At 46.0% G+C, this 135877-nt stretch overlaps 33 protein-coding genes across 35 annotated transcripts; 15 read left to right on the plus strand and 18 right to left on the minus strand.

The window, feature by feature from the left end:
• Positions 1-7771: 7771 nt before the first annotated feature.
• On the plus strand, positions 7772-8570 carry E1B28_003697 (uncharacterized protein; the record flags this gene model as incomplete). Its single annotated transcript, XM_043148126.1, has 7 exons — positions 7772-7832; positions 7895-7921; positions 7973-8116; positions 8176-8200; positions 8266-8357; positions 8417-8437; positions 8494-8570. The coding sequence occupies 7 exons, from the start codon at positions 7772-7774 to the stop codon at positions 8568-8570; spliced, it is 447 nt and encodes a 148-aa protein (XP_043012718.1).
• Positions 8571-8659: 89 nt separating this feature from the next.
• On the plus strand, positions 8660-9822 carry E1B28_003698 (uncharacterized protein; the record flags this gene model as incomplete). Its single annotated transcript, XM_043148127.1, has 6 exons — positions 8660-8716; positions 8778-8893; positions 8954-9149; positions 9199-9282; positions 9340-9681; positions 9739-9822. 6 exons carry the CDS (start codon positions 8660-8662, stop codon positions 9820-9822), a joined length of 879 nt encoding a protein of 292 aa, XP_043012719.1.
• Positions 9823-10032: 210 nt separating this feature from the next.
• On the minus strand, positions 10033-12627 carry E1B28_003699 (uncharacterized protein). 2 transcript variants are annotated; one of them, XM_043148129.1, is made up of 13 exons: positions 12516-12627; positions 12112-12455; positions 12004-12047; positions 11857-11938; positions 11714-11796; positions 11361-11659; positions 11217-11293; positions 11081-11099; positions 11001-11018; positions 10925-10935; positions 10683-10871; positions 10289-10603; positions 10033-10230 (listed from the first exon to the last, which is right to left on the minus strand). In XM_043148129.1, exons 2-13 carry the CDS (start codon positions 12313-12315, stop codon positions 10066-10068), a joined length of 1506 nt encoding a protein of 501 aa, XP_043012721.1. In that variant the 5' UTR covers positions 12316-12455; positions 12516-12627; the 3' UTR covers positions 10033-10065. The 2 variants fall into 2 exon arrangements, with proteins under 2 accessions (XP_043012721.1, XP_043012720.1); XM_043148128.1 differs by having other exon boundaries at positions 12112-12627.
• A 3115-nt stretch (positions 12628-15742) lies between these two features.
• Positions 15743-16481, plus strand: E1B28_003700 (uncharacterized protein; the record flags this gene model as incomplete). Its single annotated transcript, XM_043148130.1, has 5 exons — positions 15743-15924; positions 16013-16090; positions 16160-16171; positions 16252-16258; positions 16329-16481. 5 exons carry the CDS (start codon positions 15743-15745, stop codon positions 16479-16481), a joined length of 432 nt encoding a protein of 143 aa, XP_043012722.1.
• Positions 16482-18286: 1805 nt separating this feature from the next.
• E1B28_003701 (uncharacterized protein) lies at positions 18287-20808 on the plus strand (the record flags this gene model as incomplete). The annotated part of the gene is made up of 22 exons (XM_043148131.1): positions 18287-18336; positions 18405-18443; positions 18499-18509; positions 18580-18668; positions 18731-18785; positions 18838-18895; positions 18953-18962; positions 19016-19033; positions 19095-19120; positions 19193-19218; positions 19274-19330; positions 19398-19409; positions 19468-19483; positions 19539-19581; positions 19647-19747; positions 19806-19830; positions 19888-19922; positions 19997-20024; positions 20101-20158; positions 20241-20365; positions 20441-20584; positions 20659-20808. The coding sequence occupies 22 exons, from the start codon at positions 18287-18289 to the stop codon at positions 20806-20808; spliced, it is 1176 nt and encodes a 391-aa protein (XP_043012723.1).
• A 455-nt stretch (positions 20809-21263) lies between these two features.
• Positions 21264-24262, minus strand: E1B28_003702 (uncharacterized protein). The gene is made up of 4 exons (XM_043148132.1): positions 23799-24262; positions 23320-23723; positions 21859-23258; positions 21264-21792 (listed from the first exon to the last, which is right to left on the minus strand). Exons 1-4 carry the CDS (start codon positions 24163-24165, stop codon positions 21621-21623), a joined length of 2343 nt encoding a protein of 780 aa, XP_043012724.1. The 5' UTR covers positions 24166-24262; the 3' UTR covers positions 21264-21620.
• Positions 24263-24909: 647 nt separating this feature from the next.
• Positions 24910-25966, minus strand: E1B28_003703 (uncharacterized protein; the record flags this gene model as incomplete). The annotated part of the gene is made up of 5 exons (XM_043148133.1): positions 24910-24957; positions 25023-25364; positions 25430-25513; positions 25573-25768; positions 25827-25966. The coding sequence occupies 5 exons, from the start codon at positions 25964-25966 to the stop codon at positions 24910-24912; spliced, it is 810 nt and encodes a 269-aa protein (XP_043012725.1).
• A 613-nt stretch (positions 25967-26579) lies between these two features.
• On the minus strand, positions 26580-26936 carry E1B28_003704 (uncharacterized protein; the record flags this gene model as incomplete). The annotated part of the gene is made up of 2 exons (XM_043148134.1): positions 26580-26809; positions 26870-26936. The coding sequence occupies 2 exons, from the start codon at positions 26934-26936 to the stop codon at positions 26580-26582; spliced, it is 297 nt and encodes a 98-aa protein (XP_043012726.1).
• Positions 26937-28409: 1473 nt separating this feature from the next.
• On the plus strand, positions 28410-28915 carry E1B28_003705 (uncharacterized protein; the record flags this gene model as incomplete). The annotated part of the gene is made up of 3 exons (XM_043148135.1): positions 28410-28538; positions 28595-28759; positions 28820-28915. The coding sequence occupies 3 exons, from the start codon at positions 28410-28412 to the stop codon at positions 28913-28915; spliced, it is 390 nt and encodes a 129-aa protein (XP_043012727.1).
• A 97-nt stretch (positions 28916-29012) lies between these two features.
• E1B28_003706 (uncharacterized protein) lies at positions 29013-29790 on the plus strand (the record flags this gene model as incomplete). Its single annotated transcript, XM_043148136.1, has 3 exons — positions 29013-29096; positions 29147-29532; positions 29583-29790. The coding sequence occupies 3 exons, from the start codon at positions 29013-29015 to the stop codon at positions 29788-29790; spliced, it is 678 nt and encodes a 225-aa protein (XP_043012728.1).
• A 4042-nt stretch (positions 29791-33832) lies between these two features.
• On the minus strand, positions 33833-35429 carry E1B28_003707 (uncharacterized protein). The gene is made up of 5 exons (XM_043148137.1): positions 35271-35429; positions 35089-35212; positions 34787-35028; positions 34648-34730; positions 33833-34585 (listed from the first exon to the last, which is right to left on the minus strand). The coding sequence occupies exons 1-5, from the start codon at positions 35394-35396 to the stop codon at positions 34081-34083; spliced, it is 1080 nt and encodes a 359-aa protein (XP_043012729.1). The 5' UTR covers positions 35397-35429; the 3' UTR covers positions 33833-34080.
• Positions 35430-36142: 713 nt separating this feature from the next.
• On the minus strand, positions 36143-36451 carry E1B28_003708 (uncharacterized protein; the record flags this gene model as incomplete). The annotated part of the gene is made up of 1 exon (XM_043148138.1): positions 36143-36451. The coding sequence occupies one exon, from the start codon at positions 36449-36451 to the stop codon at positions 36143-36145; it is 309 nt and encodes a 102-aa protein (XP_043012730.1).
• Positions 36452-38793: 2342 nt separating this feature from the next.
• Positions 38794-41005, plus strand: E1B28_003709 (uncharacterized protein; the record flags this gene model as incomplete). The annotated part of the gene is made up of 11 exons (XM_043148139.1): positions 38794-38922; positions 38978-39092; positions 39156-39277; positions 39330-39489; positions 39547-39630; positions 39681-39777; positions 39828-39954; positions 40015-40131; positions 40214-40388; positions 40459-40743; positions 40824-41005. The coding sequence occupies 11 exons, from the start codon at positions 38794-38796 to the stop codon at positions 41003-41005; spliced, it is 1593 nt and encodes a 530-aa protein (XP_043012731.1).
• A 10608-nt stretch (positions 41006-51613) lies between these two features.
• E1B28_003710 (uncharacterized protein) lies at positions 51614-52783 on the minus strand (the record flags this gene model as incomplete). The annotated part of the gene is made up of 6 exons (XM_043148140.1): positions 51614-52027; positions 52077-52161; positions 52208-52275; positions 52331-52368; positions 52416-52608; positions 52661-52783. 6 exons carry the CDS (start codon positions 52781-52783, stop codon positions 51614-51616), a joined length of 921 nt encoding a protein of 306 aa, XP_043012732.1.
• Positions 52784-56373: 3590 nt separating this feature from the next.
• On the minus strand, positions 56374-56736 carry E1B28_003711 (uncharacterized protein; the record flags this gene model as incomplete). Its single annotated transcript, XM_043148141.1, has 1 exon — positions 56374-56736. One exon carries the CDS (start codon positions 56734-56736, stop codon positions 56374-56376), a length of 363 nt encoding a protein of 120 aa, XP_043012733.1.
• Positions 56737-59359: 2623 nt separating this feature from the next.
• Positions 59360-60720, minus strand: E1B28_003712 (uncharacterized protein; the record flags this gene model as incomplete). Its single annotated transcript, XM_043148142.1, has 7 exons — positions 59360-59573; positions 59618-60003; positions 60058-60131; positions 60179-60246; positions 60302-60339; positions 60391-60540; positions 60595-60720. The coding sequence occupies 7 exons, from the start codon at positions 60718-60720 to the stop codon at positions 59360-59362; spliced, it is 1056 nt and encodes a 351-aa protein (XP_043012734.1).
• A 2034-nt stretch (positions 60721-62754) lies between these two features.
• On the minus strand, positions 62755-64131 carry E1B28_003713 (uncharacterized protein; the record flags this gene model as incomplete). Its single annotated transcript, XM_043148143.1, has 3 exons — positions 62755-63797; positions 63854-63942; positions 63989-64131. The coding sequence occupies 3 exons, from the start codon at positions 64129-64131 to the stop codon at positions 62755-62757; spliced, it is 1275 nt and encodes a 424-aa protein (XP_043012735.1).
• Positions 64132-66188: 2057 nt separating this feature from the next.
• On the plus strand, positions 66189-66979 carry E1B28_003714 (uncharacterized protein; the record flags this gene model as incomplete). The annotated part of the gene is made up of 3 exons (XM_043148144.1): positions 66189-66258; positions 66333-66376; positions 66437-66979. 3 exons carry the CDS (start codon positions 66189-66191, stop codon positions 66977-66979), a joined length of 657 nt encoding a protein of 218 aa, XP_043012736.1.
• Positions 66980-69465: 2486 nt separating this feature from the next.
• E1B28_003715 (uncharacterized protein) lies at positions 69466-69725 on the plus strand (the record flags this gene model as incomplete). The annotated part of the gene is made up of 2 exons (XM_043148145.1): positions 69466-69624; positions 69687-69725. 2 exons carry the CDS (start codon positions 69466-69468, stop codon positions 69723-69725), a joined length of 198 nt encoding a protein of 65 aa, XP_043012737.1.
• Positions 69726-69803: 78 nt separating this feature from the next.
• Positions 69804-70226, plus strand: E1B28_003716 (uncharacterized protein; the record flags this gene model as incomplete). Its single annotated transcript, XM_043148146.1, has 1 exon — positions 69804-70226. The coding sequence occupies one exon, from the start codon at positions 69804-69806 to the stop codon at positions 70224-70226; it is 423 nt and encodes a 140-aa protein (XP_043012738.1).
• A 1814-nt stretch (positions 70227-72040) lies between these two features.
• Positions 72041-73780, plus strand: E1B28_003717 (uncharacterized protein). Its single transcript, XM_043148147.1, has 7 exons — positions 72041-72216; positions 72277-72399; positions 72467-72577; positions 72634-72728; positions 72786-72847; positions 72899-72947; positions 73004-73780. Exons 1-7 carry the CDS (start codon positions 72185-72187, stop codon positions 73498-73500), a joined length of 969 nt encoding a protein of 322 aa, XP_043012739.1. The 5' UTR covers positions 72041-72184; the 3' UTR covers positions 73501-73780.
• Positions 73781-96087: 22307 nt separating this feature from the next.
• On the minus strand, positions 96088-97078 carry E1B28_003718 (uncharacterized protein; the record flags this gene model as incomplete). The annotated part of the gene is made up of 2 exons (XM_043148148.1): positions 96088-96546; positions 96602-97078. The coding sequence occupies 2 exons, from the start codon at positions 97076-97078 to the stop codon at positions 96088-96090; spliced, it is 936 nt and encodes a 311-aa protein (XP_043012740.1).
• Positions 97079-99623: 2545 nt separating this feature from the next.
• E1B28_003719 (uncharacterized protein) lies at positions 99624-100006 on the plus strand (the record flags this gene model as incomplete). The annotated part of the gene is made up of 2 exons (XM_043148149.1): positions 99624-99871; positions 99937-100006. The coding sequence occupies 2 exons, from the start codon at positions 99624-99626 to the stop codon at positions 100004-100006; spliced, it is 318 nt and encodes a 105-aa protein (XP_043012741.1).
• Positions 100007-102386: 2380 nt separating this feature from the next.
• E1B28_003720 (uncharacterized protein) lies at positions 102387-106090 on the minus strand. The gene is made up of 17 exons (XM_043148150.1): positions 106033-106090; positions 105850-105959; positions 105141-105788; positions 105003-105082; positions 104915-104944; positions 104733-104855; positions 104642-104666; positions 104484-104575; positions 104394-104414; positions 104267-104339; positions 104205-104213; positions 104113-104149; positions 103936-104051; positions 103684-103879; positions 103548-103631; positions 103146-103490; positions 102387-103077 (listed from the first exon to the last, which is right to left on the minus strand). Exons 3-17 carry the CDS (start codon positions 105200-105202, stop codon positions 103000-103002), a joined length of 1371 nt encoding a protein of 456 aa, XP_043012742.1. The 5' UTR covers positions 105203-105788; positions 105850-105959; positions 106033-106090; the 3' UTR covers positions 102387-102999.
• Positions 106091-107919: 1829 nt separating this feature from the next.
• E1B28_003721 (uncharacterized protein) lies at positions 107920-108669 on the minus strand (the record flags this gene model as incomplete). Its single annotated transcript, XM_043148151.1, has 4 exons — positions 107920-108004; positions 108068-108250; positions 108317-108536; positions 108600-108669. 4 exons carry the CDS (start codon positions 108667-108669, stop codon positions 107920-107922), a joined length of 558 nt encoding a protein of 185 aa, XP_043012743.1.
• Positions 108670-109008: 339 nt separating this feature from the next.
• Positions 109009-112632, minus strand: E1B28_003722 (uncharacterized protein). Its single transcript, XM_043148152.1, has 10 exons — positions 112328-112632; positions 112255-112266; positions 112144-112206; positions 112066-112094; positions 111892-112013; positions 111813-111843; positions 111711-111741; positions 111324-111655; positions 111038-111268; positions 109009-110969 (listed from the first exon to the last, which is right to left on the minus strand). The coding sequence occupies exons 1-10, from the start codon at positions 112555-112557 to the stop codon at positions 109414-109416; spliced, it is 2637 nt and encodes an 878-aa protein (XP_043012744.1). The 5' UTR covers positions 112558-112632; the 3' UTR covers positions 109009-109413.
• Positions 112633-113662: 1030 nt separating this feature from the next.
• On the minus strand, positions 113663-115057 carry E1B28_003723 (uncharacterized protein; the record flags this gene model as incomplete). The annotated part of the gene is made up of 3 exons (XM_043148153.1): positions 113663-114321; positions 114380-114643; positions 114700-115057. 3 exons carry the CDS (start codon positions 115055-115057, stop codon positions 113663-113665), a joined length of 1281 nt encoding a protein of 426 aa, XP_043012745.1.
• A 2845-nt stretch (positions 115058-117902) lies between these two features.
• E1B28_003724 (uncharacterized protein) lies at positions 117903-118963 on the minus strand (the record flags this gene model as incomplete). Its single annotated transcript, XM_043148154.1, has 3 exons — positions 117903-117989; positions 118041-118253; positions 118331-118963. The coding sequence occupies 3 exons, from the start codon at positions 118961-118963 to the stop codon at positions 117903-117905; spliced, it is 933 nt and encodes a 310-aa protein (XP_043012746.1).
• A 393-nt stretch (positions 118964-119356) lies between these two features.
• On the plus strand, positions 119357-120229 carry E1B28_003725 (uncharacterized protein; the record flags this gene model as incomplete). Its single annotated transcript, XM_043148155.1, has 2 exons — positions 119357-120106; positions 120164-120229. The coding sequence occupies 2 exons, from the start codon at positions 119357-119359 to the stop codon at positions 120227-120229; spliced, it is 816 nt and encodes a 271-aa protein (XP_043012747.1).
• A 951-nt stretch (positions 120230-121180) lies between these two features.
• Positions 121181-123415, plus strand: E1B28_003726 (uncharacterized protein; the record flags this gene model as incomplete). Its single annotated transcript, XM_043148156.1, has 12 exons — positions 121181-121446; positions 121511-121579; positions 121641-121727; positions 121787-121969; positions 122026-122091; positions 122150-122217; positions 122283-122522; positions 122576-122602; positions 122659-122747; positions 122800-122915; positions 122977-123041; positions 123099-123415. 12 exons carry the CDS (start codon positions 121181-121183, stop codon positions 123413-123415), a joined length of 1593 nt encoding a protein of 530 aa, XP_043012748.1.
• Positions 123416-129644: 6229 nt separating this feature from the next.
• On the plus strand, positions 129645-132386 carry E1B28_003727 (uncharacterized protein). Of its 2 annotated transcripts, XM_043148157.1 has the most exons (13): positions 129645-129877; positions 129942-129978; positions 130078-130172; positions 130227-130395; positions 130452-130592; positions 130640-130702; positions 130756-130818; positions 130871-130995; positions 131046-131188; positions 131241-131523; positions 131575-131665; positions 131720-131856; positions 131916-132386. In XM_043148157.1, the coding sequence occupies exons 1-13, from the start codon at positions 129802-129804 to the stop codon at positions 131927-131929; spliced, it is 1437 nt and encodes a 478-aa protein (XP_043012749.1). In that variant the 5' UTR covers positions 129645-129801; the 3' UTR covers positions 131930-132386. The 2 variants fall into 2 exon arrangements, with proteins under 2 accessions (XP_043012749.1, XP_043012750.1); XM_043148158.1 differs by having other exon boundaries at positions 129942-130172; positions 131720-132386.
• A 405-nt stretch (positions 132387-132791) lies between these two features.
• E1B28_003728 (uncharacterized protein) lies at positions 132792-134326 on the minus strand (the record flags this gene model as incomplete). Its single annotated transcript, XM_043148159.1, has 4 exons — positions 133838-134326; positions 133636-133790; positions 132942-133580; positions 132792-132866 (listed from the first exon to the last, which is right to left on the minus strand). Exons 1-4 carry the CDS (start codon positions 133920-133922, stop codon positions 132792-132794), a joined length of 954 nt encoding a protein of 317 aa, XP_043012751.1. The 5' UTR covers positions 133923-134326.
• Positions 134327-134904: 578 nt separating this feature from the next.
• E1B28_003729 (uncharacterized protein) lies at positions 134905-135183 on the minus strand (the record flags this gene model as incomplete). Its single annotated transcript, XM_043148160.1, has 1 exon — positions 134905-135183. The coding sequence occupies one exon, from the start codon at positions 135181-135183 to the stop codon at positions 134905-134907; it is 279 nt and encodes a 92-aa protein (XP_043012752.1).
• Positions 135184-135877: the final 694 nt, after the last annotated feature.

Consider the following 135877-nt stretch of genomic DNA (forward strand, 5'->3'; position numbering starts at 1 on the left):
CCCTGAACTGCCTCTTTTAGGTATTCCGGCCACTTGCATGGTAATTTCTCCCAATCCATTGCCTTGAATTCCCGCGAGTCTTCTCCCATTTCTGGCGCACACATCCATTTGAGGACATGTAACAGCAACTTGTTTGTCCCTTCCACCAACCTATTGACCCACGACGAATATGCTGGTGTGACCTGATGTTTAATCCCTTTCTTCTCGCAAAATTCGTTTACTGCCTTGTTCTTGAAGTGTGACCCGCCATCTGTCATGAATGATTCTGGTGGCAAATATCCTATGCAGATGTTGTCCAGGCTGTCGATAGTCATTTTTGCTGTTCATACCGTTTTGTACATGTCTGCCCATAGATGTTGTGAGTATGCGTCAAGGTACAGGCCTACCGTATGGTATCCCCCTTTCCCTTTTGGCATTGATAGGTAGTCACCTACAAGTAGTTCAGTGGGTGTCGTCGAGTGATTGGGTTAAGTAATGCATGAATGTATGCACTGCTGAAACTCTTGCAACATGCACATTCCTTGATAGCAGTTATGATTGACTCATCCAGTTTCGGGCTCCATATCCTGTCCAATAGTCCAACCTTCATTATGTCCCTCCCCCAATGCCCACAGTCCTGATGTTCTTTCCTCGCTAGTTTGAATGCTTCTTTTTTTATTACGCACTCGACTCTTGCTCTTGCTCTGATGCTTCTGCCTCCTCCAATTCTCCATAATTTCCCTTCCGCTATTATGTATTCTGATGCTCTGTGCTGCGCCCCCTTTTTCTCTTTCAACATTTTTGACAACCGAATATTTGCTATAGCCTCCACGACTTCTTGGAAAACGGGTTCGTCCTCATATCGTTTCCATAGTGTTTCCAGTTCATTTGTGTCCTCCATTCCCGTAACTTGGAATATGTCGTTCACTATTCCTTTGACGCTTTCCCAGTCTTCACTGACTGTCCACTCACTGCCGTCTCCTACTTCTCTTTTTGTACCCTCCCACATTCTGCTCATTCCATCTGCCACTACATTTAGTTTTCCTGGTATGTGGCGAATGTCGACAATATTATGTGCAAGGATTCCATCTCTCCATCGTGCATGCGCTGCGTTCAGCCTGTTGTTTAGTAGTACGTTGTTGTGTCTGTTTTGCGCAATACTATAAAAGACTTCAATTTTTGCTTTTAAGAAAGAAGAACAGATAATATTTAGTGAAATAAGAGGACTAGAGATAGCCCGATCTGCTAGTCAAAACCCTAGACCTCTGTTTGAAGGAAATTGAATAGAGAGAGATCTTCGAGAAGAGCAATCCGAAACCTGTAGGACTTCAAGAAGACAGCTATTTCCAAACCTTCTATGTTCATTGGCCTCTCTGCCTTCAGTAACATGTTTTGGGTAATCAAGGGATATTATGCTATTTTGTTTTTACTTCTATTATATATTGAGGAAAACAGATTACAGACAGAATTGATAAGACATTAACAGATATTAGAGCGAAGTTAGATCTGGGATTGAAAACTTCTGAATAAGATTAGATTACTCAGAGATAGGATAAGAGAAGTCAGATAAGAGGAGATTAGAAATAGTCTGAGGGAAAGTGTTTTCGGACATTGAGCAGATTAGGAGAACAAGAGATATGAGATTCATTCGATCATGACAGCGGAAAGATGTGGAATGGAAAGGAGCAATTGAATATGCAGACCATGTGTCCGACTTCAGACCGGAAGAAAGAGGGGCTTGGACCTACAAGGATTGCACATGGTAGAAACCGAGAAGACCGAGAAGACCGAGGGAAGAAGAAGATTATACTCAAAAGCGACGAAGAAATGGCTGAAGAAGGAAATTCAATGTCTATTCCAATTCTTTTCTCATCTAAATCAGAGATTCAGTAGAAAATCTGTTTATTATTTACTTTTCATATTTTCTAGTTCTCGAGCAGTATATAAGGAGCCCTGTAAAAGCTAGGATTCTTCAGTTTAGTAGTGCCCAAATTATACGATTAAGCCGGAACTCTCGAAGTGATTGGATTTTGCCCTGACTCCGTCAGTGTGTATTGGTTTTATCAGAACACAGATTTGATATTTGGTTAAGTCCACTTGGGGACTTTTGTCAGATTTGGTATTTGGTATTTGGAATAGTTCACTTGGGAACTTTAGGCACTTGGGCCACAACAGATTGTTCAAGTTTCATAAGCCAAAGTAGGCTTCAGACTGTTAGATTCGTAAATATATAAACAGAAACAGATCAGTAGTAGAGAAATCTACTATCTCAGACCAGACTTCAATATCAGAGTTAGTTTTGTCTCCATCTCAAGAGATCAAAGAAGGCGTAACCTTCAACAAGCCGAACTTTCAAACCCCCACCTTTAGAGAATACTAAGAGCAATAGATTCGTTGATCTATTTGCTTGGTGTGTTTTTCTTGCATTAACGTCTCATAAGGCTTGGCAGTCTGTTTCGATCTCTACTGGCGAACCCCATACTATGTCGGAAAACTTGTCTAATCCGAATTTCAGCGCCGCGAACTCGAGTAAAAAAGGTTTGTACTTTCTTTCTGTGTTTGATGTTCTTTTTGATGCGAATGCAATGGGGTGAATTTCCACTTTTGTCGTTCTGTTGGCTCGTTTGCATTCAAATTTCTGTCCTAAGACTGCTGCAAACCCCTCTTGACATCCATCTGTGGTTATGATGAAATGTGTTCCATCCCACTTTGGTGCTTTCAGCACTGGTTCTGACACTAGTCGCATTTTGAGTCCGATGAATGCTTCTGTGTGTTCCTTGTTCCATATTTCATCTAGCTTGAATCCTTCCATGGTGGTTCAGTATGTCGATTTGTTGCATCTTTCTGGAAGCTTGACTAGTTTGAGTAAGTCCCTTAGTGGTTTTTCTGCTCTTGCGTAGTTCTGGATAAGGTCTCGAAAGTGACCTGTTAAACCTAAAAAGGATGCTAAGTTTAATGCTGTCGCTGGCTGATTCCAGTTAACAATTGCTGTCAACTTAGCTGGGTCCGTGGTGACTCCATTTTCCCTGACTTTCCCTCCTGTGAATATTCCTTCTTCGACAAAAAACTCGGATTTGCTCGCTGACAGTGAGAGATTCTTTTTTTGTACTCTTTCTAGTATTATTTTCAGTTTCCCGTACATTTCATCGAATGTGTTTGCTGCCGTTGCCCCATTGTCTACGAATAGTTCTATTGTTCCGTTCCCAACTAAGTTGCCCATGTGTTTTTCTGTCATATCTGCAAACGTAGACGGCGCTCCTGTCAGTCCAAATGGCATTTTTGCATACCAGAAATAACCTCTTCCTTCAACATAAAATGCCATGTACGGTCAGGCTTCTTGTGCCACTTCTATGGCATAGAATCCTGATGCAAAATCGAATAACAATAGGTATTTGTGTCCACTTAATGCTTGCTGCTTCGTCCTTATGTCTCCTTGTGGCATGGATACAATCTCGGTGAGCTTGTTCACCTCTCCAAAGTTTTGGCATATCCTCCATTACTGCGGTTTGTTGCCTTGTTTCTCTTCCCTTTCAGCTTCTATTCCTTCGTCTGGGAAATACGACTCCATTCCTGCCTTAAAACACTCTGCATTCAGTCTTCTCTTTAACTGCTCCAATGTCAGTCCTCCGCCTTCATATGCTTTCTTTGCTAGTATGGTTGGTGCGATACATTTGACTTCTTCTGGCCCGCATTGTTCTATGACCCCCGTTTCCAGTAACTCATCTATTTTTCCATGGAAGTATTCCTGCTCTGGTTGTGAGTGGCCTCTGATGGACCTTCTTTCAGAATTTTGCTCCCTCTGGTACTTGGAGTCTGTGGACCACCCCCTTGACTCGCTGATGGATAGAGCAAAGCAATCTGCATACTCTTTCAACAGATTTTCAGCCCTCTCTCTTTCTTCCTTTGTTAGATGCTTTCTGATTTTTACTTGTTGTAGGACCTCTGTTATTCTTTCTGGTCTGAAAGCTCTTCGTTCTCCTTCATTCCATGTAAATATTCTGTATGATGTTGGTTCAGTGTTATCCAGCGCCTTGGGTATGATATCAGGTCCTAATTCATCATCGTCCACTAGGTCAGTGACCACACAGACCGGGGTTGCATCTGATGTCGACGTTGGATCTGTTGACATAGCATGTGAGCTGTCATCCTTGTTGTTATTGTTGGACACTTCCTTTGTGTTGTTTTCCTTCTGTGCGTCTTTCACGTCTTCCGTTTCTTCTGATGTACTTGCCACTAATGGTTTCATTTCGATTTTCTTTCCTAACCCTTCATTGAACACAGTTCTCTTTTCCTTTCCTTTCCTGATTATCATGGTGTCCTTTTCATAGTCATGCATGGCCTTGAATTGTTCCAGCAATGGTTTTCCAAACAAAAGTCCCAGTGTCCACCACTGTCGAAGACTTCCAATGATACTCCCACTTCGATACCATTCACCTTTACCGTCCCTTCCCAGTTTGCTATCCCTGGTACTAATGCACCGTCTGCCATTCGCATCCACTTTTTTGAACTCCCCCATCCTCCAATTCTGTTCTTGTTTTCTCATATACTTCTTTACTCAAGCCTATGACTATTGCACCATTGTCCACCATTCCTGTCACTACTTGTACTCTCTTATCCCCGTCAATCAATTCCACCTTACACTCAAAAGGTTTGCTTACACAGCTTCTGACTCTTTGCACAAGAAACATATCGATGATATTGCTTTCATTTGGCAGTACATATGTTTTGCTGCAAGTGTCCAAGAAAGGAGAATTCGTCTCCTGGATCGTACGGTTGCTGTCTACTCTGTCGACCCTTCCACTTTTCCCGAGCTGTATCCTGCAAACATCCATTCACTATCTTCCATCTCCACCACATTTACTGCTGCAATGGCTTTTCGGTATGCTCCTAATTCTGTTTGTATGAAGTTCCTATATTTTCCCTCTAGATCCGTTATAGTCGTTGTCGAGGTACATGCAATTCCCCTGCCATGGGTAGCCTTTCCACATCGAAAGCACTCTCCTGATCCTGGTGGTAGTGTTCCTGGTGCTATCAGGAATATCATAAGCTCGTTGGATGGCGTGTGGCTCCTGTCACAGATTTCACTGTCTTATCCCTATCTAACATTTATCTTATCTGTGCCATGTGTTTATCTTATCACATCACTAGATATTCCAAAGATGGAGTGGACCATTGGACTTGTTCTAGACCATTCTAGACACTTCCAGATTGTAGATCAGATCTAGGGGAATTATATCAGATCTAGATTACACTAGCAACAGCCTTGGCAGGCTAGATGTCTAGATGTTGATCCTTGTTGCCAAGCATGCTTTCTCGACTCTGATCCAGTCACTATCCACTGCTTTAATTTCCTTCACAAAATCAGTCCAGTTCTTCGCCATGTCCTTTACTTGTCTTCACAAGATACGTGGCAAGTTTCTGTGGACGCTGAGAATGTCTGTCGATGTCGTTGCAATTCCTGCTGCTCTAGCATATTCCAGTAGCGTATCTGCGAACTTGCAGTGTGTCCACTGTTTGGAATTTTTGTCCTTGGTTCCAAGTTCCTCCGTTGTTAGCCTCATTGCCAGCAACTCCTTTCTCATTTCTGATTCTGACACTTCCGCCATTTCTTTAGCTGGGAATTCCTGCAAGAATAAATCTCTGAATGTGTCCCAATCCTCTCCTTTCGATGTGTCCTCTAGTTTGTCGTACCATCGCTGGACTCTACTTCCATCTTTGAAGAACAGGTGTACCTTTTTTGTAAACCGATTCTCTGCTATGTTCATCATCAAGAGCCATACTTCTGCTTTTTTTAAGAAATCTCTTGAACTCATTTCTTCTCTTATCTCTCCTTTAAATTCCAATGCTTCTGTTGCTAATGACATGTGTGTGAATGTTGGTCTGCATGTGTTTCCTGGTAATGGTACTGCTTCTGGTTCTGGGGTTGTTTGTCTGCTTGGAGCAGTGCTTGGCCATGTAGATGGGATTCTCGAGGGTGGTGTTGATGGTGATACGTAGTTCAGTCCTCTCATTGTTGCTGTGTAATCAATCCACGTTCTATGTCCTTCCGGTAGGGTGCTGGTGCTGGGCTTGGCTGGCGATGTTGTTGGTGTGTCCGTTACTTCTTCCACTGATGAAAACCTGAACGACGATCCTGGTGTTGCTACCGATGATATTGTAGGAGCGTTTGAGCTTTCACTTCTTGTGAAGTGACCTCTTTTGTCTCTTTGCCTTCCCGTCAATGCCTCTTTTTGTGAATCCATTATACCTGTTCCTGATGCCTAAGGTTGTCGAATCACGCTCTCGTCACCAAGATGGAGTGGTCTAACGTAGCAATCTGAATATGATGGTCAGTGATGGTCTCGATGATCTCGTCTACTGCACAACTATGCACCTACACTACTGAACTACACATGATACGTGGCTATGCTCTGCGGGACTCCCTACTCCAATGATGAAGTTGGAATATGTTCATTTGGTCTTGATGGCTGCTTTTGGGACTAAGGGTGATAGGAGTAACTGGGAGATGTACACCGGCATCGGGAAAGTGTGATATCTTGATCTGAGGAATCAATGTTCTCATATGGACTCTGTGATTACCAGTAAATGCATACATTTCGATTAATGATCTCACTGTTGTGATGTTGCTCTCAACCTGAGATGTCTTGAGATATCTTGAGAATATCTCAAAGATCTCAATAAAAATTGGCCTTCCCATATTTTATTATCTCAACAGTACATGCCATTATCTCAAAGTTTACATCTAGTTATCTCAAAAAATATCTCATTATCTCAAAAAGAAATCTTAATCTCAATATCTCAATCTCAATATCTCATGAATCAAGTACCAATTTCTATGTTACTGAGATTGCTATTTTGTATATTAAGCTAAGATTGAGCATAATCCTGGTGATAGCAATTTTGATTGTGTTACACCCATGTGTAGGCAGAGGGTCATCCGTTATATGCCATTTGAGACCTTTGAGATATTCTCAAGATATCTCAAGACATCTCAAGTTGAGAGCGACGTCGCAACAGTGAGATTATTAATCAAAATGCACGCAACAGCAGTTATTACTATTAGCTTCTTGTTCATCGTGTAAACCTGCAGTGAACTTAAATGGAAATTTTCTCTCCATGAATCTCCCAAGTTTCATTCCATGATACGAAGTTACAAGGGTCAACTTTTATTTTGGCGCCGTGGTAAGAAGGCATGTGTTATGAAAAAGACAATGCCGTATTCTGATTGGAGCAGCCCTCAGAGATATCCGTCTGACCGAACGCGGGCCTTGTACCTCTGGATCTCCTGGTTGTCCGGTTGAAATTGTAATATGGGAATCGTAACGTTGTCGTAACGCAAGGCCAAGGCACGATGATGCCTGTCATTAGTTTTCTACCTTTCTCTTTTCTCTCGCTACCAGACGTTGGGTCTAAGGAATGGACATTCGATCTGATAGAACTGTCAAGTTGACTTTCTATGACAAGACAAGTGTAATATCGATGTCGGTTGTTTTGCCCCGGGGTCATTCATGATAGGTATCGATATCGACGATGATCACCCCAAATCAACTTGACATGGATCATGGAATCTAAATCACGGTCATGTTGTCGCAATTCGACACCCAAACTGACTTTCGGGCCGGTTAAACTCCACACGTAAATTGACAATCGGATTGACAGGGTGCTCGAAGCTAGGAATTCCAGAAGATGGAAGTCGCCATCCTCTAAACTGGGAACAAAGCAGCCCAAGATGTATAAAAGCCTGGCATTGAATCCCTCCTCAGTCTAACAAACATCACTGATACTCCTTGACATGGCTCCAAAAACTCTCCTCGTTTTTTGCGACGGCACCGGTATGGATGGATCACTGTCCGGTAAGCTGAAGTGACTTCAAGTTGGGCCATGGATCGAACTCAAAAATCCACCCACTTTGTAGAAGGCTCTGGAGACACTCAGGCTTCTCGTATGTTATTCCATTATAGTTCTCTTTACCGTCTTCTGAGACCATCTTTAGAAGCAACTGGTGGCCTTCTTGGTGGAGCCTCGCTTGGTGGAGCCCCGCTTGGTGGAACCCCGCTTGGTGGAGTCACTACCTTGTTAGATTCTGTAGATGGCGGTCCTGTCCACGCGCAGTATGCCACGAACGTCTTGCGTCTTTGTGTGTTTTTCTTTTATCCGATATCCTGACATGCCATCTGATCCTTGTACAATGGATAGCGCGCTCCGTTCTGCCTTACGACAAGTGAGTAGTGCTTGGGGAAGTAAAAGTCGACGACTCACTAAAGGGAATACCACGCGACTGTACAGAAATGGGAACAAACAGATTGTTTTCTATCAGAGTGGCGTGGGTTCCGAAGCGAACTTTGATGGAGATCAGGTGACAGGGGCAGATGTATTACGTGGGTTCTTCCGCCTTACAGCAAACTATGATTTCGCTAATACCACCTCAACGACACAGAGGCCTTGGGTACCGCCGTCGGTGAGGTTACTCCTTCATCGAACCAGAACCATTCATTACCATACCACATTCTACAGCGAGTAAGATTCGTGATGCCTATGTTTTTATTGCGCAAAACTTCGAGGATGGAGACGAAATCTGTATTTTTGGGTGAGCACCTATTATCTTGCAGACAACCCTCTAGGACTTAACCCTCTTCTCCAGGTTTTCCAGGTAAACGACACTGAGATTATCTTCGAATTCATGTCCTCACCACCTTCCAGAGGTGCTTACACTGCCCGGAAACTTTCCGGATTGATCGTGAGTACTTTACGCCTTTTGAGACGCGGAGGTCATTTGGATTCTGAGCTTAAACAATCAGGACGCCATTGGCCTGTTGAGTCGCCAAAATCTGAGTTACTTCTTCGAGATTTGGCGCCAACTCGTTGACAATGAACCCACTCAGAAATTCCCGGACACTCGCTTCCCTGATATTAAGTAAGTTTTTTTTCAAACGAACAGTGGGCAACCTGTTTGATTGATTCTTTCGTCACAAAGATGCGTTGGGGTGTGGGACACTGTCGGATCCGTTTACGGTGAAATTGATGCTTTGAATATCAAAGATACAAGTCTCCCGCCCACCATAAAGGTTGCCCTCCATGGAATTTCTCTCCAAGAAAATAGGAAAAGATTCCTCCCGACTTTATGGACTATTCCATCCGGAGGATTGAAGGATGGTCAGGTTCTTAAGCAGGTAAAGACGAGTCTTCCAGACGCCGGTGCTATCCCTCAAGCTTCCATAGGTTTGGTTTGCCGGAGCTCACTCTGACGTTGGCGGAGGATATGAGCGTCATGAACTAGCAGATATCAGCGTCTATTGGATGGCGGTAAGTGTGAACAGTTCCGGCCCGAACTATTTATTTAATCCCGCTACGATTCTTCAGGGAGAGATCCAAAATCTCATTAATTTGGACCTCGAGTTCCTACGCTCCTACGCCCAACCTAATCCCGACCCTTGGGGCACTTCCCAGCCTCACAATGCCTACGAGGAGACCTCTACAGTTCTGAAACCAATCATAGGCCATGAAACGCGCCTCGAGAGTGGCCAGCTTACCCCACAGGCAGTGTTCCATTCAAGCATCCAGTTCTCGCCCCAGAAACTCGATTCTCCTGACTATATGATCACCATGTCTATCGTTGAGAAAAAGTTCGGAAGTGGATTCCAACCTCAATACCCCCCGTTGAACGAATTTGAGCAATATTGCAAGGACCATTGGGGAACTGGGGTAACTACTCCTTTTGATTGCTAGATGTTCTTCCATTGCTGATTATGCTTTCTTTAGTTGAACGCAGGACGCCATGGTATCGAAAGCCCTCAAATTATTTTGCAACCACTCGCTGTTTTGAAAAAGACCTTGGGGCTTTAAGCTTTAATAGTGGTAATCCGATCTTGACTTCTGGTATGTTGCCTGTGTACTTGTTAAATCACCAAGAGAGATATGTTCTGAGGTTTCGACCGCTATAATTGAATATGTTGGACGAATCATCCTGCAAGAAGCTCATACAATCCTAGTTCTCTCAACCATCCTTCATTACGATTAGGTATCTTATGAGAAAGCAAGCCTAGAAACTTGGGTACATAGAAAACATACATCCCGATCTCCCTATGCCTATTCCGCCTCCACCTTTCTTACCCTCAGAGGTACCTTCGGTCCTAAACCTTGGCTACCTTCCACCGTCGGGCGTGGTAGAAGAGCACGAGCGATTGAAATCTTCGTGTCTGGTCCATTAGGGAACTCGAAACTGTAGTTCCGGATAAGAACAAAGAGGACCGCCTAAACGCACGTTCAACTCAACCATACCTCGTGGCAGATTGAACCGGTAGAGACAAACCTTAAACTCAGAAAGCGCAAAGTTCCTTCCTAAACAGATCCTCGGTCCATCGCTGAACGTCAACAGATGTCGATGTCCCTGGATCGATTTCGCACTAGCTGGGATCACCTCAGACTCTTCGAAACCGTGATTCCCAGCTATCCAACGTTCGGGGATGAACTCCTTTGCCCGTTTCCCCCACACCAATTCGGAGCGATTCAGGCATGAGATAGGCGAGGTGAGGTGGGTACCTTTGGCTACAGGTAAAGACGTGAGTTCCTTTCCGTCCTTAGTGATAATGGGCATCGAGAGGGGGAGCACGTCTGTTTCGGATGCCTGCCATGTGTCAAAAAGAGATGAGTATATTATATATCGACCTGGAGGATAGGGTGGATGGAAGAAATGGATACTTTACCATTCTCGTCGTCTCGGCTACTGGTGGATGTAATCTCAACGTCTCGTGAACGACTGCATCCAAGTAGGGATATTTGTCGGCTGTCATGAGATCGTCCCATTCGGGGTCATGTCCGTCGTTTGTACCGAGAAGTTCCTTACGGAGGAGGTCTTGCTTCGCAAGGGATTTACTTAGTTCGATGAGCGCCCACTGTGAGATTGGGTGTCAGCGGGGGGCTGGTTTTCAACGACAATTATACATACCGTGAGGCTGACTGTGATAAAGATGGTAGTCTAACTTTAGAACGGGTGGTAACGCAAACACAAGTGGTCAGCGTACTGGAAGTGGTTTCGTATCCTGCGTGTGGGGAAAGTGAGTCTCGAAAAATATGTATTGAAATACAGAACGAAACCACATACCTGCCACGAGGAGCACATTCTTTACGCAGGAAGAATTTGAGGCGATTAATTAAACGTAGGAAAAGCGATTCTACGCACCATCTAATGGCGATATGTGTTAAGCAAAGGTAAATGTAAAAATGCGAAACATGGGTACCTGAGCTGCAACTTCTTCCGCTGTCATGTGCAGTTTATTATCACCATCACCCTTTTTGCTCGTGTTCTCTGCTTTGACTACATAGAAGCAAAGGAGAAGTTAGAGCTGTTAATAGTATAAGAACAGCGGAAAGGAAAAGCGCACTCAATAATCCAATGATCGACTTATCTCCTCCTCCTGAACTCTCTTCCACTTTCTTATTCTTCTCCAGCATCTCATTCGCAATCTCCTTCATAGTCCTTTTCATCTTCAACAGCAGCACATTCCTTTCAGTGGGTATATAACCCGCCCACGGAAACACAAATTGGAGTAGGAATATCATTCCAGAAAGCTTAGTTGGGGGAGCTCGCCCAAGGGCTTCGAAGGCGTCACCGATGGCTGACCGTTTACCCTCCAGAGACTCAAAGTTGTGGGAGAATCCGGCTATACCAAGGCTGTCGAGACTGGAGGAACTTAAATCAGCACTTCACAAGTGACTCGTGATTGGCACGACTCACGCGACACGATTCATCCAATGCTGCACTTCGATAACGTCACCGTCAGGGTTGTTTTCTAATTCGTTATCCCAATATGATTTGAGCTGGTACGAACCGGATGTCAGTGATTTCACGGTTGGGTTGAACACGAAGCAAAAAGGAACCTTGTATGCTGAGTCATAGAAAACGCTGGTAAGTCTTCGAAGTGCAGCGTTACTGAAGGCTGGAGTAAGTGCTCTCCGTTGTCTAACAGCGTCAAAGAGAATTAGTCCCAAATGAGACGCAGTATCCACAAACGAAAATTCTACTACCTTTTATGGCTCTCCCCTTCAGCCCAAAGCAGCCCTTTTCCGAACTGTGGTTTGGTTTTCGAAAAACGGTCAGCTAAACCTCCACTGAATCGTACGTCTGAAACTCACAATCCTTGCAATAAATCTCTTCGTAGACGGTGCCCCCACGTATACCGTAGTTTCCTTTGCATAGAACTGGCTAAGCGCCTTTGGATCCAACAGCACAATCTTCGATCGACCAAAGAGCGTCGGAACCTTGTATACGGGTCCATACGCCGCCGCCCAATCTTCATACAGCTTACCAGGATCCGGAGAGGATTGTATCTCGTGCATGACCCCGAATATCTTGCTCTTGTTTGATGGACCGTTGAGTGGTAGAGCATCGGCGGCTAAAAGGTGTTTGAGAACGATGCGGTAGACGAAGATGCCGGCGAGAGAGCCGGTGACAAGGCCAAAGACAAGGCTTGTGATATCTGCGAAACCCAGGTGGTTAACGAGAATCATGGTGGTCGGGAATAACGACTTTATCTCACGGCTCCTTTCAATCAACTATATATAAGATGGCGATTGATGTCTGACGAGTTTTATATTTGGTCATTTTTATCCTGATTTTGGCGCGCGGGTATTGATTCGCACGTCAAGAACTAACAGTTGTATCAATTTGCATGCCTGAAAAATGACGATTGCGTGGCTTACCGGCAAGGTGCTGTGCATTCTATCCTTAACATCCGTTTACCCCGAGCCCGTATTCAAGTTGTAATCCGATTACGGCGAATCATTAGAACTGGGATTGATAAATGATCAGCTTTTAGCTTGGATCGAAAAAGGAGAAACACTGAGGACGCGCAGGGAAAGAAAGGAAAACGCTTACACTGTCTCTATGGGTAAACCCAACGACTGATCCTGTCTCCTCATCGATTCAAACGGTTCCGAAATCCTGTTCGCAGCAGTCAGATGGCATCAGTGTCACCGGGATTATGGATACAGAACGCGCCATAACTTACCTAGACTCGTGCGGGATCGTGGCAGTTCGAGCGTCCTAACATGCTGAGACTGAAGATATTAGTTTTGTAGGACTGGAAAAGACGCCGTGCTATTTGAGGCTTGAGCCTGCAGGAAAAAATCAAAGCCTAGACACCGGCGTCGACATATGCACACGCTCATGCGCTCAAGCGCTCAGGTGGTAGCCCAGGAGCGCGCTGCACAACACAGATCCGGGAACAAGTGAATTGAATTTGCGCTCGACGAAAAACGGATTGAAACTAGGCCCATTGGAATGACTGAAGCTTGATGTCCTGGTACAATTAATAGACAGCGAACGGTTCAAACGAAAAATCCTGTTTGGGAAGTGTGAGAAGTTGTTACTGTATTCAGTTTTGCACGTGAACGAGCGTGTCACGGTCACTGGCCCCACGACTTTTGTTTTTCAACCAGCGTGTGCCGAACCATCGTGCCGTACTTCTCAGTACCGCAGTCAGTGCCGCACGGATATTACGCTACATATACACGTACAATCCACGTACAGCTGTCAACGAGCTGTGAGCAGTTCTTTCTCATGATATCATCATCATCTTTTCCATTCACAGCCCATTCACAGCTCACCCTGGAATGCACCAGTCGTTTTCTATTTCAACCAGACATGCCATTCCCAGGCGGCCTCGAAGTCGTCCAATTTACGGATTGCGAGTCCTAGGCGGGGTTCATACACGAATGTTGGACGAGTTCCCGAAAATAGGAAACCAAAACAAGGCACCTTTGTGCAACCTCTGTAATCCTGTCCGTCACCCGCCGAATACCGTCAGATACCGTCAAAACCTACGATTTAAGGCGTCAATGAGCTGGGAGTCGCTCGATCTGACGGTGCCGGTACGCCATTAGTAGGGATGGGGACGATTAATGCTCCTTTTAACTTACAGCCTCCCCGACACCACACGCCACTCGTTCAAACAGTTACTAACGTTCTAGGTTACCCACTTCCCGCATTTCGAATGAAAGTCAGTCTTGTGTTCAACTTGTGTTAATAACACGACTGACCGCAACTCTTTGCACAGGCTTCTTTGGTGACCTCGCCAGCCACAATCGGCAACAACTTGAAAGCCGGTTCGGGAGGCTGGGAATTCATTCACATCACGTAAATGATAATTGAAGTCCCCACGGCACGCCTGGATGAGGTTTTTGAACGGTTTTAGCTGTACAAGATATCATAATAAATGGGAAAAGATCAACAATCCGTTCCCAAGGACCCACGCGACCTACTTCCCGTCTCTTGCATCGGGTTTTGAGCTCCTGGCAACACACGACTGACATATTCTGTTCGTGGCGCAGGGAAACTGTCAAAGACGGCGTACGCTATTGATACTTTTTATATTGTCACGCGATCTCAATATCGATTGTGTCAAGAGCTTAGTAAGTGCGGAAAGTATCTATTCCTGCGAGTTTGATTTCCCCGATTCGAGCGACTTGGATATCAAACCTTGTCGCCGCCAGTCGGGTATAAATTCAAATTGGGTGATAGTCAATTCACTCCCCACTTTGTTCCCCCCCCTACACAATGCCCAGCGGCGTATTAGTCGATCCTGTTGAGGATTATCGACTGTAGTGAGTAATCTTGTCACCTTTGCTTGCATCCTGAGTCTACTCTAACTGCTTGAACTCGTCTTCGTTCTGGTTTGCAGTTTTATCACCAACGTGAGTCATCATGTCGAAATTAATATAAAAAAGAGGGAAATGTCCATCAATTTTGGATGTTTGAAGTGTGTCGGGTTTGCTGGTTTCACTGTTATGATATGGGACCATGTCGATACTTTTACTACAGAGGTGAGTACAGCTTGTCCCACTCCATTTCACTCAAAGGGTCGCAGGTGCCAACGCTCACCAACAGGTTCAATACATCTGGTTGGGACCAAAGGGACTTAGTGAGTACGAGTGCTCCAACCTCAATGCCAATACCCGTACTGACCGACGCCCTGTTGTCCGCCGAATAGTCAGCTATCTATTCTTACTGGTCAGTTCATTCAGAATGGCTTTCGATTGGGAACCGGGTTATGACGGACGATTAGAACCGATATCTTACACCGCTGGGGTTTATCGTTAATCTCTTCGGTATCCCCCCTCTCTTACTTTGCCCCGGTTCTCTCTGTTCTCAGTTTGTCTTCTTGCCAGCATATTTGTCGCCTGTGTGGGATGAAGAGGTACGTTTCAAAGATCTCTCTTCTGAGTTCTTAGCATGTCTCACTGCTGTTCAGACGTTCGTTTTCCTTTCCCCACATGTCTTGGGAATAACTGAATAATCAATCCACGGCAGGTGCCGCCATTTCATCAGATACGAAGGATCCATGACCTTGATAGGCGTGGACGTAGTCGGGTTAATGATGCTTCTACGGTGAGAGCCCACCGTAGCAGCCTTCCTCACTCTCACATACCTCACCTTCCCCCCCTCCGCCCTCCGTAGAATCTACGCCCTCTACAAACACCGACTCGCCATTGTATTCGGTGTCGGATCCATACTAGCCACACAATTCGGAATCAACGCATGGTTACTCACGAAGGGAATACGTGCGTTCTCTGTCTATTATAACCTATTCCTCCGTTCATATCTACATATCTCTGAAACCGGATTTTGGATCCTTTCCCTCCCTGCCCACCACCACTCCGTGCAGCGGTACACCATACAAATCGAGATGTCCACGGTGAGTCGTTACGTGAACTTTTGTGGCCGTCTGGTGGTTAACGGGGGAGAGGGGTCTTGGCAGCATGTACAATGATATTCGACGCTAGGAATAACGCTGAAAGTGTCCTGGCATCTTCCACCGCTTGGCTTCCGCTCGTATACGACACGGTGGTTATTGGGTTGACGTTCTACAGAACGTACCCGTCTATACGTGGGGAAAGTCGGTCGAAGATTGCCAAGAGGCTTTTGGAGGATGGGCTTTTGTATTATTCGTGAGTGTGTCGGGTGGAATTTTGTCGTAAATTAATCATTTTTTAATCGCCATTTTAACCCTTTTTTCGTGATTATTTTCTTGTGCAGAGTAATATTCTCGGTGACGCTGGCATTGACGCTTATGATTGTATTCGCACCGGATGGATTGAAGAATGTTGCAGCCCAGTAAATTATACGGGTTTTCTTCTGGCTGACTTTGCCAGTACTTATTCGGTTTGTTTTCCGATTTCGTAGATTGGAACTGCTGTGAGTAATAAGCAGTATCTATCTATCCGTTCCCTTCACATTAACATAACCCTTTTCCGGGGCCTTCTATATCATAACAGGATCACGGTACGTATTTCGTACCTCTCCGCCACTTCAAGTTATCAAATTGCGCTTACTGCCAACTTATATTATACAGTTTCTCAACCTAGGTAACCATGATGTCCAGAATAACCCTCAATCTCAAGAAGTTCTCCAAAAACGAGTACTCCTTCAACGGCTCTCGTGCATTGACTTGGCCAACTTCCCCAGCGGTCAACTCTCGACTGGTACCTCGGTTCATGCGAAGTAAGGATGTAGGCCGTACGACTCGGCGCTATCAAACATTTGGAGATGCTGAGACTGTGGATACGGTTGAGTTGGTGGCGTTGCGGTCTGAGAGTTGAAACTTGTAGGGTTTATGTTTATCGTAAATTTTCCCCCGGAGTGGAACTCTCAGGGTGCAGCCAATGTACATAGTTATGAAACGGGCACCAGACAAAGGGAACCTAATTATAAGGTTGTACTTATCTTTGTACTTGAAACGAACAATTGACCATGACGAACAACGACAGATATCGATGTGTCAACCCGGGAATAATATCTCCACAGAAAAATGCGTGGTTCCCCGAGGACCCCGGCGCATGGCAATTCGCATCGGATATACAAATTGAAATTGGGCTGGAGGGACCATCCAGATAGATCAGACCAAAATTTCACCCATCTCTGGGTGAGTTTTCCGGATGCCTGAGCCTAGTTTATGAAACTGTCCGGATGAAGGTAGGACGGCTGCAGACAGCGAAAAGTTCAAAACGAAAATCCTGTTTGAGAAGTGTGAGAATTTGCTATTATATTCAGTTTTGCACGTGAACGAGCCCGTGCAGTGTCACGGTCACCGGCCCACGCTTCAACGCTACCATGATATTCGAATATGACCACTATCTCTTTCATTCACAGCTCACTTGGATCAGAGCGCCAGCTGTTCTATAGTTCAACCAGAAATGACATTCCCAAGTTGGCCTCAAAGTCGTCCAATCGATGGATTGCGAGACCTAGTCGTGGTGGTGTGCTCCTATTTTTGTTTTTCTTCTAGATCTTCTATTGAATCCGAATAGGAACAGGTTAACATTAGCGTATTTGCATTTTGGCCACCTAACTCCCAGGAATGTCAATTCACGGCGTAGCACGTAGGAATGGAGACTAGAGGAGTGCCGTACCATAAGGAAGTTTTAAAAGAAGTTGGGCTTTTGACCCTGAAACATACCGACATTACTTGCTTCTCTCAATGATGGGTTGAATATTTTATGCATGGTGTACGTACCTTTACTTGTGAGCAAGTATACCTCTCCAAATTCCCTCTGACCACTTTTTAGATTAGAATTCGTTACTCTCAGGTTTTGGGGCATCGGAGTAGAAAGGAGGGTGCGCGCTCTCAATCAAATTCCAAAGGAAATTTCGGTCGACGGTCGACCCTGAATGAAAGCTGAAGCCGACGTCATTGGTCATTTTAATTTCCTTCAAATTTCAAAGGCTCATAACCTTTTGACAGTGACATGACATGGGAACTTGATGTGGAATTGTGTGCTTTAACAACTGAAGAATGACCAAGCTGCAGTCGGTAAACCGTAAGGCTTTTTTTATTCCTCGAGAACATCATTATCCTTTCCCCCCCCTTCTAGCGCGAGGGGTTTCTGCCGCGAGTGACATTACATGCATGCCGCGATGCGAATCACTTGCGATTGCCGTTCTACTTCTGGTGCGCGCATGTTTTGACGGCGGTACTACGTGCTTCTAAATTCTCACACTGTAAGGCTTAAAAATCCAATTCGTACGGCCTTTTGCGTGGCCGGATCGCTTGATCAAGAATAGTGCATTTTGAGGCGTTTGTATGGGTAGTTCATAAGAGTAAGTATTAAGTAAAGAAACTTAATCTTTCGGCTATTAGCCTCTCTTCCTTTTCTTTCTTTCCAGAAGTCTTGTGAGAATCCCCAGGAGACCCTTACCGTTCGCGTTTTCACACCTTGCGTCTGAAATGATTTATAGGGTTACTTTCACAAACACGACGTTCCCCTTATCCCCCATAACCTGTCGTTCCCCCACAAGATCGATTTTTTTCCAATGTCTTTGACCCTGGTAGTACTACCGGAACACAACTTTCTTCTCGAAACGTGAGTCATGCCCTCATCTGCACTCCTTCGTATTGACTCAAGATCCCATCGCACCTCGCGATTATTAGTATGGGTGTTTCGCTTTTCGGCGTTGTGATGGCAGCGTTGTAAGTACCCCGGTCACTTCATCTTCAGTTGCAGATTTATTGAAACCCACCACAGCCTCTACGGTAGTAAGTGCTTCAATCGACGTCTCCACGCTCCAACCCGTCGACTGCAACTTCGGTTACTTCACGTTTTCAGTAACAGGCGCCCAAGTTATATATTATTTCGTATGGACCGTTCCAGACGCTCCGCAAGACAGGCGAGACGGGTGGGTATTGAAGACACTCGTGAGTTTTGACTTCATCCAGTCCCCCCGTCCATCTCACAAACATTGAACACGCTTTCTCAGGTTTTGTTCGTCTTTGCATTCGATACTATACACATGATGTTGATTACGCATACCAGTTAGGCTTTCTGCACGATCTACCTCGCATCGACTCAGAACCGATTTTCTAGTGTACTATTATCTTGTTTCACATCACAACGACCCCGCCGCACTTAATGAATGTGTTTGGTGCGTTCAGTCTTCATAGCGTGTTCGATTGACAGTTACTGACCAGTTCTTCCCCAGGAGCCTCCTCGTAAGTTTTGTCATGAACTATCCGACGAGCTCTTCGCTGACGGAACAAATCAGCTCGAAGTATTGTTCAATGTGAGTTTATCCTAGTAGTTATTCACTCGGGTCGGAACCGATACTCACAAATGTTCCACAGGGTCTTGTTGCTTTGTTGGTTCAAGGGTGACTGTCGCCTCTTCGCTCCGCTCAACTACGACCCCCGCGCTGATCTAACCCTCCCCTCACACTTTTAAGTTTCCTTACGAATCGTGTTTGGCGACGTAAGCTACCTTCCCTTTCCTTGCCTGGCGGAAGTTGTTTTGATTACGGGTTTAGTGAGCAAACGTGTGCCCCTCACCGGAGTAGCGTGTCTTTTGGTGTTGGCGGAGTTTGGTGAGTTCCAGGCTCCTACTTGATGTTCATCTATGACGACCTGGAAGCCCTGACATCGTTGTATTAGTATGCATATTCAGTTTGTTTCTTATCGTTCTTTGCCTAGCATTTCGCACTAACCTGCTCTTAATACGAAGCTTTTGCGGTTGATGGGTGAGCCTTGTGTGGATCGTTTTCCGACCTTCCTGCACTCACTCTTTCGCTACAGTCTCATTCGTGTCAAAACCTTTGAAGACCTCGCGAAGATGAAGGTACCTCTTGTCCCTGATTTGTTTCCTTGCTACGACTCATACTACCTCTTGTCTATGTCTACTAGGGACTCTCAATCACCGTCAATGCGCTTGCGGCTATCAGCGACCTCTACATTGCCCTTGCACTTTGTTGGCTTTTGCACTCATCGCAAACCGGATATCGAAAGTACGTCACCATGGACTTAAACATCCATTTGTTACTGATGGGAACACCTGCCTTCTAGGTCGGATACACTCGTTCGAAAACTCGTAACTGGCACCTTTTTACTCTTGTTATCTCTCTTTCGCTAATATCTCTATGTGTAGAGCATTTACGCGCTCAATACCGGGGCTGTGACAAGGTTAGTTACCCTCTTCATCTATTCCTCCGGAAACGGTACTGCGGCTAACCCGATACTCGCCTTGTACCCTCCAGTGCTTGTGCTCTCGCATCATTAGTCTCGGTGCGACCTTACTGTCCTCAATTTCTACCTCTCGACAACCAAACTCACAGCGGCGTCCGGCCCTTCCCCTTTTTAGATCATTGCCGCCCCCAACACATTCATTTATATCATGTTCTTCTTCTGCATCGGTCGCCGTAAGTCCAAGTTTTCAACGGGCTACACTCCCCCACCCTGTTTCGAACTCTAATGTAACTGTTTTCCCCCCCCTTTTTACAGTATATGCCAATTCCCTCCTGGCCAGTCTCAACATGAGACCCCACGTCCGGACTCTGGCGGAAAATAATAACTTTGGTAGTAGCTTATTCGACGATGTCAAGTTCGCGACGATGACTTCTACTCGGGTGAGCCCCCTTCCACACGTTGAAGTTGAACTAGTACTAAACCACACACACTCTCTATCCCTTCTCGTTTGTTAGACAAAGAGTCGCAACTCGAATCGTGAAAAATGTGGGTGCCATTGTCATTCCTCGAGTGTGGACGAGAAAGTCAAGAACGATAACGACGGTGAGAAACGAAGGTCGCAGTCGTTCTCGATTCATTTGAGCGATATTATCGAAGAGGTTTGTTGTATTTCGACTTTTTTATCTCCCGTTACCGGTTGTTCTGACGTTAGTTCTCCGTTTCTCTTTCTTAGGGTTCCGATACCTGTGGAATTGTCAGCGTCAACGTGGTGGCGGATGCGGGTGCGGGTGCGGGTGCGGATGCAAGTCCTGCAAGTCCTATGGGTCTTTCGTCGACGTGCCCTCCGCCGCGGACGGTCTTGGTTGGAGAACTAGCTGTGTAGGGAACTACTACGGCTGTTCGTGGACGACTTGTTTTGGCTTGTAGATCGCGTTGCGGGAAGTTTTTCTTTCTTTTCTTGTTCTATTTCGTCGGATTATCTGTATCATCTTACGTCTACTTTCCTGGCAGCATTTTTCTTTTCGTTCTTTCTTGCTCACTGTGGTGCTCCTTCCCCAGGCTGCGCCCCCTCCCCACACTCTCTATATCTCATCTTGCTATCATCGATGCATTGTCTTTCATTCGTTCTTGGGAGATACCCTGACATAGTTGTACTCATATCATGTATTTTTTGACGATACCCACAACCCACAACCCTCACATTCCCTTATCCATCTTTCTCCCGTGGAAAATCCTTTTTAAAATCGTGGACACTTAGTAGTAGTAGTATGGTCTGTTTCGGAACGGAAATTTGTAGCCGTCAATTCAAGTTCGTCATGGTACCAAGCCTGATCATATGCATTGATGAGTACTCCCAAAATTCGGAGGATTTTGAGGTAAGTACATACGAAGGAATCGTGAAGTAAAAAGTAAAGTACTGGTGTAGTAATTATCAGCAAGGTATAACACATCTTGTAAAGTAAATTTCGAAAGTACATTTCGAAAGTACACTGAAATAAATATGGTTTCGGACTCGAAAGAAAACAAAAACAAAAGGAGAGCCAGGCATGTAGCTGAAGCAATAGCAAATAATCAAAAAACATATGTGTCGGGGGTAAGTATCAGGAAGCGAAAACGACGTAAGTACAAGGAAGAGAAAAGCGTGTAAAAAAAAAAAAAGTAAAAAGAGGAGTGAAGGAAGCGAACCGCATTGGTTTACGCCGCAACACGGAGTCTCTGGGCCAGCCTCATCAACCTGTTCTTCAACATCTCCTCCGTCTCATTCGCAAGTGCATTATATCGATCAGCATGTTCCTGTTCGTAATGGTGCAATTTCGCAAGAACGCATCTTCCCAACCAATCCCTCTTGTTGACTTCTTTCTTCGCCCTAAGGGTAGACGAAAAAGCAAACATGAGTAACGAAACAACGGGTAGCAGTGGCGGTGAAACTCACAAGCAAATTATACACCGTATCCTTCCTTTGAACTCCGTGAACATCAACTTAACCAAAAGAGGTCGTACATTCTCAGGTGGGTAATGAGAAAGAGGGAACCTCTCGGTTTCGGATAGTTCCTTTTTCACCTCGACACCTCCGCCAGCGGAATCATCGACGGCCATATCCATCCCTGGCTCTTCCTCCGGCTCCGGATGGTCATGGACACTGACATGCCTTGAGATATTCCCGATGGGCTCCGCCTTCTCCTTCGGGTTCGCACTCGCACTTAAATTCGCATTCGCATCCGGCTTGATCTCTTGAATCTCGTCATCCGTATCCTCGATTATAACAACCTCGACCGCTTTCGGTTTCCGTCCAAGTTTCGATCTTTTCGCATCGACTTTAGTCGTGCTCTCTTCGCAATCAGAGTCCATCGTCAGATCGATAACTTTGTCCACCGTACCCGATCCCGGTGCTGACGATTGCAGTAACAAAGGCTGAGTGGGAGCGTGTTCTTCCTTAACCTTGACTTCGACTGGTTGCGAAGTGGAAGTAGAAGCTGAATTACTGGGTTTGGATTTTGGATAAAGGGTAGGCTTGCGTTGGTATTGGTGAGCAGACGTCGAACCGGTAGGTGGTCGTGCTGGCGGAAGCGGCGCCTTGGCCACCTTCTCCCTCTCTTGCTGCTTCCCCTTTGACTTGACAGTAGAAAGCGATGCCGGTGCCGAAGTCAATAGACGCGAAGCTCGTGCAGATGAAACCGACTCTACCGGTAGAGCGGGTTCACCAGCCGAGTTCGGATCCCCACAAGCCGCTACTACTGCTGGCATGGGGGCTGCTTTAGCTACTTCCGCTCCACTTGACCGCGTAATACGACGCTTCTTCAACGCAGGTGCAGGTGCAGGTGTCGGCGTCGGTGAAGCTGCACATGAGTTTTCGATAATGGGTGACGGTGGACACGGCGTAGTAGGTGGTGGAGTGGGAGAAGGTACCGTCGTCTTTTCGATTTCGAAAGGGGTTCTGTAAGCTTTAGGCGAAGGAGGACATGGAGGTGGGGAAGGTGTGAATATCCTGTCGAGTGGTGGACCCAACGCCAGCGCCATTGGTGATGCAGGGCATTCGGGGGGAGGGAAAGGTGGAGGTGTTGGAGAGCGTGGTAGCTCAGTAGACGGTGAAGGCAATCGAGGTACAGGACGTGGCGTTGGAGCGGTTATAGGTGGCGATGGGGACCGTTTTCTCTTTTGAGACGCCGTTCGGATTCGAAGAGTGGGAGATTCGGCACAAGGAGCTGGGGAATATGCGACGGAAATGGAACGTGAATGTGAAATCCCAGGATGTGCGGAGGGAGGTGGTGATGGGAATGCCATGCTCCCGCTCTCGTTAGTGCGGATAGTGGGCTGGCTCGGTGCTGCGTTGACCTAGGAATGATAAGCTTGAACGTTAAACTGGAAAAACTATGAAGAAAGAACAAACACATACACTGCGCAAGCGAACGTTTTCTTCTTCCATCTCTCTCAGCTTCCGTTGCAGGGCCTCGTTCTCTTCATGTAGACGCCGCGAACTGTCTGCGTTCTCGCCACCAAAAATCCAGTCTAAGCCTACGAGCGGCTCTATTGGCTGAGATGGAGGTACAGCGAGCTGTGTTGGTGGCGGAGAAAGCTTGGAACATGGTTTGGGTATGGGATTGGAAGCAATGGCTGAGGTGGGTAGCTGCACGGACGATCGATTGAAACGGCGGCCAATAGCTGGAGGTGCAGTAACTGGTGCAGTTCGGCTGCCCGAGTATGATACACTGTCGTTATCGGTATCGATTAGGTCTTTCACTGGTTTTCGCTTCGGTTTTGACTTTTGGACCAGATCTCTGACAAAATCTTTCGGAGTTTCTTTCATAGAACTGAGTAAATATTCAAGCGAAAACGACAGACAAAATAGAAAGGATAGAAAAGGAGGGGACTCACTCAAAATTCTCGTATTCCGAAAACGATTCTCCAATCTCCTTCTTCTCCACCAACTCGCTTCTCCATGAACCCACAGAATTGAATCACGATGTTCTGGATGTTCAAGAATGCTTGCCCCGTCAAACTTGGTGGTACACCATGGATACCAACGTTCCTTGAAACCGGCAAAATCGTAACATGCGTAGAGGGTGAATCCAATCTTGTCAACGTAGATATCGCCAGGGGTTCCGAGAGAGTTACAAGGTTGCTCTTCGCCTCTGTACTCCGTGAAAGAAACAACGAGACTGCTCTCCTTTTCGTCGCCAGGCTTGAAGTCACGCCGCCTTCCTACAACCCCTGGGAAGCCATCGATCGCTTCAAATTCCATGAAATATTGAGAAGAGAAAGGAGTCAATTTTTTGGCGTATGATGTGCGACAACCAGAGGTATGATGTGTAGCGTTTGGGTAGATGATGGTAGTAAAAGGGAACAAGCTAAGCGAGCTTTGGTTCGTGTGGCTGTGACAGGGACGCTTAGGGCAGGTCAATTCGCGACTTGCCTTTTTGGTCAAAAAACGTCTGGGTCATTTTTAATGACCGGATCGACATTACCAGTACTCGGTACCCAGTCAGTACGGTGGTCATCTTCTGGTCAGTACCACAGGATGATATAAGTAATTACAGTCCTTGCTTGAAACGAGCAGAAAATCGACGGAAACTTTTCCAAACCAAGGCGGTCAACATACGTGGGAAATGGCTAGTATGGCCCTTCACAATCACGATGAATATGCGTGAATTAGTAGACGAGCGCGCTTGAATCGACACAATCTGTGAAAAAATGAATTGTGCCTGAATAAGCGTCAAATTAAAGGAGTGATGAATGTCCCGTGGCGGCGGGTGGGTTTTAGGGCAGGCTCATCGCCTTTGACAGAAATTTTGTAGAAAGTACCCAGGGCCATATATCACGTATACTCACAAGCAACATCAAACTTCAGATTCCTGAATCCACTCGAGTCTTAGATTACGCCCATGCATCGAAAACACTAAATGGATGAAGCAAAACAACGAACGAAAAAAATAATTCAATCCCACACATCATGATGTAAGCCAGGAACCCTCCTGATGGCTCTTGGTCACCAAAGAACTTCAGGACTCTCCACACCATGACGCGCTTCCAGTAGCTAGTAAGAGCAGAAATTCAGTGAATGAAGGACACTGGATTAACCTCAAAAGAAGAGGTACTTACCCCTGTTCCCCAATGGTCCTTGCAGTATTGCTCGAATTCGTTCAGTGGAGAGTATCGAGGTTGGAATCCTGATCCAAGTGTTTCCTCAATATCAGACATCGTAATCATATAGTCAGACGCATCGAGCTTCTGCGGCGAGTACTTGACGCTTTCATGGAACACCGACTCTGCTGAAACTTGGCCACATTCGAGACACGTTTTATGTCCAACTAAGAATTGATAAATCGGAGCTAATTCCATGTAGCTGTTGTGTGGTTGAGAAGTACCCCAAGGGTCGGGATTAGGTTGGGCGAAAGAGCGTAAGAACGTGAGATCTAAATTGACGAAGTCTTCGATCTCTCCCTAGGGAAATATGTCGCTCAGAATGGGTTACAGAACAACTATGCAGCGTAAGAGGCAAGACTCACAGCCATCCAATATAAACTAATATCTGCTAGTTCATGGCGTTTGTATCCTCCGCCAACATCAGAGTGAGCTCCAGGGAACCAAAACTGTGGAAGGTTCCGTGAAAAGTTAAGGCCCATAGCACCGGCAGCAAGATTTCATTTACCTGTTTGAGAATTTGTCCGTCTCTCAGTCCTCCAGACGGGACCATCCATAAGGTAGGAAGGAACATCTTTCTATTCTCTTGCAGCGAGAGGGTATGAAGGCCGACCTTCACCGTCGCTGGGAGACTGGTATCTTTGATGTTCAAAGCATCAATCTCACTAAACACTGAGCCGACAGTATCCCACACTCCCACGCATCTGATTCAGAAAAGGTTCAGGAAATAAATCGTGATGAATGTCGGTATAAGGGGCTAACTTGATATTCGGGAATCGAGTGTCAGGAAATGTTGTAATAGGCTCCTTTTCAATTTGTTGACGCCAAATCTCGAAGAAGTAACTTAGATTTTTGCGACTCAATAACCCAATTGAATCCTTTCCCGATTGACTCAGTGTCATGACCGGCTAGAACCGAATCCACTTACAATCAATCCGGAAATTTTTCGTACGGTGTACGCACCCCTCCGGACAGTAAATGAGTGAACAGGACTCCCCTTCAAAATGATCGTTACCAGTACCTGGAAAACCTGTAAAGGAACGTCAGTTCATCCAACTCCAAAACGGACATCTACACTCTGACCCAAATAGGCATATCTCATCCCCGTCCTCGAAATTCTGAGCAATGAAAGCGTAGGCATCGTGAATTTTACTTGCTACAGGATATGAGACAGTTAACATCAACTTTACAGCCAAATGTACGCATGCATTGCTCACCAACGGCGGTTCCCAAGACCTCTGTATAGCGTTCAGGTATCAATTAGCTCATTACCAGCCCGGAAGATTCAGAACCCACTCAGAAAATCTGTCCCCGCTAGTGGACCACCGGCAAAGTCCGCTTCGGAACCCACGCCACTTTGATAGTAGACGATTTGTCGGTTACCATTTCTGTAGTACGGCCCGACGTTCCCTTGGTAAACAAACCGTTGGCTCCTTCTCCTTGCATATTACTTACTTGTCGTGAGGCAGGACAGAGCGCGCTGTTTGTGATAGAAAGGTTAGATAGATTGTTACATCAGCCTGACGGACGGAAAGAGAATTTACAAAGGCGCAAGACATTTGTAGTATATTTTGTATGGTCGCCATTATCTTCACTTGCCGCTGCAGAATCAAAGGTTGCGTCGACACTGAGTTGAATACCATACATATCGTCGCTAGCATCTTCTAAACAAAGTCGTTCGGAGGCCGGGTGTGAGTCGGATGACCCAAACATTCCGGAAACGAGGCCCTCCAGCTCAGAGCTTTCTATCGGGTAGATCATATTTAGTATAAAGTTTGATGAGGAAAACGTCGGAATTCTCTTACTAAGCGGTGCCAAAGTTCCATCCTTCCCACTGCCATCGCAGAAAACGAGGAGGGTTTTTGGAGCCATGTCAAATGATAACTGGGCGCTTCTATGGGGGCGGTGAGGAGTGTTTTTGACCTCTTACCAGTGGGTGGGCAAAAGTTATATAGTTATTGTTCTTCCATTAAATAGCTCTACTTCCATTTGGCCCGGTTCTTGCTGTTCTAGCCTGGATTTGCCACAAGCAGGACGTCCACGTAGGTTGGAATGGATTTGGAATGGATGGACCGTTATTTTGAATATTTATAATTATATTACTTGACATCTAATTGATAGGCCACCTAATCAAGCAAGTATGGTTCAACGCTGTGTGATGGTTCCCGACTCTCATGGGGTATACATAGTTGTAACTTGTAATCCGTTGGGTGTGCCGGAAGTTAAAAAGCGCTCGTTTAGCGTCCAGCACGTGCACTTCCTTGTCCACCACGATACTTACCTCAACTAAATCATGCTGTAAAGCATAGTCCTCCTGATAACACGACAAAATTCAAACACAAGACTGGAACAGATAATAGTGAAGAAACGTCAAGTGAGTGCACCAACCTTCGTTTGTAATACTCCGTGCAAATAAATGTTCAACTTGTCCGAAATGCAGTGTCTCAGCACGTACAGCAATATCTGTTCTTGAGTCTTCTAGAATCTGACCTTCCCACCCTCTTTGCCCTCTAAAATCCGACCTCATGCACTACTGGTGGCCTTCGAAATCTGATGCTGTGCTTGAAAGCACGAGGATGTCCACAGCACTTTAGACGATCCCGGATGTCCATGATCATGCACATGGGCGGCACAGAGTGATATTCAGGTACGATGTTCTTCGTTCTTCCAATTTTTCTGAATCCACTTACAAAGATTTTCTTCAGAGCTTTGGAGCACTAAACGTATTGACCACCAGAAAGGATTTTGGCCAGCAGCTCATCTGATGGACGTGTGGTTTTGGCATGGTCACTTCATGTTCTGTATTTTGACTCGGAGTTCACTCAATCACATGGAACAGCATCAAGTGCTATATTCGTTCCTGTGTTGACAGCTATCCTGGAACAGCCATGCATGGGAGAAGACCACAGGACTGAACTATTCCTTTTACATACACATCAACTTATCCCTCTGTTGCCATACACTTTCTTCTTCACCTTCCACACTCTTCCGTATGAAGGTTCTCTGCATAGCCTTTGCCCTATGCACCAGCAATTGGTGTACAATCACGGAACGCATTTGGCCGGCAGCTCATCTGGTCGACATGCGATTCCTAATAATGTTTGCCTCATGTTGTCTATTTTAGATTCACTCAATCGCACGAGACAACATTTAGGGCCGTGTTCTCTCCTCTGTTGACAGCTATCCTGTGTCATTGGGGAGGAGAGGGCCACGAGGCTGAAGACCTTTTAAACATGCCTTCGACTCGGCCTCTACCCCACACTCCTTCTTACCTTCCTCCCTCTTCCTCCTACCTCTGGGACACCTCTTGGAAGGTTTTCGACTATCAACCCCATCACTTGTATAATGCCTTTTTTCGAAGGGGCATCCGAAATTTCGATTCGACAGCCTGTTTTCAACGAAGTCGGTAGAGATCAGGTCAATAATCACTACCATGTTATTCAGGAGGAGAAACAATATACTATTTATGATGAGGTGTGTCATACCTTAGTCGAAAAATCAGTACAAAGTTTCAATTTACCTGGTATTAGTTCAGAACCATAAGGCTTGGAGATGTGGAGATGATCCAGAAGCTCGGGGATGTAACTTTTCGCAAGCAGGGTGGGGTACTCAGAACAACGTTCACTGCCACTGTTCATTCTGGTCAAGGTTCAAAATGTACAGTGTTATCGTATAGCGGACCTGATGCAGAGGAGGTGCATATGATGTTTTTTAATCCTTTCTAATCCCACATTCAACTAACAATGCTCCTTCAGCAATGGGAGAGGGACTTTAGACAGATCTCTGGGCTACAGTGCGTTCAAAACATTCCTGGGGATTCTCCTGAACTAGCGACAGAAATACACAAATAATGCAATTGTTTGGAATTAATCGGTCACATGTTCCTTTGTTAATATTCCACAGTGGTGGGTTTACTACTACTGTCTCGTATTTTTTGGCTGAGAGATAATGATATTAGAACTCGTGCCTCTTGGTCATGTTTGGGATGACCTTCCCATTTTGGGATGGGCGTACTTCAAAAGATTAGCATGGGTAAGTATGCAATGTAAGATCTATGTCTGTATTTCTGACTGGAATCCCAGTGCGAATTCGGATGTGATGAAGGAGAGCTTTGGATAGATCCCAAGCAAGGAACATTGATTTCTGGACTGGAGGGGCCAGAGTGTGCCTATGTTAGAAAATTCAAATTGGAGACCCTGCCAATGTCATCAGATATTGACCTTCTCCAGGAGGACGTTTTCTGGCGCTATCTCTCAGGGGTCGAGCCGAAGGATAGGAGTTTTGATGAACGCGTTATTAAAATGCTTGCGTTACAGTATGGTTGGCCTGCTTGGACACGGGCCGATGAGCCTTGTGCCACCAGTGTATATTCGACCTTGACGGGATCCACAATTGCAGTCACAAGTGTGCTGTGGAACTCGGATAAATGCTTCGACGACAGAGGACTTATGCCAGACGGTGCAACAAGGTGAGCTCAATGGAAAAATGGAAGGTGGCATATGACTCACCCAAATATAGATTCACTCTGGTCAATGTTCGTGAGAATGTCTTTTTCTGGCTACACAACCATATGGACCACACTGCATGGCTCTCGCAAGCTTTGGCTGTGTTCCACAAACTCGGAATATCACTGGACGAAGATCTCCGTTATTACCGTGAGGTCTCTTTCTTCTGGTTCCTGATTGACACCGACCCGTTCCGAAGGTCTCAGTGGGCCAGATCTTGAATTGGAGGGACGGATCGATGGCGATGAAGTGTTTTGGCAACGACGTCATCAACATGGACCAATCTATTTATACATCTTTCCCCCGAGTTTTTTGGTCTTCCGATGAAAACGGCAAAACACAAATTTCAAATAGGACATGCAGATATCTTGGCCTTCCCAGGCTTTGCGTCGAAGTGGGGCGCTGCTTGTTGCAATTTTGCTGGCCTACCAAAGTATACAAAGAAATACCAAAGTGGCAAGTCTCTCGAGGCTTTGACCCGACAACAACCGACTTTGCTCGTTACCTCGGACATCCCATTTTTGACATTGTACAATCCACCACATCCCGGTTTGAAGAGGTCGACGAAGGTAAGCATTGCTTCATCCCCTTGAGCTGTTGCTGATATTGCCTAAATCCCATGCTTTACTCGGAAGATATGTCCTTAAATGTACTCTTCTATGACACACAGGATGTGACCGGGGAATCTGTTTCTATTCATGGATCCTCGATGTCAACGTCGACAGATACAAAACCTCTAGAAGCCAAACAGTCCTGTAGGTGTAACCGCTGCCATTATTCCGTCTTCCAGTCACTTAAACCAGTCAGCTCCTTCGATTAACTCATTCTGGGCCACTGCTCACTGGCACCGCTCCTTTCTCATTCAAAGCCTTCGATGGCTCGGGTTTCCTTGCGGTACTAATTTAGACGTCGGGCTCTAGATCAACTGATTGTCCTGGTTATTTCTCACTGCTTAAACACATTCCTGTAATGATTCGGGTGTGTAGACCCAGTTGTAGCACTGCCGATTACTTATGTACTACAATTTCGAGCATTATTACTTATACAGGACAGAAAGTCCGTTTTGATACATCGGGATATCAATGTTATAACGAAACAGGATAAAAAAGAATCGAATAAAATGCGTCCACCGACTCAATCACTCCCCCTCCACTACGAACCAAAAATTGTCCTCCAAACCCCTCTCTTCCTCGATCGTGTACACTTTGCAGTACTGACCTATTGTATTGGGTTACATGCAGCCATAGTAGCTGCAGCAGCTACTATTCGGCGTCGACAACGTGTAGAGGATGAGTAGAGCTGGACGGCGCAGTGCCGTAAAATATTCTGGCAAATGAAGCTGCAGTTCCTCAACTGGGATAACGGGTTGAGTGGTCGAGGACTCAGTGAGGCCTGAGGCCTTGAGGGATGGTAAGAGTACGCGCTGGTTGACGATAACACTGGTAGTCCAATCGCAACTGCGTTGTGAATGGTAGCGAATAACAATGACACAATTTGCCAGCCTCTAAAACCCGTTGTGGTACCAACGCCCGGGCTGGCAATCTTCTGTTGATTTCCGGACGACTTCCCTGGATAAGATTCAAAGTCGAATCTCGTTGAAAGTCCGAGTATGTACTCAACATCAGCAAATCCACCACGCCGTCCACCTTCCAGGGAACTGGAGGTTTCCATTGCCAACAGAATAGACGTCGTTCTGTCAAGGAACATTGACTAAGAGTTAGAAGGAGGACGGTCCTATGGTTCTCGGTGTTGCCATTACCGTAGCCGGAGCGCTACACCTGGCCACCTTTCAGGGAGCTGGAAGTTTCCGGTACTAGAGAATAGACGCCATGTTCTCTCCGGCTGACGTGGTTCGGAAGAACAGCTGTGATTTTGCTCCAGCAGAAGTCGTAATCGCAATAGTTGAGCTGGTCTAGTGTTCTCCTTGGTTAACGCCTCAGACTTTTTCGGGAGTTGAAGGCTTTCAGGATGGGTCATATAACCATACGCAAGTGGCCTTGGTTTAATCGAGTGGAGGGCCGGGTGTGGTACAGAAAATATACAGCGATGAAACTTGTAATAGAACTGAGGGATCAGAAGCAGCGAACAGACGGAGAACAGAGGGGAAAAGGGGGGAAAGGCATGAAAGTCATCGCTGCCACTGTATTTACCATTCGCAACGGTGACAATGATAACAAGGAGAAGCTATATAGCACCACATGGTCAAGGCACCAGACTCCAGAGATCTTTGAAACGTGAATTAACATAGAAACCGTCACAGACGGTTCAAAAGATTGAACATCGGAAGTTTGGCATATGAGCAGAATGCGGACGTGGGTATGGCGATCGAAGTCGATGGAGATGTTGAAAAGGAGGGAGTCTACACTTAGTAGGTCTTCTGAAGGGTTAAGTGGTGTTTGAAATTTGAAAGGCTGTAGATGACAGAGGTTAGCAGAGATTTAACGCTGACAAATTAAAGGCCCACGTACCTCCAAGTCCCAACCTCAAAAAAAACACCAGGTACACAAAGAGCCTACATATCGACCCCAGAAGGCAGAAAGTCCGCGTCATTGAGGGTTACGTATGATCAGCGAACAGCCAGGCGTTGCCATTTGAAAGGCAATGGAGAGGGTCCGAAAGGTAACATTTTGGAGCGTAGGTTAGGGAAATCGACATGGCACTGAGAAGGGTGGTCGACACGAGCGATAGGGTGACCAGAAATGAGATGCGTTTGAATCGCTGTAGATGACGGAATTTAGCAACAGTGGAACACTCCCAAAATCGAACCGCACGTACCCCCCAAGTCCTATATGCACGAATCATAGCCATCATGCACTCAAGACGATGCCCAGAATCAACATTCTGCAACCCAAAGAACGACCATACCCACTCAAAATGTACTACAAGTACTGCAAGTCTGGAAAAATGTTAAAATTCCGCCGAATGACGATGATTCTAAGCCATACATACCTTGTCCAAGATTCTTCCGTGGAATTGGAAAACCCTTCCTTGCCTAGAGGTACGTAGGATCCGGATTTTCTGACGGTTTGGGAATGTTGAGAATGGTGCCTGTAATGTCGAATGTCGGATGTTGAGTGGAGGGCGGGTAGGAGGAAGTGCAACACACGGTTAAAGAGGTATTGAGGTACGTGGATGTTTATGGAGCCTAGCTTGAGTAGATCTGGCGTGACATGGGGGCGGAGGAAAAGATTGGGAAATCGGATCAGGCAGCGGCTTTGACGAATTAGGAAGGTAGACAGGCGCCCACCTCTTTTTCAGTAACCATGACACTATACATTCTCTTGATCTCTATGATTTCTGAACCCAAGTCTGTTCGTCATCAGTCACTTCTTCAGCTCTGGCTCGCACAATTGGAAATCCGTATAATTCTCGACGAATCACGAAGCTTCAGCTAAATTTACTCTCTCTGTTGGCTTTCGAACGGTGGGATTGTTTAGTGCTGGTATGTCCTACTGGTGAATTTTTTCTCATTCTCATGTGCTCACCTGTCAACGTTTCAGTTATCCAAACTCCAAGCATACCCGAGTTTCTTCATGCGGTCCAAGCGATGTTTTGTCCAGTCGTCCCATCGCTCTTTCCCTCCATGACTGGCGTCGGAATTTGCAGGAAGCATTGGCAAAGTGTTCGGGATTTGAAGGATCGAGGGATGACGTCACGCATTGGGGATTATCGTCAGGTGTGTTATCGTTCCTTCGAATCCCCCAGAACAAAAACTTTACAATTTTCCTCAGACTATTACAGACCTGGCCGCCGAGTGGTATTCTCTCAAAATGCTCAGCTGTTAAACTCGTTACTAATGAAGCAGAAGAATACTGACCTATTTCAGTCAATTCGGATGGTCACACGTCACAGGCTCTCAAATTTCCGAAAATTTTCGGATAGTCACAGGTCACGGGGGGCTCATGCGAAACGGCAAAGGACTATGACTAAACCCTACAGTGGCCCCTGGCGGCCCGGGGCCGAGTACTTCCGAAAATTCTGGGTCGGTCACAGGCTTGTGGCTGCCCATCCGGATTCCCAATTTCGGATGGGGAGGTCACAGGTCACACCCCCATCCGAATTGACTGAAATAGGTCAGTAACTGTCGAAGAGGGACAGCAAAACGGACACGGTCGACCGTCGACCTCAGTCCTCTCAATCCTGCTTAATACTTATCGATGCTGAACCTCGAGAATCTTAGAAGGCCTGGCAATCATTGTGGGAGTAATGGCGTCCCACGAAACCGCAGGCGAGAGGGGTCAAGACTCGAATGGCTCGAAACCGGTCGTTTCAAGTACAAAATTATACTTGACATCGGTGTTACGCTTCCTGTACGAGATCTGGATCTGGTGGCAGAAATCGCACCCGCCGTGTTCAGTGGGGGCTAACGAAGCTTGAGAAAATGCTATCCACAGCAACTACGAGAAATTGAAATTCCAAGGTCGGTTACCAAAGAAAAGAAAAAAAAGGAAAGGACATGGTAATTCTACGAGCAACCAAAATGAACGAAGTCCAAAACCAAGCAGTGTCCCTTACGCCAACAAAAACACACCAACAAACCCTAAAACCACCATCCCAACCCCAACCCGCACCCCCACCGCTCCACCAGTCTGTTGCGCTCTCTGACCCGTCCCCGTCTGCGTCCCACCTCCCAACCCACTACCACTACCACTACCCGTAGGCTTCCCCGCACTCGCACTCGCAGATGTCGACACCGTTCCCAACTTTGCATACAACGTCTGACTCTGATACTGCGTACACTGCGAAGACGCGGGAACCTTCGGTTGATACGGCATCGTCGCAATAACACCCAACTCCTCCGGTGGCTGCGTATACGTCATAACCTGTCCATTCTGCGTATAAACCCCAGGGAAATCTTGGTTATCTCCCATACAGGACTCGAATGTCCCGTTTTGAGCTTTGTTGGGAGCGTTATAGGCACATCCGATACGATCGAAGATGTGTTCGCAGAATTTACGGTCGTTGGGTTTGGAGGGGTCGCAGGCTTTGAGGCAGAAGAAGTTGGCGCCCATGAAGCTATAGGGGGAATTGAAATTCAGGGGGGATGAGACAGGAAGAAAAGCGGGTACGAAGCGTACTTGTGCCATTGAATAACCTGTTTGAAATCCCCCCCACTACTCCACGCTTTCGAATAAAGCAAACCTCCCATAGGATTTCCTCTCTACAGGAAATGAGATTTGAAAAACAACCCGAATTTTAAACACCCAAGAAACGCACCAAATCAGCCCCATGAGGATCCATCTCCCCACCGTAATCATCGCTTCGCATGTTGATCTTTGTCTGATCGATAAACCCAACGACTTGGATATAATCTGGTGTTTTCATGAACTGCACGCCTTGGAGCGCACCGGGAGGAATTGTCCGCGTTCCATGGGACGGGTCGGTACACCAGGCTACGGCCTCGCCTTCTGTGTTGCCTACGAGGGAATCAGGGTCGGGTGGACCCCAAAGACAGAAATCTGTTTTAACCGGTGAGTGAGAGAAAGGAGGAGGGAGGAAGGGGAGGAAACCAGACGCACCGTCGATTGAGTTGATAATGGCAGTTTGACATTTAGATTGAGCACCAGTGGTTGTGGAGTTGCAGATGTTGTAACCGTATTGAACGCCTCGTTCCAATCCGACGTCAGTGTCTACTTTGTATGGCTAGTCAAAGGAGGGTTATGAGTAAAGGGTAACGAAATCAACGGAGTGAATGACGGACCAACTGGTTATATTCGAAACGCTTATCGTTGAGAGGAACTTGAGGGAATTTGTTGCCCTGTGCGACAACAGAGACAGATATAGCTGCGATGGAGGCTGCGAGGAGTGAACGAGTGACTGAAGACATTTACTAAGAAGGGGGAAAAGGGTAGAAACCAAGACATGACTCGTTGAAATATAAGAGAATGGGTTTGTCTTGGCCTGGGCTTGTTCCGAACGGCTAGTGTCTTGAGTGTTTGACAGCTTGGCGCTTGATCGATGCCCTAGTAAGAGTAGATCCGCAGCACGAAGTTGGGAAACTCACAACCATCATCTCAAATTCAGTGGTAGCGGACTTGTAAGTTCTCGTTCAAGAAAGGAACGGACTCGCAACGCCGGAAGGCCGGGAATTTGGGCCCGGTGGTTTAAACCGACCCAGTTGACGGAGAACAACGTGTTTAAACGACTCCTGCTTGGCCTTGGCGGTGTAATAAACTGCCACCAAGATTGTTGAAAATTTTGAGCTAATTCCAAGCTTTTTTGATAACCTGGGGTCGGATGACCGTTTGAAGCAAAGAAGCAAGCCCAAGAAACGCCCTTGACTCTCACGATGTGTTTTCCGTCGTCTGACGTTATCATATTCACACCGACAGCGTGGGATCCAGACGGTTATGGCGAAACGTGGCACGAGTTTATTTCCGACCGGTTAACTCGGCCAGGTCCTTCCGGGAGTGCATAAATCGGTTGGGTCGCTCCTCACAGCACAGTTAAAAGTACAGCGATGTAAAAACGAACTATGGGGGAGTTGTCTCTCACTGAGTAATTTGGGACACAAGGCTAATTATAATTTTATGAACAACAGTCTATTCCTGAAGCTGCGTATATATATGCTACTTATCCCGTATTATTCTTCCCAATGTCCACATCACCAGCACTCAAGAGACGATACCGAGGTTTGATAGCACACTCGTACGGGGTCATGTGAGTAGTAGCCCCGGTTATTGGGTTCACCACCGGCTCAATCACCTTCCCATCCTTCCCCACCTTCTTCTCGATGTCGAACACAGACAAAATCATAGCTGCTGTAATGAAGAACAACGTATCTGCAAGATATCTCTCAGGGAAAATACGCTTTCCGGTACCAAATACATATAGACGTGGATCCGGGGGGAAAGTATAGCCTTCTCGGGGAAGAAAGCGCATGGGTTCGAACTTCGATGGCTCGGGATAGACTTCGGGCTGGTGCAAAGGATTCAGTGGGCAGTATGCGTGAGAGAGAGGGGAGGTAAACTTGCCATTGGTTGACGATGCTACAAGGATTCTTAGGTATGAAGTAGCCGCTCTGCATATCATCCTCCATAATTCGCCGGAAGGTACAACTACGTGCCACTGTAGGGCTTCCGTCACGAACGCGTTAACATAAGGGAGGCTCTCGGACTTTGAAGGTCGGAAGCCTGTCTTCAATCACCTCATCGATTTCGGCTTGCGCTCTGTTTTTTACGTCGGGATTGAGGTCCAACGCGAGGATCAAGGCGTACAGATATGAAACTGTTTGGCCAGATTTTGATTCGTTGGAAGTTCGTGTGTCTCTGTTGTGTCGTGAATGATGTATACCGGCAGGATGGGATTTGTTAATAGTCAAGACATGGGAAGATCAATCTTGAGGACTACAACGTTGACGGTTTGACCAATCTATCTACGTACTCGGTTTGTACGCGGTCAGTTAGCCAATAAAAACGTGAGAACGCGTAGTTTGACACAAAATTATGGAAGAAATGGAGACAAAAAGGGATAAAAATTCGGTCCCATCATTCAAATTTTCACCATATCGGGTTTTTTTCAGACATTGTCTTCTCATCCTCCACACCACGGCCTTCCTTTTACCCCGCAAAGATGATGGTCTCATCGTGATACCTTGCTTTCCCCCTCTACTAATCTTGAATTTGCTTTCCGCTTCCGTTTAAGTTTCTCGCACTGGTTCATCAGGTTTTTAGACCTCGGATCATCGCAAACCTTGAACCGACGTCGACTTCCCTCCCATTTTCTGATAGTATGTGTGGGGAGTTTAATTCTCACAATTTATTCTTGTTAGGTATGATCTTCCCACTTTCGCAATGTCCGTCCTTTTCCTCAGGGACGGTATTTTGGACAAGCACTCTCACATCTCTTCTGAAAGGGCAAACCTTCGCCTCATAAATTTGTGCGTACTGTTATTCCATATAGGCCTCCTACCGGATCGGATGATCCGCCGGCATCCGAGCGATGGAATACTACAGATGTGAACTTGTCTTGACCTACCTCTACGAGTGCAGCCGCTTGATCAGCAATTCTGTCATAGAGCTTGCCATGGTACCCGTCGTTGGCATCCCGTGTTGCGATCTCTTTCAAGACTGCCTCATTGAGACCATAACGGTGGGTGTCTCACAGGACACGCTCTGCAAGAAGCGGTTAATTTTAGACTTAACGTCGAGACTAGCGCAGGGAACCTTCGCAGAGGGAAAAAGAAATTAAGTTTCTGAACGATAACAAACATACCGGAGAGGCGAGAGTGTATCCGGAGGGATCAGGGGCTACTCGGAAGCCTGATATGAGCCAAAATCCGGTTCAGGAGCGTCATTTTCCAGGCAAGGTGAGTTTGAAAGGAATACTTCTGACCCTCGCTACGATGTGAATACAATAGTGGCCCAAGCTTCCACGCTCCGACTCGGATATCATGGGAATTGGGCTGGCATATCTGGCAGATATCCTGTCTGCTTCTAACTTCATGATGAAACGATGTGTTGCAGAAGAAATAGCTCGAACTAGAAGACCGCAGGTGCCCTCCCGCACAAATTCTCAGCTCGTTCCCAATATCACACCAGCGAAGATTGAATGTCCATCAAAATTCATCCTCCACATAACGGCCTTTCAAAATTCAAGGTTGCGGTCAAGGCGACAATAGCTCACTGGTGATCAGGCCCACCCGGGCGACGATGAGAAATGATAATATTCATGAGAGATGAATCCAAAAGTATGCCACCTCGACTCGGAGAAACTGGTTGGGTTTCTGAGAAGAGGTAAACGGGTCGCAGCATCATCGATGCGAGGGGAAACCAAATATAGGCCGCCAATCGCAACGGCAAGGAGGCTAAACCGATTCAGGGGTGAGGACTTTACGGTCGTGAGCTTCTGACTGGAGAAGAGGTAAACGGAACATATGATTGATGCGAGATTAAACGAAAGATACTATGCCTCCAACTTAGCAACGAGGTGTGTTTCTCAGGCTGAGACGAGGTAAACGGTTCGTGCTATCGATGTGAGATGAAACCGACGGCATTCACTGAGCACAAGCGGCGGAGTCCCTTCTCACGCACTAAGAATATCACTGACCAAGGTGGATCGGAAGGTGAACGACGAACAGAACCAGTCCGGTTCAGATTTAAAGATGGAGGTGTGGTTCGGAAAGTTGAAGGAAGTGGACATTTAAAGAAGGAATGCTTTGTGACTGCCATCATTGAAACTCGCAGACCAACTTCTATCACTAAAGCTGCATTGAAGTAATCACCATGACTGGAGCCTTGAATGATACAGAGGTGCTTCTTAAGCAGTTCAATTTCAACTCTGCAACTTTCATCGCGGTTTTCGCCGTGTCCTTGCTGTACTGGATTGCGGTCAAAGGGAGACGGAGACTAATGGTTCGTCTCGTATCTACCCTCAAGCCGTGTTGACTAACATCCGTTTTTCCCCCAGTACTATCGTATACCTAGCGTCGGTTGCGGAAATGACCCACTTACCTCCTTCTGGGCAGCAAAAAGGTTCAAAACAGATTGCAAATCGCTCATTCAGGAGGGATATGATAAGGCAAGTGCATAGGCAGCTCCGATCTCTATCTGATCAGCTTACCCGATTCTATTCTGGCAGTTTAAAGGAGGGTTATTTAAGCTCGCCATAGCTGACCGCTGGGTGGTTATAGTTACTGGAAAAGAGCTCATCCGAGAGCTCTGGTCTGCACCTGACGAGAAGCTCAATTTCCACAAGGCTATTGATGAGGTATTTTGAGCTGGTAGGCTGCAATGAAAGGACGTTGAAATTTTATTTTCAGGCAACCAAATCAAAATTCTCCTTTGGCACAGCTGTGACAGAGAATGCTTATCATGTCAATATCATCCGCGGGCGTTTAACGAGGAACATTCCGGAGTTGTCTCCTGAGCTTCTAGATGAGGTGGTTTGTAGTTTTAGTAATGAGTTTCAACATTCAACTGGTGAGTGCCTTTGGATGTGAACCTGCTGGTTTCTCTGACTTTCAAAATACTTAAAAGAGTGGAAGACATTTTCCCCTATTCCTCATATTCAGAGAATTGTCTGCCGAGCCAGTAACCGATTATTTGTTGGGTTGCCCATGTGTAGGATTGCACAATCTCATTTGAGTTTACATTAATGACATTTGTCATAGGCCGAAATGCTTCCTACATTCGATTGAATATTGGATACACGCTTGAAGTCTGGTACACTCAACAGACACTCAATGGTTACCCTGCTTTTTTGCAGAGGTATGATTATAGGCTCCTCACTATCTGCACTGCAGCTGACTGTGACCCAGTGTTATTGGAAGGTATATTACCAACATCGGTACTCGTACCAAAGAAGCAGTTAACCTTCTTACACCAATTATTGAGGAACGCCTGAGCATTCTTACATGTTCCAATGCTGATTATTCTCAACTCCCTGTGAGTGAATACTTTCCTGGGGAACCCATAGTAATGCTGTTGAAATATCAAACTACTTAGAATGATTTGCTTACATGGCTAATCATCGACACACCAAATAAGAAGGGAAGGAATGTTCTTGAACTTTGTCAGCGTCTGCTGGTGGTCAATTTTGGTGCCATCCATAGTGCTACAAATGTGAGTCATCATCTCTCCCTCTCTCCCATTCAAATTGTTTACATTGGTGGATAAACCTCCTCCTGAATGCAACTGTCCACAGACATTTGTGCACCTTCTCTTTCATCTTGCAGCCAACCCCAGTTGGGTCAAAATATTGCGAGAAGAGGTGAAATATGCAACAGAGGTGGATGGATGGACCAAGACTGCATTGGATAAGATGCAAAAGCTGGATAGTATCCTGCGAGAAGGTTTGCGTATGGATGGTGTGAATTTGTGTGAGCAGCATTTCCCGTCCTAAGGCTGATTCATTCATTGACAGTCTTGTAACTTTCCTTTTGAATTTAGGGTCTCTTAACCGTGTTGCAATGGAAGACTACACTTTCTCTAATGGTGTAACTGTTCCAAAAGGTGCTCTCCTTGCAGCCCCAACATCCGCTTTACACACTGATGGAAGCACGGAACAAATTATGGGCGAACAGCCACCTGACGTGTTTGATCCTTGGCGGTTCTCAAGAAGTTGCAGGTCTGATTCTGAGGGTAAGCATCTTGAAGGACTTGAAACCCACTCAAATATGGCCCTGGCAACGACTACAAGTTGGAATTATCTCCCTTTTGGTCATGGGAAATTGAGTGAGTACATGCATGGTCATCTGGCCCTCAGTTGTACCATTCTCCAGATTCTCACCTTATTTATATCTGTTTGCACTTAGGTTGCCCAGGTCGATTTTTTGCTGGGATCCAGTTGAAGCTTATGATTGCACATTTTATCCAACACTATGATGTGAAGCTTGAGAAAAGGTGTTCTGGGAAACCACCCAATGTGTATGTTGGATATAGTTGTGCTCCAAATCAGCAGGCAAGGGTGATGGTTAAAGCACATCAGAATATGTAGGCAGAAGTATTGTTGGAGGTATTGTTTACCTCCAGCATATTATATAAGGACATAGCTACAGATGTAAAAAGCCTTGAGAGCTGAACAGTTTTGGGGGTACTTACTAGTAGAACCTTTTTGTATTTATTGAGCTTCAAGTTGATGTGAAGGCTGTTCAGATGGAAGTGTTAGGAATTGATAACTTTGACAACAAAGGTTGAAGCTACAAAGTTCTTAAATATCAAGACAATTCAAAGGGTTGATTAGAAGCAAAAATGTAAGCAGTAAAATGTTTTATATTGGATTCCAATACTGGTCCTTAGAGCTACTGAGATTGTAGAGTAAAACAATGAAATAGTCTTACAGTTCATACACTACAGAGGTATGGGATAAGTGGGGAAGCTAAAGTGAAGGGTTCAAAATATCTAGACTAAAGTTTCAGGATGAAACTTCAGTGTCTTCTATATGTATCTATCGGTAGTCCACTGGTAGAATGTAAGTGGTTTATTTATCTACAAGAATGTAGCAAATTGAATAGTTTTCTGGGGTTTTTGTATTCTTCATCATTTCTTGTTATTGGGAATTTGGGGAAAGCAGGATGGGACGTTGGATTGGCCGTGTTGTTTGGAAAAATTTACTTCACTGAGTGTATGAGTCCCTTTGATAGGAACAATGTTTTGGATGTTTGGCAATATATTTTGCAGTTGCTAGAGTTTCAGTGTCATGCCAGCACATTGATTTTAATGAAATATAAAATATTTTCTACGTTTTATGATGATAATATAGGTAAATCTGAAGAAATATACAAGTTCTAGGGCTGAGTTCTGTGTTGCTAGTAGAAGGCTTCACAAGTTAGCATACCCTGACAATCTTACTGCTGAGATAATAAATAAACCAGCTTCAGCTTCGAAAACTGTAGAAGTGGACCTCAGAAGTAATGGTTGGTCTTGTAGACTTCATAGCCATATTCAGAACCTTTTAGGGTCTTTTCCATTTCAGAAACCCGATTCCCACATTTCACTGTAAGTGAAGGAAACTGGTAACAATCAGTGTCAAAGGCTGGCAGGAGAATACTGTGTATCTGGAAGGTGGGGAGGGCTAAGGGCAGCAAATTGTTAGATTTCTATATATCATACATGTTGGGAGAGTCTCATCATTTACACAAAGGGTGTCACGAACTCATTGTACTCCGAGTACTCCTCCATAGTGCTTCACGTGTTATCGCGACCCCTTCCATTTTTGCACTTGATCGTTCCAATCTCTGCAATTGCCATCCCTTCGATCCCTTCAGCTCCTCACTGTCAACCACTCTGTCCAACTTGCGATCACCGTAGACCATCGTAGATAGGGAGGCTCCTACCTCTTTGACCCCTTACTCCTTAAGTAGTAGTGTTCTTGTCAGTTCGGGCTAGTGCGAGTTTGAAACCGAACTGCGAACCGAATTACTGAAATGGTGCCATAAATGGTTTGCCGAAAAAACCAAATATAGAATGGTTTTGGCCTGGGAAATCCTGTTTTCGAACCACATGACCCAGTGGGTCGCTTGTCCCTGTTAGTCACGAGAAATGTCACTCCAGAGCACCATTACCGTCACATCAAAGTGATGCCATCTGCTATCATTATCACAAAAGTAATCAAAAAGTTTGATTTATTTTTCTGGGAAACATTTACTCAGGAACTATAGTTTAACCGGTTTGGGTCAAGTTTTCAGCCCGAACCGTATCCCTGAATGGTTCCTGCCGACCCATCAAAGCCCAGACTTGTACAAACCACGCCGAACCGAACCAAATGCACTGACAAGAACACTATTAAGTAGTGTATAAGTACTCCAAGTGTACTGTAGAACTTCACTCTTGTGTGGTCAATCCTACCTAGGAGTCATTCTTTTCCCCTTTGATTGTCAGCTCGCCTCACCCCAAAAATCAACTCCTGACAATAGACAAGAGTACCCCAAGGGTGACCTGACCCTCTCTACCAACCTTTAGTTTGGAAACCTTTAAATCTTGATCGCTGTGCATATGTCTGCCACCTTAGATCAGGACACTCACATGGACCCCAACCCTAATATCTCTCAGCATACTGGACTGGCGCTCCCTGATCCAGACACCCTGGTTCAAAGAACTGAAGAATGGTTCCAGGACCTCAATGCACAACAGCAGGATAGGGAACTCAATGCCAACATTTGGAGGCAACTTAGCCAGTTGAACAATCAGAACGAAATCATTGCTAGGTTACTCGAGAAGAATTATAGCTGGAGTAAAATCCTCTGCTACAAAGCCTAGAGCTTTCAACGGAACCTCCAATGGCATTGACCCTTTCTTTGCCCAGCTCTACATATAGTTTCAGAGGAATCCCCAGAAATACGCTGCCAACCATGCGAAAATTCTCAAGACCCTTGCCCATATGACTGACGGAACACTACCTCCTAAATGGGTGGCTAATAAAATCTGGGAAATTGAGAACGGACGGTGGCCAGTGTCATTTAATGACCTGAAGGCAGGAATCCGTCGAGACTTTGCTGGTGGTGACCAGAAGGACATAGCACAAAGAAAACTCCACAGGTTGGTCCAGAAACCTGGCGAGTTGGCCAGTCAGTTCTTCCTCAAATTTGAGGAGTACCAAGCTGAATCCGGACTTGAAGAAGAGGGACTCCTGATGCTTCTGAAAACGAATCTTAAGCCATTCCTCATTAGTCATATTTACGCCATGGATCCGATGCCACAGACCTATGACAAATGGAAGGAAGTAGCAATTTGGTTCAATCTCCAGGAGCACAGTGCATGGGCTCTGAGAGCGGAGCATAACGTGCATACTCTGGCAGCCAAACCTGTGGCAGCAGTACCCTGGAGTACCAACAACCCTTTCTGGAACCAGGTATCTACGGTACCCACTGTGTCAACCATGACCCCGGGACCTGCGGAAACCAAGACAGGGACCAGTGTGACCTTTGGAGGACAAGGACGACCTATGGAGATCAATCGAGCCCATGCTCATCCTAACGCTTGGAGTGGGAACCATCAATGTTATAATTGTCAAGAAGTTGGCCACCTTGTATGAGACTGCCCTCATCCTAGGGTTAATCGCATCTCTCAACTTCTTAATGAGATCCAGTCGTTTAGCGCTGCAGAGAAAGCAGAGTTTAGGAAAATCGGAGAGGAGGTGGGTTTTTAGAACCCCTTAGGAAGAAAGATACACCACCTAAGGGACCCTTTGTCTATGAATCCAATAACAATCGATTCAGTGTTTTAACGAACGAGAGTGATTTGGTGAAAGATGAAGACGTATCAGAAAAACCCATACCCGATCTGCCATTGAAAGCAAAAAAAGCTGGAGTACCGCAGCGAGTACCTGCTCGAGTACCCCCTAAAGCTAGTAATCCCAAACTCCCTTACCCCGCGTCAAAGAAAGATGCCTATTGGATCTATTGGAATTTATGCCACAATGAGAAGAAAGGACGGTACCTCCTGAAGAAGTGGTCACACGAAAGTAGGACGTCTGAAGTGGATAACGACTTAATACGCGATGTCCTCTTAATGACAGTCCAAGATGCGCTCTCGACCATTAAACAGCTGAAAGAATCTGTTTGATGGATCCAGAGGATTCAGGGAGACCCTGTACTGGTACCCACGACCTTGGAAACCCTCAACTCGCACAAAGGGTTTGTTACCGAAGCTCTCCTCGATTGTGGAGCTACAGGTTGTTACATTAATAGGGTGTTTGCGATGGACAAAGGACTTGAATTGAATGAGTTAGCTCGGCCAGTTCCTGTCTATAACAACGATGGGACTTCTAATCATGCAGGAAGGATTTCCCATATGGTCAAACTTTGGATTATGATCCAGGATCACACTGAAGTCACCACATTCGCTGTAACCAATACAGGTAAAAGCGATGTGATCATAGGGTATAACTGGCTTCGGCATCATAACCCAACAGTGGATTGGAAAGGCACTCTTCAGTTTAATTGATGCCCACCAGAGTGTAAATGTCATCGGATGTGGCAAATATGGAACGAAGGGGATACCGAAGATATCAAAAAGGAGGATTGAATCTTCATGACGCAAATTCGCTTTGAGGATGAGAAGGCGGAACAGATTCGCACAGCAAGAAGCATAGCGGCACAGCTAGCTGCCCAGTACATGCAGGAACAAGGAAAGAAAACAATGGAAAAAATGGTACCCACAGTACCTTGAGAAGTACTGCTCAGTGTTTGAGAAAGGAGATTTCGACTCCTTACCTGAGCGAAGGAAGTGGGATCATGCTATTGAGCTCAAGGAAGGTTCAGAGCCCTTCAAGAGCAAATTGTACCCACTATCAGCAGAAGAACAAAAGGAACTCAATGTCTTTATAGAAGAACACTTGAAGAATGACAAACTCCCCTGCAACTTTCCAGACTATGATGAACGAAATCTTTGCAGATCTCGTCATCACTGGGGTTATAGTCTATGTGGATGACATTTTGACCTTCAGTGAAGACATGGACTTGCACAAAAAGACGGTGGACAAGGTACTCCACATTCTGCAGGAGCACAACTTATACCTTAAACCGGAAAAGGGCAAGTTCCACAAAGCTGAAGTGGAGTACCTAGGTCTTATCATTGGAAATGGCCGTCTACGCCTGGATCCCATGAAAGTCAACAGAATAAGAAAGTGGGAAATGCCTGAATGTGTTAAGGATGTTCAAAGCTTTCTGGGATTCACAAATTTCTACTAAAAGTTCATTTGTGGGTACTCCAACCTCTCCCGACCCTTGAATGACTTGAAAAAAAAGGAATATGTGTGGAAGTGGGAAAATTGAGAGCAGAAAGCATTCAATTCACTGAAGAACACAGTATGCTCAGACCCAGTACTCCATTTTCCTATTGATCATGTGCCATTTAGGGTTGAAGCGGATAGCTCAAACTTTGCAACGGGGGCAATCTTATCCCAGAAACAAGAAGATGGATGGGTACCAATCACATTCCTATCAAAGGGGTTGAACAAAACTGAGAGAAATTTCGACATTCATGAAAAGAAAATGTTGGCTATTATGTGTTCACTCTCGGAATGGAGACATCACCTGATGAATGGCGTACAATTCGAAATCTGGTCTGATCACCGAAACTTACAGTACTTCATGACATTGAAAACGCTCAATCAATGTCAGGCCAGGTGGTCAGTGGCACTGGCAGATTACAATTTTATATTAGTGCATAAACCTGGAAAATCCCAGACCAAACCAGATTTACTTTCGAGATGAAAGGGCCATGACAGGGGGGAAAATGATCACAAAGATATCACCCTCTTAAAACCCGAATTTCTTCACACCATTCACGCCGCGAGTACCGAGGTTACTCCGGGGGATCATTTCCTGGAGGAAATCAAGAAACACAAAGCAAAATGGGAAGTTAAAGTCTTGGAAATGGGAGAAAACAAGGGTAACATTGAGAACCATGGGGACTACCTCACCAAGGACAACCTTCTTTATGTACCTCCTGAGAAGAGCTTGTGGCATGAGATTATTCGATTTCATCATGACACCTACAGATGGCCAAACAGAGCGTGTCAACATGGAAATCGAACAATATCTGCAGGTCTTTTGTAATTGGAGACAAGACAATTGGGACGAGTGAATTCCTATGGCTGAATTCTGTTACAATGACCACGCCCATAGTTCAACTGGGTGCTCCCTGTTCTACCTGACATGTGGCTTCCACCCCCGGAAAGCGACCGAACCGTTTACAAAGACGAACAACGAAATGGCAGAAGAGTTCTTTGCCAGACTTAATCGAGCATGCAACGACGCTCAAGCATGCCTTCATCGCAGTGCAGAACTCAGGAAGGAGTACTATGACACCAAGCGGAGACTGGCAGAGGACTATAAACCTGGAGACTTAGTCTATCTTGAAGGAAAAAATGTTAGAACAGAATGACCATCAGTGAAGCTTGTGGTTAGATGTTACGGTCCTTTCAAAATTATCGAGAAAGTCAGTAGTTCATCCTACAAGTTGAACCTCCACGTGACGTGGAAGCAAGTGCACAATGTCTTTCCTACAGTACTCCTCACCGGTCACCGACCTTCCATCGCCAAGCACCAAGAGGAAGGCATGTCCCAAGAACCGGCAAGTGTCGAGGACAGCAAGGCAGTGTGGGACATGGAAGAGATATTGGACTCCAAGATGGTGTACAATCATCAAACAAAACCTTCTGTCTTACACTACCTCGTCAAATGGCTCACTTATCCTTTATTGGAATCAATATGGGAACCAATCAACAACCTCAGTGATGGGCGTAAGAAGATGATCAAAAAGTTCCATCGTTCTAATCCAAGTGCGCCATGACAGATTAATGCAATCTTGCCATTTTGACCGAAAGTACTTGAAAAAGCCAGCCTTGGGTGTACGGTATAACCACAAAGCCTTCGAGGGCAAAGGCTTTTAAAGGGGGGGTAATGTCACGAACTCATCTACTCATTGTACTCCTCCATAGTACTTCATGTGTTACCGCGACCCCTTCTGTTTTCGCACTTGATCATTCCAATCTCTGCGATCGTCATCCCTTTGATCCCTTCAGCTCCTCACCGTCGACCACTCTGTCTAACTTGCAATCACTGTAGACCATCGTAGATAGAGAGGCTCCTACCTCCTCGACCCCTTACTCTTTAAGTAGTGTAGTATATAAGTACTCCAAGTGTACTGTAGAACTTCACTCTTGTCTGGTCAATCCTACCTAGGTGTCATTCTTTTCCCCTTTGATTGTCAGCTCGCCTCACCCCAAGGATTGACTCCTGACACCGTCCATGTGTATGCGAGCATCAAGCTCTGACACTGAGAATAGCCTATGCCTATAACAACCCAACACCCATATAGGGCTTACTCTGTGGGGGTACCAACCCCCAGTACTCCGACCTACTATGAGACCATACTCCAGACTAGTGCTGGTGAACCATCCTATGGGTCTATCGGCAATAGAGTGACAAGAGGTGGTGGTCAAGGAGAATGAATAGTGACAGTGTCCTATATTGTGAATATCTGTGAACGGTGTAGTGAACCATGCAATGAACTGCACTCCAATAGTGAGAGAGTCCTCCCACGAGGACCATATGTCATGAGCTGAACCAGGATTAGTACCTACCGCCGACTTTTCCTTCTATACAGTCAACTACGGTTGGACTCAGTGTACAATCAAGGGAGATATCATGTGAAATAGGTCGATTCATAGGAGAGTACTCCTAATCTTAGAGAAGGGGTCATCGGTATAGGAGCACAACCCTCCTACTAGATAGGTATATAAGGAGTACTTAGTGGTAGATATTTCCCTAGAATTTGATCTCCTTTGTCTTCCTTTTATCCTTTCCTATCCTTACCCTTCACCTCTGCCCCATTCACTCTGTCGCTCAACGTCACCCAGGTCGCCTTTATTAGGGGACTCACCGTCTAATTGTAGTCTGGACTCGTCCTAGAGTCCCTTCTCCCGTGTTAGAGTACAGGATGGGGTATGCATGGATTAGGTTACAGGTATATGGTACACTACACTGGTGTATGTTGGGTACTGTCTATCGTATGCTCTCGTTGTCATTGGAGTACCGGCTCGTGAGGATACGGTCCTCATCGTAGGATGCTCTCATCGCCGAAGGTCTACTCTCGTTATAGGAGTACGGTTCGTTGTACGGCTCACCACACGGTTCATGGATATTCACGATACCGGACATCATCATTATTCATTCTCCTTGGTCGCCAGCTCTTGTCATCCTCTATTGCCGATAGGCCCATAGGATGGTCCGCCAGCATTAGTCTGGAGTATGATCTTGTAGTAGGTCAGAGTACCGGGGTTTGGTACCCCTCGGAGTACGCCCTACATGGGTGTTGGGTTGTTTTAGGCGTATGCTATCCTCAGCGTCAGGGCTCGAGGCCTGGCATATGCATAGGCGGTTTACCCTCCTGACACCATACTCCAACAACAATGAGAGCATATGACAGGCAGTACCCAACATACACCAATGTAGTGTACCACACACCTGAACTGAGTGTATCCCATCCTGTACTCCAGCATAGAAGAAGGGACTCTTCAATGAGTCCAGACTCATGACTAAGAGATGAGTACCCCTAGCGAAGGTGACCAGAAAAGCGATAGAGCAGCAGGATAGAGATGGCAAAGGCAAAGAACAAGACAAATGGACAAGAACAGAAGATTAAATTCTAGGGAATCTACCTCTATTAAGTACTTCTTATATACCTATCTATAAGAAGGGTTCTACTCCTATACTTGCTACCCCTTCTCCTGAGATCAGGAGTACTCTTCTATGAATTGGGTCTTTCATATGATATTCCCTTGATCATGCACCAAATCCAATCATAGTTGACTCCAAGGGTGAATATTTGAAGGTAGGGAAGTATAGAACTGGGAAATAATGAGAGGTCAGTAACTATCTTTTATAATGTTCTACATCCCTTCTCGTTCCCTCCAGTCCCTCCAATGGCTGGCCTTTGAATTGACCATCCCCAGTTCTGGTTACCCTAAGCCCTAATCTTGAAAACCAAGGATCAATAGGTGCAATATTGATTCCTGTTCAAGAAAAAGCTTCAAGCAAAATGAAGTGTTAGTGTGGGACAACTCCTACAAGGTACAGCTGCTAGAACAGTCCTCCTACACTGGTCCTTCATGCAATGTGGTCACCAACTATTTTACACAACAGGGTTAATTGAGGATGGGAACGAAGACTTCAAATGGGGGGTAATGTCACGGATCATGTCAGAAACAGCTGTCCATGACCTCTGAGACCCTGTAAAAAATTTTAATAAACCTGTAAAGTGATCTGTACTTGACCTTACAACTGACCTATTTCTCGCAAGTGCACCATAGGATTATTTTACCGATATATCATGAACTCACCGTACTCCAAGTACTCCTCCATAGTACTTCATGTGTTATCACAACCCCTCCCGCCTTCGCGCTTGATCATTTCGATCCTTGCGATCGTCCTCTCTTCCACCCCTTCAGCCCCTTACCATTGAGCACTCTGTCCGACTCGCAATCGCCATAGACCATCGTAGATAGGGAGGCCCCTGCCCCCTCGACTCCTTACCCCTCAAGTGGTGTAGTATATAAGTACTCCAAGTGTACAGTAGAACTTCACTCTTGTCTGGTCAATTCTACCTAGGAGTCACTCCTTTTCCCCCTTCAATTGTCAGCTCACCTCACCCAAGGATCGACTCCTGACATCTTTGGTCCTCTCTTGCAATCTATTTCTGTGTTTCCTCTTTATCTCTTGTTTCTGTGTGAATTTCCTCTGAGTCCCAGCAAGCTTTCAGTGTTCCTGGACATTCTAAAGTGTCCTTCAAGTGTATAAGGTTATTGTTATTAAAACATAACCTACAAGTTGTCAATATTCAAGTTTCATGTCAATTCTAGTTACTACAAAAGTAACTAGGGTCTTTATCTAACTCTAATGTCAATCATTTTGCCCTCTGGTCCCCTTGTATTAAGTGTTGTTAGCTGTAGCTCCCCATGTAAGTCTTAAAACCTTACCTCATTAAGAGCAGCAGTTGTCTTGAGTTCGGTTCATGACAGATAGTACCCCTGGTTCAGTTCATGACATACTGTAAGGAATATTCTCATAGTTTTGGACAATAGACCATTGATCAGTTAATGTGGGGCCAAGGTCAACTGTTCATAATACAGTCCTTAATGTCCATACAGTATGTATATAAGATCCTTTGGAACTATTATAGTATATTATCAGAAATTCTAGCTCTCTAATATCTACATTACAACTGCAGGAATATCTGACCCCTCAAAGGCTTCATATGAAAAGGGAGCTGTGAATAATGTCCAGACAGAGTTACTTGAAGCTTCTGTCCTTGATGGTTATAAAACTGGTCAGAAAGTGAAAGAATAAAATAATATCCACCTGCTTGTTTGTTCTTTTGAGATGCTGTAATAGTGAGTGTTGAGATCTGAAAACAATTTATGGAAGCAAACTTCTAACCTTTAAGTGTATCTTGATGAACATCAAAAAGTAGATCTAAATTTTTGAGAATCAAATAAAAAAAGCAGTGATTGGATAACTCACCTTCATTGAGCTCTTCAAACTGGGATGTGTCATATTGTATAACATCAAATATAGGCCATTGGAGGTGATGAGCAAAGCTGGTGGTTGTTGGATTAAAGCCCCGAGAAACTTGCCATCTGTGTACATCTTTATATACTTTAGTGGGCCAGGAATACTGTTTCAGATTGTTTTGTACTCTGATACAAAGCCCAGTAGGAAGACCAAGGTATTTGCATGTTCTGTTCGAAGTATGGCTTTGCCCAGTTTCATCAGAAGACCAAAAGACTTGGAATCCATGTGTGTGTTGGTGGTGGGTAGATCTGAAAGGTGGGGGAAGGATGTGCAAATAAATTTTTCCATGTTTCTGCCGTCGAGTCTGAAACACTTTATTGCCATTAATTGACCCACTTAGTCGCAGGTCTGGGATGATAAGCTCTTTGAAAAAAGTTAGTGCAAAGCAGGCACTAGTAGCAAAGGAGCTCACTGTAATCATTGAGATCTTCATCCAGTGAAATTCCCAGTTTGTAAAAAACAGATGAAGCTTGGCAAAGCCAGGCACATTGGTCTTGGATGAGTCACAAGTACCTTCTTTATTTTTATTAAACCCACCTTACTGCACCATCTGGCATCTGTACTCTGCAGTCAAGGCATGAACTTCCAAGCCCCCACCAGACCATACCTCCAACTGCAATTGTGAACCCTGTCAAGGCTGAATGAACAATTGGCTGGGATTTCAGACTGGAAATGGGCTTTCCACCAGACGAAAACTGCCGTGCAAGTAAAACAACAACATTTCCATCAAATTCCCTATCCAATGGTTTAATTCCTGAGAGATAGGTCCAGAGAACATCATCCTGGAGAAGGTCGAGACTTGACAACATTGGAAGAGTCTCCATTAATAAGTGAAGAACATGTTTACAATGTGGTCCTCTCAGTCCATGGATCAATGCTCCCTGCTTGGGATCTATCCACAGCTCATCTTCATCACATCTGAATTTGTGCTTGGAACCAGGCTAGTTGGAAACAAAAATGATTATATAGATTCCACATTTAATTACTTACCTGTGCTAATGATACAAAGTATGATCGTCCTAAATGATGAAGATCATGCCAGACATGACTAAGAGGCACAAGCTCTAATAACATCCTTTAGTTAAAAAATGAATGAACTATGCACACTAATAGAAGCCCACCATTGTGGAATATTAATAGAGGAACTCTTGACCGATTGATTCCAAACAGTTGCATGATCTGTGGATTTCTGTTGCTAGTTCAATAAATTGCCAATAGCAGAATATCCAGGGATATCAACCCACCTTAGCTGAGTAATTGACTGAAAATCCTTTTCCCAATGCTAAAGAAATACTATTAGTTGTCTATGAATTTCAAAAGCATTGTTACATGCCTCTTCAGCAGCAGGTCCACTATATGATAACACCATACATTTTGAACCTTGACCACAATGAACCAGAGCAGAGGATACCATTTTGACTACTCTAACAGGGGCTTCCTTATTCCAACCAAGTCCGTACTGTGTTTCTATCTCCCCAAGTTCCTGAATCATTTCCACATCTCCTAACAATATGTATTTAAACTAGAACGAGCCAAATCAAATTTGTTCAACTCTTTAACTAGAATATACACACCTCATCATAGATTGTACGCTCCCTCTGCTGAACAGCATAGTGATTGGTGATCTGATTCCCACCAATCTCATTGAAAACAGCTGTTTGCATTGAAATGCTAGATGCCCCTTGAAAATTTCTCATGGTGTAGACTTTTAGAGTGGTCCTTTATTGAAAGGGAAGGCAGGAAAGGGCTGGGGATAGGTGAAAAGAAGGACAATGATGAGCTGGGAAGTGTAAGAGAGGTAAGAGAGAGGGAAAGCTGAAGCTGTGTTTAAAAGACAGTTAGCCTTGAGGGTCCCCCTTCTATATATTGCTAATCTAGAATACAGGATAGTATTAGTTTCAAAAAGAATGCAGACCTCAATGTGTGATTGGGTGAATGAAAATAGACAACATGAGGAGACCATGAAGCAGTCACACATTGATCATCTATTGTTCTCATTGCTGATTTAGGTCATGTTGGGTTGGGTTATACCAGTTCAGGTTATCAGTGATCAATGGGTTGACCAACCCTCCCAAACTGGTTAACCTATAGGTTCAGTTTTTCTTCCCCTCTAGTATTTGTTTACATTTACAAGTAGTACAACAGTGCTGGCAATTACTAGGATTTGTATACCAGGCATTGAATACTCTACCTAGTACATTTTCAATTGCATCTACCCCAAGAAGATCTGACATACTTTCTTATACCATCATTCTGGGGTAAAGACTGCTTAGTCATTATCAAAGATTGTTTAATAGAAAAAAACAATTAGGCCAGATTCATCGGGTTACCCAGGTACAAATACTTTGATAACCGGGTTCTTGACAAGCCATATACTTTGGCATTCAGGTGTGATTTTGAGTTTGAGGACCGAATGATTGGCTGGTGTAAAATTCTCATGAAGGTTGCATGTGGGGCAAGGCTCTTTGGAGGACCTTTGTAGCAAAATCTAGAATGTCTGATGAAGAGAACCAAGATGACGATACCTCAATACCACCCACTGAATATTGCTCCGTGCTCCCCATGACTCCCACAGCCCAGTCGTGTAAATTGTGCTCCAGTTCCATCATTCCCGCTCTAATAGCATTATCTGGGGGTAAGGAAAGCTCCGGGAATCAGGGTAAATATCAAGTGAACAACTTGAAGATGGGTCAAGATCAGGCATTGTACTAAGTAGGAGTACAAGAAGAACCTTAGCCATACATCATTACGGCGGGTAGGGAGAAAGTAAGGTGCTACGATGTTCGGACCAAGTTCATTGGCGGTCCACCTGCTCAATAAGGCTTGCCCGACTTTGAGCGAGTAGTTCATTTGGCTCTCACGCTCCTTCAATTTATCAGTCAGTGGAATCAACGCCATGGAGAATAACAAGAATCTGGAAAACAGTGAAACAAGATGGTTCAGTTTAGGTAACAACTAGAGTTTAATTATAGTGAGCCACAGACAGCGAGTTTGAATTGAATTCTTTTCACCTTTTCAAGTAGAGACCGACGAACTCGCACTATTTCCTCTCAGGCCGTGTTTAAATATACCGTACAAATATAGGTCAGACTAATGCGCGTCCGCCGTGGACAAGATGGGAGTGGACCCACCAAGCACCCGACTCAACTGCATTGTCTTCGAGCAATCTATACGTAGGTTTTAGCGAGGTGCCGCCCAGGATATTATATAGGTAAGCATGCCCAATCCTTTGTAGGAGATTGCGATTTTCTGCATCACATGAAGGCAGAAGACAACGAAAACTTCAGGTATGGGGTCATGGGCCAAAAATTCAAAATTGACGGGTGAGCACACGACAGACGTAACTGGATCCATATGGAGCTTTTAAATGGTTCTTGAAGGTGCAAATAATAGAGTATTTGAGGCTGGTAGTGAACCATGGCAGCAGGCAGCGTGAATCGCCTGGTTGACCACACAAGAAAAGTTAAAGGTAAGCACTTACCAGCTAATGTTGCTGTCCTTTCATCGCCATTCTTTTCGTGAGTAGAATAGGATGTCTATTCGACGAGCACTTTAGAATAGGAAAGATAAGTAAAGGAAGCCTCACGCATTTCATTTATAAATGAAATAGACTACATGACATGAGTCAACTTGAGGTTTGATATTCCAAACTGACGATAGGAGTCAATCTCGATCGCACGGGGGGAAAATGCAACAGGAGGACGTACCAGTACCATCACACAATGCAAAACAATCCTCAAAAGTCAGCACGCCGTGTCATTTCATCTTTGCGGTTCATTGATAATCCCTATGCCTCCCCAGAAGGACAGTAAGAGTATGCACATAGCCCCGATCACAATCGCGTTGTGAACAGCATTGTACGATGGTAGTGAGCCTGACGTTTCATGCATTTTGTTTAAACCGAAGACATCGTGACATCTCTCTCAAATCAAAGTTTAAATTTTTTTTTGAGCAACCTCTTGAGAACCCACTGCAAAAAAACATTTTTATTAGCTTTGAAGCCTGTAGGTTGTAGTGTCTTATGCCTCATCTCAATCATGCTCTCAAAAATTCAACTCAATCTCAATCTCAAAATTCAACTCAAATCTCAATCTTTAAAAATTCAACTCAAACCTCAATGTCTCTAAAACTCAACTCAAACTCAACTTGACAGGAAAGATTGAGAATATGAAGGGGGTTAGACATTTAAAGTTCAAATAATTGAGAGTAAGTAGATAAGTCTATACTAGAGTCAATGATTATTATAGAGAACAAAGGTAAAGTTATTAGTGTTGCCTGTATTTAAGCAAGGGTGAGATGAAGGGTAATGTTAGCTGTTTTGATTGTGTTACACCTGTGTGCGTGCCATATCACGTACTTATAAAAAATTTGCTAAGTACTTTGTCAGGAGTCGATCCTTGGGTGAGGCGAGCTGACAATTGAAGGGGAAAAAGGAATGACTCCTAGGTAGGATTAACCAGACAAGAGTGAAGTTCTACTGTACACTTGGAGTACTTATATACTACACTACTTAAGGGGTAAGGAGTCGAGGGGGCAGGGGCCTCCCTATCTACAATGGTCTATGGCGATTGTGAGTCAGACAGAGTGCTCGACGGTGAGGAGCCGAAGGGATCGAAGGGAGGATGATTGCAAAGATCGAAACAATCAAGCACGAGGACAGGAGGAGTCGTGATAGCACATGAAGTACTATGGAGGAGTACTTGGAGTACAGTGAGTTCGTGACATACTTGGTGTGGGAGAATTTTTATAAGTACGGGATATGGTGTGCACGCAGGTGTAACACAATCAAAACAGCTAACATTACCCTTCATCTCACCCTTGCTTAAATACAGGCAACACTAATAACTTTACCTTTGTTCTCTATAATAATCATTGACTCTAGTATAGACTTATCTACTTACTCTCAATTATTTGAACTTTAAATGTCTAACCCCCTTCATATTCTCAATCTTTCCTGTCAAGTTGAGTTTGAGTTGAGTTTTAGAGACATTGAGGTTTGAGTTGAATTTTTAAAGATTGAGATTTGAGTTGAATTTTGAGATTGAGATTGAGTTGAATTTTTGAGAGCATGATTGAGATGAGGCATATGACACTACGACCTACAGGCTTCAAAGCTAATAAAATGTTTTTTTGCAGTGGGTTCTCAAGAGGTCGCTCAAAAAAAATTTAAACTTTGATTTGAGAGAGACGCCACGACGTCTTCGGTTTAAACAAAATGCATGAATTTACTGAGTGAGCAACAACAAGACAACTTGTTATGCTCTAAAATCCGTCGTAGTACCAGCACTCAAGCTGGCGTCTTCCGTAAAAATGGCGTCGTGTCCGATGACAGTAAGACATATCCAAACGAGGTGTGAGTTTTCGATGTTGGTATTGTACTACGCCGCCAGGAATACCACTTGGTGTCGCCTTTGAGGGAGCTGGAGCTTCCGGTACTAGAGAATATACGTCTTCTTCTCTCCGAGTGACAGCTTCGGAGGAACAGTCGTGATTTTGTTGTAGCTGGTGCCGTATCGCAACAGTTCGGTGTGGAAGCCGCCCTCATCTCGGTCAACGCCTTGCCCTCGTACTCCGAATGGGGTGGTATGAAGAGCAAGTTTAATCGTACAACGACGATTGTCTCAGGATCATGGACCGCTTGGACGGCCATCCCATTCGAACATTGACAGCGTGTGGCATGAGAACGGGAAGGACAACGCTTGAGCGAGCGCCTTGCTAGAGCCTTTTCCGTTTTTCCTAGGCAGGCGGAAGGGCAACCAATGTACCGAGAGACATCCTCAATCGACACTCGCGAGGAGATCCGGTAACTCTGCGTGAGCTGTTGAGAAAGGAGTATAGGAATGGGTGGGAAGAATTTGCGGGAAATCGTTTCAGCAACTGCAGATGGATTCAACACTCTTGAAAGTCTGAGACCGTATTGATTGACATGAATGTACAGGGTACAAGTTTTCCCTTAATATGGTGGTCACTATTGAATGTTTTGAGAGCAAGGGAAACGTACAATGTTCTTCCAGAGAGGATGGATGACGTCGAGACAATCGGCGTTTCTGAGTCAATATCCTGGCCTTTCAAGTCATCCTCCCTCGAACACTTGACCTCCTCAAAAATTTCATCTTCTGTCCGGCCCTCCCGATTCGTCGACGACTGTACCCTTGTGAGTGGCAAAACTTCCATCAGATAGCTGTGCTGGTGGTAGGTGTGACTGATTGTCCTAGTGCCATAGTATAAGTAACTTCCAATTGTGCAAGTTCGAGCCGGAAGTACCGACGTTGAAGATCTATGGAATAGAAGAGTTATAGAATAGTCAGTTACCCCGTTAAAGTAATAACGACGTACCGTTGACCGACAAATAAGGAGATTCGCCATGATGACCATAATGAATGTTTGAGGACATGGGTACGTGGACGAGGGAACTCATGCAACATCTTACTCTACCAAACAAAACAAAGATATTGGTGAGAAAAACTGTGCGGGAGAACATACTTACCTCGTACCTTGACGATGAGGGTAAAAGCCAACCCACGGAAGCCGTAGCCAAACAGAACCATACAAAACCTTGCTTTTTCCGTTTCAACGTTCACAGTCACCCACACATCAAGAGCTAAGTTTTAACACTTCAAGAGAGTCAGTGGGAACGAATACGTACGTGTCATCAACCACGAGAAGGCCAATCGTCAATGGAGGTTCGCTTTTTTTTTCATCCGTCTCCCGCAGTTGTAAAACTTCAACATGCACCAAACATGCACCAGGATTCCCACTCGGTGTTGCTGTCCAAGCGACAGGTGGCTTGTCTTTCGTGCTCATATCCACTCCAGATCCAGAACGTCCAACTATTCTGGTGGTCAGCGGGACACGAGGATATGGCACAGTTTTAATGAATTAGGCAGGTGGATAGATGCCCTCCTCTGTCTTCCTGACTGTTGTGCGTCGTTGGTGCGCCGTGTTGTTTTTTTTTTTTTGCGCCGAGGACTTAATTTTGAAATCTGGTGCGTGACCCTCCGCTTTATGTTGAACGTTGAGCAACTGCAACCTTCAGTTATGAAAGTATGGACGGCACTACGCCGCCCACCTTCCCCTCTTAACGTTACTGACACCGAATGTCCTGTGGCTACCGCCGTGGATAGACCGAAAGTAACCCCATATAACATGTCAATACCATACAGTGTACACGATCAGCCACGGGTTTCGGAGACTAATTTTCGGTTCGTCGTGGAGGGGAGTTATTGCGTCGGTGGACGCAGTTTTGATTTGATTCTTCTGTTTTTATCCCTTCGTTCACATTCATGATTAGCTTTTCACTTTTCTTGATAACGGTGATATCCCGATGGATCATCTGTCAACTCTCGACCGTCCCTAACAATGCTCCAAATCGTAGTACATAAGTTAAAAGTTATGGGCGTCTACGTTATCGACGGTCTTGCAAGCTATAGAGTCTACACATCAAACAACCAGAATAATCATACAGTCAGCGATCATAGCCCGAGGTCCAAATCGGTGCTGCAAGAAAACCCGAGCAATCGAAGACTTTGAATGAGAAAGGTGCGATGCCGGTGAGGAATGAGCCAGGATGAGTAAATCGAAGGAGCTGGTGTAATGACTGGTTTAAGTGATTGGAAGTCGGAATAACGGTAGCGGTTACACCTACATGGCTGTTTCGTTTCTAGTAATAAAGGTTCTCTCTCTGTTGACGTTGACATCGAGGATCCATGCACATGAGTCAAAACCGACTCTTCGGTCGCATCCTGAGTGTTGTGGAAGAGTATATCCAAGGATAGATCTTCAGAATCTGCAGGCATCAAGTGAAGCACGGGAGTTGGCAATATCAGTAACAGCTCAAGGGGGTGAAGCAACACTTACCTTTGTCAACCTCTTCAAATCGGGATGTGGCGGATTGTATAATGTTAAAAGGGGGATATCCGAGGTAACGAGCAAAGTCGGTGGTTGTCGGATCAAAGCCTCGAGAGACTTGCCACCTTTGCATTTCTTTGTATACTTTGGTAGGCCAGGAATATTGCCACGGGCACCATGAATCTACTTTGACCCAAAGCCCAGTGGGAATACCAAGATATCTGCACGTCCTGTTTGAAAGCCGTCGTTTGCCGGTTTCATCGGAAGACCAAAAAACTCGGTATTTGTAACAGCATCGCGATCGGTGGCAAGTGGATCGGAGAAGGGGAACGATGTATAGATAGATTGGTCCATTTTTATGACGTCGTTGCCAAAACACTTGACCGCCATCGATCCGAATCATCTGATTCATCCGTTTATTCACCTCAAGCCTTGGCACACTGAGCACTTTGGAAAGGGTCAGTGTCAATTAGGAACCAGAACAAAGGAAACTTTCCGAAATTATTGAGATCTTTGTCCAGTGAGACTCCGAGTTCGTGAAAGACAGCCGGAGCTTGCGAGACCCATGCACGTTGGTTGTACCACCAGTCCGTTTTTAGCTCGAAACAGCCAGTGTCACGAAGATTGTGAAGAGTAAATCTATATTTGGGTGAGTCGCACTTCTGTATTTTCATTGACCTCACCTTGTTGCACCATCTGGCATCAGTACTGTGTCATCGAAACATCCATAGTGCCACCCCGTACTTATCACTGCAATTCTGGATGTTGCCAAGGTTGAATACACACCGTTGACCCCAGCCAGATCAGTTGAGCGATCAATATGTTGACACCAATCATACTGTTCTGAAAGTTCATGGGTGATCTGATTATCATATTCTCTATCTGAGGGCTTGATCCCAGAGAGATAACGCCAGAAAACGTCCTCTTGGAGAAGGTCGGTATTTGATGACATTGGCAGGTCCGATTCTAAGCGTCCGACATACTTAGAATCTGGCCCCCACATTCCATAAATCAATGATCCTCGCTTGGGATCTATCCACAGTCTTTCCCTCTTACATTGGAAATGGAACTGAGGACCAAGTTAGTCGGAAATAGATACATAAATCTGACATTGCATACTTGCCTCTGCTAATGTTGCGAAGTACACCTGTCCCAAAATGGGAAGGTCATTCCAAACATGACCAAGAGGCACAAGCTCTAATATTATCTATTAGCCAAGAAATATGAGACAGTAGTAAACCCACCATTGTGGAATATTAACAAAGGAACATTTGACTGATTGATTCCAAACAGTTGCATCGTCCTTGGATTTCTGTCGCTAGTTCAACAACTCGCCAGTAAGAGAATCCCCAAGGATATTAACGCACCGTAGCCCAGTGACCTCTCTGAAATCCCTCTCCCATTCCTAAAGGAATTTTGTCAGTTGAATGTGTGATTAGCAAACATTATTACGCGCCGCTTTAGCGTTAGGTCCGCTATATGATAACACCGTGCATTTGTAACCTTGACCGCAATGAACCATGGCAGTGAACAGCCCGCCCCGATTATACTTGCCAAGCGTAAGCTCCCGGATCATCTCCACATCTCCAAGCCGTATGTGTCTGAACTAAGACCAAGTAAATCAAACTCCGTACTGTCGCTTCGGTTACGATGTACACACCTCATCGTAGATGTTACGATCCCTCTCCTCCCGAATGGTGTAGTGATTAGTTATCTGATTTCCACCAATTTCGTTGAAAATGGCGGTTTGCATCGAAATTCCGGATGCCTCTTGGAAATTCTTCATCCTACGTATTTTTGCAGTGGTCAATCTTGAAGTGGTCAACCGACGAGAGTAAAAAGAACGGGAGGAAAATGATGGTAGGAACAGAAGGGCAGAGGGCGAATGAAAGGCGTGTTTAAAAGGTGTTCAACCTCGTGACCCTCTCGCATCGACGTTCCATGATAGCTGTCAACAGAGAACGCGGCCCTAAATGCTGTTTCGTGTGATTTCGTGAGGCTAAAATACACAGCATGTCAGGGCGAACACGAACCAATCACATGTTCATCGCATCAGCTACCGGTCCAAATCCATTCCGTGACCGTACGTTGAGTGTTCGAGTGTTGAAGGAACAAAGAGCATCGTACCTCAATATCACTCTCTGCCGCCCATGATCCTGGCGCCCGGTATTGTGTAAAGCGCCCATCTCCATGTCATGATCACTGCCGCCGACATCCGCTTGTTTGACCGTTATTCTCTTTCAAATTAGTAAACGAGGTGGGATTGACGTAGAGAGCGTACGATTCAGTTTGTGAACCAAAAATGACTAATTCGCCTGTAGTCGTTTCATATCGAACGTCTTCATTTCTCCTCTTCAACAAGGCCTCGACGAACACGCACTGTTCCCTTGCGGGCTGCCTTCGAGTGTATCATACCTAAACAGGTCAGCCTAACGCACATACGGTGAGAATGGGACCGTACTATGCAGTGCGATTCGACCACGAAGTCTCGACCACAATTGCTGACGAGAACCCTCGCGGTATCGATGAAAAGCCTAGACCGATAAATGAATCACTACGAGAATATCCGTTCCGCTGAATGCAATGGTCATTAAGTGCCTTGGGATGATGCGATTTATTCATACGCCCTCATCTGAGCTATGCGTTACGCTGGTCGGTAGGTAACATACGTTCATGAGTATCTATAACCACAACAAACGTGAGTTCAATGACAAGGCCGAGGGAATAGGTACGGACCTACCTTTCATCCCCCCCAGACTACGTCCAGTTTCAGCCTTAGAATATTGGGAATCGTCTCTCCGCCAGTGCCTTCTGAGATTCTCGAGGGTTGGTATCGATAGGAAGAACCGAGAGAATCGAGATGGACCTGGGTCCATTTTCACTGTCCCTCTTCGACAGTTCTTTTTCTGCTTCATATTTGACGGTTGAGAATTTTGAGAGCATACCACTTGGCGGCCAGGTATGTAATGGTTTGAGGAAAATTGTAACAGTTTCGTTCTGGGGGAGTTCGAAAGGAACGGAAACACACCTGACGATAATCCCCAATGCGTAATATCATCCTTCGATCCTTCAAATCCTGAACACTCTGCAAAAAGCCTCCCTGCGGATTCCGTCACCAGTCACCGAGGGAACTATTACCGTCCTGACTCCGCTGGCATGAACAAACGACGTGTATCCGATGAACACCTTTTTGGATGGTCTGAGCTGACAGTCTGAGTCGCAGAGAGAAAATGCGCCAGCGTGACGTACCAGTACAATTGAACAATCTACCGAAAGCCAACATCAGGTAACGAGACGACTGTCTGAACGCTGAAGGTGTATTCTTCCTCGAGCCCTATACGAATGTTCAACTGAGCAATCAAGCGCTGAAGGTGTGACTACTTGACAGACAGTCAGTCGTGGGTTCAGAAATCATAGAGCTAGAAGGCCAACGCACCTAGAACACAGTCGTGGTTGCCGAAAAAGAGGTGGGCGCCTGTTTTCCTTCCTAAATTGTCAAAGCCGCGGCACGATCCGATATTCCAATCTTTTCGGGCCGACGGATATCTCCGAGGGTGGCTTCAATGAAGATTAAAAACCCGTGCGCCGTGTCACTTGCTAAGCTCTTTGTTAATAAAGAATAAATTGAGGCTATCCGACGGGATCTGCACTGTTCCAGAGGTCCATGGGTCAGATTTCCCAATTGTTGCCCCATGCAATATCTATTTTGTGATAGACATGGGGGGGGCACCTTTCCCGTCGCTTACTGAACGAAATTTCCGCACAGAAACATTGAAAGATTGGATCAAGAATCATATTTAAAAAAAAACATTGATCATCGTCACCGAATCATCGACGCTTTAATACCCTTGTACACCTTCCAATTACGCCTATCGTTCTTTGGCCCTAAAGCAGCCAGTAAAATTAACTGAACGTATTCCAACCCCAACATTGCCTCATTTCCATACGTAGCAAAAGGTAACTCGTATTTTTCATGGTCTTTTTCTTCTTCCTCCGAGTCTGAGTTGTTATCCTCCAACTCTGAGATCCAAGCAACTGCTTTCGACCTTGGGGAGTCGGTCTTTCGCATAGTGGCAGCGGCAGCAAGCATCGGAGAATAAGCGAGTAGAAAAGAGACAGCAGGATCGATGGGCATCGTGGAGTCGACATACTTCTTGTCATAAGGATGAAGGAGAGTCGCGTTCCCCTGTTCAATAAAATGGTCAACCAACTCCTGCTCTATAGATCCACGGGACGTTAGGTCCTCAACGTCGTCCATCATGATGCAACGGCGGTACTGATCTTCTTCTGGCACTTTCAGTTTACTCCATCTATACTCGTGGTGGCTACTAGTGTCTTGCAAAGCGCTCTTGATAGAAACCCCTAATCCGAGCTCCGAGCAGACATCGCGAATCATGCAGTCTTCGCCTTTGAGCATTGGAATAAGGTCATCCAGCACCGTTTCACCTCGGGTGACAGGGTAAGAGTGAGCAAGGCTAAATCCGAAGAATCCTCCATTCGGGAGGAAGTCAGGGTCTTCAAGGAGAGCCGAAAGTGCAGATATCAAATTAGGCGCATTGTCTGTTTTAGGGAGTAGACGAGAAGGGGTAGGATCCGAGTAGGAGAGGTTATAAGTCAACGTAACCCGGTGACCACTCGTAACGGGGAGAATCTCATATTCGACGTCAGATAGGAATGCGATGAAGGCGAGTTTATCGGGAGATCCTGCGAGAAGGGTGCCGGAGTCGAATGTGAACGTTTCCTCCTCATCGCGAAGGATGACTTGACCCCCGGTGTGAGGGGTTGGAAAAACTACGATGAGTGATCCGAACATGCGCTCGCTGCGAGGAGTGTCTTTGTGGGCATGGAGAAAACTGCCTTTGTCTATAAGGGAGGTGAGGAGAAGCTTTAGAGTTATCGGAAATCCTATAACGACTGACCATATGCCAGACCAGAAGTAGCTCGATTGCACGAAGCAGATAGTGTCTCGAGTTTAGATGTGTGGGTGGTGTTGGTAAGTTTTACGAGGCTAATTTCTGAAGTCAGCAAGCGGTAGCTCAGTGACGAAGGGAGACACTTGCTGAGGTCTTGGAGGGTCCGCTTTGTCGACAAAAAACAGATTGAGGTTATGGGACAGGATCTGCACCGTTCTAGAGGTCCATGGGTCGGATTTTCCAACTACCGCCCGTGCGATATCAACCTTGCGTGCGATAGGCATGGATAGGGGGGGATTGAGGGAGATCACGCCTCTTATAGTGAACAGAGCCGACGTGCCCGATTGACATTCTATCAATCTTGACGGCAGCAGAGCTTAAAACGAGACATTGCCCCTTCGTTTCAGCCGAGCTGGGTTCAGTTAGGATGGAATCCTCAATTTCGTGTCGTCGAGCTATACAGATGTCCAATTGTGCAAGCCAGAGCTGAAAAAGTGACTGGTTGCGGTCAGAATTGGGTTCAGATATCATAGAGATGAATGCCAACGCACCTAGACGCACCGTTGACGGACCAACGAGAACACAGTCATGGTTGTTAGCGAAAAAAAGAGGTGGGCGCCTGTCTACCTTCCTAATTTGTCAAAGCCGGCCGGATCCAATTTCCCAAATCTTATCCTTCATGTTACGCCTTCCGTGCTCAATTGCTGTGCTTAGAGTACATCAATCTTCTTGAGAGGCTTCAATACTTTTGAACGTGGTTTGCACTCCCCCCTAAGGTCAATGCAAAGAGTGTACTCGGTCACGAGCACGCCGGACCGCATGTGCATGTGATCAAACAACTCTTCCGCTCACCACGAGTATCGTTCCTTCCTCGATTCATGGTTCAGAGCCCCTTGGCTTCCTCGTATCAGACCACCGTTATACTCATTTAGGTCCTCAAACTTCAAGCTTCAGTTCCTAGGTAAGTATCTCTCGATCTGATCGTCAAAAAGAAATTTTTTTTTCACGAAATATCTGTGTAACTGGCTTTTCCGCTCAGTTGCCAATCGCTCGCATGCATAACCGCTTCAATGCTAACAATATGGGCACGGACAGATTTCTGGCGAAGTTATCGTGCTTTTAAACTCCGTTAGATATCAGGTGGGCGTGTTTTTTACCGAATGTCTCGACCTTATGTTCGACTCATATTCCATTTCTTCAATTCAACCTCCTTCATGCACCTAGGACAGAATTGAGAACCGGGTACGTGTACTTCTGAAAATGTTCAGTTGGCAGCTTCCAAATATTTCCTCGGTTTTCAGTCCTTTCCCTACCAATACTGAGGTTTGGTTGTTCCGAAGGTTGTTTTAAAGGTGTTTTGAGAACTGGAAGGACGTGGTTCGGGTATTGGGACTTGGTCATACGTGCGCCTCCATTTCACGAGCGTTACGCTTCTGCTAATTTTCATCAACTACAGCGCTTTATAACTCGTTTCATTCCAGAAGAGCTATGCATGACTCAGATAAACACTTACCCGACGCCTCGCAGATAATAGTCGGCTTGACCCTCGCCCGCCTTCGCTTCACCGTCAAACTGCCGACGTTCCACTCTATGGTCCCAGACAGCCCTCCACTACAGCTTCTGTGGGTGACGCATGGCCGACCAGATGATACGATAATCGAGAAGACCAGTGACACGTGTGTTCCATATAAGTCAAGAATTTGGACGTGGTATGTACTTTGCCGAAACATGTTGATTCGGCCGCCGGTGTTCATCGTTTTCTGGGTTTAGAGAGCTTCATGGAAGTCGCGGTCATTCCAGAAGTCACTCCCAGGATGACAGAGGCAACGACTTCGGTCTTTGGACGGTAAGTACTCCTGGTTGCTTGTTGATTCGGTGAATTTCGGAGGTCAATCGTGCTGGCCAACAGATGATACGAGATAATTTAACCAAGCCGAAGAAATATGTGGACATATGGAGCCATCAATAATACTAAACGATAAAAAAGTCTGTGGTATGGACTACGTGTGGGTTCACTTTGTATCGTAAAATCTCAGTTTATGACCGAGTATCGACGCTGTTTAGAACCGGAGGACACGGGAGGCTTGAGACATGCATTCAGTCGTGGAAAGTCAAGTTGGACAGCGGCTTAATCTACCAGTCTTAAAGAACAAGCATCATGGTGCCGCCGCATTACTTTCTCATCCAAGGCCAATTTTTCCAATTCCATCTAGCTACTATGAGCCTCCGGTGGAGACAACATTCGAGGTGCCCTCGGGCTCGCCCTCTGTGGGAATTGAGTTGCCTACAGTGATGCATAATGTCAATCTGAGAACATCAGGGCCCGACAGAGCATTATAAAATGGCCTCGACTTCAAAGCAGGTAAGACAGTCCACCTCCCCACCTCCCTCTCTCTTATTGAGCACTAAAGGTCAGTCGTGTCTGTCACATACAACCAACGACCTCCCCCAATTTCCTGATCGTGCTTTCCTTCTCAGCATCCAGCGCAAACGACCTTGGAAACTCAATCTGATATGTCAAACCCAAAGGTAGATAGATGCCTTCGGTTATGATTCTTACTTAGTGGCTAATCTTTGCACGTACTCCAGTTCCTCGTCGACATCGATGGTAACGCCATCACCACCGATCAGTGGTACAAGATCATGCTCTCCGACGGTACTGAGCTTGGTGTTGGTGCCATACCAGATCACCCTGGTATGCCCAGTGGGCCTGTCCCTTCTGGACAAGGGATGGTTGTTCGCTATCGCCTCAAAGAAAATAACGACACTGCACTCTATCGCTGGGTCGAAGGTGAAACCGGTTTCATTCGAGGACTGAGGACGGACCTCGATGGAACCCAAACCCGCAAGAACCTCAGCTTGTCGTACGCCTTGAACCCGACGGTCCTCGCTTGGTATGACCCCTCCGTATCGGGGGCATCGTACGGTATCAAGGCATACCAGCTTCCCGGCAATAGGATCGCATTGTATGGACTTGACCACCAAGGAAAGGCTCTCGGACTCAGAGTCTATCGAGAAAGCACCGGGGTTTTATCGATTCGGTCGATGGGAGGAGACTGGGCATTGAGCTTGGATGTGGCGTTTGTTCGTATGGATAAGACTTTTGCAGTGAACGGTAACCCGTATTTCTAAGTGCGTATATCAGCCCGTTGGGTGCTAGCAGTCTTGCAGCTCCACGGCCAGTCCATACGCGTTCTAATAGCTCCCTCTCCCTTTCCCCCCTTTCCTTGAAAATCATATAAATAGATATACAACCATTCTCTCACATTACTACATACCGTTTCATAGTTCTCTATTTCATCCTTTTGTGTTTGTTTACAACGCTCGAGCTTGATGCACGATGGCTTCGGCTTCGGCCTGTCGTTTCATGCATTTTGTTTAAACGAGAGACGTCGCGACGTCTGTCTCAAAGTCAAAAATTGAGTTTGAGATCTCAAAATCTCAATCTCAATTCCAGTATCTGAGTCTCCATAGTAGCTGAGGTGAGGCATACAGTAGTCCATAAAATAATGTTATAACTTATTCTCAAAATTTCAACAGATCTCAATATATTTAATGTCTCAATTGTTCAAATCTCAAAATTATTTTACAATCTCAAAAACTTAACTCAGGCTCAAATTTGAGATAAGGTTGAATTTAAGGTTCTGAGAAGTATATGAGTTTAAATATCTAGAGAGAAGAGATGAGACAGGTATATCTATGTATGTAGAGTAGATAACTTATCAATCTGAAGCATTAGAATTGGTGTTATTTTCCTTAGGAAGGGACGAAGAGTAGTGTTAGCAATTGTGATTGCGTTACACGCGCGCGCACGCTATATCACGGACTTAGGAATTTTTTTGACTTCCCGAAAAATTCCGAAGTCCGTGATATAGCGTGCGCGCGCGTGTAACGCAATCACAATTGCTAACACTACTCTTCGTCCCTTCCTAAGGGAAATAACACCAATTCTAATGCTTCAGATTGATAAGTTATCTACTCTACATACATAGATATACCTGTCTCATCTCTTCTCTCTAGATATTTAAACTCATATACTTCTCAGAACCTTAAATTCAACCTTATTTCAAATTTGAGCCTGAGTTGAGTTTTTGAGATTGTAAAATAATTTTGAGATTTGAACAATTGAGACATTAAATATATTGAGATCTGTTGAAATTTTGAGAATAGCAATAATCTTGTTTTATGAGCCATCCCCCACCTTGGCTATTCATTGGGACTCAGATATTGGAGTTGAGATTGAGATTTTGAGATCTCAAACTCAATTTTTGACTTTGAGACAGACGTCGTGACGTCTGTCGTTTAAACAAAATGCATGTATTTACTGCTTCGGCTTCGATCTCGAAAGGAGATACATTATTAATAAACGGACTCGGAACTGTTGGCTTTTTGGATGACTTAGGCAAAAAGTCGATTAGGCTTGTCATCGGCAGCCTGAAATTGCCGGTTCAAGGCTTAGGGCGGTTGTGCGTTACTGATAAGGTTTTTTTTTGAGTTCCCTGGGAACTTCTCCTTACGTCCACAAGAAAGAAATCATCTGGTCATGACACCTTTCATTCATGAGGGAGTTAAATTGGCCGGGTTCAGAGTTCCCGGCCATCGTGGCAGCTTCGTGGAAAACAGAAGCTGGAAGCCGGGAAGCCTAACAGTATCTTTGTTTTGACGTCTTGCACACAACTTTGCTACAACTTTTTAGCAGGTGAGGTGCCAATTGCTTCAGTAAAAAACAGGCTCGCACCGAAACGAGTTCACCAGTCGAGATGAAGATATGCATACTGGGAACATGCGATCCTGACTGTCACCTCACTCAATACCATCCATGCATCAGGATTTGGCAAGCATCATAGTACCGCCGCATTGCCTTCTCATCGAAGGACAATTCTTCCAATTCCATCTTCACCCAGGGAGTCACGGAGCGTGTTTCGTGGTTTGTACCATCACGGGCCGTTAAATACATGGAATTCGGCCTGGTGACGGAAAATGAACCGTTATCAATTAAAATACACGGCCTTTAATTGTGCAAACAAAATAATAGGTCAGACTTCCATGACAGGTCACAGAAGTGTAAGATCCCTATCAAACACCTACCTATAGGATTGAACTTTACCTGCAAGCCGCTTTCGAGAATGCATGTATGCCCCTATAATGGATTCCATCAATGCTTCCACCCGTCTGTAAGATACGGCGGCGGAATCACCGGTCTTCCAACCCCTCCGAGTCCCTATGTTTTTCTATACAGGAGTCCCCAAGATCTAACGTACGCTATCCCACGCATCCTTGTACTTATAAGGGTTCCAATATCAGCCGTCGGCCAACTGGTACGGCTTTTCCCGCCAAAAGTGACGTAAACCCGATACCCGCAGGTTCGTAGGTTGTCATTCACGCCGCGAGTTGGTTCCAGGCATCTGCACCTACATTCTGCCACCTCTTGAATCATTATAAGTGAAAACATTGGATTGACATAATTATTTGGAGCACACTCTGGTCCAAGTTCAAGATATCAGCATGTACATATCGCCGTGACGGGACTTTTTTTTTAAAGATATTTGGGGGGCACAGTATTTATAAGGAGTTGGAACCTAGCAGGACCTTCAGAAAAGAATATCCGCTATACTCCAATGTACATCTACAACGGGAAACTCAATTGGTATGAGTACGCGGTCAATGAAACCATTACCGTCGTCTTTCCTGCTGGCTTCGCCTTGAACGATCCAGTCTGTGCCTTTTGGCAATGGACGGTGGACGGTGCAGGGAACAAGAAAGCAATGACAACCCCGGTATGCAATGTTTTTTTTTTCGCTACCAAACCACATTCGTTCTAAATCTTTCTTCGTACTAGTTGGGTTTCATCAATACTGTCGATACGAGCACCGGTTAATACAAGCTCTCCTTTGCATTTGGCTACTACAGCTTCGACGTCACTGTCGCAAGTGACAACAATACAATCAAAGCGAAAATGTTCAATCCAAAGGGCGATAGCTCCAATGCTACGACGTTGGACCGACGGTACAGCGACCTGGTGCAGCATCGCTCTACAGCCGTGTTCACGGGAAAACTCAACTGGTTCACATACGCGGAAAATGAGATGGTGACTCTCGTCATCCCTCGTGGCGTGTCCAATGGTGCCCCCGTTGGCTTGTATTACAAGTGGACTGTGAATTCAAAGGGAGTTCGAAAGGCTAATCATGCCGTGAATTCCACCTTCCACGATGTCACGACCCGTGCGAATGGTGAAACTGTGGGGACATTTGGTACCAGTGATGGTCACTACACGTATAAGGTCACTGTGCGGAGCGACGGAGATGCTGCCGAACTACATATGTCCAACCAGACCCACGACGAAGCCACAGCCGAATTGAAGAAATCCTATGGTTTCTGAAGAGGCTAGTCACAGTAGGATTTTTGTAGCCGGAATCGTTTCGTAGAATAGCGAGTCTCCCTTTTCTCGTTAATGACTACTATGGCCTGTACCTTCACTCTCTTTGATCACGCTGAATTTCATATTGTTTTGCAAAAAACTCAGGAGTCATTTCATTCTAGTACGGCCCTACGGACAAGACCTTTTAATTCTTTTTACAAGTTAAGCAAAAAAATCAAAGTTCGAAACCCAGAGTCACCGGTTCATCAAATATTTAAGTTTACATGTCTAAAAATCTAACGGCTCGCAGTGCTACTACGTACAACACACGCAGCCAGTTTGTGATCGTGTGTGGCGTACTGACCTGAGGGCCGCCCGGGCCTTCGGTTCCGCCTGAGGACCGGGACTGATCCGCTTCCCAGGTCAAAATTAATTTCCGCCTTAGAGGCTTTTTTTGCCCTATCGAATTCTCCCAGAGCTCGATAGTTTTGCCGAACTTTCGGTCCCATAGGCTGTTGGCTCAAGACCGTATCATGGAATCTGTACAACTTTTGCTCCTCGCCAGATAGAAAGGCCAGTTTGGGTACAAATCCCAGGTCAAGCCGCTCGGACAATACTGGAAGGTGATACTATGTGGCGCGTGACAAGTTAAAACAGGTTGGACGTGCCATACGACTGGAATGGTACTCTGACTTTACGTGGTCGTAAAGATCCTGAGAACTGTGCTTTAGACGAGTCCGGAGATTCGTACACAAAACCCTAATCACCCTGTCCATGTACGGGACTTGGCGATAGCCATCTATCTTTTCGAAGTGAGAAGTGTATAGTCTTGAGTCTGCACATTACGTCAGTCGATTTCTTTCGTGATTGTGTTTACCGTTCATCGTAGTTGACTCATTTGATTAGGCGGCGATCGTTTCCGTCGATACGTGTCGCGGAAATGCACTCAATCCCCAATCCAACGTCCTTCGCTTACGACATGATTTTAGTTCAAGCCTTGGATCCGTGACCGTTGTATGAGATAGAAGTGTAAGCTACGGGTTTGAAAACCCTATCACTGCCTGCCACCTGTCGAGTTGTTCAGTTATCCGTCTAAGATACCGGCAGATTCCAAAAGCCGATTGCCGGGACCGGTATTCTCCCGATCCATGCACTAAGTTCCCGATGTTGACGCGTGACGGTCAGATGGCATCAAGGCATGGAAGTTGTGGTATGTGGGAATGGATGGCGTCATTATTTAGGTTCTTGGCATAGGGCTAATCTAGATTTATCGTTACCTCGGTAACGAACCAAGGGAGGAAACGAGTGGAGGTATCTGGCGCCTTCACACGAACAGGCCGCCCACGACAGCTTGGGCCGACTCAGCGCACGACAGGGTCAGACCACCTTCAGGAAATCCTCGGTCACCCTAAGCTTGTGAAAAATTAAGATGCATTATGTCAATCGATAGCGGTATCTGTGAACATAGAACATGTCAGAACTGGGTTGATTAAGATTGACAGGATTCATGTTAGGAACGACGTTCCAGGCGTGGGCCTGAGGCTGCAGGGCATTGCATTGCTTGCAATTTTTTGGCTTAGTACGTGTTGCCAACGGCCGGCCTACATCTGGAGGCATTTCTAATAAAAGTAATATGTCAAACCCCTGCTGAGGGCGGAAGAGGTACGTAGCGGTTTGTGGGATTCGTACCTGGATTAAATACTACCGATCAACTCAAGGCTGGGGAAAATTCATCATGTCAATCGATAGCGGTATTCATGACAGGAACGAGGTTGACATGGCGGGAGGAAGAAGGGACCGAATTGATTACCTCGGCTTTCTTTCGACTCCGGTGACTTGACCTTCTGACTTCCCTTCTATTTGTCTGAATCAGAACAGCAAGATAAAAAAGCCAAAGACCACAATCATCGTCTTATCAGTCCTCTTTGCACCCATCCTAGTTCCAGACAAACTCGAAGGAAACACTATCGCAGGACACTATGACCATCAAAGCCATCCTATTTGAAGTCAAGTACGCTCTGTTCAAAACTCTTACTGAAGCTCCTTCCATTGACGGATTCTCTGCGCACAGCGACACTGTATGGAGCGGCAAACTCGACCCACACAAGTGGGGGAAAGGCGACTCGGCTCGGGACAAACAGGAAGACAACCTCAAACGGGACTCCTCAGATAAGCACGTAATCCGCGATGTTAGGTGAGAAGTTTTGATCTTCAACCTTGGACCAGTGAAACTGACAGTTTCCTTTACTCATTGCCTCCAGCAACCGCTCCCACGAAATACGTCTCTTTGATGACATACCGAAGATCATTCACGACATCAAAGAGAGAGATATTCCCCTTGGTTTCGTCTCCAAGGACTCGAGCCGAAAACTGTGCGTTCCTCAATCTAGCTATATAGGGCTGAGAACCGTTCAAATATCAAATATAGGTGTGACCGGGCCCTCTACTATTTTGAATACCCGGACGAAAACCATCAGCACAAGCCAATCATCAAAGCTGTGAAATATGACGAGACTGGTAGTGGTAGGTGTACCTTTCATAGCTCTTAAATCACAGCCATGTAGACTAAGAACTCTATAGGGGACTACACAAATATCTTCAAGAAAATTAAGGGCTGGGCATCCGCTCAAGGAGATGAGATTGTCCGTCTGTTCCTCTGGTTCTTCTGTCTCAGCTCTCTGAAACGTCTCTAGCTCTTCTTTGACTCCCATGAGGAAAGTCAGAGTGTCCATCGCGAGCTAGGTGGGTCGGCATAGCATTCCTACCAGCCTGACCACCAATCTGACCTATCCGGATAGACGTTTGTGTTGAGATCGTTAACCGACATACGGGAGTAACATGGGAGATATACAATCGTGCACTCCAGAAGTATGGAAACGGAAACGGAAACGGAAACGGCGATAATGGAAATGGAAATGGAAACGGACATGGACACGAGTATACCCACGGAAACCGAGGCGGAACTCGACACGGGTATGCCGACGGAAACAGAAACGAACAGGAACACGGCGATGGAAATGGAAATGGACACGGGCATGAGTATTTCCACGGAAACGGAGGCGGGGCAGGACACGGATATGCCGGCGGAAACAGCAGAAACGAACAGGGACACGACGAGGGAAATGGACACGGGCATGAATATTTCCATGGAAACGGAGGCGGACCAGGACACGGATATGCCGACGGAAACAGAAACAGTGACGATGGGAATGGAAACGGAGATGGAGACGGAGACGGAAATGGACATGGACACGAGTATTTCCACGGAACCGGAAACGGACAGAGGTATCACTAAAAAAATGAAGACATTTTCATATACCTTTCCCACGGGTTTCCAGCGCCGACTTGTAGTCCGATCCAGTTTTCTCCTTTTCATGTTATATCCAAGCCATGTTCCAACCTATCAAAGCATCAAAGCCAACATTCAAGTAGACTCGAAGATGGTTCCCAGTGCAAAGCATTAAGTATGTGGTAGAAGCAAATAAATCTCTCTGTAACGTGTAAGAACAGATTGTTATGAAGATGATTACTTACCATCAAAATTCTCTTAAGACCAATAATGAATGATTGAATGCCTTTCGTAGATTGTCCGTCACCGTGCCACCCGCGGCAGGTAAACAGCAGTAATCCGCACTGCACGCCTCGAGATTCCTGCAAGTACTGTGAGTCCAGGAGAGCGCCTCATTCAGAGATTTGCCATCGAGAGCCACTTTTAGTGAGCTCTCATCAGGAAAATGCAGATTTATTAATTAGTATGAATTAGTATGAATTAGTACTAATTAATAATAATCGATACTAATTGGCACTAATTCAATTAGTATGAATTAGTATGAATTATTATGAATTCGCTAGGTTATCAAATTAATTCGTACTAATTACTACTAATTCATACTAATTAGCATGTAATTAGTATGAATTAACACAGCGATTAGCACAGATTAACATACAAATTAGTACCGATTAGTGGAGAAATAGCACAAGATTAATACCAATTAGTAGAGAAATAATACCAATTAGTATTGATTAGTAGGTTCAGGCTTGGGGTTCTTTCAATTCGAGTAAACGGCAATGGTCATTGACAGTCAAGTATACTAACGACAAACGATAAATCTATACTAGTCCAAGTCCTACGCCAAACCCACATTCAGTCATCACTTAGCTGATCAGACCCAGAATCGTCATCCACCTCATCCACATCAACTTCCACTTCCTCACTACCACCCTTAGCAAAAACGGTCTGGAGAGGTTCATCGTCACGGCGGGAATGCTGATTACTACCTTCCCCTGCCCCTGCCCCTTCTTCAACGTCATCGTTGTCTCCGTCCTCTCCATCCGAGTCGGAGTCATCACTGAAATTATAAGTCTTTTCGACGTGGCCTATGAATGGTCCACCCCTGCAGTTGTATAAATGAATGGTTAGCGGGCGGTCGAAAAACAACAACAGGAGACGTTACCGAGCATATGCATATATTTGCTTCATGATGCTATGGAAATGTTCTTCGTCCTTCCCATCTTTCATCTGAGTCAACAACTGTACCTTCCTTTCATATTCTTCCCTTATGAGTTCCTCGTTGAAAGGAGGTTTGACTTTAGCCGTTATGTTTGTATCCTTGAGTGCATTATGTATCTTAAAAAAAAGAACCTTTCAAGTACCAGTAACACCAACGACGAGTACCACAACATACCGCTGCAGCAGAAGCCGCTAGAAGAGGAATCGAAACTTCACCACCCCGCTCAGTAAATTGCTTCTCGAACAATGTCATGATAGAACCCGATCCTCCGTGGTTGAGCCATTGATGACAATGGTTCATCACCGCTTCGTGGAGGAAAGGCTTGCTCTTGAGTGGGCGTCGGCTATAAGAGGTCTACAAAGTATGAACAAATCAGATTCCGTCGTCGCCAACCAACACAACTTACGACGCACCTTTTTCCCGGATTTGGCTTTTCCCTCGGTCTTGGAGGGGTATATGTATAGGTCGTTCCTGCTCTCGACATCAGCGATGGCACGAAAGTTGGTACCATGCACGTTATAGTGTGAAGTAACAATGGACGTTGCGATGGTCTTGCTGCGGGCACGGAATTGAAAGAAGCGTGTCATCGGCTGGAGTAAACGCAGTCGTTAGATGGTAGAACTGTGGAAATCCAAAGCCGGATACGTCACCAAACTAGCCAGATTACGAAGGAAAGTGGGGTCCTTGTCAAACTGTTCGAATATTTCACGGGCTTCGTCGGTAGTCTGCTGGTCCACCCCTTTCTGCCGTCCAACTTTGCGCGCGTTCTTCAGGAACAGGTTCTTCACGAACGCGCCGGGAGCCGCATATTTTGGAAGCATGTCTGTGAACACGGCGTATTCGAGTACATCCCTGATCGTATGTTTGATAATCTTCTTGAGGGTTGGCGGTTGATGCTTTAAAGCACACTTGCCATTGCCTATGACAGCCGTGGCCCCTTCACTCCAAACGACTTTGTTGTGTTCAGCAATTCCTCGAGAGATCCCCTGGATCACCGGGCGCTGATTCCGTAGTTAGACAGGATGTCACAGAATTAGTTAAAACTTACTTCTTTGGCGTGATCCTGATGGCGCTTTGATAGCTGCTTAGACTCAGGGATAGTCAGTAGTGAGGCCCGCTGTACATGATATAGGTTGTTATACATACATTAGTATTGATCGTTGGGGTGTTGCGTGAAGACTCCGCCGTAACCTTTTGAACCGCTTTTCTTGTAGTTATTACCTTTTTTTGAATCTTTTCAGCTGATGGGGGGGGACTCGCTTTCCTCTGAGGAGATATCGGACGCCGGTGGAGGGGACGAGCGGTCAACCACTGCACCCACATCATCGACGTCTGAGTCGAAAAGGGTATCAGTATTATCTAAAGTAGGGAGAACTGTTGTGGACGCCTTGATGACTGTCGCCTGCTAAAAAAAAAGTATAGGGAAGCAGTGAAGGTAACAAACCATTAAGACATACCTCGTAACTGAACTGTTTGGCGTTAAGAGGCGTGTCGTCCTCATCATCACTGAGCTCATCTTCTTCCTCCGACTGCGAACTGCCGTCCTTTCCTTTGCCAGTTTGACGTCCGAGCTCTTCAGATGAAGAACTATCGTCAAGTCTTGGGGGATGCCCTGTGGAAAGAGATAGAGGAACCTCTGCAATACGACGAAGTATCGTAGAGGTACCTTGTGTTTGCGGCTGGGGTTCTCCTCCCTTTCTACTGTTGGACGGTTGCACTGCGGTGACTTTCGTGGTACCGGACACCTTCTCCGGAACCTTCTTTGGCTTATTGTTGGGGGCCACCACCTTTGTAACCTTTGCCTGCATGTTACTTGCTGCAGGCTTGGGTGACTTAGAGGCAACTTTGCTATTCTTCACAGCTGGAGAATAGCAAGTGCATCAGTTACATTGTCATATCAACAAGCATAGAAACTGCCTGGCCTGAGGTATCCAGCACCTCTATCATCGGAATATCTGTATCCGATTTATCGAAACTAGGCGGTCGGGCGATGCTATCACCTACGCCGTTGTAGGAAAAGTGAGCGAGATTTATCACATGAAAACCCACGAACAGACCTGAAGCTTTTAGACGTTTCACCTCGGCTTCTTGAATAGCACTTGAAAGGGCACGTTCGCGTTTCCGATTCTCAAATGCTGCACTCGCACCCAATCCTTTGTTACGAACGGCAGTCATCCAAACTATGAAACATGAGGGCGGCTAAGAAGGGAGGAACCAAAGAGAACGACGAACCGCCTTCCTCTTGAGCTTTGCTTTTACTCTGACGAGTAGGGAGAGCGCGCGTAGGAGCAGATTCATTGGGATCTGTCTCGCTGTTCTTCTGTTTTTTGTTCTTTTTGTTCTTGGGCACCGAGTTGTCTTCACCTTCGACCTCGTCAGTTTCGGTAAGAAGCATCTTCTTGCGACCTCTACGAGCACGAGGAGGTGCCACTTCAACGTCGCGGCTGTCATCGTTTGGATCTATGTCAACATCCATATTATTGAGCCTGGCATCATCTGTAGGGTGCAGTTAGTGCAGAGACTTAGAGTAATAAGTATACAACCCACCGTTTATGGGTGTAATTTTCTTCTTATTCTTTTCTTGCTTATTGGTAGGCTTCTTACCTTCTAAGTCATTAGCAAAAAGACAGACATGGCTGGAGTACGAAGATAGATCTCACCCTTGGTAGTTTTGGGCATGATGATGGTGCAAAGGCAGAAACCAACGAAGCCTGCTCCACGGGTCACCTACATGGCCAGACCATAATTGGTGAGTTGTTTCGTTACTCATCGATAAAACTTTTCGCGAGCCTGACAGTGAAGTAATCCAATGAGAAAAACACCGACAGGTGAACTACGCGATTTGCAAACTGGCGAATCAGGGTCGGGTTAGCCAGGCGTAGTTATCTCCTTCCTACAGCTAGGAAAGGGGACAGACTGCCGTACTGTAGAGAACGTAGGGGGGGGTTAACAGATATGCCTGTAAATAAGCGAATTTTTTTTGTCGTAGCAACTCCACGCAACAGCAGGGAATGAAGGTTGTAATAGTATTGTTTTGAATGCTTCCAGTCTCAGTAGGGGTGTAACAGAAACGATCTGGTAAGTAATAAATCCTAGAACTCTTGTATCCCATGCCCAAACGCCGACAGCTGGCGAATGGTGGGGATTGTCGTGGTACGGGAAAGAGTTTGCACATGGTATGTAACACTCGTCACATATGGGGCGCAGGTCCGCGGGTTTCTCGGAGTTCCCTCACACATAGTAACACAGTAACACAGTAACACAGTAACACAGGTAGCCAAAATTTGAGATTTCTAGACAGATATAAAAAAATACACTTGCTTCACTAGTGGCTACATAGATCGTGTCCAAGATATACAAGAAATACAGCGTTCGAGTATCACAATCTATATGATACGCTCCAAAAACAAGCGCGCCATCTGGCGGTTCTTCTCTACAATCTTTGGAATGGTGTACGTGAATGCAACGGCTTTTCGCCACCTAGTCGCGTTCATAAGAGAGCCCTGGCCGGAGGAACACTCTCGCAGGCGATTAAGGAACCATTTTTCACAATCTTTTGACCAAAAGTCAATGTTGAGTCCGCCGGCCTGGAAAGGAGAAGGGCGTGGCCACCAAGACATATGAGAGGCTTCTGACGGGTTCGGATTGGCTTGATCTGGTAGTACGCAATTAAATACTGTTAGAATAATCATAAAAGCTGGAGACTTACCTTTCTCCACCATATATACGCCGCAGATCATGTCAACCTCCACAGGTGTCAGGAAGTCGTCCCAGTACCCCGCTCCCTTACTCTCCCAAAAACATCGACCTTGCCTGTACAGCCAGTCGGGGTCCCCACCAAATATGACATTCTCCTCTGGTACCGTTGTTGTCGCCATCCTCGCTATTAATCCACCAGCTAACACCGCTGCGCGGCCTCTGTCTGAACGGAAGAAGAGATCTCGTTCTCTTTCATAGCCTCGCCAATCGTGGATATCCGGCTTATAGCCTGCATGACGATAGCCGAGATGGCAGGTCGGTACCTTCTCATCCCTAGCTTCGCGAGTCGATCGGGGCAGAGGTGGTGGAAACCCGCGAACAAGGGTGTGGAATCTGATGCCGAACTTTAGCAATTGAGATGCTATGACGTGAAGTTGTGGGCCCCAAGCACAGCGAACGATGTGAAGAATGGATACGGGACACTTAAGGAGCAAAACCTTGTCCGGGGCACTACCGTCAGAATTCCTGCGTACAACGTACCAGTTCTCGCCATCGACAGTAATCGGGATGACAGAGAACTCCCAGTTTTCCATATCCCAAATATATGAGGAAGGGTCGGAGAGGTCATGGCTTGGCAGATGGAACGATGGTGTCTGTTCCTGCGATATCAGGTGGAAGAATTGACGCAGTTTCTCCATGACTTCAGCTCTAGGGTCAGGTTCGGAGAATAAGGCGTTTGCTGGGTTGCTTTGCCAGCGACCGTTGCCCAACAGACGTCGGGTGGTGTCAATGTCTTCCATCCCGACGTTTTCCCTGTCCCATTCGTCGCCAGTGAAACCATATTGTTCGTAGGCGATCTCTTCCATTGTCATAGGAACAAAGAAGGGCGGGACCTCCTCTTCTGTTCCTGTATGACCCCCAATGGTTTTGAGCGCCTCGCCTGAACTGAGTTCTGGCAATTCAATGGTTGGAGGCTCATCTGCGATTTCGCCTTCCTCATCATCTCCTTGCTCCTGACCTCCCGCACTCGGCGCTAAGTCCACAGGAAGTTCCCCATCGTTCTGCATTGCATCGATCTCCCAATCTTCGTCCGAGTCGGGATCGAAATCCCCAAAATCGCTACAGAGATCCCAGGTGTTCGAGAACCCGTCGTACCTCTTTTGCTCATTCGAAAGACGATCCCACTCGCTCTCTACTTGCCCGTGAGTGAGACATGTCCTCACTCTGAACCCGCTCCGATTATCCCAATACCAACATACAGCACCTTTGCGACCAGGTGCGTGAAATTTGGCAGCCTCTCGTTCACGATTCTCGCGGGCCTGTCGCTGACCGGGCGTTTCCAACGCCATTCGTTCCCGATTTCTCGCCTCTCGGCTCGCAAAGAACGCACGCCAAGTCTTGCCAGGCCGCTGACCGGAGTTTTTCTCAACATTAGGCGACTCTAAATCGGGTACGTTGAAGTAGCTCTGATAAGGTGCATATTCGTGTCCAGCAGGGTCTGTGAACGCCGTATGCTCGACGGAACGTGTTTCTTCAAGTACCGACGAGGGGACATCGTTTTGGCCCTTGAACAGTCTCCAGAACTCATCGTTTGAAGGGAAAACATCTACCAGACTCTCAAATTTGTGGCGGTAAACAGACCATACACCATCTTTCAAGATACTCGTTCCTGTCTCGTTGTATTTACCCTTGCTAACTGCGTTCAAGTCCGAAATTTCACCCCAGTGAACACACAGTGGCACGTTCAGCTGCCGGTAAAAGGACAACAACAAAGGCATGGTGGGATGTGTGGCCTCGATTATACCACCTGTTCGCAGAACGTCCTTGTCGTTGGCGTACGATCTCTCAAACGCCCCAAACCACTCAGGATGTATGCCGTTGTTAGTTTGTAAACGTTCTCGCCAACTGTAATCTAGATGAAGCCTTTCTTTGCGCTTTATCCACTGCAGACCGAGTGTTCCTGCGGCAATTAATGGTAAGAAGGCATCCCTGGAATTCTGTGCGGCTTTTTGAAGTAACGCGAGCGAGTCATGACCATGGTGATATCCATATGACGCTGGATATGTCCATAGAGAGATAGTCGGGTCGATCAAGGACGCATCCGGCTTTCCCTCTGCCAGCAAAGCGAGCACCAGCTTTCGAAGATGTTTCTCTAGCTGGTCCCATGCATGCATGACATCTCTAGCAAGAAAAAACCTACGTCCGCCAGCAGCCTGGCGAACATAAGGAAAACTATCATCTTTGTGGTCAAGGCAGCTGAAAAGCGAGCCTTTGAAGACATTCCACTGAGGTACAAGTGGCAGGAAGGGATGGGATTTGTGAATCCAGTTGAACTCCTTGAGGTGGACAAGGGCGCGGTGGGTCGGGTTGGAGAAATGGAGGGCATTGTGCGAAGGTAAATGAGAAGGGGATGTTTTACGAAAGCGGCTGATGACGGTGAACAGGCGTCCATTCGCGACCAAGTGAGTGTGCTTGCCGTACACACGCGTAGAAGGCTCGTGCAGTGTGATGTTAGGCTGGGTGGAAATCTACGGTGGGTACATATCAGCTTTTACAGTTGCTATGTAGCGTGTTTTCATACTTACGAAGTCTGTACAAGCCATGATCTTGTCTTGATCGCACAATGGATGTTCGTCAATTGAACCGCTAAGTCTGAAAACTCACACCTACAGCTAGGCGAAGTATACGTGATAAGGAGTGAAGTGTATGGAGAGAGTGGTGGGGGTACAGGAGAGACCAACGATAAGACATGTGACTTTTGACGCGTCATCCATATAAGGAAGCGCCGGAGCCGGCGCTTCCTTATTGTTGTGCTATGCCTCCACCTCACGGAACGCTGTATACCGTCCTCCACAGAGCGACGGATACGCATATCGATATCAAAATCTGCCCACCCAATTGTGTCGATCACGACGGGGATCCACAGCCCCTCATAACGATGGGAATAGATGCCGCCCGCTTCAACCAGCCATTCGTAGGTGACAAAGTATTACCGTAGTACGGACTAAAACTATCTATATAGATTGTGAGACTGCTACCGACCATGCAGTCTCCTTCTCCAACCGATGACAACCCTGCCGACTTCGAGAGCATCACTGAGCCAGAGAGCGATCCCATCGGCGACTTTGACAGTATCACCGAGCCAGAGAGCGATCCCATCGAGGACAAACCACAGGATTGTGACTGGATGGAACACAGGGATACCGTCGGTGACCATAAGTGCCCTACATGTTCAACTTTCATGAAGAGCATCGCAGTCACGCAAGTCTCGGAAAGCGGGGTGGATAACATCGACATCCCAAACGAATCCTATGATTTTCCGAGCCCATGGAAATTCCTTACAAGCCATCAACGGGAACAACAGGGTGTGTACACGTTTGACACCCAGAGGTTTCGCCCTGACAGATGTGTAGAACCCGCCACTCCTACCAAACAACGATCATATGGACTCGGGCAACCACGAACGCCCACCAAACGTAAACCGGCCGATGACCAGTATATGGGAGTTGATCCGTACGATTCAATGGCCATGTATCAGGGTCATGTTGGAGGCATGTTCTAGAGGAATACTCTGTTGATATGTAGGAGAGTTGCATTGCGTAGATCATTCTGTTGTAGATATACACCTACACGACAATTACAGATTAGTGTGACCCTCCACCCTCAGCCGCTAGACACTGAGTAGGATCTCGTAGTGCAAGTGAAGATCACTATAAGTAGTGATCAGTATAACGATAACATGACGGAAATAACAGACACACCTCTTCAGTTCACTAACTCTAAGCGGCCACACCCAGTTTTCATTGCTGGCATTCTCCCAGATCGCAAAGATGGGTCCACGCCAAGGACGACGCTCGTATGCGTAAGATGGGATCGATGACTGGCTCGGATTATCCTGGTCGGCGAATTCACGCAGAAAACACTCAATGTAGGGATTTGGAAGGAAGGGGTTGTTCTCATCTTGACAGAAGAAATACAAGTTGTAGCCGACTCGCTCGTGTTCTACGTCGACCGGAGGCGTCATTTTGGCGAGCACCAGAGTTGCATGTGGATTGGAGCTACACATGTAGCTATGCGGATACCGTCGGTGTATGGTGGGCACAGGTACGGAGAATAGTACTCCATCACCCGAGATGAAAATGGCTGGCGATGCGGGCTATACACGATGATTTTTAGTGCTTGTTGTTATATACATTCAAAACACACTTACTATGTTATTCGAATACCAATAATCTATCTGTTCATCCACTTCGTCCGACAGTGGAGGGCTATCTGGTACAGGCATAATAAAAGAAAGTTTGGATCGTGCAGAAGCTGAAGCCGGTTCGTTCTGAATGTCTCCTAGAAATAACCACTGTTCCGGGTACTGAAGATGTCGACAATCATTGTTTCGCGAACCTGAGAAGTCAAAAAGCGCAAGGAGAACCATAATCGTGGGGGATCTAAGCGATTGAAAACGAGGCATCCATCCAGGGTCAATAAGGCTGAGACCGTCCGACTATCGCACTCCTACATCCAGGAATGAAGATAGAACAACCCCCTAAGCCTCTATCCTACAGCTAGGAATAGAGGGAAGGAGGTTGGATGACGATGATGGTGGTGGGAGGAGAACAGGTGTGACTGAGAGTTGCGACACTTTGTGACGCAGTTACTTGATGTGACTCTGTTACTCAGTGTGACTACGTAACTCAATGTGACTCCGTTACTTCATGTGACAATGTGTTTTACTTAACTACCACAACGACCCCCATGCTGTTGACCGGCCTCCCTACGTCTGCCGTTAGGAGGTGGGTCAACAGTATACTCTGTGGAGGGAGGTATCTAGTCGATATAGCTTGTTCAACGGTTTATCTTCCTCTGTCTGTGGAGGGAGGTATCTCGGCAGCATCGATATGCCTCAATTTTGCGAAGGTTGTGGTGGAGAATTCACCTCAGCCGGCCTACACCACCACTTCAATCAAACGACGAATCCCCTCTGCATCGACTATGGTAACTCCCTGAGTGGAATCCCGACCCCCCCTGCCTTTTCCGACGATATTGAACTTCCAGATGACTTTGCAATACCCTACTCTATCGACAATCTACATTCTTTTGACTTTGACAGTGAACCGGTACATTTCGGTGGGGATTTCTTCGGAACAGACTACACTATGCAGGACTTGGGTCAAGCAGCAGATGCAATGACCGACGAGGACGCTCACGATGAAGATGGCGGAGATTGGTTGACCCATACTGTGGATAACGATGACGGCAGAAGCAGTTGCGCCGAAGATGAAGAAGAAGAAGAACTTGGACAACATGGCTTGGATGACTTTGATGAGGATGAGGTGAATGCGATGCACGAGCATGATTGGGAACCCACCCGAGAGGGACAGAGCGATGAAGACGATGAAGATGTGATCATCGATGAACGACTTACCGACTCAGATGATGAGGCGACCCCATTACCTGAAACTACACAACGATTGAAGATCGAAGATCGCCTTCGCCAACCCCCGTTCATTGTCCCGTTTCCAGGCCACGCAGGACGCCCGTTGGAGGGAAACTCCGAGGAAGCGAACATTCACTATCGGCGGAAATTGGGTGGTGGGACAGCGTTTTGGCGACCGTTTGTCTCTGAAATTGACTGGGAGGTCGGTAGATGGGCGAAGCTACGCGGGCCCGGCTCTAATGCATTTAACGAGTTCTTGAAAATTCCAGGGGTACATTTCTTTCTTTGCATAGGTCTCCTTCATTATGTTAATCTATCTGCTTAGGTGGTAGAGGCACTCGGCTTATCGTTCAAGACAACGCAAGAACTGAACAAAATCATCGATACTCAACTACCCGGCCGCCCTCCCTTCAAACGCGAAGAGGTTGTTGTAGCCAACGAGGCATTCGAGTTCTATTACAGAGATGTTATAGAATGTATCAGAGCACTCTGGAGAGACCCGGACTTGAGTTCATACCTTATTGTCTGCCCCGAACGACACTATACCGACAACACCTGTCAGACAAGACTGTACCATAGTATGCATACAGGACGATGGTGGTGGTCTACTCAGGTGATTTCTACATTGTAAATACCTGAAACTTGGTCACATAAGACTCACATTCATTCTGTTTAGAAGGAAATTGAGAAAACACATCCTGGCGCAACAATCATACCCCTTATCGTATCCTCTGACAAAACGCAACTTACAGTATTCGGTAATAAGACAGCTTATCCTGTATACATGAGTATCGGAAATATACCAAAGGAAATTCGTCGAAAACCATCCCATGGTGCATATGTGCTTCTCGCCTATCTCCCCACCTCCAAGCTCAGCCATATGACCAACAAGTCTGCGCGCCGACGCGCTCTCGCCAATCTTTTTCATTCCTGCATGCGACACATCCTTTCCCCTTTGAAAGAAGCAGGGCTGCATGGTGTGGCAGTCACTGACGGGAAGGGTGTATCTCGGCGTGGTCACCCCATTCTAGCTGTCTACGTTGCCGATTATCCAGAGCAGACTCTAACAACGATAGCAAAAAGCAACTGTTGCCCTGCACTCTGCCCAACGGAACCCGAACAACTGGGCGACGACGGCATGAACGGACCCTTTCTAGATCTTCAAGACGCTCTCCATGTCCTCGAATCCATTGCCCACGGTCCGACCGAGTTTCATCGCCAATGTAAAGCACATGGAATGAAGCCGATCGCGGAACCGTTCTGGAAAGACTTACCCTATACCAACATCTTCCAATCAATCACTCCTGATATCCTCCACCAGCTCTATCAAGGTCTCATCAAGCATCTTGTTGCTTGGTTGATTAATATTGTTGGTGCAGCCGAGATAGATGCTCGTTGTCGACGATTCCCACCCAACCACAACATATGACTTTTCATGCGAGGGATATCCGGGCTCTCCCGCGTCACAGGAACAGAGCACCAGATGATTGGCCGACTTCTTTTAGGGCTCGTTATTGATGTTCGACTCCATGGCGCCGCTTCATCTTCTCGCCTTTGTGGGGCTGTTCGGGGTATGTTGGATTTCGTATACCTTGCCCAGTACCCTCTTCATACTACCGACACCCTTAAACTCCTCAAACAGGCCCTCACCCGTTTTCACATCAATAAAGATATATTTGTTGAGCTAGGAGCATGCACCGGCTTCAAGATTCCCAAGCTGCATGGATGCCAGCACTATGATGTCCATATCCAGAATTTTGGTACTGCCGACAATTACAACACTGAATACACTGAACGACTACACATTGACCTTGCCAAAAATGCTTACCGTGCAACCAACCATCGCGATGAGCTCCCTCAGATGGTTCTTTGGTTGGACCGCCACGAAAAGCTCCACCGCCATATCAAGTACATCCAACACAAATTATCCGGCACCACATCACCCCCTCTACTATACGATGTTACGCCCGGAGTGACATTCGAACGCACAATGAAAATGACAAGACATCCTACCAGAAAGGCTGTCTCGTTTGAGATCCTGGCATCAGCTTACGGTGCCGTCCACTTCAAGGACGCTCTGGCTCGTTATGTTACCAGCATACGTGGACCTGAGCTCACTACACGAGCCCTCATCCGGGAGTCACAAAATTTATACATACCTTTCACGCGAGTATCTGTATGGCACCGTGTTAAGTGGACTACTCCCGACATATATAACACAAATACAGCAGCTTCTATTGTAGTCGACAGCGCCCATATCAACCCTTCCCGTAAGAATAAGCGTGAACATGTTGTACCAGGACGGTTTGATACGGTTCTGGTAAATGTTAAAGAAGGACAAGCACTAGGTATCAAAGGTTTGTTTCGTTGTTTCTGCCCAGTGCCGTGAACTGACTTTTTGTACAGGTTATCGTGTTGGCCGTGTTCACGTCCTGTTTACTCTATCTGATAACCATAAGAACCTGCTCTTCCAGGCTGATGAGCAGGAAAATGTAGCAGACCATCTCGCATACGTTGAGTGGTTTACTACTTTCCCTCGCAGACCTGAACCATCTCATGGACTTTACAAAATTTCCCCTTCTGTTGACGGTGTCAGTGGTTATCGTGATGCCAGCATTGTTCCGGTCTGGTCATTTAGACGTAGTGTTCACTTATATCCTAGATTTGGCCCAGTTGTACCACCGGAATGGACCTCGAGTACTGTTTTAGATCAGTGTTCTACTTTCTTTGTAAATGCTTTCAGTGATAGAAATGGTTACTACACTATATTCTAATATGATTATGTTTTTCCCCCTTCATTTCTGTGTGATAAGTTTCGCAGGAATTAACATCAATTAACATCAATTAGTGCCAATTAGTGCCAATTAGTGATTAGTAGTAATTAGTAGCAATTAGTATTCAATTAGTTCCAATTAGTTCCAATTAGTTTTACATTAGTATGAATTACTACTAATTAGTACTAATTCATACTAATTAGTAAAGTAGGTTTTTTCTGATGCCTTGAGCCTTCTTCCGGCTCCAATTCCATCATTGGATTTCGCCTGCGTCATATCCATGGCCATTTGCGAGAAATGCTGCACTTGCGCAGCCAAAAAAAATCGAATGTCGACAGAGGAAGAGACGTTCCAAATTGACTGCATGTCTGCAGCCATTATTCGTAATGCCACTTCTTCACGGTATGACAACGAATCACAATGGGTTGAGTGCTTGAATCCTGGAATTCAAATCTATGCCGTTTCAAGCCGTAAAAAAAAAAAAAACCCCTCATCCCTAAACATTAATAGTTCGAGTCAGAAGAAAGTTAACAAAAAAGGGCACGACCACGCACTCAATTCCTCAGCAACCGCTGAACATTTATTTGCCCGAGGACAGATGAAATCTCAACGAATGATGAGGCTTTGAGGCCCTGGTGCAGGTCAGAAGAGGAAAGACAGCGACAGCCAGACGTCAAATTAGTAATTACTGACCTAAATCCGAGCCTAAGTGTAGTATGTCGCTGGTATTAGAGGAGGGGGGGGAGAAGTCAGAACTGTAAGTGAACGAGAAGTCTGCGAGTAAAGTCTTAGTCTACACAACGATGCCGCGAGTTTGGGCATGTGTGGGTGATTGTGGGCGTTGGAAATGAAAATGCATTGTGTATGGTTTTATTTGGTTACAGCTTCAGCAAGTTGGCTTTTACCGTCATCTGCCGCACGCTTCCCTCACGAATATCTTCGTCCCGCAGATCACTAGCACTGCGTGAGCTTTGGTATAAATCATGTTCGTGGCGGTTATTATGGGACAACCGACTCAAGAGTGCAGTCATTTACCGTAAGGCTTAAACACAGTGGTACGTCGTTATTACTATTCATTTTCTATAACTCTGGTTCTATCCCATAAATCTTCAACGTCAATGCTTCCAGCTCGCGCTGTCAGAATTGGAAAGTACACTATGGTAGAAGGTCAACTAGTTATGCCCACATCATCAAAACCCAAGACTCTGGAACATGAATGGGAGGGCTTTACATGGTCAGTAAGGTTGTTATGTCTGTTACATTTGACTTCATTATTTTAATTGAGTTTACAGAATTAATCATGATGTTATTGGAATGTACATAGCTTACAATATGTGTCTTTAATGTGGATTTTGGTGCATTCTGGACCATCATGTAAATAAACATAGAAGATGCAACTAAAATGTACATACCCTGAACATTATAAACCACCATGTAGAGAAATGGACAAGATGTAAATGACATGTATTAGTTATGTACATGATTAACAAGATGGAGTTAAAATGTACATGACTGTATATCATGTAGTTGGCTGTATAGGCTATTATAACAATTTTGAAGGACTTATTAATGGTGTTGGGATCTGTAAATGTCATTGACATATTGATTGATATTGTAAGTAATGAGGCATGATTTCGATACATGTACAAAAGTTATAAGTGTGCATAACCCTCAGCACACAGAGTATCTATATGTTTCTTGACTGCCATCGTAACCCTGTGGCAGGATAACTTGAAATACTGGTAGAAGTTTCAATATTTTTCTGAGCCTTGCAGAATGTAGTGTCTTAATCCTCAATCTTTAGTATATCTCTTTTCTTCTTTTCATAACCTGTTCTCCACATCCCTCAATAATGCCAGGCCCAGTTCCTAACATTACTTTTAACCAAGGCTGAGATTAAGGTGTGTTAGCTGTTTTGATTGAGTTACACACATGCACACACCCTACCACACATGTACTTGACTTAGTACTTTAAGAATATATTAATTTCCACTTTTTTGTATTCTTTTAGTAGAGAGGTCAGCTATCACTCATAAGGTCTGATAATTGGTGGCTATACCTGTCAGTATGTCTAAACTCTACTCCCAAACCACCTGTGATTCAATTTTTGTTCTACTCTTTTAATTATTATTTCTTGATAGGGTGATATTCAATATCTTTGTAGATATTACCACAGGGAGAAGTCCCAGGCTCAAACTAAGTGGAAATTTGGATTCAGCACCCAAAAATACATACTCCCACCTATCTCTAATATTTTTATCACCTACCATTTGCCTACCTATTAAGACAGTCTAGAATGTGTCATATGTCTATTTACACAGTAATATCAATTCACACAGTGGTTAAAAAAATTATATAAGCTTGAATTTGAATTCAGGGTGTATGAAAACGCCTAAAACGACCTAAGGACTGTCCAAAACCTCCTAAAACTGAGCACAAGGGCGGGATTGGTGGGGTTGGTGGTACTCAACCAAAAAGGGAAGGTACCGGCAAATCGGCAGTGCCACCGGCAAATCTCCCGCGCGCGCGCGCTAGGTGTATTTAGAGCTCGCAAAGCCTTGAAATTTATGGCTGGGTTGGCTCGGTTGGTAAATTGCCTGTCAGTCATTCACACTTTGAGGTTGCAAGTTCAATCCCCGGGTAATTATTCTGTCATATCTTTAAATTAAACCAACTTGATAAATATAATTATTCTAACTAAAATAACTAAAATAAATAAATATATACCATATATACAATGTGGAAAAATCCCATGGGCAATATACTGTGTAGATTTTTACTTGTATACATCTTTCCAGCTTTATGTACATTTTAGTTACATGATGGACCCTACTTGTACATTTTAACTATATCTTGTAAAGTATTGTACATTTTCAATACATGATGAGTGCAAAACTGTACATTTTAGACACATTTTGTGGAATACTGTACATTTTAGCTACATAATATACAAAGTTGCACCCAATGGGGTGGTCACATCATGATGGTACAGGATGCCCATCCTGTCCCAACTGTTCCAGGGATGTGGGCCCATACCATTCATGATACAGACTCTTGGGTTTTGCTGATGGCCAACACCAGTGTAGCTATCTGAGGGAAATTCTTTGGAGGCACAGTGTCCTAGATATCAACGTCATTGGGCCCAAGGATGTTGATGGTCAAGGAAATGCAGATCGTATGTTTCCCTTGCTCTCTCTCAAACCATCCAGTACTGACCACTATATTAAGGAATTGAAGCAAGTTGTAGTTTCACGTCATACGATTTCAAGCGCTGTCAAGAACGTTCACATCAATATTGTTAGAGCCAGTCTCTCTTCAGACCTTAGCTTGGTATACCCAACTAGCAATATTAGTATGTAGAAGTTGAGATGTGTTCAAAGGTGATACACTGACATTGACATTCTCATTTATGAGATGTATTCTTTGAGATGATGAGCCTGTTTTTTTCGAGATTTTATCATTGAGATACTGAGATGAGACGGTGAGATTTTCTCACTGAGATACTGACGTGAGACAGTGAAATTATTTTTTTTTCATTAAGAAATGACATGTATTATTTGAGGTAATTAGATATAGGAAGGGCAATTTTTTTGAGATCATTGAGATAATCTCAAGATATCTTAAGATGTCTCACGATGAGACAGACGTCGCAACATTGAGATCCATGAGCAAAATGCATGCAACAGCAGGCAAGGTCATGATCGTTGTCACTTCCGTTCTCATGCCACGTGCCATCAGCATCCAACTCTATATGATTGCCATCCGGGTGCTCCATGATCGTAAGGGCAGTGGTGGTCCACATTCGTGCCATTTTCTGTTTCTCCCACCACAACCCACCAATGCTACTTCCCTCCTACAGTTGATCATGAAGGGTAAGCTATTGCTTTCAATTTTCAAATATCTTCATTGTCTGGAGAATGACTTAGTTTTTGTCCGACCTATAGGCCAATAGCTAAAGCCATAGCTTCAATACAAAGCCTGTAGATGGTCGAAACTTGCATGGCATAACTGTCACCCACTCCTTGAGGTCGCGCTGTCAATGTTGGAAAGCCTCTCAACCAAGTTTCAGATGAAGGAAGCGTGGATCAGGTTGCTAGGGGCCAAGAAGAAAGTGTGCCTTTTGCTATACGATCATCATTACATGTTGACCATGCTCATCACAGTGCCTCCGAGTCCCACCACCCAAATTCCACAAGCCGTTAATGAAGCAATCTTGTGAAACCCGTTTCTGCTCTGGTAGCCACAGCAAAAAACCACAGTACCATTGTTCCTCCAAACTCAGTCAATCCTGCAAGAGAAGATGACCTTCGTCCTGTCCATACTGGAAACCCTACAGCTCCCTGAAAGGCAGAGGGTGCTGTAGATTTGGGCTGGTGGTGAACTCCTACTTGGACTTTAGCGAGAGTTGACCTTGAATGTTATCCAGGGGATTCCTCTGGCAAGGTGAAATAGTGACAGAAACTGCGAATTTGCAGTCTTTATCCATGCCAAAGAAATTCAAAGATGCATTTCGAAAGATGTTCAGGGTGTTGTTCTGTGTGGTGCTTCACTTCTCAATGTGGCAGTGGTACTTCTGCCAGCGTAGCACAATATCAACTGTGTTCCTTGTTCGAATGTCCTCAACCTGTTAGACGCGACGCCAGTTTTTGGAACATGCCAGCTCAGGAACTGGTACCACAACAGGCTTTTGAGGATAGCAACTTGCCACCCTTCCACAAGTGCTGTTGTTACCCATCGTATGATGTCATTCACAGTGCAGCACATCGTTTTTATCCTTCTGTTTATCTCTCTTTTCGTTCACTTCTTTTTTTTCGTCTCTCATATCCCGATGTATTACCTTTCAGCAGACTTCCTGTTCTGAACTACACTACCAAAACTGGTCTATGTCATACATATATCTGCTACTTTATGACATGAGAATATATTGATGATCTGTCACCGAGACCGGCACCAGCTATTCACCATAAAATCGGATCATATGGGACAGATATCAGGCTGGCAATATGGTCATCATAAATGATCTCATATATGGAAAGTATCACACTGATATCTACACGATATCTTGAGCCCGACACATGTCACTTTGACTTAGCGTTTTCAGCATTTGTCCTGCATCAGTAAAATAGCAAACATCCTTATGAGGTTTTTTGAGGAAAATAAGGAGGATAAGGAGGTAAGTACATGTACTTTTCCAAGGAACGTCCTATAACTTGAAAAAGTTCACTTTCCTTGAAAAAGCTTGTCAAGGAGGATAAGGAAACAAAAAACCAGGGCTCCTTGGCCCACTTTTCTCAGTTTTTCTGCACACTTTCTGTACAATCAGACATCAAGATTGGTCAAAACATAGCACATAACATTTTGTTCTAAAATATTTGAGTACAGATAACTAATGATCCTTTGTAGTACTAGTAGAATATGATTGTCATGCAGATAACTCTAGGTTGATGGAGGTGGAAGATGGTTAATATTGGTAGAACATATGAATAGAAGGGGAGCTCACATTTAATCACAATAATGTACACGACTGGCTCACCCAGTTCAAACTGCCAAATAGAACTTCATCTCCCCCAATGACGTCCAAGTCTATTCTTCCTTCAGCCAAATGAAATCCATACATCATCTAATGTATGAAGTTAGTACCAAAGTCATCATAGAGAGGTAAATTTCAAACACGCACCTCTGGAAGTCCATGCTACAGTCAACTCATAAGCCAGACAAATCAACATGCTTGATAGCGACTTGAGAAAGTGCTGTCATCTTGGTGAGAACAAGGCTCGAATACATGATTAGAAGAGCGCGCACCTTTGATTGTAGGGTTGGTTTACTGGTACTTCGAGTATCATGGAGGAAGAAGGAGGGAAAGAGGAAGACGCAAAAGAAAAATTTAATCGTACGATTCATCAACAAGACCATGTGATGTGCAGAGTATTGTCGGACTTTAAATTGACTTAGCTACTTTTACAAAGTTCGCTTCCCTCATTATTTCACACGTTCTGGACAAGTATGATAAGGATATAAGTAACGGAAACCTCCCACAACCTGAGAAAAGCAGGCTTCAAAAAACCGCAAAAAACTTCAAGTTTGAAAAAGTGCAAAAAAGGTTTAAAAAACCTGTTGCTGTTTTACTGATGTGCACGTGTGTTGACAGGGTGTGACAGTCACTTTCTGGTTTGTTTTTCAACTCCCACCTTCCGTTGACAGTTCCTCCAGAGTCCCCCTTTCTGCCTTCAACCAACAGCAAATCAGGAAGAAATGTAGAACACTTAGAGATGAAGGTATTTGTTTCTTCTCTTTCGTTCCACGCGTCAGTACAAGTATCCTCACCCTCATTTTCAGGACTGCCATCTGCCATTGTCACTTACACATTCTGTTCCCCCCCTCTCTCCTCTATTCCCTCCTAGGATGTGGAATTTAATCCTTGAATAGAGCACACCCAGCACAAGTTTATGGCCATACTTTTGTACCACTATATAGACAAATACTTTTTATTGATTCTGAAGTGATCCTCTGGCTGCTGCTCTACAGAACTAAGGAAATACCACAAAACAGTGCAGAACTGTCCTACAGTCACTGGTAGCTCACATATCTCATATATCTTGGTGGGTTGCTCAACATGTGTTCCAGATATCTTCACTATATAATGAATTATATAATGACCATATTACTAGCCTGATATCTGTCACATATAATCTGATTATATGGTGAGCAGTCAGTGCCGGTGTCGGTGACAACTCACATATATATTCTCATGTCAAAAAGTAGCAGAGATGTGTATGAGATTGGCCAGTATTGGCAGTGTAAGTAAGGATGGTTGCAGCTGTAGTACATGAATTATGTACAAGCTATACACATCCAAATTACTTTCGAACTAGATTGGCCCGATGTCTAAATTGGTACCGCAGGAATACCCGAGCCATCGAAGGCTTTGAATAATATAAGAGCGGTGCCAGTGAGCAGTGACCCAGAACAAGTTACTTGAAGGAGCTGGCCCAATGGCTGGGTTGATTGATCAGAAAATAGGATAACAATGACACCCACCTGGCTGTATGGTTTCTGGGTGTTCTCTCCATTTAGCATTGAGTTTTTATTAATTTGGAAAACAAATCTCATGTTTGGTTGCCTCCTGAGTATCGTAGAAGAGTAGATCCAAGGAAAGATCTTCAGGATCTACAGGCAGCAAGTGAAGCACAAGTTGGCAATATCAACAACAGCTCAAGAATATGAGTAACACTTACCTTCATCGAGCTCTTCAAATCAGGATGTGTCAGATTGTATAACATCAAAAATGGGAAACTGGAGGTACTGAGCAAAGTTGGTTGTTGTTGGGTCAAAGTGTGAGGATTCGATCGGGCCAGAACACGAAAGCCGATCAATCAGTTTGGAAACTCTGTGAAGAGCCTAAGGGTGAAGAAATGGGGAAGATATAAGAGTTGATTGAACTGAGTATATAGACTAGATACATGGAAACTTATATACTCAGTGAATAAAGAGTCTGCTGAAATAGATAAGGAGTCTATAGAAACCAAAGAGGAGAAATAAGGGGAAAGTTAAGGAGTTCTAAAGGAGTTCAGGGGACATAGGAGAGTGCTGAGGCTTGATGGAGTGCAGCCATAGCCCGGTTCATGACACTATCCCCCATCGAGGCCAAGTGCCAATGCATGGAGGACTGATCCATAAATGAGAACTGTGCAAGGTGCACAACAATTAATGATGTTCGAGTAAAAAATTGGATCCAAGTGGTCCTAAGGTATGGAAGTTTGGCAGGGGGGTACTGTTAACGATGAAGTCTGCATAGTGTTAGGAGTCGTGCACTTTGCACACTCACTACAACTATCAGGACTAGGTTGGGATTAGAAGCAAGATGTATATAGTTAGAGTATCTGCTTGTACAGTAGGTTGGTGAATGTTAATGGTGATCTTTGCAAAGCAAAGGTTGCTTGAGTGGTGTCTTTGAGGAGTTTGATGCTTGTAACAATGTTACAAGGCTGTAATTGAGGTTGTTCACACAGTGAGTGGGCTTGTAAGGTTGAATATTATATATTCAGTAGTAAAAACAAGAGGTAAGAGTTCAGAAGAAAGGTAACTTGGGGGGAAAAGGGTACAAAAAATATCTAGGTTGAGGTTTCAAGAGGAAACCTCAGGGCTTTTATACTCTACCGTTATGTAAATAGGTACAAAGGAATAAAGGTGAGGTGTACCCTCAGCACAAGCATTACTTGAGAGAATTTAATAATAAAAAACTGCCAGGATGAGGTGTACACTTGGAAAAGGGGTTTTCTTGGGAAAATTAGTAAAAGAGTCCTCGGGGAATGAGGGGTACTCGGGACGGGGTACTCGGCGAGGCTGTACAGGCTGTGCATATGGTGGAATTGAGTAGGGTTTGTTGGTAGATAATTATAGGGGGACTGTCCATTGGTTAGTATGTTTCAGTGGGCCAGAAAAGTGAACGGTTCATAACACATAGTATAAACCAGGGGCCCAACCACTGTCAGCACAGCACACTCAAAACGAAGTGCAGCACATAGCACAGTGAGTGCTACTTGCAGCACACTCATCTTCCAAGCAGCACACCCAATCAGAAGTTATTTTCTGGCTGTGCTGCATTTACCTCTGGGTGTGCTGTAAAAGGGTTAGTGTGATGTACATTTATACACAAAAATTTCGGGAAATGTACTAGTAGGTGACAAAAAAAAAAAAAAAGTAGTACAAATATTATTTTTTTACTGGCTTTTCTGTTTACTTTGGCATTCTAATACTTGTAGGTAGTTTTTAACTACTAAATGGGATGTGATAGATATAAAATAAAATATGTATGAGCTACAGTGAGTGTTGTGAACAACGATGAGGAGGGATGATGAAGGTAAGAGGAAGAGAAGCAATGCTGTGCTGCTGTGTCCCACACTCACTTATAAACGGCACGAGGTTTGGGGGGAAGAACTCACATGTGTTATTCTCACAGTAAGTGGCATGATCTTACTTACTGTGAGAATAACACATGTGAGTTCTTCCCCCCAAACCTCGTGCCGTTTATAAGTGAGTGTGGGACACAGCATTCTAATACTCGTCTCCTTCTACAGTATAATAGTCCTCATATTGAGGGTTACTCTGACGTCCTCTGCGTGAGTAGTTTCCCCCTCTATAGGAACCACGGCCGCTACCTTGGTATTCTCCCCGAGAATAGCCCCTACATCCTCCTTGAAAACCGCTGTCGTTTCCCCTGTTGTATCCACCATGATAGTTGCCACGGTGATTGCTGGAGCCTCTTGAGCCTCTTGATGCATTACCGCGCCTGTTGCCTGCCCTGAAATTCGCCCTGAACGACATCCCTCGAACCAAGGAGAATCCATCATCTGGGAGAGGGTCTTTTTCCCCTCTTGCTTTCCTAGCCTTTTCCTTCTCTTTCTGAGAGGCAGCGCTTTGATCCTACCTCATCGCTTCATTAAAAAATTTCTTCATCTTGTCATCGTTCATTCCGAGAAAACCAGGGGTTTGGGGGTAGGGGCATGTGAAGCAAGCATGGTTTGATTGACTACACCACACGCACTTGATAATTCTCTTGTCGACTGTGAATTGGCTAAACCAACATTGAAAACGATCTTTCTAAGACATTCAGCGAGGAAGTGGAGTTCCTTTGGGTTATCGGTAGGTTGGCGACCATGAATTTGATATCGAGCTTCGACTTTCTTCTGAGCATTGCCACTTGTAATGTAAGTGATATGGTACGACTTTGTGACGTCGTAGAGGACTTGTTCAACCATTTTGCCCATCAGTTGAGGTTCAGACGACCGAGTCTGGATGTACTTCTTGAACCAGCCAAGAACACCTTTGTTCTTCCACAGAGTCTCTATGACTACAGCCAGGACCTCCTTCATGAACACCAGGTCGTCGAGTACTTGGCTGTTGGTGCCTGCCCCACGACATGTTCTCTTTGTCGAAAGAGTGAGCGAAAAAAGTAGCGCCTGGAGATGCAAGGGAGAGCACAGTGACGTTTTCGATCCACTTGCGAATGTCAGGCGTTGCCCCTTCGAGAATGATGGTGTTAGGAAGTTTGAAAGCTGAGTAAACCTTCCGTTCTGCTGCTAGAACATGGACTTTGAGATTTTTCGATTGCTCATCCAGAAATTCCGCGTCTCTGAGCCACTGTTGGAGGACGAGGTGAGACTCCTTGAATGTTTCATGTTGACGGTAGTATGCACCACCACCGAAGATAGTAAGGGGAATGTAATCCTCAGGTTTTGCCAGTATCATAGATTTCTGCGTTGCGTTGACATTCGCGAGGAGTTCTCCAGCGGGAATGTAGGGGTGAGGAAAGGTAGCTTCACACCAAACACTCTTAAAACCGCTCGGCTTTACTTCTATATCCTCAGCTCGAGTCATGTGGTTGTAAGAATAGCCGTCATCATCGCTGGGGTGAAAGGATTCGTCCCTGGGATTGGGGAACATGAACGGTTGGGGCATGATGTGGGATTCTTTCTATTTTTTCCTCGGGGGCTGAGTGATGGTTTTCTGCATAGATTTCAGGTGTTGTGAGATGTGAGCCACTTTGTTGATTTGGGTAACATACTTCAGTTTGGTTGTTTTCACCCTCTTTGTCTTCAGAGGAGTCATCTTCGGGGTTAGACCTCTTTTTCTCTCTGCTATCCATGCTAATGTATGCGGTAGGGCCAGTTTTGGGACCAGGCTGTTGTGCTGTGGTAGACGACAGGATGGGCAGTTATGCGTGTTCGTAGAGAGTAGAAGAGGGGAGAATGTTTTAGACCATTCAGTCATGTGTGGATCCTTTATTGGATTTGATTGTAGTCCCTTTACAAGTAGTTTTCACCCCTTTGTCCTTTCTTAACATGAGGCAGGCTCGTGTATGACAGATCCATATTCCTAGGAGTGGCGTTCTGTGTTGTGACCCAGTGGCATACTGAGGGGTGGAAGGTTGTGTTTTGGGGTTGTTGACGTTGTCGAGGCCAGTGTAGAGACAGTACCGGTTGAGGTGTATACAGCTCTCGCACGTGTAAGGACGCCCACACATTTCCTCTTCTGAGATTAATCCTTCTGAAAGTAGTCTCATTTATTTCAATCCAAAAATTCGATACATGTTTGTGTTTTGGCTAATATCAGAGGCTGCACTGAGCACTTTTGCTCTGCCCTCCATTAAACCACTTGAGGTGAGATTCTTAGTCCAGGTGGAATTTTAGGGGGTTTCGGTAATTATATACCATTCAGCATTGATTCATACTATTGCTCTATGTTCTAAGAGCCATCTACAATCCTGGTAGACGTTTGCTGTTCAGTTCAAGACTTTACAGCACGACTATTAGCTTCCCTATCGCCTTTGGATAGGTACTAGTCCCTTTCACTACTGAGAGGCTAGCCGCTGGACCCCGGTTCATGGTGGTCCTTGTGAAAGGGCATGGTAACATTTTTGCATCAAGAAGTTCTCTACCAGAAGTACTTGAGTACAAATGGCTTGGGGTTCCGGGGTCCAACGACTGCAAATGCGCTTGTAACTAATTTCCTCTGTCGGTTTCAGCAATATGGTGTGAGGCCTTAAAGAGTCGTGGATAATTTTAAATCGACGCACCTCAGTGTATATTGACCATTGTTGATGGTGCGTTGATGTATGGCAGTGTAACGAGCCAAAAAGCAAACTGGTTGAGTTTGGCTGAAGCTACCGCCCAAAGGCATGGATCTTGAGAAATAGGCAGTTGAGAACAAATATAAATGGCTAGCAAAATACGGTGTTGAACAGAGCATTTGGAGTCAGAACCTCGAAACCGCCATGATGGTCGAAGATAACATGTGATCCATACTCTTCTGCTCACCACAACCATGGTTCTCCATGGCTCAAGCTCTCAGCACTTCAGCATCCTCATACTAGAGGACCTTAACTCATTTAGGACTCTGCTAAGTGAGTTTCTCTACTGTTGCTCAAATTATCATGAAACATCTGTTGAACATCTGTGTCAAATCCGTGTAACTGGCTTTTTTCATCCTCAGGTTTCGCACCATCACACTGATTCAACGCTAACACTATGAATATGGATTGATTCTCAACGTTGCTGTGGATTCATTGGATTTCCTTGGATGTCAGGTATGTATCTTTCTGCTGAAAATCCATTCCCTGCCTACGACTCATATTCTACATTTCTACAAAGTTCCTTCAAATGAGGAAGACTGCCTGCTATTGAAGTGTACATTTGGAGGTCAGTTGGCAGGAATCCATGGAACGTTGTGGATTAGGGATGGAAGTGAGGTGGAGTTAAAATTCGACGTTCTGAAGTTTGTAGCATTCTAGTGACCTCAGAAACTGCGATTGGAATGGTTGGTCGCTAAAGGGTGATAAAGGGTTTGGATTCCAAGGAACTGGGTTCTGGATGGTTGGCTGTATAGCACCAGATGTTGATGTGCTCTTCACATAGTCTCAAACATATGGAGCTTTGGGGAGTGTGTCTAAGGTCTTTACACCTGTGGAGAGAAAGCTCGAAAAGGAGCAAAACCTTCCATTGACAATCATCCTTCCAGTCCTTGATGACACATATTCACTTCTCACAAACTCCCATTCATCAGTCCAACAAGAGAGGTTTCTTGAGTCAAATCGTGTTGCCAGCATGCAGATTTGCATGAACATCTCGGATTACGAGGAATGTACCGTTCAGTTCTCTTGTATGAGACTTCAAGTTCCTCTTTCTGAGCCACCTCCGACGTCCGGAAGGTGATTTCGATTGATGAAATGCCATGTCTTGATCTAACAAAGGTTCTACTCTCTTCTCAGTACATGCTCTACAACATTTCAACTCCTGTGTTCCCGACAACTCCACCTGACAACTCCACTCAACTCCACTTTGATACGGTGCTGCACAATATTTGTCCCATAATTGAAGAACAAGTCCATCTGGAGAGGGGTTAGAAATTATACCAGAAAACATATAAAGACCTCACTCGAAGGACAATATATTCCTCACTCAAACACTCCAGCAGTCGTCTGTTCAAGCTCTACACCTCTCTCATCATGTTGTTCAATAACTTCATTGCTCTCTCTGCCCTTACTACCCTTGCTGCCGCTGCTGCCCTCCCGGGTGACAGAGGAAGAGGATCAAAAGGCTCTGATGTCAAATGCTGTCAACAGGTTCGAAAGGCAAGTGACTCTACTGCAGCTGGCATCCTTAGCCTCCTGGGTGTCATTGTACAGGACCTCGATGACTTCATCAGCCTCAACTGCAGCCCCATCACTGTCATCGGAAATGGAAACAGTCCTTGGTTAGTCTACACCCGCTTTGTTCTCTGAGCGCATGCTCTTGACTAACAATAACCCTGATTTTTAGCTCCAATGGTGGAATTGCAGTTACTTGCACTGACATCAGCTTCAGTAATTGCAGATTGCTTGGAGAGTGACCTGTTTACTTACTACATTTTCTAGGCAATCTCATCAACATCAGATGCGCCCCGTCACTTTGTGAACGATTGTCGGCCAGGAAATTGAGGCCTACCCTACTACTTTCATATAAGGTTTTATGGCCCAGACAATGCTTGTACTACATGCAACATGAACTATTAAGTTGAATCTCTTGTGTCCCAATCAATGTATATTCGCACCTTCACGATATTATGCCTTGCAATTGATAAAGAGAGCTGATCGTATGTGGAGGTTTGTCTATGGTTCATGCAGGGGAGTTTTCCACCTCAGCAATTGTTGGCTTTCTGATGTACATTCTTGCAATTACAAATTTGTTTTATAGCGATGTTGGAAAAGTGTTACATCTTCAGCCATGTTGTCCACATTCGAGCATGCAGATGATCTCCCAATTTCGACAATTTCATTTGTAGTATTGCTAACATGCGAGTCGTGGATCACTTGTACTATGCACTCCAAGGGCCCGCCTCAATGGCCAAGTTAACCGGTCAAAATCATGTCGATGTGCCACGTTCACGTTCAGGGAATACAGCAGCTGCCACTGGAGCTCTGCTATAATCCGGTGTCTCTAGCCTTATCTCTATCTGTCCCATCCAAACACACGATATGACGCATCTCGACACAAATCAGGTTACAGGCATACTAGGCGTAGAAGGGCTTTCAATAAAGGGTGATGGTGGAGTGGGAAAAGGTGGCGACAAGGGACAGAATGGGAGAAGGAACTGATGGCTTTACGAGAGGAGTTCCGACAACTTGAGGCAATGAAGGAGGGTGAAGGTGTGAACGCGTCCATCGAATGGTACACCCAAAGCCACTGGGGATGCAGGACAATCTGGGGCAGGTGGGGGTGTTGGAAAGTGCAGTGGCTTAGGAGAAGGAGATGGCGATGGAGGTTGAGGCATTCATAGGATTGTTTTCTCTCTTTTTTGGATTCTGAGAGGAGGGATTGACGGAAGACTGCTGGAGAATGGGCCGATGGCAATGGATGGTGGGTGGAGATGTGAATGCTATGCTCTCATTCAAGGTGCAATAGTGGGCTGGTTCAATGATGTATTGGCCAGGAACAGATGATCGCAAACATTAGAATTTGAAGTTTCAAGGTAAAAAACAAAACAACATACATAGTACAAGCGAACTTCATGTTCCTCCATCTCTCTCTGTTTCCTTTCCAGCACCTCAGTGTCTTCATGTAGATGCAGCAAATGGCTATTGAAGACCTTTCTGAGCCTATGAACAGCGCTACTGGGGTGATGTCCAGAGAGCAAGCCATATCACTGGCAAAGAAATGTAGTTAGGGCATGGAGTTGGAAGTAATGGTTAAAATAGACTGCCGATTAGGCGATGACGGTTGTAATATAGATAGATAAAGGGGCAGTAACTGGTTTAGGTTGGCCATAATCTACAGTCACTCGACATTGATTGCTTTTTGACTGATTTTTGCTTTGATTTTGGTTTTTTTGGGCAATTCTTTTGGAGATTTTTTTCAGATTTCCTGTCACAGAAATGACCGAATCAACAAAGACCACAGACGAAAGGAGGGGAAATAATGAAATTAACGAAAACTGCTTACCCACTCAGAATTGTGCATTCCGAAAATTCTCCACCCAGCTTCTCTATAGAACCAAAAACTCATGTTTTGCACAAATTTGGTGGTATGCCATGGTCATCAACAACCATTAAAATGGGTGAAGTCGTCACAAGTGTAGGGGAGGTAAACAAGCAGTTTGGTACATGTGGGTGCGGTCACAGTGACTTTAGGGCAGGTCAACTGGTGACTACTCAAGATGACACCCGCAATTTCAATTGATTCAAGTAAAATTGACCTGTGTTTTCATAGAAGCCCAGACCATATTACATTTACAAGCAAGAGCTTTGAGACGATAGGGTGAAGAAAAAAGAATCCCATCGTAAGTGTAGCCCCCAAGTGTCAACAAGAAAAGATAACCTCATGGAAACGTAGGCTACTGGATACCTGTCAAAAGGGGTGTGAGATGGGGAAGCATAGGGTACTAACAACCCCCAGCACACCAGACTTGAAACAAAGTCCAGCACCCCCGCACACTGGCCCCAAAGTCCAGCATAGTCAGTGAAAGTCCAGCACACTTGCTGGACTTACAGCACACCCAACTTCTGAATCAATTTCTGGGTTGCTGCTGTTGTCCCGAGTGTGCTGGACTTGTCCGTGGGTGTGCTGCAGTATATATATTACTTTTTACTCAGTACGAAAATTGATCATACTTAGTTAAAATTCATTTCCGTCACCTCTAAACATTTAATTACTTGCTTTTTGGTTGTTTTTCTTATGAATTTTTACTTTACAGTACAATATCTACTTAGTCATGTGATGAAAATTGAAACTAACCAAGTATATACTGCAGCACACCCACAGACAAGTCCAGCACACTCAGGACAACAGCAGCACACCCAGAAATTGATTCAGAAGTTGGGTGTGCTGGACTTCACTGACTGTGCTGGACTTTGGGGCCAGTGTGCGGGGGTGCTGGACTTCATTTTAAGTCTGGTGTGCTGGAACTTGTTGAGCCCAGGAAGTGTAGGTGTGACCTGGTAAGTAGAAAAAAAAATAGAATAAAACAAATACCTAAAGAAAACAAATCAGTAAGAGAGACAGCAACTGAAGACTCACCTGGCAGATTGGCCAGCTAATGAATCCTTGCCTACGAAACTTCTGGTACTCATTACCAGACAGATAGAATGAGGTGAGTAGTTTCCAAGAGCTCGTTAGACGGTTTCTAGGAGGGGAAAAGACTCTCACATTTCAAGGCTATCTATGGCTTTTATACTACTGATTTTATTATGTAACTACATACTGCGGACTGCGGAATGACTGCGGAAATTACTGCGGAATGGGTTTTAATTAAGTTTTAATGAATTCCGGTCCGGTGAACCAAATCGAAAAATAGGGAGATGGTGTAAGCAGGATTCAATGAGCAACGGTCTTTTGGCTTGACACAAGTTAAATGGGAACACTCCTGACAATTCGTGGTCCCCAAACAGCTTCAGGATCTTCAATACCATGGCGCGCTTCAAGAATCTAGAAAGAGCGGTAATTCAGTGAATTAAGGACATCGAATTGATTGAGTCAAGGTAAACGGTACTTACTCCTCGGACTCCCCAATGGTCCTTACAATACTGTTCAAAGTCATTCAACGGAGAGTATTGAGGTTCAAATCCAGATCCAAACTCTTCCTTAATGATAGTCATAGTGATCACGGAGTCAGGTGAATCGAGCTTCTGAGGAGAGAACCTGATGCTTTCATGGAACATCGATTCCTTAGTAATCTGGAGACTCTCGAGGCGCGTTTCGTGTCCAACTAGGAATTGATATTCTGGTTTGGTCTCCATATAAGCGTTGTGGGGCTGAGAAGTACCCCAAGGGTCGGGATTAGGTTGGGCGAAAGATCGTAAGAACTTGACATCTAAATTGACGAATTCTTCTATCTCTCCCTAGGGGAATGACACTCAGAACGAGACGACTATGCAGCGTGAACATCAAACACTTACAGCCATCCAATAGACGCTGATATCCGCTAGTTCATGGCGCTTGTATCCCCCGCCAATATCCGAGTGAGCACCGGGGAACCAAACCTGCGGGAGATTTGGTGAAGAGTTAAGGATAACACTGGCAAGATTCCCTTACCTGTTTGAGAACTTGACCATCCTTCAATCCTCCAGACGGAAATGACCATAAAGTGGGGAGGAACACCTCTCTATTCTCTTGCAGCGAGACTGCATGAAGGGCGACCTTCACCGTGGCCGGGAGACTGGTGTCTTTGATGTTCAAAGCATTGATTTCGTTAAACACGGAGCCGACAGTATCCCATACTCCAACACATCTGATTAAGAAAAAGTTGAGGAAGCAATTCGGGGACGGACGTCAGTATGGACCTACTTGATATCAGGAAATCGAGTGTCAGGGAACTTCGTAATGGGCTCCTTTTCAATAAGCTGACGCCAAATCTCGAAGAAGTAGCTTAGATTTTTGCGACTCAACAACCCAATGGCATCCTATTTCCACCACCTCAGATTCGTGGCCTGCGTGCACGACAATCAGGCTGAAATCACTTACGATCAATCCGGATAACTTTCGTGCGGTGTACGCACCCCTGAGGGTAAATAAGTGAACAAAGCTCCACATCAAAACGATGAAAGCATTGTTACCTGGAAAATCTGTAGAAAAAGGTCAGCTCATCTATCCAAGAAGGAAGTATGCACTTTCTCACCCGAAAAGGCATATCTCATCCCCATCCGCAAAGTTCTGAGCAATGAAAGCGTAGGCATCGCGAACTTTACTCGCTGCAGAATGTGACGGTTATCCCGAGTCCAAACTTGATCAATGTGTGAGCTCACCAACGGCAGTTCCCAGGGCCTCTGCGTGTCGTTGAGGTATCCGTTAGTCGTACTTTTACTGGATCAGACATGAGGTATAGAATGGCCTACGCAGTAAAGCGGCGCCTGTTACTTGACTACCAGCAAAGTCCGCTTCGGACCCCACGCCGCTTTGATAATAGACAATTTGTCGGTTACCATTTCTGCAGGGAGGGTGTGTATATCGTTTAGTAAATCATTGGTTTCTTTCTTTCCCGAATGCCACTTACTTGTCTTGAGGCAGGACGGAGCGTGCTGTTCACGATACATGGATCAGATGGCATACTACGATAATGGATGGGAGGAAAATAAAAAACATACAAAGACGCAAGACATTCGTAGCGTACTCCGTATGGCCTCCACCATCCGAGGCTGCACTTTTTGCTTTACGATCAAGGCTTGCGCCACCTTCTCGGAGATCCTTGATATCGAAGCCGGGCATGTCTAGAGGGAACTCGTCCGGAAACCTTGAAAGATGGGTAGTATAATGGAATGAACCATACCGGAAACGAGATGCTTCATCTCGGAGCTTTCTATCGTGTACTATTAGTATAGAGCTCGATGAGTAGAAGCGAAAAAAACCTCTCTTACTCATAGGCGATGCCAGCGTTCCATCCTTCCCAGTGCCATCGCAGAAAACAAGAAGGGTTTTTGGAGCCATGTCGAAGGACCTTTGTCGTTGGAAATTAGAGCGAGGGGGATTTGATTCTATGAGGGAACTCTTTATACCTCTTGCCAGTGGGAAGTGGCCATCCAGCAAAGTCATCTTCCATTGAACAGGTACATCTCATTTGGCCTTCCTATATTCTAGCCCGTTTCTTCCACAAGCGGGGTGCCTATATACGTTGGAATGGATGGATAGTCGGCGCCCAGCGCCTTCGATGTTTCAGCGTTCAACCTCTAAGGAGTTCGTTAGTTCTTGGGTTCCAATAACTATCTGAAAAGTACGCCTTGAATGGCTATGGAAGAGATTCTTGCAACGACGACTTCTGGTGACATGGAAGTCGAAGGAAAGCACACCTTTCTCTAATAAACCACTCCTGGTAGTCGCCCGATATCATGCTGATACTTGACTCTGACGCTGGAGTCTTGGACTGCGTTCTTGAAGGAATCACGCAGTTCTACACGCTTCCCAACCCGGCACGGAGCGTCAGAAGTAACAGCTTCTGGGACAGATGACCGAGTGACGACACTAGATCACAGAACCGAATCATGGAGAAACACGCACAGGAATTTTGAACTGAGAGAACGACCTGCCTATTTTCTTCAATCCGGACTCTTTCGCCCACCACCTTCACCTCACCTCCTTCCGTCAACGATGTTTTGTTTGCATTGTGCTCGGCGCTGTCATTCAATGTTCCCAGTATCGATTACCGTCTAACAACTCACGTCAATAAAACCTGCAGCTTTTGATTCTTTCAGATGCTTTACCCTTCACCTTCTGTGAGTCTAAACCGCGACGCACGCTCTCACTGCAAAATTCAAAGCTTGTCAGGGCCGTGAATCCGAGTCTACGCATCCTCCACGGTCAAAGAGTCCTTTTGATGACTGAAGAAATGAATCAAGGTTCAAAAAAACTTGCTATGAAGATCTGAATGTAGATTATTATTCAAGTACTCACCTGCGACCTGAAGACACGATGGAAGAGACGGTAGACCTAGTGATTTACTTAGTAAACGTTTGAACCCGCGCGTCACGTTCTTAATTCCGGACAGGTGACGGTGGGAGACAGCCAAAGCTGGATCACGGCCGGGCGGCGTTTCGATATTAACCGAAGTTATTTTTGCTGCTTAAACCTGAACAACGACCTCCGCCATTGACGGCCACGACATCGCCGACAATGTCGCCAAGTTTACAGTTAGAAGAGGTGATATACCCGCCTCACGATGGATATCCACTCTATCTGACAGCAAAACGGTACTGGCTGCCTGAAATTCTGGACGAAACGGAGGATGCATGGACGTTAATTTTCCTTCATGCAACGAGCAGTCATAAAGAATCTTGGGAACCGACTTTGCAGAAAGTTTTTGAGTTGGCGCTGAAATATAAGAAGAGGAAGAAGGGTGTGGTGAAGATACGAGAAGCGTGGTGTTTGGATTGTCCTAATCACGGTGCAAGCGGGAGATTGAATGAGAGGGTGCTGCAGCAGGAAGAGTGGTATCTCAATTGTGCGTTTTGAATCTTCTTTTACCAGACTTCAACGTGTAAATTGACGGGAATGATACAGTTACATGTGAGAAGTATGGTCGCGCAGTACACCACTTCCTTTCTGCTGGTCCAAATTACGGTGCAAAGGTCGACTTTTACAAGCGCAAGTTATGCGGAATTGGGCATTCTTTGGGAGGGAACGCCATGTCAGTACAAACTTTGCACTCTTATACTCGAAGTGACGTTGGTCCTGCAGGTGTATGCTTCAATCTTTTTCCTCTCCAACTTTCCCAGATCCACGACCGTTTAAATCTCTTATCATCGTGGATCCAATGCTCAGTGCAGACGGACCTCACCATCTAAAAAAGCTGCGTGCGCTACTCATCAAAGGTGCATACGAACGACGTGATGTATGGCCAGATCGAGCGACTGCTATGACTGCTTTGAAGAGGAGAGATAGAACAAAAAAATGGGACCCTCGGATCCTTGACGTGTTTATTGTTGAGTTTGACATCTCTTTTCAATTGTTTTTTGCTAACCTTATTTATAGAAATACGGCGTTGTACCTCACCAGGGCTCTTACTTCAAGGAAAGCCCTTACCCTGGTGTCACTCTTGCATGTACGAGAGATCAAGAAGCGGTAAGTATCGTTTTCCACGCGAATATTCTCCCCCTTTTACCCTGCTCCCTTCAGGCAATGTATAGGGATCCTGACGGTGCAACGAAACCTGTTCAAGATCTTAACAAAGCGTGTACCGAAAAACCTGTCCACCTGATACTCGGCGGCATATGCGACTTCATGCAAGTCAATTGTCAAGTGGATCCTTGTGGAGTTGCACTCAAATTTGTCGTCATATTCTAGGCCAAAACGTACACACGACGCGCTGATTGACCCCAAGTCTGGGAGAAATTTTGCTTCAATTACCGTCATACCTGACGCCGGACATTTAGTACGTGTCAACGAGAAATCACCGCCGACGCCAGGTCTAACTCCCCTTTTCAGGTCCCTTTGGAGGTGCCGGACCGACTAGGAGAGATTGTTTTTGAGTCTCTTGTCAAGAACGCGGCTATCCTGTCCTCCGGGGGAACCAACACGGTGAAGAGCAGGTTATGATTCACAACTGATGTTACGAACAATGGACTAATATACGGATTTTGGATTGTACTCTTTTATTGTTTGGCTTGGATCTCAACTGCTGCGTATCCAGTTTCATGTACCATAACCCACAAGTAACTTTTTCCCGACTGTAGGATCGATTTAACAATCAGAAAGCTGGGATTCGAGGGTGGAAAACACCTCCACATATTATATTTCGCGAGGCACGACACACAAAAAAATATCACAGTTTGCGTATTCGATCTACCGACAGGTAGCCACAACCTCATCTCCAGCAGCAATCGCGTCCTTGAGCTTGTTCAACGCGTTCGTCACCCCCGTGTCGGTGCTATCAATAAAACATGTTAGCTCTTAAGTCTTCAAGAAAAAAACCCCCAAGGGCCAAACATACGAATTTAACCCAGTCAACGCCTGCAAAGTAGTCCCAAGCCCTTGATCAACTACCTTCCTGCCATCCGCAGGTGGGGTCGTTCCAGATATCAATGCAGTAAGGATACCCTTGATACCTTCTCCTGCGGTTTGGACGCCTTCTCGGGCGCGAGAGACGGCTGTGGCGAGAGTTTGGCTGTTGGATCTGAGGAACCGGACGAGGTTTGAGTTGGTCGTAATAGATGAGTATACTGTGTCGGTAGGTACGTACGTGTCAATTTGTTGAAGAAGAGCGTTAGTTTCGCCGAGGTCTGTAATAATTACTGCACGGGCGATATTGCATTGGAGACTGTCAGTCTTGATAGCGGTGCTGTTGGTGTTGCCAGTGGTGGTAGTAGTCGTAGTATTGCCATGATTGCCGCTGGTTCCGTTGCTCGCCTGTGACAATGGAATGACGGTGCCAGTATCAGTGCTTGCCCGAGGCAAAGGAACTGGTACGAAAAACAGTCAGCAGAAGGAAGGTAGAGGGTTTTCTGAAAAAGTCATCCCCTCACCTGATTGAGAAACGTTGACCGACCAGGCGGCCAGGAAGATATAAACGAGTGCAAGGTTGAAACGAGTCATGACGTAAAAAGAAGGAAAAAAAGGTTCGAGAACGTGAAAAACAAAGGCAATCGACACCAGGTCGGTTAGACAGGAGAAGAAGTTGAGAGTTGGAAGAAGCTGGAATGAAGAAACTCCCTTCGCCTTCAACACGATTTATAGTACATTTCCCGACAATTTCAAGTTCGATATGATTGTTTTAAAACCGCAGCAATCCTCTGGAGAGGCTGCGGGCAAAGCCCAAAAAACTGCGCGGTTGATTCGTTTCAAGACTGTGGCGGTAAAGCCACATTGACAACCAGGCGACCACATCAAGGATCTACGCATCAGCGCGCGGTCGGTGCGATGGAAACAACAAAATGAGGCATGCACAGGAAATCAAACTCGATTCATACGCGGGAAAGATAAACACAGGTGGTAAATTATAGCAACGCTACTTCCTCAAAAAAATCCATCACAATCGTCTGGTTTCGCCTTGTGGTGACTCAAAACCCAACTAAGATGCCTGTTTGCGGATCGCGTTTGACCACAAGGCGATCCCCAAGGGACCTCTGAAGATCGTTGTGACCTGCGTTAATCGGGCTGTATCAGATACAGATATCCACCCCCATGATGCCCGAGAGTGAAAGGAGGGCGAGTAAATATGTGTTGAAGGGGAGGAGAGGTGATGAGGAATGCAGATTCCGTAAAAATCCATGTGCCTCGAAAGCCATTACCAAGGTAAACTGCACAACCAAGCCCTCCCCCCCCTTCGCTGGCCTTTAGTTAAGCAGAAGGCGGAACCTCAGCAGTGGGGGTATCAACAGAATCGTCCTCGCTCCTCGCCCTGCCATCACCAACCCCTTCCTCCTCCTCCTCCTCCTTCTCAACCCCAACCCCAGAAGGTGACGGCGGTACGGGTGGAGGAGGCGTAAAGAATCCCTCCGCTGTAATCCCCACCGCTTCGACCCCAGCACCTACACTCTTCCTCGTAGTAGTACCCCCTTTCATGGTACCCCTTCCCACAGAAATCGATCCCTTTCCGATAGTACCACCAAAAGCACTTCCACCACCTTTCTCGATAGATATCACAGATCGAGCCTTCCCAGCATACGAAAACCCACCACCCCCGCTACCAGAATGGATGGAGGAGGGTGTGCTCGTAGGATACGAATGTGATTGAGAAGTACTTGGGGCATAAGGATTCGCCGCTCGTTGTACCCTCGACTTGGACTTATACGTCGCGTAGTTAGACCCAACAGTCGTATAGTTATACTTGTGGTTCTCCCATGAGCTCGGTGGTCTCGCAGGAGACGAGGGTGATGTGGGCGAAGATATGTGGTTCGGAGAATGAGGTACGGGTGAGGGGAAGGCGGAGGTAGGCGATTGTCTGGGACTAGGAGGACCCAGCGGCATGATCAACATCGCATCATCAATCTCTTCATCATCCGTCGTGCCAGTACTCCGCATACTATGCCGGCCGCTACTCTGTCTCCGGTGATGTTGAAGCTTGGCAAACAAAACTTCATCCGTATCGAAGTTATAATCAACCCCAACCCCTGGAAGAAGCCCACCACTACTGAGCTTCCTAAACGCACGGCTGACTGTACCGGTGGTTGTAGCACCGGCACCAGCACCAGCAGCACCACCAGTCCTAGTGTTCAAATTCCAATTCCAATTCCGACCTTTCACCGTGCCCGTGCCCGTGCCCGTGCCCGACCCCCCGTCGCCAAACCGAAACCCCAATAAGTTGTTGCCATCCTTGACTTCAACTCCTCCATCATCACTTTCACCCTCACCCTCACTACCACTCAACTCTATATCCATCCCAAACCCGAACCCTCTCCCAATCGTTCCTTTCCCCGCATCACCCACAAACTCCGCTTCTTCAGTGTGAGGAGGGAGAGCAGTAACAGCAGTAGCTTCCGTAGGATCACGGACCTCATCAAAAACTTCGTAGTATCGCTGTATACAAAGTTTGATGATAGTCCCAAGAGTGGTGGTATTGGTATTCACATCCGGTGGCCGGGGCGAGGTGTCGGGTGTACTGCTCGTAACGGATACCACGGGCGTTCTGGGGTCCGCAAGGGAAGCCGCAGATGTGGGTGTTTGCGAGCGCGAGCGCGGCGTCGGTGTCTGAGGAGAATGGGAACCAGGGCTGTCCATAGGAGGGGAAGGAGGAGAATGACCATCAAAGAGTGCTGGCGCTCCTTGCGGCATACACATCATCACATCCCGAGCGGGATTGTTGCTCTTGACTAGGTTGGGAGAGATAACGACCGCCAAGTTGTAGGCGTCCATTCGGTTGGAAGAAGAGTGGAGGGAGATTTCATGCAGTAGCTCTGGATACAAGAGGAAGAAAGCCCCCTTGTCAGCTGGGTGTCCCATACTATAGAGGAGTCCGACGTACGTAGCACACAGCTCAACAGGATATACGCACACGGAGGCAACTCTGGTAGTAGCACATCCCGCACATACATCACGGCTGCCATATCTGTCGGGTCTGTAGGCGGAGGGCACCGTCGGATGGTGGGATACAGCGCCTCGGGGAAGATAGGCTCAGGTAGATCCCGTAGGTACTTTTTGAGCAGAACGGCTGCGAGATGTGGGTCTGCGAAGTTTTCGAGCGAGACAACGTTTCCTACAGTGAAGGAACTCATGGGTATAGAATAGGAAAAGGAGCGGCAGGCTCATACCTCGGTCATATGCCTCCCTCGCAGCTCTTAACATCGTACTACTTGGACTCCTCCGGAATATCCCTTCTTCTTCCATCCCAGTTTCTCTAATGAAGGCAACAGCGTCCTTCACTACTCTCGGAACGCCCCCCTTTTCACCTTGATAGCCCATGATGTCCTCTAGGGGCACACCAAATATGCTTGAAGGTATCGGTGTAGGTAGGGTAATGGTGCTCTCACATTTGAGATTCTCCGAGTAAACTGTAGGTGGTATGTCGATTTGGGTCAAAGGAATATGATAGGCCAATTCGGAAAGATTGGAGATATAAGTTATTTTGCGGAAGAATTTGGGACTATTGACGACGGTTGTTTAGGGTGGTGTTTGGAGATCGGAGGTAGAGGACGAACCTGATGACAGCGCCAGCAAGCGAAAACAACACTGTGGAATGATTGAAGTATTAGCGAACGACGTGATGAATGTTCCGTAATGAAAGGATGAAACGAACGTACTCTTCGAGAAAAACGTAGAATGGACGACATACTGCAGGAACCGTCAGCGACTTACTTGCCTAAATTATGAAATACTCACAAGCCGTTTGAGGTTCTTCCTGTACTTGCGGCTGAGACTTCTGTAAGCCTTCCAAACCCAGTTCCAGCCTGGTGAATGGCTTCCTCCTGCAGCGAAGAAGACAACCGTGTAATCGGATTCAACTGTCGCAATACGGATAAGTTTCGGGCGGTGGTAAGGAAAGCTTGATAATACCATATAGATCTAGGTACAATAATACTCGTCTAGAAGAGATTTCAGTAGAAGCACGTTTGTGAAAAGTATAGAACGCACGAAAGTAGAATATCATAATTTACTTGTCGCGGGTCTGGCAATGCAGAAGCATTCACAACAACCCTATAGGGCCCATCAAAACCACTTCTTCAATATACAGAAACGACATACATTGGCCGTGTCCTATCAAACAAGGCTCTTGAATTAGCACCTGCGAAATGGTGACCGAATATTGGCTCCTTACTCAAAGTCAACACCAGCTTGGAATATCAGCTTGGACATGGCTTCCTGAACTATCCCAATCTCCTTGTGATCGGATTCCGTCTGTCGTCTTGACCAGGGAGCGTGGAAGAAGGACCTTCTGGGAGTTATTGGCGACTTGAGCGACTGGTCATAGTGAGTAATTGGAGAAGAGGAAGCAGTGGAGAGAGCTGCTAGTCGTTGATGGAGGGATAGACTGTTGTAAGAGGGCATCGTCGTTAGGCTTTCTTCGTCGTCGTCCTCGTGGTTGACGTCCAGGCAACGTTGTGGAAGGAGGTTAAGGGTCACGGCGTGAGAAAATGATTTGCAATGTGACGGCAAGCAACTTGGACACTGGAACTCGCGTCATTTTTCACTTCACTAACAAGATCTGACCTGGAGTCAAACTCTACTTGTCGACTTCGGTCGCTTCCGAACCTCTTTCTTGCGTGGTTCATACCGATTCCCACGGGCCGTTAGGTGACTCCTCGGTGGTGCTATTTCAACAAAAGGGAATGTACTAGTATTTGACCCTTGAGCTCATTCGGGCTTGAGAGTATAGCTATCGGTCCAGTGTAATTACAAGGAATCATGCAGGTCCGATCCAGACGCTCAAGCCATCGACCTTGTCATAAGAACCATCCTTCATTTTCGCGGGAAGCCTCGCATTCATTCAACGAATGCAATATACGACGTCCTTTGCCGGACCCGATTTTCAAACTCATCATCAGGGCAGCGGAAGCGCCATTCTTCTCTCCTACATACACGAACCTTCTCCGGGTACTCGGAAAGGCTACTACGAATAAGTAAGGAAGGGGACTCCGGTAATGTTGGATGATGATCCTGGATTCTTGTGGCCGCGCGCTTTGGAGTATCAAAGCAAAGCATTCGCAAACGAGCGGTTCGGAATTTCATCTGCCTCATGTACAGTTGCATAAAACATGCTGTGTAGCTCCAACACATTCGAAACTAGGGTTCAAAAAACATTCAATACTGCAAGTGGAGTATCATACAGCACTTCAAGTAAAGTCGTACGATAAATATCGATCGTGTCATGAATTGTCGTGGATTGTCATGCACGGTACCAAGAAGAAAAAAAAAACAAGAATGCAAGCAACGATAGCGAGTAACCGGACGATAATGTTACATGTACATAATGTATTATCCATCGGAAGGAAATAATACTATCCATCGAACACCTAAACCCGACAAAATAATGAAATGAAATACTTAACAAAACCACACCACCACAGCGACAAAACGACACGAAGAAAAACGTGCATCAACTTTTTTACGAAAAAAGCCACCAACATCCGCGACAGTCCTCGGCCACGACTGTTCATGGTTTACCAAACACCAACTTAGCGACACCCGTCTCACTCGCCGCTTTATCAACTTCAACGCCAATCAACCTCGTTTTCTCACCCAACCAATCAATCCTCTTAACACCCTGATCCCATCCACCGCGCAAGGCACGACATCTCCGCTCATACGCTTTCGTCACCTTACTTTGCGCCCGACTACCCGAACCAAGCGCATCCCACTCCTCCTTGGTCACACGAGTGGAGAGTGTGTTGTGTATCGCGTGTATGAGATCGAGATTGCTAACGCGGGTATGAGCAGAGAGAGAGTTGGAATTAGAATTTGAAGTTGAACCACCACCGCCGCCGGCGAGGTAGAACTTTGCAGGTGACTTTACAGGGACTGCGGTACCGGTACCGCTCGAAGCGATTCCAATTCCGGCATGAACGACTACGGCCCATGGGAACTTATCGCTTCTCAATACCAACTTTCCAAGCGTCGGAGGATCAGTGCATGGTTGACCCAACGTATGTGATGGAACGGTTGTCCTTGTGCTTCGGTCAACGATAGTCGAGGAGTTTGGTGAGAACATCACGTCGTATGAGATGGGAGCGCGGTTATGGGCACTTGATGCGAGGAGTGGATGCATGTTCAGGGTTCTCGGTCGCTTGGGGTTGACAAAAGATACGTGAGGACCTACACAGAAAAATGAATGAGAGGAATGCGCAAAAGTGAATAGCTGACAATAACGTACGGGGGCCATCTTGCTTAATACCGCCATGCCACGTATGAGTCTGTTTAAGCGCAGGACGAGAAGTGACGCTTCCTGAGCTTGAAGTGCGAGGGGGAGCCGGGGGATACTGGCTGTGATGGCTGTGATGACTGTGCTGGCTATGACTTCCATGGCTTTGATTGCTGTGGTGGCTCGAGACCGAAGAAGGATAGATGGAAGAGTTGGAGTTCGAACGCGAGTTGGAATGGTGGGATGATGATGGTGTGTATATGGGGTATGGAAAGTCTTGGTTGAGATTGTCAGATTGAATGTAAACACAGCAGAACGCGTTCAAAACATACAATTGTCTCCTGATTTGTAGCTGACAGTCCCAGATGGTGAACGCGCCGAAACAGAAGCGGATGAGCCTGACGAGCATGAACGGTCGTGATGCTTCAGGTTCTTCATAGTAGAAGCATCGTATGTATTGTAACGTAAAGGAGAAGGTCTTGTCGGCGGACACGTTGGACTATGACCATGGTTCGAAGTGGAGGAAGGAGCAACGGTCGTATAGATGTAATTGGGAGGTACTGCTGGTCCACTAGTATTCGTCGTTTGGATTGTTGGTACAGAGTGTGAACGAGAGTGGGATTTGGAGCGGCCTTCAGAGGATTTTGAGGACGAACGCACTCCGAAAATGCTTTTCAGGTAGGAAGTCATGGTCGTGTCGTGTGGGTCGTTAGAAGGGGGAGGAAAAGAAGGAGAACGAGAATGATTTGCGTTACGGCCTGGACTTCTTATACTGCAAGGCCAGGAAACCCCGAGCCTCGTGTGTGTCTCCACGAGAATTCCAGGGTGGCATTTGTAGACGATGTGTGTCCATGTTATGAAGTAAAAATTGAAGCTGAAATAAGCAAGTTTTAGCGATGCGATGCAATTCGCGGCAGTGTTTCGATGTCTACGGACCCTTATGTCGACCCTGAGTGAAACTTCCATCCGCACTGCAACCATCCTATCAGAACCCGAGAATTGATAAGTATCAACCGAAGAAGCAGCGAAGGAACCTTATTATGCGGTTCCCAAAACGTGCTCGCTAAATTTAACCATTCAAAGCTGTTCCTATTCCAAATTGTCCCGAAGAGAGGCCTACGAACGCTGAACGGGCAAGAAAGGCCATTGCAAGAATGAGAGATGAATTTTCTCAAAGGAAGCGAGAAAACGTACCTGAGCTATCAGAAAGCGTTCGGTGTCCAAGCGAGGAAATTCAAGTAAATATGAGGTAAACTCTTCCGGTCCACGTCAATTTCTTAAGTAATTTTCCACAACAGATTTCTGGGCATTGATGCAGACCTTGAGGAGCCTCAAGGCCTGTCCTATGATCTACGCGAGGCGTTTTGGGGGTGCTCCTAAGAACTTTGTCGTGTGATGGGAATAATTGAGCTTTTGCGCATCAATAGAATTCTATCGTCATGATTTGCAGGAAACGAGGTAAAGGAATAACATCCATTTCCCCCATTATACCTGTCATTCATGAACTGAAGCTTGGATTCGCGTCAATGTCAAATACCCGCCGGAGGAGTTAGCGCACGAGCACCTTTTTGACTCTTCGAAGATGCAGGGAACATCATCGTGAAGCACCTGCAGTCCAGGGCATTCATGAGTCAGTACATCGAACATAAGTACTGAGGCACTCAACGCGGAATATATTCTGTCGAAAAGCGACGCGTGAATCATCTGAGAGTAACCGACGCCCGAGTCCCCCACACGGCAACACCCTATGGTTTTATGTATACTTCGCATCTAATCGTCGTTCTTTTTTTCTGAATCGAGCTTCTAGCCTCGTTTCGGGTCGGTATACGCATGGCGCGGGAGGTTGTGAGGATAATACGACAGCATGTCCTGGCATGTCTCGTCAAAAGTCCGCCGTGTAATAGTTTTTTACCGACGCGTAGAGCAGACCGAAAGTTGTTTTCACACCGGCGACACCTGAATTTACCGCGGAATGAAAGAATCATAATAAGCCTTGCCTGGTGTCATTGAGAATGTTCACATACCTTCGAGTCAAAAGTCGGGTACACGAATTGGGGGAGCCACGAGCGTCCTTTCTTTCTCCACGGTGTATACGAGTTGGGCAATCCTTCAATAGCCTTGAGTACTGATGGTACCTCTAGCCCGTAATTAGAGGACCCCCGATGTTCGGCCTGTATTGAGGGGTTTCCCGTCCCAGTAGGAAAGTGACTAGGTATTTGGAGAGACATCTTCCACCTTCGTGCGTCCATCACGGACGTCGATGAACTGCTGTTCCATTCAATCCGCTTCTACTGCGCATACTACGTGTGTGAATTTAGAATGAACGATAAGACGGTAAGAACGGGTTGCTCGGACTCACAAAGATCGAAAATGAGGGGCAATTTCACCTGTGTCTGCAGGTTGAACCTTTTGGAGGGGTACTACTATACCGGAGTCGGGAGCGAGGATCGTTGGATAGCCGTTCGTGACTACAGTTGCCGATGATTCGAAGGAGTAATGGGAATGAGCATGGTACTCCTTGCCCTATACGACAAAAATACCGCAAAAACCTTTCAAGTTTCTTCATCGCGAGCGCTTCTCCGTTACTGCTTATCGGAAGACAATCGAAGGTAGATAGCTTCGATTCGCATAGTAACCCACTGAACCCGCACTGAACAGAGCAATATTTATGCAGATCTGCATCCCGACATGTATCTGTTATACTAGCACAAAACGCAAATCCACAGTGATCAGTAGAAATAATGAAGTGAAGCCAAAGCGAAACTCACCATCGCCCGGTATCCTATTCCTTTCTTATTTCTTCTGTATTCTATTTGTGGCGTCGTCATCGAATCCAGAACGCAGCCCAAAATCCAAACTCAATGCATGGTTCTCGATGCGGTCGATGGTGAAACGGAAAGGAAATGAACCCACGTGTATATCACGTGGGCGTGTCGTTACACTTTTCTACACACTTTGTGACATCCTGTTACTGTACATTACTACCCTCGACCTCGAAAATTTGTTCTATATACTTACGGGCGGCCAGTTATCGGAAATGAATTAATGACCGCTCATACAGGTACGAACTCCGTTGCTTATCGTACGAGATGACTTATTAACCCGTCTTGACAGGAAAAAAGATTGCTATCGAATCCAGAAATTTTCTTGACGCAGGTGCTGTAGCCTGTAAACCACATTCCCCCAACGGAAGTAGTGATAGCGGTCTGGACCCTGGGACAAAACGCGAACGAAAGTCAACGTATTAAGAACACCAACCCTAAGGCGAAACGCTCTGACTGCAGGCTTTCAGGTGATAAAGAAAGGCAGTAACGTGACAACGAAGCGTCGAGAGGAACGGTGTTGGATGGTGCGTTTTACGGGGTTTACTCTTTTCGTTGGGGTACCGACCGTATTTTGCTTCTATACAGGATCGGCTTAGGCTCCATCTCCTGTTGGCAGGCTAGAAGTAACATTTTATACAGCAATCACACAGCATTTGCTGCTTAGGCCCACGACTTGTGTCCACCGGTTGTTGACACATTGACCTGCCGGCTCATTCGGCATGCTCGGAAGCTGCTTTTGGGAGGAGGAACAGCTCAGGTATGTTCATGTTCGCAAGGTCAAACCTCACACTCTGATTCTGAACGGACTATTAGATAGATAGCTGGGGCGATCCTGGAACCTATCAAACCTGGCTCTCGTCATCTTGAAATACAATGCAGATATCATGACCTTTCCCCTCCAACCACCTCATCCACATATCTCGGTATTCAGTCGTCCATTTCCACCTCGGATCGAAGACGACTCTGTTCGGGAGTAATCGTGTAATGCGACGCATCTCCCGTCTATCACGGTTAGAATAGAAATATCTCAATTTGGATGCTTGTGACAACGTAAGCTGCTGCTATTGGAAGCAGGGAGGGGAGGGGGGGGGCTTCTCAGCATCCTGCTTATCGATTGCTGGGGAAGAACAAAACGTACGGAACTGGGAGGATATACCATCCTATGCCATTTACAGAACGTTTTCGAGGGAAGAACGTATTCGGTTCCTTCGTCAAGGGAGTCCCTTTTCCCTTTCCCTTGCTTGGAGAAACGCGTAGGGGGTAACGCTGGTTGGTACGCGGTGATGACCGGGATCGTCGCCTCAATATCATCGTAAACCTCGTTGCTCGGTTTCATCCAACCTCCACCTCTTCCCATATCAACACACCTGTCGATGTGTTGGAACCTTGCATCGCTTTTCTGCAACTGCCTTCTGTACCCCCTCGCCGAATCCCAGTACTCTTGCTCTTTTTCTGGCGTCTCATACACCTCCTGTCCATATCCTCTCCTCTTCTTCCATCTCAACCCTCTACCAACCCAGTCCCACACCCACGCCCATGTCGTTCTCGAAGCCAACGATTTCAGTTGCGGAAACGGGAGAAGAAAGAACTGGGCTATGCGAGATTTGAATATCGTTACTATTAGGATGGATACAAATTTATGGGTCACGCATCCTGACGTTCCTGTGGGTCGTGGCCGCGGTGCGATGGCAACCCAGAATTTCCCAAGGGTGTGATGGGTCCGATGGTCGTTGTCGGATGGGCACGATGTCATCCATGGAGCGAACCTCATGGTGTTGTCCATTGGGTTTGAGAGAAGAGCTGGTGTTGGTTTTTATCCTCTCGTCGTGTTGTTTGTTGTCGTCGAAGTTTGGGCATGAGATGTTATCGGATTGCTATGATTGGGAGGGACGAAGGAACATGGCGAGCCTTTATCCGTTCCCGCCCCAGATTGCTTCTTGTTGGGAAGGCATGCGATGTACATGAGGTGAGTTCGTGTTTGTTTTTGAGGGAATGGAGTGGCTCATTCATGGGTATGGATGGAACGAGTGACGACTATGTCGTGTGACTGGAGGACATCTATGACATCACCCCACGGGAAATTTATTTATGTTTGTTGTGTTCTCGTTCACATATAGTGGCGTCATCGCTGGATGTGCATATCTTTTTTTCCCAAACCCCCACCATGTCACAACCAGTGCCAAAACGCAATCTCTCGCATCCTCTTATCAGGCGGAATGGCGTTCCTAATACGTTCTTCAGTCGTCTCGTGTTCTCTCTCTCTCGCCTTGCAGACGTTCCACTTCAGTACCAGATCCTCCGTTATGGTCTTGGTACTCCTACTATCGAAGCTTTAGGGGGACAGGTTCTTCTTCCTTACCTCCCCGCTGCGACCCAACAAGGTGCTATCACCAGCTTCCTTGGTCTCTCGCCGTACCGCACGGTGCTGCTTGCCATGTCAGTTGGCTCCATGTTGAAGCAGAACTATTGGGTTTTGCGGGTTTCACGTGACGAAATGTCTCCATTCCAATCTATTGGAGTTGGTTTATTCAACGGGTTCATGAACTCTCTCAACTCGCTTGTTTTCCTGAACACTGCCACATCCGCCATCTCCACGCCTCCTGAAGAGTGGGATCTTACTTCACCCAGACTATTGGTCGGAAGCGCGTTGTTTGTGACTGGCATTGCGTTGGAGTGGATCTCAGAGGTGCAGAGGAAAGCGTTCAAGGATGATCCAAGGAATCAAGGGAAGGTGTACATGGATGGATTGTTCGGTATGGCTAGGCATATCAACTATGGAGGATATATGTTGTGGAGGGCTGGAGCTGCAACTGCGGCAGGAGGATGGACCTTTGGTGCTGTGATTGGGCTCTTCAATTTCTTCTTCTTTGAAAGGAGCTCTATCCCTGAGTTAGATGAGTATTGTTCTCTGAGGGTGAGCATTTCAATCCTTTACGAACTTTACGGCTAGCTGACATTCGCTTTGGCGCAGTATGACAGAGCATGGGCAGAGTACAAGCGAAGAGTGCCGTACAAGCTTCTCCCTTATATCTGGTGATCGACTGCTCACAGCAAAGCAATGTACTTCAATTCAACTGTTTCAATTGTCACTGCCTCGATGTAAATCGCGATACATCAAAATACCATTTGTTTCGGGCGTTCAAAAATCAAACTCGGGTTCAGATGACACGATTTGCGTTTGTCTTGAGAGTCATTCTTCCCCGATGACCGGGCGGAACCCCACTCGGGTGGGTGTCAGTGATAGCTGTCTCCGGTGTGCAGAAGGCGTCCGCTGCCAGCGCTGAGCGGCGCGCGACAGGGTTCGAGCTGGCATTTCACTAGTCAGCTAACGGCGGGACCTTCCCTCGTACATGCTTCGCTGTAATGCGGGGGCGGTAATGTTCTGTTCGCAATATCGCGCAACTAATTTTGATCATGGTGAATCCAACGAAGGCCAGGAGGTGCCGGTGAAGCTTAAGGCTTGATAACTTGATAGCGAGCCCCCTGTTCATCGACGGTATCATTTACAAGGACTCTTTCATTATGCTCGAGATGACATTCCCATACTGTACTCAGCATTTTTTTCCCCGCTCATATGTAACTGGGATCGGCGTGTACAGGGTTGACAGAATGCTTATATACAGAGGCTAATTCGGGTTTTATTCTCGTGAGAGCGGTTGCGGTACCAACCAGAAGTGGAAGCGTCGGCAGAGGGGGCTTCTTTGGGGCGAGTCAAACAGAGCGCTGCAGGTAGATACATGTTACACCAGCTCATCCCATTCATATACGGGTACAAGTGATTCAGATTTTGATGAAAATCCCGTTAAGGTAGGCCCATAGATGAACCCAACACATCATTATCCTAACGAGCTTACTTTTAGAATCTATGATGTGTCCGGGTGCGTCGTATCACGGACTTGCGGGAAGGGCGGGGAGTGTAGGTATATAGATGAAAGCTTTTCAGCTAAAACGACAGCAGCTTTCTAGCTTTGTGCCCAAGTCTCAAGAGATGCCTTCTTCAGAACCATTCGAAGTCGAGTTCGTGTCACCAATTCAAACGACTTTCGTCGATCCCGTACGGGAAGATCAAATCTTCAACCAGTCGGAGAAGAAGAAGAAGAAGCATGCAAAGGGCAATAGCGATGAGACGGTGACGAGTGTTGTTATTAGAGATGTGGAGGAGGGATATAAGGAGGAAGACCAAGGGGTAAAGGTTGTTTCGTTCACACCTGGTACGGGCGAAAATCCCAAAGAATGGGGAAAGGCAAAGAAATGGTGAGTCTTTCTTTCTTCCGATCTTCTAAGGACAGAACATAGATTGACGTCGACATGTCAACAGGTACATCACCATTACAGTTTCCTTCCTCTGTTTAGCCGTAACTCTTGGAAGTTCAACCGTTACGGGAGAGTGAGTGTTCAGTTTTTTATAGTTTCCGTCGGAGGAATCATTGATTGACTGTCTTTTACAGCATGACGGGCCCCACTAAAGAATTTGGAACCTCTCAAGAAATTATCAATCTCACCATCACTTGTTTCGTTATCGGCTTTGGAATAGGGTAAGTTGATTCTCGGCAATTGGAGTTTGAGTTCTAGGCTAACGTTTTTTCTGCCTAAGACCACTCATTTTTGCACCTCTATCCGAACTTGTTGGCAGGACACCTATGTACCTCGTCAGCATGTTCTTCTATTGTATTTTCACACTTCCGAGTGCGCTGGCGCATAATGCGGCTACCCTGGTTATCGCTCGACAAATAGCTGGACTTGCCGCCTCTGCACCCATGTGTAATGTTGGTGGAAGGTAAATCAAATTCAGCGCTCTTTCTCGCGAACGTGTGCTTACTCCAATTGGTATAGTATCGCAGATATTTGGTCCGTTGAAGAACGTGGTATTCCCATGGCGTTCTTTTCATTTACCATCTTGTGAGTGGGATCTTATTTCTTCGTTTTTTTGGACACTCCCTAACCCACTTATTCGTAGCATGGGACCCTGTCTAGGCCCTGTAATGGGAGGCTGGATTGGAGAACGTGCGGGTTGGCGATGGCTATGTGAGTACTGTTTCCCCGTTCCCTTCACGGTCTTTACGGATTAAACGCGTGTTATTCCCCTACAGACTGGGTCCTCTTCATCTTTTCCGGCTTCTGTTTCGTCTTGACATTGTTCCTTCCCGAAACGCTCGCACCTGTTGTCCTCCGCCGGAAAGCCGCCAAGTTGCGCAAGGAGACCGGGGACTCCAGCTATCGAACTGTGGAAGAAATCGAGGGGAAACCGTTCATGCAAAACCTGAGGGTTGCGCTTTCGAGGCCTCTTATCATGCTGTTTACTGAGCCTATTGTGATCATGTTCTCCATCTGTATGTCTCGACTCCTTACTTTATCCTTGTTCTGTCACTGATCTATGTTCCAGATCTTTCCTTCGTCTATGCACTGCTCTGTAAGTTTCTACAGTCAAATTATGCAATTGATGCATGGCTGACAGTTCATACGTAGATCTGATGTTCTTTGCGTTCCCCATCGCCTTTGCGGAAATTCGTCACTTCAGCGGGGGCATGACAGGTGTTACCTTCGTCAGTATCATCGTGAGTACCGTTTCTTTCTCTCTCTGTGTCCACGGCTGAGGCTTGTCGATAGATCGGGATTGGCATTGCTATGTGTTTGCTGCCGTTCAACGAGAAAATTTACGCAGCTCTTACAAAGAAAGGAACCTACCCCGAAGCCCGTCTTTATGGAATGATGCTTGGAGCTATGTACGTCTGCTCATTTATCTTGCAGGTGTGAATTCATCTCATGGCATTATCATTACTTTAGAGTTTTGCCCATATCGTTGTTCATGTTCGCCTTCACCGGAGCCTTCGCCCGTATCCATTGGATAGGTTCGTTCCTCCTCTTTTCCCCGATATCGAACTAGAACTCACAGCTCTATTTTGTAGCTCCTTTGATCTCTGGTGCCGTCTTTGGGTTCTCGATGATCGTCATCTACGTCTCCGCGAACTCGTACATCGTCGACAGCTATTCCGCCTATGCTGCTTCGGCTATCGCAGCCAAAACACTCCTTCGATCTGAAATTGCTGCTATGGTACCCCTTTTCGTCGATCAGATGTTCCACGGGATGGGATTCCAGTATGCTGGACTGTTGCTTGCGCTCGTTGCTGTGGCGATTGGACCCATTCCGTACGTATTCTTTATCTATGGAGAACGTATAAGGAAGAGAAGTGTTATGGCTACGCAAGCTGTTAGAAGGCGTTGAACGCACTGGCACCAGTAGTTTGGGATGTAACCTTTAATTGGGAAGGACGGGATAGACATGCGCGCATACACACACACACACCCTTTTTTATTTTTGTTTCAATTATCCGTAGCGATATTCGGTATGTAGGTTTCTTCTATAGTAGTTAGTTAGTATCATCTGTAGCGAATTGTAGTCTAGCGTGCGGTGATTAGTCTGTAGGCCACCGCAGTGCCAACAGGAAACATCGTATTTAACCTAGGACTTTTCTTAATTTATGTAATTCATTTTACCCATGCAAATTTACTTACTTCGAGCTTCTATTCGAAATTTCCCAGCTCAAGCGTTTGATCGATCAATATGAGCTTGAGCGCTTGAACGTTAATTGATAAACGTCATCCGACGATCCCGTGATGGCCTTGATCTCGGACTTCCGCCGCTGTAAGTACTTATAACTGAAAACTCCTAGATTTGAGCCGAGGTACGAGGCTCAAATCGGAGGATAAGATAGTGGCAGTGAGATAAGCGTAGCTGACGCGTCAGATAATCCTGACGCGTCAGTCGACTTACCTCCTGCGCTCATCTCACTGCTCTCGACATTTTTGTTGTATTACTCTTCATCATGACCGGAATCGAACCTCCTCAACCTCTCACTATTCAACAAAAGGAACTATTAGTCAAACAAAATTCTTTATCCAATAACGAGCGACAATCTCGAACACGCGTCTCAGACCTCGCCAGAACTCTTTTCAGCAAATTGGCGATAATTCCGAAAATTAAGAAGATCCACGAAATCAAGGCCAAGAACGAGGAGCGTAGGATGAAAGATTTAGCCTTTTTGCAAGGAGACTCCCCGGATCCAGCCTCCCCTCAAGCCTCGGTATGGGATCTCTCGACAGACGAATATCAAGAACTGGTAGATTCGAAGGAAAGACTAGAGGAGGCGAAGCCTTATCTTGAAGGCAAGGTATACAAGGAGCTGCTAGAAGAACAGAAGAAAATGGAGCCAAAGGCTTCATCTGACGAGGGAGACCAGAGCAGACTATATGCTCTCGATTTCGAAGAAGTCGAGTACAGCTCAATGGATTCTCCCGAAATCGAATTTCCTACAGACCTTATTATCTCACTAAACCACAATCCCAGAAAATCCCCTCCTCTCGGCATCTTCCTCCCTGACAATCTCAAGATCATAGTCCGAGAACTCGCTAGTATCAAGACAAAAAAAAGTCGCGTCGATTCTTCGCTCAGACAAGAAAGCCACCATCCTCGACCTCGACGACCTCCTCAGTAAACTCAAAATCAAACCCGACGACGCTTTCGAAGGTCTTCCCGACGCTTACGACTGTATTGAAGCCATGGATGGCCTCTGCAGATTTGAGGCCATCAGGGATTCTAAAGGAGAGAAAGGCATTCACTATCTGTTTATGCACGCTCACTGCCTCTATTTCAAGAACAAGCCAGACTCGAAAAAATATTACAAATGGTGGAAGCCAGTCGAACTCGAACTTCGACAAAAACGTTTCGAAAGTATGGTGAAGTTCAGCAGACAGGCATACGATGATCAATGGATCCTCATGCAGGCAAAAGCGGACGGTGAGATGGCTGCAGAGGCGAGGTGGGCTGACCTCGAAGCGAAGATGGCGAGGTTCCGTGAAGACGAGTCACGAAAGCGCAGGTCATATCCAAACCGCGACGACGACTCAAAAGACTTTCGCGCTCGCAAGCCCTTTCGGTCTGGCAATGGAGGCGGCTCTTCCTCGGACCTTCATTGCATCGCTTGCTCACTCCGAGGACACTCAGCGAAGACGCACGGCACTTCGGACCCTTCCCCACTCTGGGCCAGCCTCAGATCGAAGATCCTCTATCACCCGACCTCTAACAAACCTCTCTGTGGCAGATTCAACATCTTCGGCACCAGCAAAGGCGACCGAGACGGCAAATGTTCCGACTGCAAAGCAGAGCATGTCTGCTCTTTCTGTGGAAAATCGGAGCACCACGCTCTCAGTTGGAAGTGCGTTCAGAAACCCAACGAACGTCGTTGAGTGGCTCAAAATGGCTCGCCCTTCACGTTTATCCTACACCAACTTCTCTTCTCTCATCCATCCTCGTGTACATCCCGTCTCAACCCCAATAAACCTTATGCAGCATTTCTTACGCATCGTCACCCCGTACGACCCTTCCGCCTTCCAGCAAAAACTACAGCATCACAATCTTGTTCAATACTACCCATTACGCTTGACAATCTCCGAAACGGCTTTCCACTAGGCACGATGCCTATCCTCAACTCTACTATTATCATACCCAACAACAAATCATGTCTCGAACACCCCGAGACGGTCAACGAATACATCGCCGACGAGCTGAAAGACGGCCGTTTCTCCGGCCCCTTTACGAGAGAAACGATGGAACAGATCATGGGCGGTGCATTTTATGCATCCCCTTTCATTGTAGCAGTACAGGATCAAGGTCCAGGACTACCACCCAAGAAGAGAATCTGCAGGCATCTTTCAAAAGACTCGAAAGCTCTGCCGGCTGTAAACTCTTTCATTGACAAGATTGACTTCCCCACCCATTTCGACATGGCGACGGGCTTTGCTGACATGGTGAGTCTCTTTCTCTCACTTTTCGAACATTCTCTATTCTTCCTTTCTACCACCATCCTTACGGGATGCAAAAAATCCGAACATCTTCATAGCATGACCACGCTACATGATGATGTCCACCCATTTCATCAGACCCGCAGTGGGCTCTACAGCTCCATGCCGTACTCGATAGACGAGTACAGGGCACTATTCAAATCTCGCCGTACCCTACAGAAGGGTACAGGGCCCCACGTCGCCACACTCCACAGAAGAGTTCAGGGCCTTTCTTCGCCGTACTTGATAGTCAAGTATAGGGCCATATCTCGCCTAGTTTCACAGAGTCCACAACCGAGTACAGTAACTTACTCTCTCTCCCAGATCGCCTGCGCCCCAGAAGGGTTCCAAGCATGTACAGTAGATATCGCCAAATTTCATCGAACATGTCCAGTTTTACCGCATCATAAACCTTTTCTGGTAGTCCAAGGGAGACCAGCAGAATTTTATATTGATCATAACTACCCATTCGGAGCAGCGTCAGCCAGCTCAAACTCCGGCATGATAGCTAACGCCATGGTTGACATCTGGCGAGCCGAAGGAGTACAACCCATCAAAAAATACGAGGACGACATCATCGTTGGTCGCCGCCCTCGCCAACGCAAACTTACCGATGGGTCATACATTAAGATCAACCTCTTACAACACCCCCATTCGTCTTCAAAATTTTCCCATCAATCCCTCCTCCCCTTCAATCCTGACACTCCCGATGAATCACTCTTCCTGTATGATTACGATAAACCGCAGATGATGGACCGCATCAGCAGTCTTCATACGCCGTGGCACATGTCCAAGGGTGACCAGCACTTCGTCTGGATCACCATATTCCTCGGTTTTCTATGGGACCTTCCCAGACGTAGAGTCTCTCTCCCCGAAACGAAGCGCCTGAAATACCTTCACCGGGTTTCTACCTTTGTTGATCGTTATAGTGGGACACAGTGTCCTTTAGAAGAAGTTGACAAGATTCATGGCACCTTATGTCATTGCGCCTTCATCTACCGAGAAGGCCGCACGCATCTCGCTTCATTTTCCAACTTTGGCGCTAGCTTCAAAGGCGACCGTTTCATCCGGAGATGGACGCCAAGATTGGTCAAAGAAGACCTACAATGGTGGTCAACAGCCCTCTCAGACCCCGTCTTCTACAGACAGTTACATCCAAGAAAACCGACACTAGACCTCGGCATTTACGTCGACGCCTCAACCTCGTGGGGTATAGGCATTATCATCGACGGGAAATGGGCTGCCTACCGCTTACGGCCCAATTGGAAAGATACCGGTACCTCTATCGGCCGTGACATCTGCTGGCTCGAAACCATCGCCATTGAGCTGGCCATATACTTTGTTGCCGAGTATGCTGAGGCGAAAGACCAGGGCGTCATCATCAACTCAGACAATCAAGGAGCTATTGGCGCAGTGATAAAGTCTCGCTCGCCAAACCTCTGGATTAACCTTTCTACCCGGCGAATGTATTCCATGTTATACGCTCTCAACATCACCCCAGAACTCGTTTATGTTGCATCTGCTCAGAATCTAGCCGACCCTATCTTGCGCGGAGAATTAGGCCGGCCAGAGGACAAACTCACCCAAGCCTTCAGTTTACCTGAGGCTCTCTCCAATATCCTTGCCTATGTTTAGGCATCTCCGTCGAACGCCGTCGGTCAAGTCCGATGAGAGGACGGTTGAACCGCGCACAACCGTACCTCAGTCTTCATCATTGTCTGCTTTTTCTAATGTTACAACTGCATCTTCAATCGCACCCTTACCTCGCTCCTTCAGCCAACCTAGTACCTCAGTTATCAGAACCCCACGTAAAGAAAACCGCTATGCACCAAACCCTCTCAGACCAAAAGTCCCAGCCAAAGACCGCATCTTTTCCTGGGAAACTGAATTCTCGCGAAGGAAGAGACAAGAAGAAGAATCCAAGTGGCCGCCCAAAGTAAAGGCACTTGCGCAGAAGGCAGTGTCCGGAGCATTCGGTGATGGTACAAAATCATCATATGGTGCAGGGCCTCTTCGATTTACTCAGTTCTGCGACAAGTACGAGATCCCCGAAGCAGACAGAATGCGTAAGTTTACGCAATAAAGTATCCCTTTCGCATATTTACCGATTCCCAGCTGCCGACAAGACCCTTTTAGCAGCTTTTATCGGAGAGCATCTTGGAGAGATCGCCTCTGTCAAAGGTTGGCTCTCTGGTATACGAGCCTGGCATGTTTATCACGGCGCCCCATGGTATGGTGACGACCCACTAGTGAAGCTCGCTCGGATCACAGCCAAGAAGCAAGGCTCTCACCGCAAGAAACAACAACGGCCGCCCGTTTCCATTGAACATTTAGTCGTCCTCAAAAGCAAATTAGACCTCGACAACCCAAAGCACGCTACCACTTGGGCTATAGCAACTACTACCTTTTTTGGATGTAGACATTTAGGAGAAACGACAATTCTGTCAGCCAAAAAGTTCGACCCCAGATATCATGTCACTAAAGAATCTTCAGCAATGTCGTTCAAGAAACTTTCAAACGGCTACGATTCATGCACTTTTCGCATTCCTTGGACCAAGACCACCAAACAAGAAGGAGCTGAAGTTGTCCTCACTTCACGCCCAAAAGAATTCCATGACATTTGTCCACTCGACGCTATCACCAATCATCTACGCGTCAATTCACTTCTTCCCTCTTCATTTCCCCTTTTCTCATATATTGACGAACTCGGCTCTCCCACCATGTACAGCAAAACAGAATTTCTCAACTTCTGCCGCGGCATCTGGCAAGACGCCGCTCTTTATCATATATTCGGACACAGCTTTCGCATCGGAGGAGCTGTTGAACTTCTCTTGGCTGGTGTTCCCCCCGAAGTCGTAGCCGCCACAGGGGGTTGGAATTCTCTCGCCTTCTTAGTCTACTGGCGTAAAATTTCTTCTATTATTCCTCAGTTTACATCCAAAGCTTATTCCTCAACTCGTATTCAACTCATTGACAAGCAGATCGATACCTTTAGAAAGAACAATAGTATACCGACCTCTGTAGTAAACCTCGCCGTAGATGGTTTGGACTTAACTGATGATTAATTTCATAGATTAATTCTATCATATTTTCGTATACTATATCTCGCACTTGCTCAGTTGGGGGGTCCAGATTGGGCTTCGTTAAAAGCCGGCACCTGTACGTCAGAGCAAGTGCTCAATTTGGGCATCACAGGTTCCGTCGTTTTCTCAGCCCACTTGGTGCCCCGAGCGCTCAGGCTGGCCTTGGTCGCGTTTGGCGTTCTTTGGGCAACGCGTAAGATCACGGGCAAATCACATGCCCCTCTTTTGCGCGCCCAAGCCAGCCTCCGGCAAACCCACCTACTGAGATATAGCACGAGTAGAGTACCTACAATATAGCAGAACTTATATACTTATATGATCAAAGACTTGTTTATATCATATAGTATTATTTTGTCTCTAGTTCCTATTCTACGTTTAGAAACGGAACTAGCTTATCACGACGAGCTGGAAATTTAACGACTGCGGTGCATTGGCGGTACGCAGACGCGTACATATACCAAAACACATAAGCGACACGCCCCGGTCACATATTTAGCCTGTCACACCCTGGTGCACCGCCACCAATATCCCCTTTCTTCCCTCCCCCCATCTGCATCCGCCACTCCAAGTCTTCTGAATCACCGCTATTCTTACTTCTGATATCTGAAACGAACATACAAGTTACGACAAGTTAATACCCGTGCAACTACAATACTCTATCGATATAATCGTGCAAATCAGGACCATAATGTCGGTGTCTTTGTCTGGACAATCATCATCGAAGGAGGCGTTACGGCAGTTTAAGGATCCTGTTCATACATATTGTGCGTAACCCTCGAGTATTAACTATGAGGAGTCATAGCTGATGTCCAGTTTATTCCCCACTAGTTACATTCTCCAAACGAGTCTGCAGAATTATCGACACGTGCGTCTTTGTATCCGCAGTCAGACGCGTTCAAAAACGCGTTTGTCTGTCTTTCAATGATCCTTACCGACGAAACATCATTCCCTCTTATACCTCTAGTCCCCACTTCCAACGGCTCCGCAAAGTGAAGCAACTCGGCACCACTTATCACGTTTGGCCGAACGCGTCTCATAATCGGTTCGAGCATTGCTTGGGTATAACCACCTTCCTATCCTCTTGCGTCTTCTTTATGGCTGAAGCCTTTCCAGGCGTCGGCTATCTTGCTGGTCAACTAGCCACTCAACTCAGAATGGCTCAACCCCACTTGGCTATCACCGACCGTGATGTGGAATGTTTACAGATCGCCGGCTTGTGTCACGACCTTGGACATGGCCCTTGGTCTCACGTTTTCGATGGCATGTTCATGCCAAAAGCCATGTACGTATCTTCTTTCACTCTACTAGGTGGCCTTTTAACTGTTATATATGCGAAAGGCCTGGGACGAATTGGCAACATGAACAAGGATCCGAATTAATGTTTAACGACATGATTTCCTCTCGCAAGATACCACTTTCCAAGAAGGATTGTTCTTTCGTCAAGGCCCTTATCGCTGGTGACCCAAATCAATGTGATGCGTACGTCGAACCTGGATGTTTGTTTACTTCGCTTACCTTTCTCCCAGAGATGAGAAACGTTTCTTGTTTGACATTGTTGCTAATAAGCGCAATGGGTTGGATGTCGACAAGTATGTGACATGCTTGACGTTTTCTATACTCTTCTGACCACTATTGAATTCAGGTTCGACTACATTGTTCGCGACTCGTTAATGGTTGGACATAAGGTTAATCTCGATATCCAGCGGTACGTGTGGCTATTTCCATTCATTCTGCACTTGGTCATCAATACATCGTAGGATCGTCGGCTCCGCCAGGGTCATTAAGGATCAGATCTGTTACGATTGTAAGGATCTGAACAACATCTACAAGATTGGAGAAAACCGGTTTGAGCTCCACAAAATGGTCTATAACCATAAGACGGGTGTGTATCTCTTCTTTTTGTGTGCTAGCAGACCTAACCTCGCTGGGCAGCCAAAGCCATAGAGTACATGATTATCGATGCTCTTCACCTTGCAGATCCATACATGGGCATCTCGAAGGCTGTCTTCAACCCCAAACAGTATCTCAACTTGACAGATTCCATCATGGACAGGATAGAGGCTTCCGACGACGAGGTGCGTTATGGATGTGTCTAGACCAGTACCTACTGACGAGAGCAATACACAGCGCCTGGCCCCCGCGAAGGCAATCTTTGAGCGAATCCATGACCGGGACCTATACCGCCTGACGGACTTCAAGTGTTTTCCATGGAAGGTCGAAAACAAGAAGTATATCCAGGAGCATATCACACCACGTGCCATTGTCGAGACTGCTGGACTGCTTTACGGTGGAGATGTCTCGGGGTTAAGGGAAGAAGACGTGATTGTTGACCTTACAACCATGCATTATGGTATGAAGGATGCCAATCCGTTGAAGAACGTTCGCTTCTATAACAAGGCCAATCCCAACGGTGAGGGTTCCTTACCCTCATGGCTTTCTGTTTGCTTATCTTCCTTTATAGTTTCCTTCCGTGCGAGAGACGGGGATTATTCGACCCTTCGACCTTCTGTGTTCGCCGAACACAAGCTCCAGATATATTCCAAACAGTCCAAGTGAGTCTGTTTCTCTTTCTCGCTTCTTTTCCTCCATGAGTAATCCCTTTGTAGGTACTGCGGTGTTGTTCAGAAGGCGTACCGTCACTTTTGTGAAAAGGACGATCAACTCCGCAAGATCCTCATGACGGAAGAAGACCCCTCTAGTGACCTTTCATCCGACGAAGGGGATGATCCGGACGACATCACTCGTGCGCCTTCTCTCGCGCCGACTGAAATCGAACGTACTGATCCTCCACCCACGAAGAAGCGGTCTTTCGGTAGGGTGTGGTCCAAATCGATGACTTCCCTGGATCCTTTTCCATCATCGGCGACGGATGAGAAGGCTACGGAAGAAGGGTTTTCGCCGCCGCCGTTTAGCGCGAAGCATGTGTTGGATTCGGAAGATGAGGAGGAGCTGGAGTTGGCGTCCCCTGGCCCTGCGGAGAAGAGGATCAAGTTGGTGTAGAGTGTTTCCCCAGATTGTTCTTCGTTGATCGAAGAACTCTGTGTCTGGACTTCTTTTCTTTTCTGCTTTGTTTCTGCTGTGCATTTATTCATTTGTACTTACCATCATTCATGGTTCATACGTCGCTCTCTGTTGCTCTCGAATATTTTTTTGCTTGTATATCACTGTATCGATAACTATACATACTCTCGACTGCCGCAACGGCGATAAATTTTAATGCTATGACTCATGTTTATTTTGTATCGTCGGAGGGTTTAACGTCTAACCTTCAACGCCTCCTAACTGCTTGCGTAGCCTTGCTACTTCATCCGCGGAAATTTGGAAGTGAAGGAACTAGGTCAGTACAGCAGAATTGGCCACTCAGGTTCGCGGTGTGACTCGGAACCGTACTGAAACACTGCTTTCAGTTTCTGCTATACCAACTTCCTCCTGTGCAGTTCACCTTGCAATATTTGGCGTCTTTGCTCAGTCAATTATATTAAATACCATGGTTTTATGTATCTTGGGCACCGGAATATAAAAAGACAGTCACTATGCCCACTGCCGACTACAAGGGGTTGTCAACGGCTATTTTTTTAGAATAGGATTTCGACAGCAACGGTCCTCGTAATGACTACTGAAATGCAATCATACTAAGATCAAGATTCATATGACTCAAACTTCCAAGGACCAACACTTCTAGTTGAAGATAGACCATAACTGGTTGATATTACTCGGGTTGAGGGGATTGGGGTCGCAGTCCCAAAGCTGAAGCTAAAGAAGAAGAAGACCGCAAATCGTCGGTTAATAATTAAGGAAAAAAAGCACAAGAAAGGGAACGAAACATACATCAGTACCAGCCGTATAAACACCGTCTTTCACATCCACACACTTATTCTGTCCAACCCAAGAAATCGATACCGTCGTCAAATTCTCTGGCTTAGTAACCTGCCACAACTGATTCGTGTTCCCATCTATGCACGACCAGATCTGGAGTAAATTCCCATTGGACGGATTACCGTCGCGAACGTCGAGGCATTTGGTCCCATCGGCCGTCTTGATCTGGCCCGTGAATGTATTTGGGTTAGCTCCCTGAGGGGGAAGGACCCAGTTGACGGTGCTCAAGTCACCACACGAGGCGAGTGCGACAGTAGTTCCATCGGCATTGGAAGGGGCTGCCATGCAAACGGACGCTGCGTGTTGACCTGCTCCGGTTGCCAAAAGTCGGACCGTTTGTACCGGCGGGGGAGGGGAAACGGAATTGGCAGTCCACATCTGGTTGGAGTTGTTCGAGTCGCAGGTCCAGATCTGTACCTGATTCCCGTTACTGATGTTGCCGTCGGTAAGGTCGATACATTTGTTCGTTCCAGCCCATTGGTAGATGGAGTCAGCAAAGGGGATGAAAAGTTGATTCGTGCTTCCGGGGACACAGGTCCAGATTTGGAGTTTGGTACCATCAGCGTTGTTGCCGTCAATTACGTCCAAACACTTGGGATGGAAGTTGGTTAGTTTTGGAACTCTGTTTGATTGGAAGTCAGCACACCTTGTCACCGAGAACCGTGAGTGGCTGAGGTTCAGAACTTTGCACGAAAGCCCAGTTTTGCCCAGAGACCCCCACACCACAGTCTTGAATGACGACGGGAGCCCCGGTGGTGTTGGAGGACGCAGTGATACATCCTGCCCTGCCGGCAGCTAGGACTATAAACGAGTCAGAGAGAGATCTTGCCGTAAGGAACAATACCCACATGCTGGATTATCACTGGTAATTTGCAAGGCCGTGGCGACTGTGACGAAAGCTGAGAGCCTGAGGGCGAGCGCAGCAGAGTGCATGGTAGGATGAAGAACCAAGATGATAGCCAAGTAAAGTTACTTGAGGCGACCTTTGATGAGGTATAGGTCACTACTCGGCCCAGTTTTATACCTTGAACTCCGCAGACCACCCAATCCTTGTCAGGCCGGCAGGCTACTCGGTTGCAGCACAAGAAGCTTCCAGTGGTGCCGCATATCAATGGTAGGAAGCCTGTAAGAATAGATCGAAGGGAAATTTAACGACTGGTCCGTTCCCTCGGATGCATAGTCGCTTGATATCGAAGCCATATGAAGGGCGTGCCAGGTCCTCCGCATTGAACCGAATAGAGCTAAAGGCAGGCGACTTTGTACTTGAAATAAAGAAACCGTACAAGCGCACATGCAGTATATCACGTCGGACGATGTCGGGAATGTATGAATATTTTTAATTGCGGCAATGAGTATATGGATGCAAACGGAACACCAAAGCATAACAAAACGCCCGATACAATTAACCCGTAAGGCGTTAAGCAGGCTAAATATAGCATCGGAGGGCGTCACTGACGTACTAGTAATGAAAAGAAGATAAGTTTGATGGGGCCTACCACTGCGCGTCCGGCCGCTCGGCTGCTCGGCATGGAAGACTCGTCGTCATATCGGCGCCGAGGCGGCAAGTCCAGCTATTTGTCGAGCGGTAGTCACAGGGTAGCCACCAGCGCACTCGGAAGAGTTGAACATACAAGACGAGGTACATAGGCGTCCTGCCAACGAGTTCGGATAAAGGAGCGAAAATTAGTGGTCTTGTGAGAAAAATGTCAGCGCCAAAAAACCCACTTGATAACGAAACAAGTGATTTCTTGAGAGGTTTCAAATTCCTTAGTGGGGCCCGCCAAGCTGTAAAAGTAATAGAAACGAAAGAATAAGAAGGTGAGCGACTCACTCTCCTGTAACGATCGAACTTCCGAGAGTTACGGCAACAGAGGAAGGCAGTTGTAATAGTAATGTACCTGTTGACCATGTCAATCTATGCTTTATTCCTGAGCGCTCGGAAAAAGGAGGACCCCCACCATTTCTTAAACTTTCCCCACTCTCTAGCACTATCTTTACCCCTTTGTCCCCCTTTATGTCCCTCCTCCACATTCACATCTCTAACCACGACACTTGTCATCGTCTCATCGCTCTTGCCTTTTGGGAGCTTCTCCTTCTCCGACTGGTTGAGGAATTGATCTTCCCGTGCAGAATCGACAATCGTCGATTCAACAGGGGCTGCGAACTCGACTTGCAAGGGTTCTGAAGAAGGCATCCCAGAGACTTGAACACAAAGAGCTGTCGTTTGGCGCGAAAATACTTCATCTGTATACCTACGCCGCCCCGATCTTCCCGTTAGTCCGTGATACGACGCACTCGGACACATGGAGTCCATAAAAGTAAACTCGTTCGGCTATTGCGACACACCTGTAGTCCAAAGTCACTTCGAGGTCTGCTCGTATGTTACGCCTTACTATCATTATTCGATTTGGATTGAATGTCATAGTTGAAGGACAGGCTAAATTGGTCTCGAGTGCATCGAAGTTTGAAGCTTTGAAGAAGGGATAGAGGTGGGGGAGGGAATAGTGATATATGATACTCCGGCACCCCAGTTCGGAAGTCTGATGCCCCCGAATAGTCGTGAGAAAGGCGAGACCGCCGACCACATTCTCCACGCTACAGCTATGAGAGGCTAAGGCGATGACCGACGTCGATATTTGCCATTCAACAAATCCTGATGAGTTAGTAAAGTCCTCGTATTTTCCGATAAGAACGACATACCTCAGATGATGTTATACAAAATATAAGCAAGGCGAAGCGGCGTCAATAGTTCTGTGACCTTGGACTCTGCCGCACACAACGACACAGACAGAATAGAACTTTTGCCGTTCACATTAAACAGTGCAGTCCCTGAGGCAGAACAAAAGAACTAACTCACGATGCCGGAACTGGGTGTCACGCCCACGTAC

Source organism: Marasmius oreades, chromosome 2 (assembly GCF_018924745.1).
Source record: "Marasmius oreades isolate 03SP1 chromosome 2, whole genome shotgun sequence".
NCBI lineage: Eukaryota > Fungi > Basidiomycota > Agaricomycetes > Agaricales > Marasmiaceae > Marasmius > Marasmius oreades.

What these genes read in the sequence shown, in the direction of transcription:
- E1B28_003699 (XM_043148128.1), bottom strand. Translation starts at nt 12,486, where the DNA reads ATGATTCTCGTTAACCACCTGGGTTTCGCAGATATCACAAGCCTTGTC. An exon ending in AGAGATTTATTGCAAGGATT is followed by an intron (nt 12,048 to 12,111) that starts GTGAGTTTCAGA and finishes ACCAAACCACAG; the next exon opens with TTCGGAAAAGGGCTGCTTTG. An exon ending in TAGCCGAGACGACGAGAATG is followed by an intron (nt 10,604 to 10,682) that starts GTAAAGTATCCA and finishes GACACATGGCAG; the next exon opens with GCATCCGAAACAGACGTGCT.
- E1B28_003702 (XM_043148132.1), bottom strand. Translation starts at nt 24,165, where the DNA reads ATGGAATTTGAAGCGATCGATGGCTTCCCAGGGGTTGTAGGAAGGCGG. An exon ending in AAAACGTTCGCTTGCGCAGT is followed by an intron (nt 23,259 to 23,319) that starts GTATGTGTTTGT and finishes TATCATTCCTAG; the next exon opens with GTCAACGCAGCACCGAGCCA. An exon ending in ATACGGTGTATAATTTGCTT is followed by an intron (nt 21,793 to 21,858) that starts GTGAGTTTCACC and finishes GTCTACCCTTAG; the next exon opens with GGCGAAGAAAGAAGTCAACA.
- E1B28_003707 (XM_043148137.1), bottom strand. Translation starts at nt 35,396, where the DNA reads ATGTCTTCAGTCACTCGTTCACTCCTCGCAGCCTCCATCGCAGCTATA. An exon ending in CATTATCAACTCAATCGACG is followed by an intron (nt 35,029 to 35,088) that starts GTGCGTCTGGTT and finishes CGGTTAAAACAG; the next exon opens with ATTTCTGTCTTTGGGGTCCA. An exon ending in ATCCTCATGGGGCTGATTTG is followed by an intron (nt 34,731 to 34,786) that starts GTGCGTTTCTTG and finishes CATTTCCTGTAG; the next exon opens with AGAGGAAATCCTATGGGAGG.
- E1B28_003717 (XM_043148147.1), top strand. Translation starts at nt 72,185, where the DNA reads ATGACCATCAAAGCCATCCTATTTGAAGTCAA. An exon ending in AAGGACTCGAGCCGAAAACT is followed by an intron (nt 72,578 to 72,633) that starts GTGCGTTCCTCA and finishes TATCAAATATAG; the next exon opens with GTGTGACCGGGCCCTCTACT. An exon ending in CCGCTCAAGGAGATGAGATT is followed by an intron (nt 72,848 to 72,898) that starts GTCCGTCTGTTC and finishes AAACGTCTCTAG; the next exon opens with CTCTTCTTTGACTCCCATGA.
- E1B28_003720 (XM_043148150.1), bottom strand. Translation starts at nt 105,202, where the DNA reads ATGAGATGTACCTGTTCAATGGAAGATGACTTTGCTGGATGGCCACTT. An exon ending in ACTCGATTTCCTGATATCAA is followed by an intron (nt 103,880 to 103,935) that starts GTAGGTCCATAC and finishes TTTCTTAATCAG; the next exon opens with ATGTGTTGGAGTATGGGATA. An exon ending in ATGGTCAAGTTCTCAAACAG is followed by an intron (nt 103,632 to 103,683) that starts GTAAGGGAATCT and finishes AATCTCCCGCAG; the next exon opens with GTTTGGTTCCCCGGTGCTCA.
- E1B28_003722 (XM_043148152.1), bottom strand. Translation starts at nt 112,557, where the DNA reads ATGCCCTCTTACAACAGTCTATCCCTCCATCAACGACTAGCAGCTCTC. An exon ending in ATTGTACCTAGATCTATATG is followed by an intron (nt 112,014 to 112,065) that starts GTATTATCAAGC and finishes GTATTGCGACAG; the next exon opens with TTGAATCCGATTACACGGTT. An exon ending in GAGGGAGGCATATGACCGAG is followed by an intron (nt 111,269 to 111,323) that starts GTATGAGCCTGC and finishes CCTTCACTGTAG; the next exon opens with GAAACGTTGTCTCGCTCGAA.
- E1B28_003727 (XM_043148158.1), top strand. Translation starts at nt 129,802, where the DNA reads ATGTCGGTGTCTTTGTCTGGACAATCATCATCGAAGGAGGCGTTACGG. An exon ending in GGTCTATAACCATAAGACGG is followed by an intron (nt 130,996 to 131,045) that starts GTGTGTATCTCT and finishes CTCGCTGGGCAG; the next exon opens with CCAAAGCCATAGAGTACATG. An exon ending in ATATATTCCAAACAGTCCAA is followed by an intron (nt 131,666 to 131,719) that starts GTGAGTCTGTTT and finishes ATCCCTTTGTAG; the next exon opens with GTACTGCGGTGTTGTTCAGA.